General features: G+C 41.8%; 4 protein-coding genes across 7 annotated transcripts; 3 read left to right on the top strand and 1 right to left on the bottom strand.

Moving 5' to 3' along the window:
- Positions 1-16,102: 16,102 nt before the first annotated feature.
- MYH15 (myosin heavy chain 15) lies at positions 16,103-65,562 on the top strand. The gene is made up of 42 exons (XM_075716751.1): positions 16,103-16,193; positions 17,290-17,393; positions 18,035-18,178; positions 19,913-20,069; positions 22,498-22,525; positions 23,395-23,488; positions 24,882-24,902; positions 25,506-25,598; positions 26,925-26,988; positions 27,083-27,181; positions 29,131-29,234; positions 29,669-29,807; positions 30,382-30,500; positions 31,576-31,725; positions 32,737-32,907; positions 33,941-34,120; positions 35,430-35,562; positions 37,370-37,437; positions 38,877-38,964; positions 39,195-39,312; positions 39,611-39,734; positions 40,434-40,570; positions 40,915-41,170; positions 41,616-41,858; positions 42,469-42,645; positions 43,173-43,318; positions 43,904-43,994; positions 44,986-45,375; positions 46,361-46,487; positions 47,586-47,704; positions 48,184-48,380; positions 49,398-49,747; positions 51,457-51,581; positions 53,888-54,003; positions 55,986-56,178; positions 56,884-57,087; positions 58,610-58,735; positions 60,118-60,288; positions 60,797-60,901; positions 62,058-62,153; positions 63,185-63,322; positions 65,188-65,562. The coding sequence occupies exons 1-42, from the start codon at positions 16,103-16,105 to the stop codon at positions 65,203-65,205; spliced, it is 5,814 nt and encodes a 1,937-aa protein (XP_075572866.1). The 3' UTR covers positions 65,206-65,562.
- Positions 65,563-66,453: 891 nt separating this feature from the next.
- Positions 66,454-74,889, bottom strand: HHLA2 (HHLA2 member of B7 family). The gene is made up of 6 exons (XM_075711252.1): positions 74,756-74,889; positions 73,287-73,607; positions 72,549-72,809; positions 70,399-70,686; positions 67,523-67,605; positions 66,454-66,507 (listed from the first exon to the last, which is right to left on the bottom strand). The coding sequence occupies exons 1-6, from the start codon at positions 74,817-74,819 to the stop codon at positions 66,454-66,456; spliced, it is 1,071 nt and encodes a 356-aa protein (XP_075567367.1). The 5' UTR covers positions 74,820-74,889.
- A 4,849-nt stretch (positions 74,890-79,738) lies between these two features.
- IFT57 (intraflagellar transport 57) lies at positions 79,739-98,460 on the top strand. Its single transcript, XM_075719513.1, has 11 exons — positions 79,739-79,950; positions 82,320-82,482; positions 83,603-83,721; positions 84,665-84,755; positions 88,025-88,093; positions 88,643-88,765; positions 93,107-93,178; positions 93,787-93,918; positions 94,844-94,906; positions 96,751-96,817; positions 98,030-98,460. The coding sequence occupies exons 1-11, from the start codon at positions 79,739-79,741 to the stop codon at positions 98,206-98,208; spliced, it is 1,290 nt and encodes a 429-aa protein (XP_075575628.1). The 3' UTR covers positions 98,209-98,460.
- Positions 98,461-118,270: 19,810 nt separating this feature from the next.
- Positions 118,271-142,405, top strand: CD47 (CD47 molecule). Of its 4 annotated transcripts, XM_075727308.1 has the most exons (12): positions 118,271-118,316; positions 122,122-122,472; positions 123,848-123,895; positions 126,082-126,171; positions 129,412-129,513; positions 129,904-129,996; positions 130,581-130,676; positions 132,494-132,586; positions 134,098-134,129; positions 136,813-136,837; positions 137,544-137,571; positions 139,987-140,024. In XM_075727308.1, exons 1-11 carry the CDS (start codon positions 118,271-118,273, stop codon positions 137,567-137,569), a joined length of 1,002 nt encoding a protein of 333 aa, XP_075583423.1. In that variant the 3' UTR covers positions 137,570-137,571; positions 139,987-140,024. The 4 variants fall into 4 exon arrangements, with proteins under 4 accessions (XP_075583423.1, XP_075583430.1, XP_075583429.1 ...); XM_075727315.1 differs by lacking the exons at positions 118,271-118,316; positions 136,813-136,837 and having other exon boundaries at positions 120,627-122,472; positions 139,987-140,004; XM_075727314.1 differs by lacking the exons at positions 118,271-118,316; positions 136,813-136,837; positions 137,544-137,571 and having other exon boundaries at positions 120,627-122,472; positions 139,987-140,044.
- The last annotated feature ends 578 nt before the right edge of the window (positions 142,406-142,983 follow it).

Genomic DNA, 142,983 nt, shown 5'->3' with positions numbered 1-142,983 from the left:
CTGTTTTACTGCTATCTAGAATAAGTTGTTTTCCACAGTTCATGCACATGACCAGCTTCCCCTTCATTCAGTAAGGTATTGTGTAACAATTAAAAATACCACGATAGCTTTGAGCTATTTCTTAGTCCCTACCTATTATTCCTCTATGCAAAGGTCTCTGTAATCTCTTTAGCACTTTCTGGGGAAGGAGGCAGGATTTTCCCTTCTTCCAGGAACAGGTCTGTAGTCTAAGCTACCATCAGAATCATTAATTTTATATATAAACACCACTATTTGTTATAAAGGGCTCAACTAAAGCAGTACTTGCTGCATGTCCTTTTGGGGTAACCTTTGCCGCTCAGCTCAGTTCTTCACAGTACACATGTACTTCTTTCTTTGCAATGTTTTTGTCTCCATAAAGGGCAAGAAAGGATGTGTTTTATTTTTATCCATTTAGAAAGGGATAAATCTTAGACCAGATCTGGGACTTGAGTTCAGCACTCAGGTAGTGACACTTACAAAGGCTGATCTAGGCAAGTGAAATTGGATTGTGTTATCTTGTGTTAAAGGCTCTGGCATGCTTGTATCTTTAAAACATTAAAAGCTAAATGTCCTCACATTCAAGATCCTTCAGGCAGGCAAAATGCTAATGTGAATGCTAGCTACAAACCTATTTTGCTGTGAAATTCCATGAACTCATTGAAAATGGTTTTCCAACATCCTAAAACTATTAATACCTTGACTGGGAAATTTGTTTGGAGATACTACTGCACATTGATGTTGCGTTTTTAATAACCCTGTTTAGTGAGGAGAATATTGGCTGGTTTATATAAACTCAAGTGGGTCGATAAGTGGGTAACAGATGCATGTGACATGCTGGAAAACCGCTTACAGAACAATAGCCAAGGTCACTCCATGTCACTTGTGCAGCGATTGGCAGAACTGCGGAGCCAAGTTTCCCTCACCTACTCTTCCAACCAGGAGAAATGTAAACTCCCCTTCACAGATCCATGCATAAATAGATTGACTTCAGAAGAGAAGGAAAACTCAGTGGCAGGAGCTGGTTACTATGGCTATATGCATTACTCACTCTAAATGGAGAAATCAAGCCAACAATTGCTGTATACATTAACTATATTTGAATACGAAGGAAGCTCATTGCCAGCAGCTGTGTGAAGGTGTCATGCTGAAAATCCAACTCTCTTCATGCCAGTCAAGGACTTAATGACTTTCATGCATTTAAAGTAGTGCATACTGAAAGCAGCAAAACTTACACACTGTGGGATGGGGTCATTTGTCATCCTTAAGCCCTTCTTTTGCTTTTTGCTAAAGTGACCGCAGTTTCCTCACCTCTGTGCCCCTACTGATCACAGAACAGCCCAGGTTGGAAGGGACCTCAAAAGATCATCTGGCCCAACCTTTTGTGGGAAGGGGAGCCTAGGTGAGATGATCTAACACCCTGTCCAGTCACATCTTGAAACCCTCCAGTGATGGAGGCTCTACCATGTCCCTGGGGAGGTTGTTCCACTGGGGTGGAAACAGCACATCATGATGCTGGCTTGGAAATTATGGAGGTGCTAGTTGGCCCAGGCTCTGGTGAATTGAATATGAGAAATACGATTTCTGCCCATGTTGGCTTGAGAGTCCAGCTTCTAGCCAGCTACTGGCTTGCAGGGCTGTTGCCAGAGTCACTTTTCCTTTGCCAGATGTCAGTGGAATTGATCAGTGAAGACAAAAGTAACTGTGGGTGTGGAGAAATCTATAGCACAACCACAAGCCTTACTTTCATTGGCTACAGACTTAAAGCACAATATTTTATCTTTCCTTTTTGAAGTTATCCACTGAAGCTAGTGTTTCTGGGGGGTACCTAGCAAATACAGTTCCCTTATTTTGTTGCGAGGTGGCTGTCAGAGCTGGGCATTTGTTTTCTCCTTTATACAGTGCTGTACAAACAGGTAAGTGTTTGGTAGGTGAGGGGGATTAAGCCAAGGCTGTTATCACCAAAGGCTCTGGCTAAAGCTCTTGTTTCTGTCTCCAGTGCCTAGATTTTTGTGCAAGTGGGAGCAGTGGACTTAGGTATTCTCAAGAGACAGTTTGTAGCTTAGAGCCCAAACCAATGGAGCACTTCTAGGACCTGCTGTCACTTGTAATTCCACTGTCAAGGCTGAAGAGGTTTTTGCACTTAAAGTAGGGGCTGAAACTTTAATCTGAACAGAAAATAGAGCATGTTTTCTGCAGACATAAAGGCTTGCCTTTTGAAAATGGACTAGATTGTTGCAATCTGCAAACCTTTTAATTAGCCGGAGTTCAAATTAATTAAAAACTGTCATTTAAAGAACTAAGCATTTACAGGTTTTACTGAGTTCCGAATGATCTTAATGGTATGAAAAGGACACTTGGAACTTTCCATATAATTAAAAAGAATTGAAATCTTTTGCCTGCATGTATATGAAGAAATCAGCTAATAATTAAGCCAAGTTTTTAGCAATGGCTGTATTTAATGTTACGTATAGGGTACAGCCAGGCTAAAAATTCTTAAAATAGGTCCACTGTGATACCAGATATAATGCAACTCTTTACCAGTCTTCTGCAGATAATTTGCAGGCAAGCACTTTACTGGGTGAAATGCCACTCTTACGGGGGAGACAGGGCACACAGAGACTTTCACTGGATTAACCGTGCCACTTAGCTTTGGTCTTTAAAGGTAAAATGACTTAATGCTCGAGCAGCTTGCATATTTCTGTTTGAAATGTCCCCCATACCACTGAAACCTTGCCTGCTGTGCCTGCTGGTGGGAATGAGGGAGAACCACAGAGAACACCAGAAGTTTGGTGCTGGCAGGACTCGGAAAGTAGGATCTTTGCAGCATTTCTTTGTACGTGTTCTCAATTTAAAAAAAAAAAAAAAAAAAGCCCCAAGCCAGTTCTTCTACTGCAAATTAAAGCCAAATCTGTAAGTGGAACAGGCTGCTTTGTGAGGCTCCAGTCGTGCAAAATAGGTGCAAGCCTCTTTAGAGGACTGGCGACCACTGATTGCCTTATGCTTCTCCAGTAGCTCTGCCCTTAAAATAGCACTCTGCTGTTTGGCACTCTGCTCCTCCAGAAGGCCAGAAATCTTGTGCAGGAGCCCCAGCTGGTGCTCCTCGCTCAGTCTCCACGTAGTCATTTTGAAATGGGAACTTCTTGAAGGGGAGAAAAGAAAAAAAGCCTGATAAAATGAATGAATGCTAGTGATTACTCACCGAATGAATTCAGAAAGGTGGAATCAGCTTTAAAAAAGCTTGTAGGAATACAAACACTCAGCTGCCTTAGTCGCAGTCTGTCCTCATTATACAGCAACATTAAGACTTTTTGAACTCCCTAACTGTGTTTCTTATTTCAGTTTAGTTGGGTTTCTTTTTATCTAATCTCTTAATTTCCTGGATCAGTGATGCTGGGTTGGAGGCTAATGGCAGCATAATTGTCATATTCCTAACTGTAATTCTGTCCTTAATACGTATTTTTCTTCAAATTGAATACATAAATACTGGGCTGGATTTACATAGGCTGGCTGATCAGAAATACTGTTGGTGCAGGAGGATGATATATCCTCTGTGTATTTGCATTTTTAATACAAATGATCTGTTCCTATCACAGTTCATGCAGAATTTTCAGCTTTTTCAGCTTTTCTTTTATTTAAGGGCCCTAATCCTTTATGGCTAGGAAGATACTCTCAGGAAGTGCTGGATTCCTTTTTTGGTATTTCAGATCTCTGAAGAAATTCTGATAGACATGACAAGTGCAGAATCTTGAGAATGATGAGTGAGATGTCAGCGCTTAATACGTTTTGTCAGGTTGTAAAAACATGCAAGGTGATGTGTCTGTCCATCCTGTTATTTCAAGGAGGGGTTTATCTGGGGGAAGGAAGGGGGTGTCTTTGAAGACAGTAATGAATAAAGGAGGAGTAAGATTGGAACAATACCTGCTAGTTATTCTTTCTTGTCTGTATATGGTCTTTTGTTTTGTAAATGCAGGACCACAAGCGATGAGCTCTCTGGATGCTCTCCTTCTGCCACACGCTTCCCCCAAGTCCAAAAAGAGAATGGCATGGAGGGAGATTATGGGCTGGCTCCTAGATCATCTTGTCCTTAGTTGAGGGCAGGGAGAGAAAGGAGGTGATGCTAAGGAAAACTAAATTATATGAATATGTTAAGGCATGGCTGAATGATTGTCATTTGACTTGCTCCTTGAACGCATGCTGTTACAAGCAGCCTTCACGGCTGGCTGAGGTCCTTACACGTGCCCTCGCACACACGCGCTCTCCTCGCTCAGCCCTTCGCTGCTGAGCTGGACAGTGGAAGTCAGACACGAACCTTATCCAGTGAAAGAGCGCTGTGCAAAAATATCTGTCCTTTGCTAGTACCTTTTCACTTCTGGTTCTGATAACAGTGGTGGGAGAGACTTAACAGAGATAGCTGGTGGGCATTGCTGACTGGCAGAGCTTGGCTATTGTGAAGGAACTTGGACAGTCCTTTTTTCCATGTTATGACTTTATCAGTGATTTAGTGTCAGAGGTCTGGAGTTCAGCTCAGCAGAGCCCAGTGTGACATGTCACACATTGTTACTGCTAACAGCCAGGCTGTGGTATGGGGAATAGGAAGAGTGGAAGATTTTGTTTCATTAGTCCTTTTGCAACCTCCTTTCCATAAGCTGTACAAAAGCGTTCATTCATACTTGGTGTTTTTAATGCTCACTAAAACACATCTTGAAGCTGTAGTCTGAAGGACCATGTCCTTTCTGGTTAAGGGAGTATTTGGGTGGGTTTTTTAGTTTGAACTTTATCCATACACTGTGATCAAATCAGTAAGACCTGTCTGCATTGCATGGGTATGGGATAGAGTTGGTGCCTGCTGTTGGACTTAGTCTTAAACGGTATTTGGCTTATTATTTCTGGGGGATGGATCTACACATCTGCTTTCTGATTCTTTCTGTCATTGAAATAAATTCTACTGATTGGTCTTACTCGAATTTGCACGCTTTTTTCACACCAAGGCACAGACATCCTGTGTGACAATAGAAAACTGTAAGTAGTTCAGGTGTGTTCGGGATAGTTTTCAGATTGTTGCAAGTAGCTAAAATTCAAGTCTGTCTGTCCAATGAAGAGCGAGCCAAATTTCCCTGAGATGTTACTTGAAACATAATGGGCATTGTTATTATCTTTGAATGTGTCTACCTATTCTGTTTCAAACAATAGTGCCACTTAGTGCTATTGCTCCATACGTTTCCCGTATCTAAAATCTGCCCCTCTCATTCTTGATTCAGAATAAACTGGTTGGGCAAGAATGACTTGCTCTTAGGTTTTACATGGGTAAACTTCCTACTTTTTAAACCAAGCAAGTGTGAAAGAGATGACTCATCTGGTGAGAAGCCTGTCTCCCCATGGAGAAGAGTAGGACTTGCTCCAAGGGCACTGTCAAATTCTTACAGCCCTATTGCCCAGTGGTTTTTCGTGGTCCAACAGTGTGATCATGAACAGACTGCTTAGTCTCTCTTCTTTGAAGGTAATCAGCTTTGTAACTCCACACAGAAAGCAGTGGGGATTAAATGCTTCATTGTTTATATGGATGTAGCCCCTACCTTTATCTCAATCAGCTTCCCTTTCCTAGAAAGGTGTCAGTAATTTCTGTGTCATGGTGATTTTTTTTTTTTTTCCCCAGAGGATGGACACATTTCAGATCTTGAAATATGAAGGTGTGTCAGTAATGGATGTACGTAGGTATCCAGGCCACAATGGCAATGGGTGAGAATGGGATGGGAGACTTTTCTACTCTGGAAAATCCCTGTTCATCAGCTGCAGTACAACAAGAAGGACCAGAGTTTCCACCCAGACCAGTATATCTTGACAAACAAGAGGCAGAATAATCCAACTTAAAAAGAAAAAGAACTTTTTTTTTCATAGCATATATTCATACTCCAAAATAGCCCATATTTTTGTCAAAGTTCCATGTTAAATTTTGCAGCTAAGCCTTCTGCTGTAAATTTGGATTCTTTGAAAAACATCAGTGATGACTTAAAAAAAATTATCTACATCTTTCTATAGCTATATAAATAAAAATATTATTTTGTTGCCCTGCAGGAGTTATTGTTAGGATCACATTCTCTCCTCTAGCAGAGGCAAAGCACAGGCACTGGACCTGCAGAACAGCATCTGGAGAGGTAAGATGAATAATCATCTGCATCCACAGGGCAGTACAGCAACAGCTCTTCAATCAAGGCTATTCCAAAGTGCTCCCTTGGTGAAGAGGTTGGAATAGATGGAGCTGCTGGTGAGAAGGTTCTGTGGACAGGCTGGATAGATCAAAGCCTGAGGTTTTCTGTTGAGTGAGTTTTGAAGAAAATTTAACAAGTTACTCAACTGGGCTGGTGGTCCTGTCAAATGAGCTGTTTGGTGTTTTCATGCCACTGAGCTACTGGTATTTAAAGTGAAGCTTCAGAGGCCCCCACTGAAGCAGGGCATGTTTCCCATTCTTGCTCAGTGTTTTTACAGCAATCTAGCTTTGCATCATCATACCAGATATGTTATTTCTTCTCTCCTTTCCCTTTTCTAGATCACTGTGTAAGACTGAAGTGCCTAAAACTGTGTACGTGGCAGGTACTTTGGCTTTGTACAATAAGACTCAAGCATATAATCTGATTTTTTTTCTCCCCATCGCCTTAATTTTTTTTTTCTGTAAAGACAAAACATGTATTTCAATTACAAAAAAAGATATTTTAAATCAATTTGGTTACAACAGGATTAGCTGCTGCTGGGGAGCCCATGTGACTCTAAAGGGAGTTATGCATGTAACCTCACTGGAAATCTCAGCTGCTGCCCACTGTTGTGGCAAAGGCGGTCCTTCTCCGCAAAGGCAATGCCCGGCTGATCTCCGTGATGGTCTCTCGGTGGGTTTTCGTCTAGACGTAAGGCTCAGCTTCCTCCCACAGGGTTCCGTGGTTTTTTCTGGGTGGTCCAGCATGGCCTTTTCTCACCATGGCCTCCCCGACCCTCTCTCCTATAACTCTCAGGTGCATCTCAGCCCCCCCACCTCTGCCCTTCCCAAACAGCACTGAAGCAGTGGGAGTCTGCAGCAGCCTGGCGTGCTGCAGCTCACCCCTTTCTGATATCGCCCTTTCAGAAACTAATCTGGGGTTAGACATGATGCACTCACTCAGCAAAATAGAAATGCCCTGTGCAGTAAAGAGCCCCAGCCTAAAGTGCTGCAGGGGTTTTGCTGGTGGCAGGATTTTGGCCCTAGCGTCAGCCCCTGTGCCTCGCTGGTGCTGAGCCCTTCGTAACAGGAGCCTGGCATAGTGAAAGGGAGGAGTGCAGCGGTGGTGGAGTCCACCACGGTTTGGCTGCGGTACAGTGCCGGTTCACAGGATCAGTTCAGCAAGTTTCGAAAGGAAAAAGTTAATTTTTACCTAGTATTAAGCTGTAAGCACAGAGCATCATAGCTGGGAGGGGAGAGGATAGAAAATAAACTTGTTTTCATATATATATATAAATCTGTATATAGATGTTTAGATATATACACAGACATATAAATATACATGTGTGTTTATATATATATATACTTACATGCACACACCAGCCAGTTGCTCCAGAACGTTGCTGCTGCAGAGAAGGATGTCATGTCCATTTTTGGAGGTGTTTAAATTCGACTGACAAGAAGCATCAAGTCATTAGACCATGTGAGAAGCACAGGCTTGTGCTTTTTCAGGCTCAAGTCAGAAAGTAATACCTCTGGAAACAGATTTTTTTTTTTTTTTTTAAAAGAACTGGGTTTATTTTTTCAAGGAGCTTTGTTGACTGAGTTTCCTGACAGAGTTGACCAGCTTGGCATAGCTGTACTTGCAAAGAAACAGTGTCCTTGCTTACAGAATGTAAATGCTGAAAAACTCAGTCTTGCTTCCTGTGGTGCTTTCTTGCTAGTGTTGTGCCAATCACATCGGGTTTATTAGGTTGGCACTTGCAATGTTAATAAAGTATCCCCACCTGGCAATTATTTCACCAATTAAACTGTTGCTGCATTTTTTTAGCACAGCTTGCAGTTGGCATAAAGTAAGCACAAGATAGCAAACCATCCTTGACAGAATGTCGAGTTACGACTCGGAGTTACAGAAGCAAAAAATTGAAAAATCACTTGTGTCTAAAAAGGCATGAATATTTTCCTTTCTTTCCACCTTGCTTCCTCAGAAAAATAGACGTCCACAGCAGCAAAACCAGGCCACCGGCAAGGGCTGTACCCAACTGCCCATACCTGAAAGGCAGGCTCTGAATCCTTGAAGCTGAAATGTAAAAAAGGCGAAGAAAGGCAAGTTGTCTTGCAGGAGCTTGGCACCTGGAGCTAGAATATGTTGTGTCTGAAGGCCCAGGAGTATTTTAGGGCAGTGCTGCCTATTGAAATGGAAATGTGGTTTTCAGGCTGCTTGAGCAGAGAGAGTGCATCATAGTCACAGGCTGAAGTAGGGGTAATGAAGTACCCTGTCTTTGAAGCCAGATTGCGTAATACAAACCCTGGAGAGACGTTTATGGATTTTTTTTTTTTTCTTTTCTGCATTGATCAAGGCTAAAATAGTTTGGACTATTAGCTTTAGAAGGGTATAATAGAATCAGTGAATGGGCTATGGTAATACTAATAACGTGCTGTGCAAATAAATGCTTAGTTAATGAATACTGAAAAGATTAACCTGAACTACTTACATGCATTATTAGGGCTTTTAACTCCCTGCCTTCCCTCAGTGGTTATGGATAATGCAGAGTAGTTTAAGGTGGTGGTGGGGAACCCAAAACTCGCTAATGGAAATTAGATATGTGAAATGGGAAAAGGAAGCACAGCAATTCTGAAAATATGCCATTATATAGCCTCTGACCTGATGGGCAAGGTGGGATGCCCAAGATTATTGAGACTGAAAACTTTTCACAGAGTGGATGGGGGAATGTCAGCTTTTGGAGAGAGAAGAGTCAGTGAGAAGGCACATGACAAAATCCTCCTTTCCCTTCCCTGATACATCTCCAGAGCCGAAGAGTTACAGAATCATAGAATCGTTTAGGTTGGAAAAGACCTTTAAGTTGAGACCATTTATTTAATTAGGCCCACTTCTTACTGGTTTCACCTTCCTATTTTTCTTAGGGCTGCGAGTCAGTTTGAGATTGATTTATCAGCACTGTTAATCTGCTCTCAAAGTGCTGTCAGTCTCGCTCCCAGAAGCCGAGCTCTCCCATTAAAATCCTGACCTATTTAAACGTTCTTAAGATACCGTAATGATCGAATGTCAGCAGGGGAGAGGCAGCAATGACAGCTCTGAAATGTTTATTATCCTAGCCCGGGTTAGGAGGGGAGCGTGCCGATGCAGCCCGGAGCTCGGCGCTTGGCATGGGATGAGAGGCAGGGGCCTGCTGGCAGCGTGGCTGAGGGACGGACGCTGCTGTGCGCGACCAAGCTAATAAGATCGGCTACTCTGTCGTGTGGTTTCGTGCATTAATTCTCCACAGTCGCTGGTGACTTCAAGCTGTTCAAAGCGGGAAGAGGTATTCTGTTTCAGGGGTCTGCATACTGATAGCAATAGATCATGGATTTCAGTGGGTTAAAAGGCACTTAAAACATTTTTGGTGGCTTAGACATTATTTCCCTAGGCATGTTTGCATGAAAGCAGATGCCTTCCATAGAGAAATTTAAATTTCCTTTATACTAGGACACCACGCAGTAGCTATCAGCAAAGAATTAATTGGAGGAAACTTTAAAATGATGATTCTGAAGGGGCATGAACAGAAGCTCCTGATAGCTCTTCAGGTTGCAGACGCTTGTGTCCCCTGCCCAGCCATGTGGACTGCAGCAGGGGGAGCACAAAGGCTTGCGGAAACCTGAAAATCTCCAGTTCTAATAATGTGAATCTAGCTGTCATAAACACACAGTACACGTACTGTTCAGTGCCAATTTTCTCATCCTTTAGAGATGTAGCAGAATGCAACTATTTTTAAAGCTAAGCTTCTGTCCCCTTCCAATTTCTCTTTGGGGCATCAACAGCCTGAATTAAACCATAATTTTTCACAAAAGAAAATACATCCACTCATACAGAATGGGCCTGGATTTGCTGCTGGGTACGATGTTCGCATTTTTCTTCTGCTGAAACCATTCCTGCGTGGATGACCTTTTTCTTTCAAAGAGCATCTGACTACATCCTTTTGGCTCTTTCTCATTTGTCCTTTAAACAGATACTGCAACAGCAGCAGGCAACAGTGACCAAAAAAGCCCCAAGGTAAATAATACGTTCTCAATCTCTTTAGATACAGTCACTTAGATGCATCTCACAGAGGGATAGTCTTTCTGCTTGCTTATGGAGCAGTCCAGAGGATCCTGTCTCGTAAGATGTTTTCTCCAAACACCGATGTCTTGAACTAGTATCCTTCTATGTCATTGATCTTGCTCTTCAGGAGTGCCAGGCTATTACAGCGCACATTTTATTAAGAGTAGTCTAAAGGCCAGCTTTTGTCAGAACACAGCTGGCTGGTCGATCTTTTTTCTAAGAAAATAGAGAGGGTTCATAACTGGGCTTTTACAGATCCCAGATGCCAACTTTTCTATATAAGACCACAGTATTGACACTATCTGTGTCTAGAGCTGATAAATGTTATTGCATTCCTTTCCAATATGTAATGTTATTAAAAATAGGTTAGTCACAAGGGCTTCTTATCAAAGTCCCTTGTTTCCCTAGAAACAGTGACCAGCATTAACCTTTCTAAAAGTAGCCCCTGCAAGAGACAAATGTCTTTGGTTCTCACTGTTACAAATTTAATCTAGGGGAAATGCACTGCAAATCCTGGTTCATATTAAGACAAAGCAAATAAACTCCAGAAAGGCAGGAATAACATGTGCAATACCAATTCACATCAGGCCAGCAAGGAAAATAAATTGATCATGTTCAAAACAGTGCTAGCTGTGTCCCTTTCTAAGTGACACAAGCATTGAAATTCCATTGGCATCAGCTAGGGAAACAGTTGTTTGCAGCCACAAAAAAGAAAAGGGAGGTGTGGGAGCAAGATTGCAGTGTTCGTGCAGGACCGATGAAAGCTGAATATTTGCAAAACAGAAAAAATGTAAGTGATAGCAGTGTTTGTAAAAAAGATGCTTTCTAAGCAATGTAGGTGGGAATGGGAATACTGTGTTTAGAAGTAAATCTACTGGCAGTGTGAGAAAGAAGCAGGAGGGAGAGAGTATCAGTGCATTATACCCTCATGGCATGAAATAATTATATTCTTAGTCTTCACAGCAGATTAACAGCACCCATAAATCTGGGTGATGTGTGCAATTTACCTTGTTTCAAATTCTGTGATCAGGAGCATCTGCTTGAGCTTTACACAATCACTCACTGTTCACTGAAGCAGCTGAGACCACCGGCTCTATTTTCTTTTTTGCCAGATATAAAGCAAAAAGGTGATGAGTTAGATCTGACGTCCACATACATCCATGCTGTGGGGCACTGAGCACCTCTAAAGCAGCAGGCTGGGAGGGGTGGGAAGCAATTCTGGTTTAAGAAAAGGAGTGAGAAGAGCAGGACAGCCAGTCGAGCGCTGGAGTGTGACGCATGCCACTTGTTTTCAGCTCAAGCGCAGGTCCCTTTCACAGATATATCCAGACCAGGACCGAAAGCCTCATCTCTAGCTTTAGCAAAGGGCCCTCTCCTCAACTTAAGCCTGTCTGGAGGTGAGCATGTCTCTAGCAAAGCAGTAGTGATTCTCTGTCTCTTGGTTTGATTGCCCAAACACTAAAAATACCAGGTCACTAAAGCACTTGGGTCCTCAGACCTGCCACATCAATCTCCTGTCTTTCAGTCTATCATTTCTATAAATCCCTCTGTTTCTTAAAAACCTGCTTTGTCTGTGCAACCTGTCACTGTCCAGTCATCAGGACAACAGATTTAAAAATAGCAGACTCAGTATGCAAACATTTTTCTTCTTGCCTGGTCACAAACCAAACCACTTGCTCCTGCGGGTATCTAAGAATTTGATGAAGCTATGGATAAACTCCCTCCCTGTTCCCCCTTTTTTCCCTGGAACTGAGTTTTCTAAAGCCTTAATATATTATCTTCCCTTGTGGCCAACAAGCATTATCCACGATATTTATTTTCCTTTGTGCTTTTATATTCAATTTATGCTAGAACTGAAGGAAACATATATCTACCCATGCTGGTAAAAGCAAATCAGTCTGGATGTGTCAGTTGTTTTGCTATTTATGGGCTGAAGTGAAATGAGACCTGAGTTACTTATGGTGCTTGTTTTACAGGAAAAATTAGTTTACAATAAGAAGGCCAGACATTGCCTAAACTTGGTCTCACTTATGAGTTTCCTGAAGCAAAGCACTCACTAAAATTGATGCCTACTTTGTTCATCATCTGTGACTCACTTTTCAGGCAGAATCAACATATTCTTAAATTTCTTCACTGTCTTGCCTTGTTCATAAACTGGGGAATACCTGTGAATCCCAAACCTGAGCCTATAGGCTTGGTTTTTATCCTCTGAGGCCCAAGAAAGGGATTTAAGGTGCTTGACTGGGACATGCGAACTCACACCCTAGCTTTGTTGCTTGAAGGCAGTTTGGTTCACATAACCAAATTCCCTTTAAAATCACTTGTACCTTGTGCAAGAAGCTTTGATTTTAATTTTCTAGGGCAGTTACATCTGAATAGTCTTAATTTCCACCCCAGCCCCTCAAGCCCACGGTAATTAAGTTCTGAGGCACTTGGAAAAGCAATGCTTGCCCCTGTGAAAACACAAAGGCAGGAAAAGCTTCTTCCATGAAGTCATGGCGCAAGAATGGTGTGGCGAGGGGCGGTCGGCGAGGAGCGTGCCGCTCCCCGCTGACATTCCTGCCCCCCCGCTTCGCCAGGGCACAGCCACACGTGTCCCCTCCTCAGGCATTGTCTCCTCACCCGGGATCCGGTGGACAAATATAGGCATGGAGGAAAACTGCTGATGCCTTTAAACAGTTATCACCGGTGACCTTGAGATAGGGACATATAAAGTCTGGACCAGGCAGAGTTGTCACACTTTCTGTGTGCTTTCCAGGGTGAGTACCAACCTCTCTCACTTCTAAATGCGGGTAGCCAGCTATGCTCTAACACTGTACCGTGGTTTTGATGTGACTAAGGTTTTCATGTGGCTTAAGGTTTTAGTAGTAATACCACTAAACATACAGCACTATGTTAGTCATCCTAGGATGCTGCTTGAATGCTAGGGTGGCAAATACGTGTTTCGTCTCTAACATCAGCGCATTCATTTAGCCAGCTAGAATAACCGCTTAGGAAAGTGTCAGGTCCCGTGTAATTATGCATCTGGGTGGACTGATTAGCCAGTACCTGCAAGTCATATTTTCTGTCTTCTCTATCTTCTGCAAGAGGTGGTGGCTTTTGCAGTTTGCAACTTTAAGCAGCTCATTGGTCCAAGAAGTTTTTTAAGCCAACCTGAGTTACCACCCTTGGGGAATTACTGGGTTCCTTTTCAAAGACAGGCGATGCCTGCTGTCATTGCTATTGTGGACGAGCCGATAGCACTACAGTAGCTCTTCCAACAGCCCCAGCAAAGAAAGACGAGGTCCCTCCTTTCCAAGTCTGAACGCACCACCAAATTGTTGGTGGTCCTGGGCATGCCACTTAACTTTGTATAGCAATATTGGCTTTCTACAGGGTGCAGGTGTTTTCAAGGATCTTCCAAAGTTCATACACAAGGGCTGGCCCTTTTTGTTGTTAGCTAGAACAGCCCGAAAGGAAAGTGAGCATCTTTAGCTCTGCCTTAACTTTACAGACTATACTGCCTTTAAAAAATAATCCTATGGCCATAAACCAAACAACATTTCCAATTTCTCATATCTGGCAATGGATTTGCCTCACTGAGTTAGCTCTGCACCCCCAAGGTGTGCACTGCCTGGGCTCTGACCTCTGTCGTAACTCCAAGCACATGAGACTGCTGAAGTTAAAGAGATTCTCTCCCAGCTGCTGCAGTGCTTCTTTATACCATAACATGTTTGCCATAGTGGTTGGCCCTGAATATATATGAAAAAAAATTAAAATGAGATAAGAAAGTGATAGCTGAGTGACTGTCCCTAAGAGGTCTGCAAATGGAGCTAGGTTGCACAGAAGTGGCTTAGAGTACTTTAGTGTATATTAGGACTTGTGAGAATCTGTCCTGAGTCCTAGAGATTAACACTGGAGTGGCTTCTCTGGCATTTGCACGTTTAATGTGAAATGACTCTTAGGTGCTCTAATGCTGTTCTGTTTAAATATATGAACTGATGTAATTTCATTGCTCTACTAGAGCTAAGACACGCTACCCCCCCCCATGGGAGAGAAACTTTGCCATGCTAGTTTTGAGTTGTGCCTCCAGCTGGGAATTTTGGTCAGCTCAAATGATGTTAAAATAGTGGGTGATAGTTTTTCTTATGTAGGCTCTTAATCTTTAAAAAGGAAAAAAGTTAAGGCTAGTTCTGAGGAAGAAAGTTTTTTTTTCTGTGCAGCAACAAGACAGAAAGTCTCGGGCTCGTACTGCAGCAGCAGGAGAGGGCTGAATGTAAAATGTTTGGCAGCTCTGCTGTCTTAGGGCTTTACATTCCCCAGGAGGAATGTGTTAGAAAAAAAAACTGCCTTGGTTGATGAAGAGTTTTTATCCCTACCAGGATTTTGTTAGAAAGAAATTGAATTAAATTTTGAAAGACTACAGTGTCTGTCTTGATAGGGCTCTTGAAAATTTGTCCAGCTGCTCTGGATACTGCACAGTAAATGAAATAAGGGAAGAGGTAATATCTGAGGGTCACTTGTACAGCTTTGAATAGTAATCAAATGGTGTCTTGACTTCAAAGAAAAAAACCAACACTGGAATTCTTAAACTCTGTATGTGTGTATGTATGTGTGTACACCTTCTAGCAGTGGAACTTCCTTTAGATGTTCTCTGGACAGCACCCTGAGTACTTTGCATGTGCATGTGTGCGTGTCTAAGTATTTATATGTGTGTATGTATAAAAAATATATATATAAATAAAACCATACCTGTACAATCACTTTAGTGAGTACATAACGATCAGATTAATTGCTTGGCAGTACAGACCCAGCAAATTGGTCTCACTTACACCCATGTCCCATGCCCTCTCTTTCATGCTAAAAGGCTACTAAACACCATGGCCTTGTCATTTGAGAAAACAAGTGCAGGTAGTAAGCCAGACTGCAATCCAGCAAGTGCAAATCAATCTAAAAAACTATGAAGCCCTTGCACCAGTACTGCAGGTACACTTGCCCTCTGCTGTGCCTTGCTGCAGGGGTGCCCAAGCTGGTGAATTTGGAGGTACCAGCAAGTTGGGAACCTGCACCGGCACAGGACCTCCCTGAGCCATGTTGGTCCTAGTTTTTCTAATACGCTCATTTGTGCGACCAGAGGAGCGTGCTGCAGGTAGCAGAGCGGTTTGCAGCTCCAGCGCTGGCTTTCTCCAGCACGAGTGTGAGCGTACGTCCCTGGAGCCACACCAAGGGTGTAACGCACACCCTTGCAGCAGTTCTCACTTGGCAGCAGTGAAGTCTTGTTCCATAATTCCCAGAAAACACCTGCCTCGGATGATGCTTGAAGCGGGGGAGTGGTGTGGCCCCGGCGAGAAGTGCTGGAGGGCATATGCCTGCTCCATGCAAATTTGAAAGGGGCCACAACAGTGCGTGCTGCCCTCCCCGCCCCCCCCCCCCCCAAAGTGTTTCTTAAAATCACAGCTTCAAGTGGCCCATTTTATCTCTTGCTCTTAAGCAGCATTCATGCCACAAAGAAGAGATTAAATTCTCCCCAAGAGATAACTGTGACCCACGTCAAGGTTTTGAACCACAGGGGATCCAGCTGGCTTTAAATAAGCTGAGCCAGGGAAGGGTTTAACTAAGGGTGCAGTATAGCCCCAAATCTGTGTTAGGTGGTTGTGTTGCAAATTAATCACCACTTTGATCAGCCACTTGCCACATTGTGCTGAGTGTTTTGTATTGCCTCATATCTTCCATGAAATGTATTTTCCCACCCTTTCTTTGGTAGACCAGGTCCCCTTCTTTTTCCTCTTTGAGCTGCGCCACCTTGAACCCTTGCCAAGATGATGGACATGACGGAATTCGGGGAGGCTGCTCCCTTCCTCCGAAAGAGCGAGAGGGAACTGATGATGGCACAGACCATCCCCTTCGATGGTGAGTTGCAGTACCCTTTATGCTGCCAGTGGCTGGTTAAGAGGGATAAGGGTTACATCCAAGTGTAGTTGTGGGAATGCAGAGCAAAGCAGGATGCAAAGCCTCCACTGTCGCTGCTGTGCTGCTACTGCTGTTTGAGGTAGCTGGTTCAACCAAGGTCTGTTTTCTTTATTCTGCAAAGCTATTAAACACCCCCAGGTAGTACTAAATAGAAATAATCTATCGATTTATGGTACATAGGTAATTAACTAGATTTAGAAGCAAGGCATATTTGTACTGCTCTGCTAAAGGGGCGATCAATTCTTTGTCCATTTGAAAGAAAAACGCCACCCGTTGATGTTCCTGTAATGAGAAGGATTCTGCCGCCTGACTAAACATCTCATTATGTTGTACCTGTACATCTGTTTGATTTGCAGGCTGTATGACAATCTGATGTTAGCTTTTAGTTTCCCGTAATTTATTTTTCGTAAAATGGATTTATATGAGCCCTGAAGTGTCGTAGTAAGTATAAATACACCAATACTACAGCATTTCGCTATTCAGAATAGTTGCTGTAAGTAAAGACCTAAAGTCTAGTGCAGCTACTCCAAACTCTAAAAAGCCACATACATAAGGTTATTAATATTGTTGTTTTTCAAGACAAACCTCAGAAGAATGTGCAGGAATAAGGTTAAATCTGATAGCTGGCAGGCAGATCATGTGGGCTGAATTCCTCACTCAGATAGCAATTTTCTGTGTGACTTTTTAGCAAACGCCTTAATTTGGGCGTGGATCTCATCTCCATCTGCACACTGGTGATAACAATCATGGATTTCCCGTGGAGGCTGAGGCTTAGCTAGCATTTGTGAAATATTTTGACACCTTGTGCTGGGAGGGTCTAGAGGAAGCCAAGCGGTAGTTTCAAAGGGGAGACAACATTTGGGAGCCCTACGCCTTCTGCTTTGGCAGGCAGCTCCCCAGCAGTGGCAATCTGCTGCAGTCCCAGAGGTTTTGTGTCACTTGTGCAGGAAAAGGTAACCCAGCAATCTCACTTAGCTAGGCATGGTGGTACACTCTGACGCAAGGCTGTGAACCCTCGGTCTCCTTAATTTCACAGGGAAGAAGAAATGTTGGGTTCCCGATGAAAAGAAAGCTTACGTTGAAGCTGAAATTAGAGAAACCAGTGGTGGCAAAGTGACTGTGGAGACGACAGATGGAAAGGTACAAAACGGGTTTTGTCTGATCCATGACTAAGGCTGGAGCAGCAAGCTCCAGAAATTACCTGTCCCGGTTTAAGCTCAGTTGCCCATTTCATGAAATGGGCTGTGAATGGGAAGCCCCAGTAAGTGATGCCATGTAAGAATAATACATGAAAAACCACCAAGGGAAAAACAATGTATTGTTTTTTATATAAAATATAAATGTATTTTATATAAATGTATTTTTATATATATATTTTTATATACATTTATTTTATATAAAATAAACAATTTTATTGTATTTAGCAATGCGGTGGTGGGTAAGCAAGCATCAGCCACCACACAGCAGAGGGTGGTCTGTGAGCAGAGGTATGCAACCAGCCCCTTCTGGTTTGGACCCCAGAGGTAACAGCCCAGGCTGTAGCTAAACCCATGGCTCCTTTCGCAGCCATACCACTGCGCTCCTTACTTTTATCATCTCGGCCTTCCTCCATTCTTCTGATAGCTGTGAAAATGAACGGTATTACATACATAGGCTGGGTTTGAGCTGAAGGACTTCTTTCCGCAGGGGGGGGGGCAGAAAAAATGTTCTTCTATAAGGTGTGTGAAGCAACAGAAAATCCCAGTGTTTTCTAGTGTTGCTGTACTTATTTGTCTTTGCAGACCATGACTATAAAAGAAGATGATGTGCAGTCAATGAACCCTCCCAAATTTGATATGATTGAGGACATGGCTATGCTGACCCATCTGAATGAGGCATCTGTGCTGTACAATCTGAGAAAGCGCTACAGCAACTGGATGATCTATGTAAGGGTCATTACAAGGGTATATTTAGAAATCTGCATTTCAAGTGCAGATTTCAAGTTTGAACACGTTGTGTTCTTCATATTCGGTTTACAACTTTGATAAGCCACAAAACCAAGGGTCTTGCTCATCCTTTCAGGAAACAAATTGCTTGGAGCTGGCTTGTGTCTAAATACAAAACTGAATGAATAAGATGGTGTCTAGTCCTTTGGTTTTGCTTGCTTGCCTAGGAGAGGGGTGTCATGGGACATATTTTCAGCAATCAAGGCGTTGGGGAGACCTAGTTTATTTTCCGTCTCCTAATATTAATCCATGTCAATGCCAGCCATGGAGATTTCCTTGTTAAGAAACAATGCCTCAAGGTTGGAGCACACACATAACTTCTTTTAAGTATGAGCCTTTCTATCTTTAGTTCAGTAATTTTATTCCCTTCATTGTCAGTGCTGACGTCTGTCTTGTTTCACTCTGGCCTTTTCCCTTGCTCTGTATCTTCCCCATGACATCATTAACATAATTTCTGTCAGCACCAGAACAAGCTTCAGTAGCATCTAATTTTATGAGGCCAAACTTTTGCTCTCAGTTTGCTGCATTCAATTGTGTCTGAAATCAGTCAGGAGAATCTATAGATTTTCTAGCCAATCCCTGTTATGGTTTTTGGTCTTCATCAGAGGAACGAATCCAACTTTTTCCCATTTAAATTCTGATTGTTAAACATTTTCTGCATCTCTCTAATAACGCCTGTATGGACACGTATGGCCTGAAGCATAGCTTTGCTTGCAGATCAGTATAGGTAGAAAATCTAAGTTTGTCATCTTGCCTTAATCCATTTACTGGTTGGGGTTTTTCTTTTCCTTGTAGAAAATAGGACTGAGGAGGACTCATGCCGAGGCCATTCTGCAGCAGGTCCTAATGCTCTTTTTTAGGGGAAGACACCTGAATTTCACCTGAAAATTTTAGAATGTAGTTGAGCTCATTAATCTATGTGCACATCGTGCTTGTGCCCACATAATAACTGGGTTTCTTTGAAGATTTTTGCTTCAACCTGGACTAAGTACCTGAGACTAGTACCAGTCACCAGCTAACAATGATTCCCTGGGGTTACAACTAAAAAGTCATTCTTCCTCAGAACAACCAGGTCCCAGCTAACTGATGTAGATAGCCCAAAGTGTGACTATAAAGATAGATTTTTACCAACTATGTTTCTCCAAAAGCTGAAAAAAGCTCCACAGCTTTCGGGAATAACACTATGAAGTTGCTTTCTCTTTGAACACCCACCAGAAATTGCCCCAAGGTGCTCACATCAAATTAATAATGGGAGATTGTTTCTTCTCCTAAGAATGGAGTTCAAACAGGAAAGCTGTAATTTTTCTTTCCTTCGTAATGACTGTTTTCAAGAGGAAACAACTGTTGTGGGATAGCAAGGCAGAAAATCAGACGTAGGTCTATTTGCTGCTTCTTTGTCTTGCTGATAGGGCTGTTTCTGGTTTTGGTTGTCATCTTGAAAATACTTTTCTCCCTTTGGAAAACTCTTTAATATCTGTAGTTTTGATATCAGTTGCCAATAGGAAGCCACTTAGCAGACCAGTAGCTTTAGAAATTCAGTTTAAAGGCTGAAATTCAAGTCAGAATTCAAACTCAAATCAGACACTGGCAGCACCAGTCCTGCTCAATTAACTAGGACTTTTTTTCTTATTTCTTGAGCAGTTTTTTTCACTCTTGTTTTGTGTTCCTCTCTAGACCTATTCTGGTTTATTCTGTGTGACTATTAATCCCTACAAGTGGTTGCCTGTCTATAAACCAGAGGTCGTTGCTGCATACAAAGGAAAGAGACGCTCAGAGGCTCCTCCCCACATCTTCTCCATTGCTGATAACGCATACCATGACATGCTGCGTAGTAAGTGGCACTGTTTGCTTTCAGATTTGGTTTTGCTTTATTTAGCCAATGTGATTGGTACTGGAGGGAAGTTTGTGAGAATTTTTGCAGTGTGCAACAAATATGCAAATACTCTACAAACAACAGGGGCTTGGCAGTCTGTATATTTTTCTTTTTTTTTTAATTTTTTTTTTTTTTTTAACTCCCCTGACTGTTCCTATGGTACTTCTGGTAACAGTAAGCTCTGTATATGGATTATCTGTAAGGTGCACAAATTTTGCTGTCTGAACTGGGTGAATCCATCAAAGAATCATAGAATCATTTAGGTTGGAAAAGACCTTTAAAATCATCCAGTCTAACCATTAACCTAACACTACCAAGTCCACCACTAAACCAATTAAGGGTAGAGTAATAATTAATTTCATCTTTCCTGTCTTGGTGGCTGGATTATTTTTTTAATTAAAGTAAAACTAGAATAGAATCATAAAGGTTGGAAAGGACCTCTAAGATCATCAGTCCAACAGTCAACCCAACACCACTATGCCCACTAAATCATGTCCCAGAGTGCCACATCTACACATTTTTTGAATGCCTCCAGGGATGGTGACTCCACCATCTCTCTGGGCAGCCTGTTCCAATGCTTGGCCACTCTTGCAGTAAAGAAATTTTTCCTAATATCCAATCTAAACCTCCCCTGATGGAACTTGAGGCCATTTCCTCTTGTTCTAGTGCTAGTTACCTGAGAGAAGAGACCAACACCCACCTCACTCCAACCTCCTTTCAGGTAGCTGTAGACAGTGATAAGGGCTCCCCTCAGCCTCCTCTTCTCCAGACTAAACAACCCCAGTTCCCTCAGCCGCTCCTCATAAGGCCTGTGCTCCAGACCCTTCACCAGCTTCATTGCCCTTCTCTGGACACGCTCCAGCACCTCAATGTCCTTCTTGTACTGAGGGGCCCAAAACTGGACACAGTATTCCAGGTGCGGCCTCACCAGTGCCGAGTACAGGGGGCCGATCACTTTCCTGCCCCTGCTGGCCACACTATCCCTGATACAAGCCAGGATGCTCTTGGCCACCTGGGCACACTGCTGGCTCATGTTCAGCTGGCTGTCAGCCAACACTGCCAGGTCCTTTTCGGCCAGGCAGCTTTCCAGCCACTCTTCCCCAAGCCTGTAGCGTTGCATGGGGTTGTTGTGACCCAAGTGCAGGACCCGGCACTTGGCCTTGTTGAACCTCATACAGTTGGCCTTGGCCCATTGATCCAGCCTGTCCAGGTCCCTCTGCAGGGCCTTGGGGCCATGCCCCAAAGGTCTGTAAGTATTTTCCCAACCTCAAAAATAAACTTACTGTCAGTTTATGCTCAGTATTCTAATGCTTATAAGATGTATGCATTCAAAGGTTAGCGAAGGCCAGCTATCTAGGGTGCTGTGTGCACATCACTTGCACGAACCTGCTGTGGGTCAGTGTTGCATTGACTGCCATAGTCTGGGCGCCAGCCCTGTGGCAACAAACTCCAGATTTTCCTGTGAAATTTTCTTGCTCTGATCCTCAAGGTACTGGAAAAAAAGAGTTTATCAGCAGAGGGCAGCAGTGATGTGCTCACGCAAGGTTCTGTGAAGCAGCAGGGTAAATCCCAAAGAGACTTTGTGGGAACACATCCTGCTGTCACCTGGTTTTAATAAAATGCAAAGTGGCACAGCTGTGAGGGGCTGTGCTGGGCAAAGGGGATGTATGTGTGGCTGCAGAGAGATGCTCTTTTATCAGATAAGGGTTAAATATGGCCAGGCAGACCAATATGTAGCATGTCATGACAATTGGAATTAAAAAAGAAAAGAGGAACTTAAGCTCAATGGTTTGGTTAGGTGCTATGGTTTAGCATTTGCCAAACTTCATGAATAATATATTAAGGTTGCAAAGTGTTCTAATAAATGCTTATTTCTAGTCAGGCCATTAACAGTGGGGACACTATAAAACTTCATTCCAGTAGCATAGCCAACTGAAGAAGAGTATGAATGCGTAGTAAAGAATGGCCTGTGAATAAACAGCAAAATTACTTGGGTTGGTCTAGTATTGCAGGAACAGAAGGGTTAGATGTGAGTAAAGACGTACTCAGGAGTAAGAAACGAAACATTTTGATGACAGGAAATTACTTTATTATAGTTTCCCAGACACAGAGGAAACATGCACGATTGACATGTCTTTAATAACAACCTGAACAAAATGCCAGAGGAGGATTCAGGGCAGGGCTAGAACTTGCACTGTTGGAGGTTGGACTAGGTGATACTAATTTTTATCTTTCCATCTCTGCTTTGTGTGATTCTCTTCTGTCCTTGCAGGACTGATTCTGGAATAGTTGGTACTCGTTTGCAATTGTAATAAGCAATTTGTACAGCCTACTAATTTTGTCTCTTTTCTCCCTCCCCAACCCCCCCCCCCCCCCCACTCCACAGATCGGGAGAATCAGTCTATGCTGATCACGTAAGTCATATTTTTTGACTGATTTGAGACTGTTGCTGTGGAAAACTTAGAAGAAATAAAATCCTACTGAAATACAAATTGACCCTTGAAAGCTCAGCTCAATTGCCTGGAACTTGATCCAAGCCAAGTAACTGGCAATTTGGCCATCTGATGGCTGCCTTGAGCCCAATGGGAAAGGAGTAGCTAAGGGTTTGATGGAGGCTGGCCCATTTCTGATCCCCATCTGGTGTTCATCCCAAGCAAGCATGAAAACAATTCAGCAGGTAGTTAAAGAAGCTTCCTCCAGGGCTAGCCTTGCTGTGGCTGCCCTCTTTGGACACAGAAGATTCCTTCTTTTCAATGTGGTTGCTCTTGCTGCAAATTATATTTAAGAATGTTGTGTAGACACACCTAAAGGGAGGGAGATGACCAAGGCAGAAAGAAAGAGGCACATCATTTATTGCATGAAAGATGGAGAGTTGGGTGTCTGTCTACACAGTTCATGTGCTCCTGGATAATGCCAGCAAATTACTGCAGCTTTTCTATACGTTTTCTAACTCACTAGCTGTGTATATATGTATACCTCAGATCCTCAGCCTGGATGTTTGCAATAAAACTTCATGTCCTTAAAAGAAGCTCAGTCTATTGTGGGTTTGCACTAGATTTCTGAGCCCAGTCATGTGAAGAGTTAGTTGCTGCTATCGTAGGCATTCACCTCTTCATTCAGTCAATTTAATGTGATTTCCACTGAAATGGCCAAACAACAGGAAATCAGAGTCAGTGATTCTGAGAACAGCCTGTGTGCGGGGAGGAGCCGGTAGGACATGAGGGTGAAAGGGTGAGTTACAGCCGTTTGAGCAAAGTCTGTGTTATCTTCCTCCTTCCTTTAGCGGAGAATCCGGTGCTGGCAAGACTGTCAACACGAAACGCGTCATCCAGTACTTTGCCACAGTGGCAGCCCTGGGTGAACCTGGTAAAAAGAGTGTAAGTCCACTGGTAGATGTTTCATTTCAGACTCCCAAGGTTTTTCTGTTGTGTACAACTAACCTCACAAGTCTGCATCCCGAATACTAGACCATGTGCTAGACCTCAACAAGCAAAAGAAACCGTTGGGAAAAAATACTGGCACTTCTACACGGCATTACTGAGAGCACGCTGTTCTGAAGGTAGAAAGGCAATGCTCACCTGAACTTGCCATGCTCCAGACAGAGCAGCAAAACCACTCCTGGTTCTGAACAGCTGCTTGTTGCTGCTGCTTTTTTCTAGGAGTTTTAGTTTCCATGTCTGTTAAATATATTTCGGATCATGTTAAAGCTGGTGAAAAGATGGGGAGACTGTGAAGATTAAGAAATTTGATTTTTTTCACATGGAAAACAGTCTTCAAAAGGGCTAGGATTATAATTTCTCATTTCTCATCAAAACATCTGTGTTGTTGAAAGCTTTTTTGTCCACAAAAAAGGAATGTTTTGACAAAAGATTTTTTTCAATCAGCTTTTCTGTATTTCTCTTTGAATAAGTGCTGTTCTGCTTATAAGTGCTCTCTAAGGTTACAGTGAATACTGTATTCATACTGCTTTTTATCTTGTGTTGCTATGAGCTTATTCACTACGAGCTTCATTGTACTTTAAGGCTCAATGCTCTTTCGTGGTGAATTAACCGATTCCTATGAACTGTATTTTTAAGACCAAAATTTCAGCCAGGCTTGGATTCTGTATGCATAACTCACATCACCAAAATCTAATATACATTCATCTGAGGCCTGCAAGTCTCTCTTAACAAGTGATTGAGTAGTCCAGAGCCAGCTTTCTGCATGCAATGGGGTTGGTGCTCATAATGGTGTCTGAAACCTGGTGTGCTCATGGAACAATTGTGCAAATAAGAGATATTGCAGCTGGAAAATATTCCATGTAATTTATCAGCTATGGGCACATTTTATTCTCATTATCATCACCACTTTTTACAAATAATCCAAGAGTTCAAGTGCAGAACAATCTAATTGTCTAAAACTTGTCTGCTTGCATTTACATCCTTTTATTCTTACCATGTGGCACCAGTCTCCTTTCTCTGTCCAGTTAGTTAGCCTTTTGGTTCATTGTGGAACATCTCCAAAGCAAAACCAGGTAGATGTTTGGAGCAGGGGTTAAGACAACAAGCTGGTGGGACCAGAACTTGGCTATTTCTTGATGGTATGGCGAACGCAAAGTAACAGTTGCACGTGTTTTTTGAAGGAAGGCTTCAGAAAGTCCTGCTGGTGTGTTGGTGCCCACTAGACATCTAACCTTGCTAACCTTTACCTTTTGTGATGTCCTGCATGTTAGTACTCACATTATCTCTTTTCTTCTTTTTTTTCCTCTCCGTTGTGTTCCTCTTTTGACAGCAACCAGCTACCAAAACCGGGGTAAGTCATCAGCTTTGCTATTTTATCTTTTCCACGTGAAATACAGTACTGGGCTCTGTAAGTCTGTGTCAGGAACCTCAGCATTTCACTTTGCATGGTGCCCCCAGTGAAGGATCTCTAGAGTCCAGGCAATTAAGTAGTTTGCTTCAGCAAACTGAAGTTTGTACAAGTAACAGTTAATGATTTTCTCATCTCCAGAAATCCCAAATATTACAAGCTCTGAGTGCTTTCAAATCTAATGCATTTTAGTGCTTGTCACTGTCTTCAGTAGCCCCTGTCCCACACACATTCACTTGGATGTCCCCACATGCTTCACAGTACATGGGAAGATACAGTGATTTCTTTCATGCGTAGATGGCATAAAATACCAAATCTACAAAGCAAAACAGTAGAGACCAGCAGAATGTTTGAGGTCTTTTAAGCACTCATAATTGACTGACGATCTTGCTGTTATGCTATTCACACTGTGCCACCCCTAGGGTGGAGCTAAATCACCTTGCTACGGAGGCTTCTCTCTGTAAGTGAATGCATGGCTGAGTTATAGTTGACAGCTGAGTTTGTGGCCTGTAGGTTTCTCAATAGTATTTCAACCTTGAATTCTAGGGAACCTTGGAGGATCAAATCATTCAGGCAAACCCAGCTCTAGAAGCTTTTGGAAATGCCAAAACCCTGAGAAACGACAACTCCTCGCGTTTTGTAAGTCTGTAACAGAATGTAATGATGGTCTCTTCAACAATGGCCAGTTAATAGCATCTCTGTAATAATCCCTTCGTAAGTTGCTTCTCATTTTGTCCACTAAAATGGTTGGATTTCCACAAGGTGGAAGAATAACAAAGTAGGATCTAACTAGGAAAAACTACTGGAATGATTAAAGATAAAAAGAAATATCCACCCTGAATAAGTGTTTAAACTGTACGTGATCAGGAGACAAGCAAAGCCTAGCTTTATGAAGCCCTTTGAACAGCAATGGCAGATCTTCCCCAGGACTGCCTCTGCTGCATAGCCTGATTTTCCTACCATGTTTTCCACTAGCCTAAGTCATTCCCTCTCTGTATAATAGCTCTACTTTACCTCTAAGTGTCAGAAAGACACCACAGTCCCTGCCCCCTCCCACATCTTCCTCCTCTGCAGACCCACACATGCAGCAGTACTCCTACCTTTGATCCATACCATCTCCCTTTTTGGCTGAGTAAGCTGCCCCTGCTTGTCCCTCAGTGCTGACATGACCTTGGGCCTCTCCCCATTTCCATTAGGCTTGCAGGAGAGCAGTCCCCTCACGAGCTCTGCCTCTGCCACATCTGGTTGACATTGACTCAGAGGTCCAAAAGGAAGGGTATGAGGGTGATAGCCTGAGTTTGTAGCCCATGCTTCCCTAACAAATCCAGTTAAAAATGCAATTGGAAAGGGTGGAGAGGGTCAGAGGTTGTAAGCATCTGTGGAAAGCTACACAATTGTATAAGTTTCTTTAATTTCCAGTTCATCAGCTGGAATGGAAATCAATTATTTCAAGAAGTTGATGTGTTTGATATGATAAATTAAATGAAAATTACTAAATTTTTATGAATTTGGGAGAGGAATATGCAAATTTAATGGGCAAAGCAGTGTAAAATCACAGCACCCTTCTGACATAGGTAGTTGCATATAAGTTAGAACTGCAAATGAGGAGGAGTCAGAAAAGGAGCCTGTGTGTCTTATGCCCAGGCTTATTGCTCTGAGGTCTGCATTACAGTAAACCTGCATCATGAAACTGGAAGCTACGTGCATTCCCGTATCTTAGCCTGGCAGATAAGTACGCTGTTATCCTTTCCCCACAAGCTGATTACATAGCTGTATGTACAGATTTAAGCTTGGAAAAGTGTAATATCATTGCTTGATATTTCTTATTGAAAATCTGCCTGTGCAAAGCCAAGAAGTTAGCATAAACTGATTCTTTGGGCCAAATGATTGCCTTCAAGCAGCATCCTTTGCTTCCCTCTGTGTATACTATATGCACTAATTAGAATATTCTTCTGTGTGAATTAGGGTAAATTTATCCGAATCCATTTTGGAACTACAGGCAAGCTGTCATCTGCTGATATTGAGATTTGTAAGCAGCAAACTCTCTCCTTTTAAAAAAAATACAATTGCTCATCTGAAAGCTTGGAGAGCCTTTCTCACTGAATTTTCCTTTGTGCGACTAGATTTATTGGAGAAGTCCCGAGTGATTTTCCAGCAACCAGGTGAAAGAGACTATCACATCTTCTACCAAATCCTGTCAGGAAAGAAAACAGAGTTACTGGGTAAGCATTACGTGGATCCCCAGCTTTTAAGAACCAACCTTCCGCTGAATAGACAGTGGCTGTGGAGGGGGCAGGGGGCAAACCCATGTGCAGAAAGGCCCTTACGCTTCTACTCAATGAAACTGGACTTCCACTGTCAAATATACTCTTTTAAAGATGGTGTTCCAACAGAAGCAACAGAGACCATTTTTCTGTGATATACTGATGCAGGTACCCTATAAAGTGAAGTGATATTACAGATTAATCTAAAGGGAATGAGGCTCAGACAGGACTTTTAAAATGTAGCATTATAAAGGCAAAAAATGTCACACTGAATTTGTGTCATCCAAGGTCTTGAAACATCTGGAAAATGCTACACCTTCAAAAGCATTTGTGGTGATAAAACTTTAATTATCCAGATTTTCACGTATGAGGAGATTTGCTTATAGGTCTATGAAGAAAAGCTAGTTTCCTCTTTCCGCCCCAAGTACCAAAACTGGCATCCTAGCATGTTGTGTAGCAAGAGAGAATATGCAAAGCTGCCGGCTGCTGCTTATGTGACGATTACCCCTTTCAAGCTTCCCCTGGGTGAATGCAGTCCCATAGACCTGCTGGAGAAGAGCAGAGAGCAGATGATGTCTCTCTGCTCCCATCTCCTAATGCTTTGAATAAAACCTTCACGAGTTACTTAAGTGATGCGGTTTGCTGACTTTAATTTGTGCTCTGAAGAAACACATTTTATAAAATATATTGAAGAGTCACTTTATTGCTCCACTAAACTTCTACTAAGCCATAGCAATCATAATCTGTTTTGAAGCCTTATTATCCTGACCGTGCATGGTCCTGTCCCTAACCCTCTTAGCTTTTATGTGGCCTAATTAATGATGGTTACGGGAAAGAGTTCAAGGAAGCATTGCACTGAGATTCCCTGTGCTGTGAAAATATGCTCTGTCTCATAAACTGTCTGTGTGTAGTCTACAACAACACACACCTTTCTGGCCAGCAGGAACATGTCTGCAGGCTCTTGAAGAGGCTGAAACCAATGGGCACATCTGTTTTGTAGACAAGAAATGTATGCGTTTGTTTATAAACACATACATACATAAATATAGATAAGATTAAATATAGATAAGTATAAATATAGAAAACTATGAATGTAGTTAAATGAATACATAACATAGTGACTACCTAGCAAAGACAGACATATAGAGAATATGATTTTATATACACACATATTGGTAGACATATATATATTTACATACAGATATATTTAGACATATGATATAGGTATGTGTGTATGTATATAAAAGATTGAAATCTAGACCAAACCTTAGTCTGCTGAATGTGGGTAAAACTTTCCATTGATTTAGGCAAGCAGAACTCTCCCTTTAGTTTTGGAGCCAGCTAGCTTTCTAGAAAACAGCTCTACAGTTTGGGGTTTTGACGTGAAGGAAAAGGAAAGAGGAGAGAAAGAGAGCACCATATTCAGACTTTTGTTCATCAAGAGCCAAGTGTCTTCTGCAAAGAGTCCTGGAAGTTGCTATTTTGTGAATCTGTTACAAAAGAGGGGAGCCATGCCCATTGTCCCTGTCTTGGATGATACCAAAATCTTTTTCTCCTCTGTACTTAGATGGTATTTTTACCGCTACAAACATGCAAGGCAGAAAATAGGGCTATATGGGAAATTATTAACTCAGTATACTGCAAAACATGCTTAATAGAGTGTATGCAGTATTCCCATATTCTTTTTATTCACACTTTCTCTAAGTCTTGGTCTTCAGACTGGAATAGTAGAATGAGAGAATTGGCTGCTGCCCTGCAGTTGTAAAACAAACAAACAAAAAAACCAGAAAATAACTTTATACACAGTTGTGCAGACAAAAATGTATGTCAGAGTTGATCTTTTGATCTCCATTCTTTTGGGATATCCTGAATGGATGGCAGTTTTGACCTTGGCAGTTCTTTTACAGATATGCTACTGGTATCTACCAACCCATATGACTACCACTTTTGCTCACAAGGAGTAGTTACAGTGGACAACTTGGATGATGGAGAAGAATTGATGGCAACGGATGTAAGCCTGTATTGATTTGACTTTGTGCTTCATAGATTACGAGCATGTGGGCAGGAAAAGTGCTGGCAGGAGCCTAAATTCTGTCACTGAAACTATTGGACTAAAGTGAAAGCAGAAATGGGTCTTAATTGCATTCATACTATGAAGCACAAGGCCTGATAAACTATTATACTTCCGAATCTGGCCTTGCTCCATGTAATGCCCATGAGCACAGTGTTCTTATAGTTTTGATATATAAAATGATAGATAAAGGGAGCTCTCCTCCTGCTCCCCAGCCACTGCTGGGTCTTCAGGGTGTTCCAGTGGCTGCTTTGTGAGATAACACCCCTTGGCAAGTTAGTAATATCTGCCATGCAAAGGTAGTTTGCGAGGCTGCAAAATGCCATTGCTTTTGAATAGGGAAGTGACAAAATACCCGCATTTCCTTTTCACAGCAAGCCATGGACATCTTGGGATTTGTGCCTGATGAGAAATATGGTGCCTACAAGCTCACAGGTGCCATCATGCACTTTGGGAACATGAAATTCAAACAAAGACCCAGAGAAGAGCAGGCAGAGGCTGACGGCACTGAAAGTAAGAATAACACCTAAAATTACTCCTTACCTTCAAAAGTCTGGCATGTATCATGCACTGTGTTGAGGAAGAAGCAACCTGTTTGCTTTGGTCTTGCACAATGCAGCTCCTGCTCAGCCAAGAGTGCTCTGCTTATTTAGTGGTGGGTAACTTTAGGAGAAGGTGAATAGACACGGTCAGAGTAACCCAATGAAATTCCGTTATTTGTGACCACTTGAACAAAATGGTTGTAAAAAGTTGTTGCCTTAGCTTTCTCTTTCATGTCTTCAGGTCTTGCTTCTTTACTTTCTCTTGCACCTAGAACTGTCTATAACCAGTGTGGAGATATGTTCTTTTTCCTATACCTGAAGGGTTTCTCAAGTGTGATTCTTGCAGCAGTTGGGGTCTAAGGTAGCTAGATGACCTCCTCTACCACAAAGGAGAGTACCGGCACACCTAACACAAATCATTAAAAGAGCAAGGTCTTTATCCAGTTTCTCTTTGGAAGTGGATGTACTTAAGATTTTTTTTCTTGGCTAGGCATGTTTCCACGTAGAAGTTCAAAGCCAGTTGAAACCTTGTTTCTCTTGATCAGGTGCTGACAAAGCTGCCTACCTAATGGGAATCAACTCCTCTGATTTGGTTAAGGGTTTATTGCACCCTAGAGTGAAAGTTGGCAACGAGTACGTGACCAAAGGTCAAAGTGTTGAACAGGTAAGCAGAAGCTTTCAGGGTATTTGGATACCTGTCCTGCAAGCCTTGAGGATTCATCTGTAACATCGCAGAGAGACAGACAGCTGCTAGAAATATTAACATGTACCTCTAGTACCTGTTCTCATTTTATATCCCCAAACTTGGGTGAATAGACAGCAAAAGTGTGGGAAACTGGTGAAGAGACTGACAAAGGAATAGTGGCTGGCACTGCCTTTGATAGGATTGTTTGTCTGATGTGTTAGTAGCAGCCACTCAAGGTGCGGCAAAACCACATGGGGACTGATATCTAATTCTGGATGAGAATAGTTACCTAAAAGAGTTGGGCCATGGATTATTTATTCACTCATCACTTATTCATTATTCATGTAATTTTAAGCTCTGTGTGACCTCAATCAGCTGAAGGCAATATCCAGTTAAAAGTATCTCTTAATTTAGGAAACAAAAGTCCTTGGGTTAGCATTGCTGCAGCTGTAGCAGTATTGTAGAAGATCCTGCAGCATTCTGGTTACAATGAAAATTGTTGTTTGAAAACAGGCTCAGAAACTAAAAAACTGCTGAAGAGAGGTCTATTCTATCACTGTAGTTGCGCATAGGCTAAAGAAGAGATTTTTGACAGGCTTTTCCTATTGCCTGCTTATGCCATAACATGCCACAAAAATTAGAAGCAAATGGCAAGGAGCGAATTGAGCACAGACTTCCCCTGTTCTGGCAGTCACTCTGGACATCATGGCTGGTATCTGGCCTGTGAGCTTTCTGGTACCTAACTTCCATGGCAATGTAAGGGATTAAAACATTTGTAACTTGCTGTCCAGCTGTTTCCCCAAGAGGTACTTTACTAGTGCTTTATGTATGTGCTAGTATACATATATATACATAACAACAATTTGAAGAAAAGTCAGCATAGATAACGAGAGAAACTGTGTGTTGTATTAAGTATGCCTTGGTGATTATAAGAAGCATTGTGAAATTTCATTTAAACCATAAGTAGGGATTGAAATAGGCTACTGCACTGAAATCCTTGTGTTCCACAGTGAATTCTGTTCCACACAGTGGTATTTTGAAATATGTATTTTAGGTTTTGTATGCTGTTGGAGCCTTATCTAAGGCAGTGTATGATCGAATGTTCAAATGGCTGGTGGTTCGTATCAACAAGACCTTGGACACTAAGCTGCCAAGACAGTTCTTCATTGGAGTCCTGGATATTGCCGGGTTTGAAATCTTTGATGTGAGTATTAACGTGTGAGGAATTGGTGGAAAGACATAAAAGATACCAAGTGATAGCTCTTGGGTGGGTACTTCTTTTTCTAAATGAACAGAAGGCAAAGTGCTGAGAAAGCCATGAAGCAAATAGTGTATATGATTTTACAAGGTTTTTTTCTATAAATAGATGTAGAAAACACTCGGCATTTAGCACAGCTGGACGTGCTGATAGTTCCTGGGGAGGAAGAGGGTGGCAACCTTTAGCAAAGACAACATCTCACATGCTTTGGGCTGTGTTTAGGAGAATCAATTGTTCCCACACTTTCTCTTTGAGAGAAAGCATCTTTTATAGGGTATGATAGTTCTTCCTCTTTGTATCTCAATCTAAGAGATATATCTTCATCTCAATATAAGAAAGAAATTTTTTTTACAGTGAGAACTATCATTCACTAGAACAACCTCCCCAGGGATTTGGTAAAGCCCCCATCACAGGAGGGTTTCAAGATGCGATTGGACAGGGTGCTAGACAATCTCATCTAGGCTCCCTCTCCCACAAAAGGTTGAACCAGATGATCTTTTGAGGCCCCTTCCAACCTGGGCTGTTCTCTGATTCTATTGTTGTACAAAGTGTATGTGAGAAAAGCATGTCATAACTTCTGTTTCTCAGAATCTGTTCCTGAAGCTAAGTGCTTAATGCTGTTGCTGCTACGTGTTGCTCTCCATTCTCAGCAGAGCAAAGAGGGTGTCGGCTCTGCTTTACAGGACTGCTGTGGCATGCTGCTGAAGGAAAGGCACATGCACCAAGAGACCTGAACAAATCTGGGCATCCTCCCACTCCAGAGGACAGCACATGAGGCAGCCAGCAGCCTGCTACTGAACTCCTTTCTCCTTTGCCTTTGGTGCTATGCTCAGTATTTTCTCAACTGATTACTGTTTAGAAGGTTTTAGATGTAAACAGTTTCCTTCTTGCTGTTCCACCAAGCCCTTACTATAGTTAACTGTGGTACAAATGCTTCTTTTTCATCTCCTCCTGCAGTTTAACAGCTTTGAGCAACTCTGCATCAATTACACTAATGAGAAACTGCAACAGTTTTTCAATCATCATATGTTTGTCCTGGAGCAAGAAGAGTATAAGAAGGAAGGCATTGAATGGGTATTCATTGATTTTGGGATGGACCTGCAGGCTTGCATTGATCTAATTGAGAAGGTATGTACAGGAGTGCTAAGGTGTATTTACTGAATTGGTTTTATTCATGATGCTCCCTTGGACATATCCTCAAGTCCCAATGAACAGAGCAGGATAAACAGCAGGACAAGTTTCTTGCCTTTCTACATGCAATATAGAGTCAAAGGAAAATCAGTATTTGCGGCATTTGTGGCTACCTGGCTTGACCTCTGTAAGTTTGCCTTACAGAGCCAACAGTAACCACAAGCTGTAACTGTTAATTTGTATGGCTGTATAATTTTCCTTGGTTTTTATTTTTGTCTTTCTCTGTCTCTGCTGTTCTTCCATTTACTCTGTTCCACATATGCTTAACATCAAACATACTTGTCAGCTTTTCAGGGCAAATGCTGTGTTTCAGTCACGTGCCCTGTACCTCTCACCATGAGGCTCCTGTTTCTTACATTACATGTTCCCTCTCACTACTTCCCCAGCATGGGATATGCCTTTCCTTTTCTTTTCTTTGGGAGTATAATGTGTTCCTGGTGGGGACAGCTGTCCCTTGCTGTATCTCTCTTTCTGCCATCTCTTATGGCACAGCATCTAACCCTGTTCATCTGTAAGGAAAAATGAAATTTTGCATCTTGCATTAGCAGGATGTTTGGAACAGCTGGAGTAGAAAGGCTGATTATTAAGTGCTCTTCTACTTGATCGCTTTCTTCTCCAGGGGTAGGATATCTGTGCATGATCCTAGTCCCTCAGACAATCTCTCCAGTGCTAGGAAGTTAGTTCATCTTTTCCTGAGACACAAAGAACAAAATGCTAGTTGGTCCAACTACCTTGAAAGGTTAATCAAACCGCCTCTGGAAGTTATCATAAATCCTCTTAAGGCAGAAGTGACATACTGAATAGTCAAAGGTGTGGTTACCATTTTAACAGAATAGTCAAAGGCTTCCTCCTCAGGATGAGAAGAAATTTTGCAGACTTAAAATTCCATCAGATTAAACTTAAAGGCTGCACAGCTACTGAAAGCAGGCAGCCTAAACATTTTCCAACAAATATTTTCTTAAATCCACAGCCACTGGGAATCCTGTCTATCCTTGAAGAGGAATGTATGTTCCCAAAAGCTACAGATATGACATTCAAAGCCAAACTCTACGACAACCATCTTGGCAAGTCACCTAACTTTCAGAAGCCCAGGCCTGATAAGAAAAGGAAATATGAAGCTCACTTTGAACTTCTTCATTATGCCGGTGCAGTAAGTTCCTCTACTGGCGGGTAGACTTTGTATTAGGGGTCTTCCAGGTGGGGTTTGGCCCGTAGCACATAGCGAGGGAGGGTGGGAAGGATAAACAGGGGAAGAAAGGAACAGTGAGGAGTAAAAGCAGACATCTACTCTCTTTGCACAAGTATTGCAACACAGTAAGATGCCACCAGACTCCAAGACATCTGGTCCTTGGATACAAAAATAAAATGAAACAAACTGAGGAAGGCTAATAGTACTTTTGCTGAAAATATGCCTTGCCTTGCCTTTATCACATTTCCTATAATCAGATTCAAAGTAGTGATTAAACAGCAGCAGCATCTAACTTTCCATCTTGGTCACCTATATAAATGAACTGAGTAATTTCTGCCTAACTTCAGGGATGCTTTAAAAAAAAAAAAAAAAAAAGATTTGACATCACTTTTTACTCACATTAGGATGAGTGTGTCAAAGTAGTCAAAGGAAATGTGGTTTATTCTGCTGTGAAGGTTTAGTTAACAGGTCCACTGATGAAGGGGAAAATGGGAATACAATCCAGTACTGTGATACCTGAGCCAAAACTTGCCCAGTTTCAAAGCTCTGTTTTCAGACCAGATGGGCAGAAAGAATTTGAGAGGGACACAGGAAATTTTTTATCAAACTAGAGTTGATATGAAGCCTCAGAACAGCAGAGCTGGAACCTACCTTATGCTGTTAATTTCAAATTATAATTGAACATTAAGATAATTTTGTACTTATTAAAAGAAATAATAGCCATCTTGCTCTTTATCTGTAGTTGTTAATGTAGTCAGCAAAGAAAATTAGAATTTCTGTCCCCTTGTGGTGTATTAATAATAGAACATATTTTCCCACTAAACAGAGCTGTTCCAAAGTCCAGGATTTAGAGTTTTAATCATTAAATTTCTGTGAGAAAATCTTGATTATTCCAGTGTAGCATGCTGTTGTGAAGTGAAATTATTACTTGTGCATTTTATAGTTCAGCACTTATTAGTAGGGTTCCTGGGACACTGATGACATGTGGTATCTCCTCTACAGCCAACCACACGGAGTCCATGAGAAGATGTAGGGATCAGATAGTTTGGAAAGGGTGTGTAGGATTCAAATGGTAATTATCAGGAAGAGAGGTTTGGGAATTAGGAAGCAGAGAGTTGGAGGGGAAGTGATGAGAAACTGGGTGACTGGTACCGCTGAGAGCAGCAATTCACAAGAGGTCATGGGCTTCAAGCCAAACCATAGAGAACTACTGGCTGCTCTGAAGGGGAATATTTGCAACATCTGGTTTGTTTTCAATGTCTTGATGTAGGTTCCCTATAACATCATTGGGTGGCTTGAGAAGAACAAAGACCCGCTTAATGAAACTGTAGTAGGTATTTTCCAAAAATCATCCAACAAACTCCTGGCAAGCTTGTTTGAAAGCTACGTTGGCGCTGATAGCGGTAAGCAGAATCAGCTCACATGGGTTTTCTTTCATTTCTGGGATGTGTGCTTGGGAATGAATTTAAGAAACAAAACAATTCTCTCAGCTGCAATTGACTCAATGCTAAATGAGGCAGTGACTAATTATTTAGATGTGCAGAGCATCTGTAGGAGTTTGCCAGTTATACCAAGGAGGCCATTAACTCTGCTAGTTTGAATGAATACCTCTGAGCAATTTTGGCAAGGAAATCTATGTGTTGTGAACACTCCAGTGGGAGATGAGCATGCAAGTGTTCAGATATGCAGGTAAGTGTTGTGCAAAAAATTTTGTACATAAATGCCTATGAACAAGAACAGCTCCTGTTTCCCATGCTGTAGTCTTGCTAGCCTCCCTGAATTGCATAAGAAATACAAAGTTTAAAAGAGTGTTTTGGAACATTTTGTTGGATTAATGGCAAGTAGACACTGAAGGTACCTGAACACCATTCCACATTGGCCAAAGTAGAAGATTTTGCCAATAGATCTTCCTTTTTGGTTGCTGTTGGTTTTTTTGTTTGACAAGACTAATATATGTCTGAGAACATATTTAAGCTGTATGCATTGCACAGAACCGTTTTATTTGTGAGAAGACAAATAGCAAGCATCCAGAAAATTGATCTTAAGTGAATAAGACTGGCATTCATTACAAAGACGTAGCTCTTATGTCCTGAAGTTGCAATCGCTTAGAGCCTATTTATTGTAACTTTACTTCTACAGATGTTGTTGTCATGAATCATAAGGCACTTTCTGAGAAAGTAAGCAGGCTGCAGACTTCATAATGTGAATAAGAGATGGAGCTGAATGTAAATAACAAAAATCCTCCCACTAGCAAATTCTTGCAAGTTACTAACTGCCTATTTGCCTGTGGATATTCCCATCTGTCAGAACACCACCTTGCTTAGCCTCAGTGTCAGGAGAAAAGAACAAGTCTGTCCAGATTAGCCTCTTCCAGTCTCGGCAGTGTCACTTTCAAAAAGGGGAAAGGCTGTGGATAATTGCATCAAGCACATTGCACTCTTCACATCTTTTATGGTGACTATTGTTGACAGGTGACAGAATGCCAGACCTCCTGGGAATGATCTAATGGTCCAGTGTTTAGAAAGCTACAGCAACTGCTGTACATTTTTGGGTCATGTTTGGCTCTTGTGAAACTTTGTAAAGGTCATGTCAGAAACTAGAATTCCTTTGGAGGATCTGAGTGATTTTGACTCTGAAGCTTTAAGCAAAATTCAGCGGATGCGAAGCTACTATATCTAAAATTACAAATATTTCCCTCTAGACAAATGTTACTAGTACAAGTTCAGTGCCTGCATAGCAGACATGTGAGAATCAGTGTCTATACAGTACAATGTACAGTATAAATTTTCCATAAGCATTACTTTTCTTTAGCTTTTTCTACATTTTCTCACCCTATAGGCTTTTTAATGAACTACAAATTACTCCATTTTGTTAAAAGTTATTTTTACTGCCTTATTCATGTTTATGGACTTTCTGCATAACAAGTGATGCTGCCTAGATCTGAAATGCAAATGCAATCCAGAAAGCTTACAGTGGTCTTTGACAAAAATCCTGAGTATGGACAGAGAGTTGCAAACTTGTGATACGTAACACTTGATGTTCAGAAGTTTTTGTGTAATATTTGAGCAATCAGAGCCATCAAGTCATTAGCTATGCTGTTCATTCAAAGGAAGTTGCACTCTCAGAACAGTTTGTCTGTCTCCTGTGCCTTGCCTGCACTCCTTACTGAGATACAGATTGTGATTTTTATTTATTTCATTTTTTTCTTAGCTGACCAGGGTGGAGAAAAGAAACGCAAGAAAGGTGCTTCTTTTCAAACGGTGTCCTCATTGCACAAGGTTTGTTTACCTCTTCCCACCTGATGGTTTGGGTTAAGACAATACATTGAAGAGGAATGTTAAGAATTGTAATGGACAAAAAAAAATTGAAATCCAACATTGGAATTTGATTCGGGGCCTGGATTATTGACCTTGGCTAAGTGAATACACTGTTATTGAAACCACGTGTGTGAGGAGCTGCTTCATTTTATCTTCTTTTAGTATTCAGGACATTAAGTATTTTTTATTCTATTTGAGAAAGTATCACAAAATGTTGTGAAAACTTTTATCGCTTATTTTGTGGCTTATAGTTTCATGCATGTCTTTGGAACAGAAACTGATTACAAGTAGTCCCTATCTGATTACTGTTTGTAATTGGATCCCAGAGTTAGAGCAGTCATGGAAAACAAAAGTTGTTCAATGGAGTGGCATGTAGCCTCTTTTTTCCTGAGTAATTCCTTTCTACTGGGACTGGCATGCACTTCTGGTAGAAACTATTGCTAGGATCCTGCCTGGGGGAAAAATGGGGTCTGTAATTTACCATTAGTACCTTTCCTTATGGGTAACATTGAGGAAGCTGTAATGTAGGTAAACCTCAGAAAGGGAAGGAAGTAGTTATATCCCACTAGTCATATCATTTTATCTTGTTTGGAGGCGCTCTTATTGAAGGGAAATCATGGGAAATCAAGACCTGTATCTTACCAGCTGAAAAAGTGTAAAGATAGCTGAAGGATCACTCATACAATAATTTAAAAATCCACAAATAGAAGCCCATTTTGCAGCACACAAGGAGCTGCTAAGTACCCAGCTCAGGTTGTCTCATTTATTGTCCTGACTGGCATATAAGAAATTTTCAGTTTGAACAGTTGTGCTGATGACATTATATTCCAGCTCTAATGGTATCTATCTTCCGCTTATTAGACAAAACACCTTCTGCAGAGTTTAGTGATCACTGGTAGGCACTCAGTGGTTGGCTGCTTCTGAGCTAGCTTACTGCCTGCCTGGGAGATGTCTGATTAAGATCAATAAAGGCAAATGTTTGGCCAGGAGGACAAAAACCTGGCTTTTATGAAGAACAAATGGGGAAGGTGAACTATCCTCACTGAGTAGGGAAGTGACTAGACAAAAATGCAGTTGGCTTTACAGAAATGCTCCGCAGGATGACACTGCATCTTGCTTGCTGTTCATCTTGTTTCTGATATTTCTGAGGTTGTAAGTAAAACACGTGTTGTCTTAAGACTTTGCTGAAACTGATGTGGATTCCTATAATAAAGTTAATTTGTACTTTGGTTCATTTGAACATATTTTTCTGTAATAATTTTTGTAAGCTTATAATTTTGCTGCAGACTATTTAAAGAGATGACCTTAATAAACTTAATAACCAACAAACCAAAGAAATATGTCATTGGAATTCCACTAAACCACTAAAGCTAATTGTGTTTTTAATATGTCTGTTCTAGGAAAATTTAAATAAGCTGATGACTAACCTAAGATCTACAGCTCCTCACTTTGTACGATGCATTATCCCCAATGAATCAAAAACTCCAGGTATGGAAAACACAACAGTCTTAAAATTTTAGTATATTTGAACTATGTCATTCCAATACTTCCTTCCAAGTCACCAGATTGTACTTAAATACCGTCTGTGTAGTTCACCTTATCCAATGGTGTTGCTCTTTCAGGAGATGACACCTCACATTTCCCAATTCCCTCAGTGAAATGAAGATTAAGCCCTATGGACAAGTTTCATTTAATTTAGCCTTGTTTTTCCCTTGTAGGTGCAATGGATGCTTTCCTTGTCTTGCATCAGCTCCGCTGTAATGGTGTCCTGGAAGGCATTCGCATTTGCCGTAAGGGTTTCCCAAACAGGGTGCTTTATGCTGACTTTAAACAAAGGTAATCCAGAACTGTGCTGTCTCCTGTCCTAATCCATCAGTCAAATTAAGCAAAGCATGTCTTCTCATTTTTATTTGAGGTATTTTATTCCATTCAAGTTCATTTTACATTCAGTTTGACTGAACATGGAAGGCAGAGTTCTGCTCTTGCTTGTTTCTGTGTAGGCAAAGTAGAAAATTACCCTAGGTGATTTTCCTTTTTTTTTTTTTTTTTTTTTTTTTAAAGTTTTGGGGGAAGAGGGGGTGAAAAAAAGCAGAATCTAGGCCAATTTTACTCATTGCTCATCTGTTATTAACAGGTACCGCATTCTGAATCCAGGCGCGATCCCAGAGGATAAGTTTGTGGATAGCAGAAAAGCAGCTGAAAAACTGCTGGCATCTTTAGATGTTGACCATAACCAATATCGTTTTGGACACACCAAGGTAACCAGAAAAGAGCACCACTGCTTATGTAAAGAGAAAAGTGATAGATCTAATATATAATTTGCAGAATAGAAAATTTTGCAATTTCTGGTGGTGGTGATTAATGAAGAGTTAATAATACAGGGAACCAGCAATATAGCAGCAAAGTGATATTAATTTTTAAGCTGTGCTAAAGGAATTTTATTTCTCTGGCTCAAGCTCCCACAAAGCTTTTATTATAGCAATATTATAAGTGGACACAGCAGCAGCTGATGCTCTGTGACCCCCAGTAAAGCAATAGCTTATTTAATATAATATAGGTACACTCAAACATATATAGACCACAAGATCAGCTGCAGCTTTTGAAATGAGGCCATGTGCCATTATGACATGATCCCATTAGCAGGGATCTCTGGGAGCTGGGAGCTGTGGTTCAGCTGACCTGTTTTGAACCCTGCCACAGTTGAAAACTGTGCAATAAAATTGTGGCAATAAAATAGTTCGGCCTATTCAAAACTGGGGAGATGAGACCCAGTTTTAAAACAACTTTGGAACTGTACAGTGCAGTTCCTGATGCAAGTAGTATTTGGCCATCTATACTCTTTTACTTTATAACGTGTCAATAAAAATACCATTCTTCTGAACAATTTCAATAAGGGTCTGTGTAACTCTGGAATAACATAATTTGTTATGGTGAAATGACATCTGTGCATGTACCAGGTGTTCTTCAAGGCTGGTCTCTTGGGCCATCTAGAAGAAATGAGGGATGAGAGACTTGCGAAAATCTTAACAATGATCCAGGCAAGAGCACGTGGCAGACTGATGCGGATTGAGTTTCAGAAGATAGTGGAGCGCAGGTATGAAGGCACCCCCTTAAATCTTAGCAGATAATAGTAATTACCTTTGAATTATATGTTGAATAGAGCCGTTATTACAGTCCCTAAGGCTATAGCTAACCCTAAATTAAAGGTTTAAAGTAGATGTAGGATAAAAATAATAGCAACTGCATATTAGTTGCCTGCAGCTCTTGCAAAAATCAGATTTGGAAATTTTTCATGTCCCTGAAAATCAAGAGATATGGAGAAAGTTTCTTGTATATCTTAGAACAAAGCCATAAAACTGACTGAGAATGAAAACAGTTCTTACTTTCTCAATTCTGGCTAAGCTTTAGGGAATTTTGTTTGTTTTCCTCTTAAACCAGGGATGCCCTTCTTGTAATTCAGTGGAACATCCGTGCTTTTATGGCTGTGAAGAACTGGCCCTGGATGAAGCTTTTCTTTAAGATCAAACCTCTTCTGAAGTCTGCAGAAACTGAAAAGGAAATGGCCAATATGAAGGAAGAGTTCTTGAAACTGAAGGAGGCCCTGGAAAAATCTGAAGCCAGGAGAAAGGAACTTGAAGAAAAGCAAGTCTCTTTAGTTCAGGAAAAAAATGATTTGCTTCTCCAGCTCCAAGCTGTGAGTAGACACGTATATTCATATATTTATTCGATGTCCTTTGAAAATCAAAGGCTTACAGACCAGAGTCTTAGCACAATTCATTAAAATAAGCTGTTGGTCTTGTCAGAGTCTTGCCAAAAATTATAGTGGATAGAAATTCTCATGTTCTAGCATATAACTAGGTGAGCTAGCAATGCAAATCTTAACAGGTTCTGGCCAAGGCAATATCCGTGGCAATTAGATACGGAAGTAGTCTTACATGTGACTAATCATGCTCACCACTGTCTCATCCTGTTCCATTAATTACTTTTTGGTCTTGTCTTCTGAAATCAGGAGTAGGAAATTTTCCTTACACTGCTCTGTAGCATTGGATCAGGCTCTCTGACCTGTTAGGGGATAGAGGACAATTGAGGAAGAAAAAAGCCAGGCAGTCATTGCTGTCCTCTTCCTTGTGCCACACCAGGAGCAAGATACTCTGGCAGATGCCGAGGAACGATGCGACTTGTTGATTAAATCCAAGATTCAGCTGGAGGCCAAAGTCAAAGAACTGACAGAGAGGGTTGAGGACGAGGAAGAGATGAATTCTGAGCTGACTTCTAAGAAGAGAAAATTGGAAGATGAGTGCTCTGAGCTCAAGAAAGATATTGATGATCTTGAAATAACACTTGCAAAAGTAGAGAAAGAGAAGCATGCTACTGAAAACAAGGTACCTTTAGAACTTCACCATGTATTTAAAAGAGGCTGGGCACAGATTACCTTTATGACAAGAGCTACTGGTCTTCTGATGGTTTTACACTGTCTGTTACACAGGCCACACTGAAGGATCAGTACACACGGAGTTATTTGACCTTATGAGGGAAAAAGTGTTAACTCTGAGCCTAAGTTTCCCTTTTTCTGAAATGAGTTTTGTTGCAATTCAGCTAAAGAATTATATCTAGTTTGGGCATTTTTAAGTAAGCAATTTTCTGCTCTAACCGTGAGTTCTTCCAGCTCTTCTTCTTAGAGCCTGTAAATGTAAAGCTCATCTACTTCTCCTGGAGAGAATCAGAAGTTGGAGTCCACCAAAATGAGTGTGACACTGCAAAGAATTTAGTACTTTTGAAAGAATGTACTAAACCCACAACAAAAACTGGCACACATTGGCTCCCTTGGTGGCAATTTCATTCAAAAAGCCACAGGGGGCTGGGGGCAGGGGAGAGATCCCTTTCTTTCCATCATCTTCCTGCATACAAGTTCAGTACAGTCAGTCATTTGAGCCAGGTTATGATAATACCTTGCTTCAAAATCTTACAAATACATCTTCCTCTCTCACAAAGGTCAAAAATCTGACAGAAGAAATGGCAGCTCTCGATGAGAATATCAGCAAACTTACTAAGGAGAAAAAGTCCTTGCAGGAAGCTCATCAGCAAGTCCTGGATGATCTACAAGCAGAGGAGGACAAGGTCAACACACTGAGCAAAGCTAAAGTGAAACTGGAACAGCAAGTGGATGATGTAAGCTGTCTCTGTCTTCATGTTTCCCCAGGCTTGTTTGTCCACCACTTACAGTCTCATGAGTCTGAAATGTTGCAAAGCTTTGAAATGTATTCCTGTCCTCATAAAAATGATTGAGGATTTAGAAACACAGTCCTTCTTGTACTGTCTGTAAAAAGCATAATTACAGGAATGCTATAACAACTTATCTGTGTAGTTCAGCCTTTGAAATGAGTGTGGTAACGAGGGAAAATCCACTCAGTTTGCATTTGCAGTGTAACTGGCATGAAGTCAAACAGAACTTTGCTACTAAGAGAACTGTAATGCTTGCACAAATGTAAAGCGTGGACTAACCCTTATGTTATATTTCTTTAGCCCATATGTCCACTGGCTGCTAGACAACAAAAAATGTAAAATAGAATGCTTGTACTCAAGTACTTCTGCTTTGCCACTTGCTAGAGCTCAGCACAAAGCTGGGCTTAGCATACATCTGACTCTTGTAATCCATCTGTGTTCCATAAATTTAATAAGTGACTTTGTTCCTAAAGCTTGAGGGCTCACTTGAACAAGAGAAGAAAGTGAGGATGGATCTAGAAAGGGCAAAACGCAAACTGGAAGGGGATTTGAAGCTGACCCAAGAGAGTGTCATGGACTTGGAGAACGATAAGCTGCAGATGGAAGAAAAGCTAAAAAAGTAAGAGACTGATTCTATTGTACAAAATAAAGCAACACAGTTACTGCAGTCATTTCAGAGCCTTCAGGTGTGTCATCCTGCTCTGATGGTGGCTAAAATGAAATTCCATGACAGAGGACAGAGTGTGTAGCCAAGGAGGGAGGGAAATCATGTGCATGGTATACCCAAAACATTAGAATTCATTACACTTTCCAGCTTTTTTTTTTTTAAAAAGGGATTTATGTTTTCATTGCTTAGAGGAGAAAGCTGAAGGAAGTCTCTAAAGTTGTTCATCCTAACTAGATATGACAGTATTGTTGAAAGACCTGACTCTGTTAAATATATTTTTCCACTGAGTCTGAAAATAATGTTACTTTTGTATGACACAAAGAACCAGAAATATAATTGTACAAATGCATGCATAGTCTTGACTTGGAAACTGCAGCTCAGAGGAAGATGTGTTTTCATGCAAATAGCAATACATTAGGATTGCTTTCATTTTTAGATACGTTAGAAGTTTTGCTGAACAACTCTTTAAAAATTGTAAAAGCCTAACTTGAAGCTACAGAGAAAATTGTCACAGTAGGATTTTCCTTTCCATGGCAGGAAAGAATTTGAAATGAGCCAGCTGAATTCCAAGATAGAAGATGAACAAGCTATAGTGATGCAGCTGCAGAAGAAGATCAAGGAGCTTCAGGTCATCTTGCTTCTTTCTTATGTATCTTAGGATGAGTTTCTCTTTGTGCTTCACTGGAGGGCTTTGCAGAGATTTTTCATGGCAAGTTGAAGCTTAGCGTTGAGACCCAAAGTGGTGCAACACTGTAGCTTCCCAGACTGATCCCTTTTCCCCTCAGGATGCTTGCTCTACAGTGCTTCCTTCCCAGTAGCAGGACATATGACCACAGAATGCTAGTGGTTTCAGGCAAGGCAGAAGGGCTCTGGTATTTTGTTTTAAGCAAATAATATTGTTCTAAACCATGGAGCTGAGGGTGGATACTGGAGAGGAGTTCAGCAGTGATAAGCATGGATCTGAAATTTAGGGATCTAAATCTGAAATGCACAGGAAATTTTCAACAGAAATTAAAAGGCCAAAGAAAGTAGCACAGTCCAAACAAAATGTCTTGACCCAAAACATTAGCTCTGCTTTTTTGTAAACAAAGAACATTTGCATAACTTGGACATGAATTGTAGATTGGTCAAAATAACTGTTTCGTAAAAAAGACTGTCCCAATGAATATTTGTTATTCATGCAATTCTACGCACTTCTGTATTTGAAATCCTGTCTTAACACTCCTAGAGAGAAGTTACTTCAGTCACAGAGCTCTTAAAATGGGAACAAAGGGTCCCTCTCCTTCAATGAAAATTTGTTGCTGCTACTCCTACTATCAAGTAACTTCTCCCATGTACTCCAGCTGAATGTCAAGTACATGAGTGTAAGGTCAAGCGCATTGACCTAAATGTCTTGAACTAGAGCTTGGAGAGCAATCTACTGTGAGAAAGATGTGACTCATCATTCTTACTCTAGCTCAAGATCTGATTTAATGGCACAAATGGGCAAGTTTCTGTGCTTCTACTTGTGTTGTAAAGTATGGGCTGGCAGAGGGTTTAACAATTTGTAAGGTTCTTCAAGATATTCCAATGGGAATCATCATGAAGGTGACCCAAAGGTGCTCGTGTCTCTTTGGTAGGCTCGTATAGAAGAACTAGAAGAGGAGTTGGAGGCAGAAAGAACCGCTCGAGCCAAGGTGGAAAAACAGAGATCAGATTTGGCCCGAGAGCTGGAGGAATTAAGTGAGCGACTTGAGGAGGCTGGGGGAGCCACAGCTGCCCAACTGGAGATGAACAAAAAACGTGAGGCAGAATTCCTGAAGCTGCGGCGGGACCTCGAGGAGGCCACACTGCACTACGAAGCCACAGCTGCCACCCTGAGGAAGAAGCATGCAGACAGTGTGGCTGAGATGGGGGAGCAACTGGACAACCTGCAGCGGGTCAAGCAGAAACTGGAAAAGGAGAAAAGCGAGCTGAAGATGGAAGTAGATGATCTGGCATCCAACATGGAGCAGATGGTCAAGGGCAAAGTAAGGGTCCTGAGGCTACCCAAACCCCCAAAGGTCATGCATAGCTAAGGCTGGTCTGAAGGTTTCCCAGGACACCTGGTAGGGCTGAAGTATTTTAGAAGGTTGTGTCTGGTAATCTGAGGGTGTTTATGTGCACAGTGTCCCCCCTTCCCCACCTGGTGGTATAACCCTTCTTACCTGGAGATGGGACAGCAATGAAGATGGCCTGTCTAAAACACATAGTGCATCCATCCCCAGTTGCAGACATATTGTTTATCTGTATATCTCAGAGCTCAAAACTGTGTCACTTAAATTGTGCTCTGCCAGGCTGGTGATGGCTGGGGTGATGCCATCCAAGGCTGGATATCTCCCATTCTAAGCAGTGTCCTCCTAGATCCTGCCCTTGGTTCACAGTTTTGACCCATGTTAGCAAGGAGTGCAAAGCAAAGACTTGCATGACCATCATGTGTATTTTTACTTCCTACGGCTGAATTGTGGGTTTTGTTTCCTGAGTAGATAATCTTGGTAGCTTTCAGTGCACTCTAAAGAGTTCTTTCAGTGCAACTGAAGAAAAGAAATTTCAGTATTCTGAGAGTTAGAAAGCTGTCATCAAACTCAATTTATGATAAATGGCAATTAAAGCAGAATCAGTAAAGCAATTTTCATTGGAGGTGATTTTCCCATCTAGCAATTATGAGGAGGCTTATGCCTGAACTTCACAGGCATGTGATTGCTTTTTCTTGCAGAGTCTTTTTACGCTGCTGCTTTAGTTCAGAAGGTAGTTCCGGGAAAACAAAAGGGGAAGGTGGTCTGATGGAGACTCCTGGCCTGGGAGTCTAGACACAGGGCTACTATTTCCCACTTTACAGCTGTGCTATTTGTGTCTTTGCTATCTGCCATTTCTCTGAAAGGCAAACAAAAACAGGATACATATGGAAGGCTACTGCTTCCAAATGGCTGCCTGGAGACTACAGCTTTGTATGTCTTGCCTCCTGATTCCTGTTAGGCAAATGCAGAGAAACTCTGTCGCACTTACGAAGACCATCTGAATGAGACAAAAAATAAACTGGAGGAAATGACTCGCCTCATGAATGACCTCACTACTCAGAAGACAAAACTCCAGAGTGAGAATGGTATGTGTGTGTTCAGCCTAAGATAAGTTACTGGGAAACAGTCTCAGCACTATGTCAGTGAGATGTCTTGTGCAATGGCATCTGCTTGAAAGTAGCTGGATTAGGATTGCTGAATGAAGCAGTGGCTTTATGTCTTTTGACTCTCCTATCTTCAATATTTTTATAACCTTGGCAGTGGGGGACAACCTTGTCTTTGACTGGCTTTTAAAACAAACCTATAACCATGTTTACCAGCATACCATGCTACCATCTCATGAGCTGAAATGGACGTGCTGGCTAGGTACCCAGTTTCAGGAACAAGGACATGTACATCTATCTTGCAATGCTGGAGGGAAGATGAAGGAGTTGGCATACTGCTGCTGTCTGTGTGAATACCATCTTCCTCAGCATGACCTTGGGCATTGCACTCTAGAAGACACTCACATCTGACCAAAAATACCATATGTCCTCTAAGTGCTTGCTACCTTTATTAGCCAGAGTAGTACTATTTAACCTCTGCATATCACTGTTCTGTGTATTTTCGAAGATGTATTTTTAATTTCCTGTCTGTTTTCATGTTTGTTCTAAGTGCTCCTATGAGGCTGCGGCTTCCACCCTGCAGTGACACCCTTCTTGTGATAAGTGAAGTTTTCCTTATGTATCCCTTTGTTCTGTACACTGGTCATTGTGAGGTTCTCAGGGTGCTTCAGAGCCCTCTGAAAAGTCGTCTGTGGAAAACCAACATAAAGTAGTGAAAAGTATAAACAAAACCAGCTACAACTGTATGTGAAAGCAAGGATCAGTCTAGTCTGATTCATGAGCTGAACTAAAATTAATGAATCAAGGTATTGGGAGTACAAATAATAAAAAACCAAACAAACAAAACCAACAAAAAAAAAAACCCAAACAAACAAACACCTAAGGAAAACTATCATGGTGAAGTGTCTGAGAGTTACAACTTTGGAAGCAGCTTCACAAGAGGTCAGCCACAATCACTGTTAGTTCTTTTCCTCATAAGAACTGGAGAGGTGGGACTTTGATTTTTGGCTGGGACTTTGTAATTTCCTGGTCTTACTTTTTTTTTTTTTTTTTTTTTCCTTTGGTTAAATCCTGTGGCAGGTGAATTTATAAGACAGCTTGAAGAGAAGGAGTCACTGATAAGTCAGCTTTCCCGGGGGAAAACATCATTTACACAACAGATTGAAGAACTTAGGAGACAGCTAGACGAGGAAACCAAGGTAATGCTTTGACTGTGTCCCATTCATTGAGATGGAATGGGGAAAACTGTTCATGTTCGTTTGTAGCCTGGATAAAAGCTGAAATGAGACATAGGGATGAGAATGCTTCCTGGCAGTTGTACTGATACAAGTTCCTGCCCCTGACTGAGGCAAGTCGCAGAAGAGTTTGGGAAAATAATCAGCATCTGTAATTGCTAAATAAAACTTACCCAGTATTATAGCCAAAATCTCAGATCTTGTATCTTAAAAGTTTGCATGCTTCTCCAAAGGTGTTAGATTATCTTCAGTCTTGATAGCTTCCTCAGCATGTCACCAGTTAAGGATGACTTCAAACGCTTCTTACCTCACTTGACCTGGACTGTCAAGGCTAGAGGCAAAATGAAAAAAAGCCTAAAGCCTCCATTTGAATTTCTAGGGGCTGTTTGTTTGGGGTTTGCTGTAGGTAACCTTGCAATGCTGTGACCTTTATATCTCTGCAGTCCAAAAATGCCCTGGCTCATGCCCTGCAAGCGGCCAGGCATGACTGTGATCTCTTGCGGGAGCAGTATGAGGAGGAGCAAGAAGCCAAGGCGGAGCTGCAGCGGGCTCTCTCCAAGGGAAATGCAGAAGTGGCACAGTGGAGAACAAAGTATGAGACCGATGCCATTCAGAGAACTGAGGAGCTGGAAGACGCCAAGTAAGTGGGTTATGTGGGCTTCATTGTGCCCTTGGCTGGGAGGACTGTGCTCCCTGGGTCTTATGGCGCCAAGGAAATAGGGCAATCTGGTTGGAAAAAGCCCTATGGCTCATTGCTGTCATTTGTGGCTGTCCTTCTGTTCTTTTCATTGCTTGAGCAGGTCAATGTTTCTGTTGAGTCCTTGTCCACGGGGTAGCAGATATGGATACTGGGGTTTATTTAAGGACTAATGAGATTAGATTACCTTATTTGGTTGTCTTGCACATACACTTGCTTTGCCCTGGCCCAGTGCTATGTTCTCTAGGTCTTGACTTGCCTTCCCAGCAGGGAGATGATGGCTGCTCCAGGAAGGTAGGGCAGAAAGTCATGCTGGCTCATGCTCTGCAGCTGCTCACAGTTACCAGTCTCGGGTGTTATTGGGCAAGGTCTCTGAGCATCTGCTTCTGCACATCTCTGATGTGCAGGATCTTCCCCCACTTCCAGTACATCTTCTCTATCTAGCATCTTCACTTTCTTCTTTCTGGGCCCTCCTTTCTTTCCAGGACCTATTCTTCTTGCCAGGACTCCCAGACCCTGTTTTCCCAATCTAAATGATCTATGAACAGAAGCCCAAGGTGTGACCAGCCTCCTAACTGGTGGCTCTGTTTCATAGCTCTTAACTGGAGGAACATGACACTTTAATTTAGACCAGGTGTTACCAAAATTTACAAGCAGCCCATCCTGGTTACAGATAGCAAGTAGCAGACTGCTGCTTTGGAGTTCAAAAGTTCAATTTCAAATATTCACACACACGCACATGCATAAAATTATCTGCCACATGTCCGCATTCATAAGTTAAGCTGTTTCTTTGCCTATCATAGTCCCTTCTCTCTAGAGGCTTGATTTCCCCCTCCCTTCCCCTTGGCCCACCCAATTTTCCCTTTCAAAACTGATTTATTGAGATGCTGGTTTGGTGTCAGTTTTTCTGGATAATGTGGCAGCAGTGGCTCTCAGTCAATCTCTCTTCCCACCTGGCAGGAAAAAGCTTGCCGCTCGCCTGCAAGAAGCTGAGGAAGCAATTGAGGCGGCCAATGCCAAGTGCTCTTCTCTGGAAAAGACAAAGCACAGGCTGCAGAACGAGCTGGAAGACATGATGATTGACCTGGAGAAGGCCAACTCAGCAGCTGCCTCCCTGGACAAGAAGCAGCGTGGGTTCGACAAGATCATCAACGACTGGAAGCAGAAGTACGAAGAGTCACAGGCTGAGCTGGAGGCCTCCCAGAAGGAGGCCCGCGGCCTCAGCACCGAGCTCTTCAAGTTGAAGAATGCCTACGAGGAGACGCTGGACCATCTGGAAACGCTGAAACGGGAAAACAAGAACCTCCAAGGTAAGCTTCATTCAGGCCCCGCGTCCAGCAGGAAAGCCACACCAGTGGACAGCTGGAGGGATGCAGGTGCCCTGTAACAGCTGTGGGGAAAGGCGTTTACCTCATCCTTGAGACTAGCGTTCTGATGTGTTTGGAGACACTGACTGATGCTGGCAATGAAAGTTTTAAACACAGAAATTGGTATGGGCAGAGGAGAACAGGCTTCCCTTTGCTCACCTGTCAGTGAAGCTCACTGGCAGAGGTGCCAGTCTCAGGGGAGGAACAAGAAAGACAAGAGAGGTGCAGCGGATGAAGCCTAGACAGCTCCCAAAGCAGAGCACAGTGTTGCTAGCCTGCAGATCACAGATAAAAAGTAAACCACTACAACCACTTCAAAAAACATTTACAAGAAAGCCTGTGCCTTCTGCCGCGAATGCAGGTTTGTGAATCTTGCTGGTTATGTTAGTTTATCATGAATGAGTGACTTTACACAGTTTGATTTAGTAGCAGTTTAGAATTTACTTGCAGCAAATCGCAGGATTTGATTGTGATTTTTTTAATAGCACTCAATCATCAGTGATTAACAAAGTGACTAGACAAAATCGATCAAAACAGCGACTTAGTTACAGATTCGAAGATGGCAAGGTTCACTCTATTACTGCATGAAAGAAGTGCACAAAGGGAAATTAAGTTACACTGAGTTGGAACGATTCACAGAGAGATCATGTATGCAGGGGATAGGGGGGACCCTCCCATTGAGTCACGAGGTTCAGAATAGACCCCTTTGCTTTCTAAACTCCTTCTCAGAGAGGAGTCTAGGTATGGCTAGGTCCAATCTTAGTCTCAGACTTGATCAACAGTTTATAGGAATAAGGATAATGCAGCAGTGTAAGATTCACTTTGTAATTAAATCATACATGTACAGACAAACTGATTCACACATGCGGACACGAATGCGCATATATATATAAAAAAAGGTTTACGTGTTAAAAATTCCCCTCGAGTTCAGTGAAATACATCGAATTTCAATGGGCAAGGGTTGAGACTCTGAGAAGGAGTGAAGGGTTTCGGCCCAGGCTCCACCATCAGTCTTCAGCGACAGACTTCTGATTTTAGCAAACTTTGAGAGTTTGCTAGCTCTGAGAGACGTCTCACTCAGAGGGAGATGCTGGTGCAGGTGGCTGCAGTCCAGGAGAGCTCAAAGGGCCTCACTTAGGACTGCTGGTTATAGGATCGTGAGATGATTGGCTTTAGTCATCAGTAAATTTCTATGAGTCACAATTTGGGTCGGCAATTGCTGGAATTCCAGTAACGATGATGCTGCTCTGTTTCAAGGCTGTCAGGGGTAGCTGCTTGTTCTTGCTCCTCTCATTAGCCATAATACAGAGTTCCTGATAAGGACAGGACTGCTCTGCATTTCGACCATGTAGGAGTTTCTGGTACAATTAAGGGGCATTTAAGTGACCAACTTACTACACAAAGGCCGCAGTCTGGAATTCCTGAAATCACAAAACGGTCAAAGAAAGAAAAAAAGGGGGGGAGGATGCACCACCACATCTTCAAGTTGGTCAGGTAAAAAAAGTTGCTGTAATTGAAAGTAAGGCAGCGCTTGTGTACAGACCAATCCTTGAGGTAGTAGTTTGAGGCACAGGTCCTGTATTCATGCTCTGTGAATTGCAGTATGTTTGGGACAATCTGGTTGCTAAATCCGTCCATCATTTTTGTTTCAGAGGAGATTTCTGATCTGACCAATCAGATTAGTGAAGGAAACAAGAGCCTCCATGAAATAGAAAAAATCAAGAAACAGGTTGAACAAGAGAAGTCAGAAGTTCAGCTGGCTCTGGAGGAAGCAGAGGTAAGGAAAGAAAGCTCAAGGGAAGAGGAAATGGTGTCTTTATCATGCTTTTCCTTCCTTTCTCACCCTCTCAGCAACACAGCCAATGTGTTGGTTGTTAGCAAGTTGGTTGTCTCTGCACCCAGCTCCTCCTGCCCTGCTAGCCAGTGTTTTCAAGAGCAACTGGTGACTTTTGGAGATGTCAGCTCTAAGATCATCAAGTGGAGGCCCTTTCAATGAAGGTGCCTTGTAGGTTTTGGTTTTTATGTGGTTGGGTGGTTCTTTCCCTTTCAGGAAGCTCAGAAATCTTCTGCTCACCTCCTGAAAATCCAGTCCTTCTCACTCACTTCAGCATAGAATATTTCCGTCTTTCAGGAAACAGGAACTGCTGAGAATTATGGTCTTATTTTATCAGATATTTCTAGTGTCTAGCTTCCAAAACCAAATTGACCATGTCCTGTTTTTGAGGATAAGACAACAAACCTTCTGATGAGGTTTATCCCTTAAATTGTATAAGGTCTCAAATATTGTGTTGGATACTGCAGCCTGCTTAAAAAAACAGGTAGCAGTCTCAGAACTGGAAAATCTTTGACTCCCATAGGAGTTTGGACAAGACACTTAGCGTCACTGCATTAATTTCTACAGTGGCAAGTATGCATGCACCCAAGACGGATGCCTCATCCCGGTTTCCAGAAACAAACCAACAATACGGAACAAGCCAATTGGAAATCCTGATTATTCACTTAACGGGCTGGGTTGTCAGGTTTTTTAAAGTTGGCGCATTGCAGAGCTAGGAAGGGGTGTAGGTGTTGCTGGCTAGAAGCAACATAGCACACAGCAAGAGATTTTTAGTGAAGGCAGCATTTCTTTTGAATCGTACTCTAAATAATATTTGCTAAAACAAAAATCGCCCAGTGACAGGGATCTGTTAATACTTTAAATGCTGTGCAACTTCTTTTGTCTGTTACAGGATGCTTTATACTTTGCAGGGATTTCACAGCCAAACAAACAGGTGTCATGATCAGAGCAGAGGAAAGTTGATGTCTTTCTTCAACAGCTCTGAGATGTGGAGAGTGATTACATGCTCTGTCAATAAACTTCTCTCACTAGAAAGAATACATCAGTTCTTGAGGGATTTAAGGGGCATGCTTTACTTTCCTGAACTGTGTGGAACAGCTTCCTAAAGCTCAGTGAAATTAGGAACTAATGAAAGTAAAGTGGTGATGTATTTTATTTTAATTGTGAAAGAAATGGTTTAATACAGATTTTCTCCCTTCCTTGTGAGTTTGGGTCTCCAGCAGTCACAATGGTGACATGGTACTCCTGTGTGCTGTTCCCATTAATATGTTGTGGCTCCTTGGCATGAAGTGTGCATTCGACTGACCTGTAGCTGCTGCATGATGGCTGGAGATTAGCAAGGATTTTGTACCGCCTTGTCTTCAGAACCTCCATTCTGTTTCCATCATCTCTCAAGGGAAGCATAGCTAATCCTGTGCAATGCTACCCTTCAGAGAGCACTTCCAAAATATATGGTGTTCAGTTCTGTTTCCCTTCCCTGTGTGATGCGAGCCGCAAGGAGTCAGAATGCCACTGAGCCTGGTTTATGCAAGGCCTGGAAGTCAGAGGCCCTGTTATTTCACTATGGGCTGCTGTTAGCTTAGTTCTTGACTTCCATATATGAAAGAAATGTAAGAACAAAGACATAGGAACAAATCTCCCTTGTTTCATAGAGATGTCTTCATGTTAATTGGAAAGAACGAACAGACTATTTTTGCATTTTGTCATATAGAGCTGATGTCTGCTATTTCTTTCCTTGAAGTCACATTGCCTAACAAGATTGTATAAATGGGAGGCTTTCAACACTTCATGATTTGGAGAGATCTTTGTGAGCTGGGGGATGTGTGGACCCCTTCACCCTCCCAACAACAATCCTGCTTTAGCTTTTGCCTATCCCTTACAAGCCCGTGAATTTCCAGAGGGTGTCTGTACAGGGGTGAGGAGCGGGGAATGTCTGTTGATATTAAAACCACGCAGGCAGAGCCTAAGGGGGTTTTTTTGTGAGCCATGGCCCATTTGACAATTTGTCCTTTGAGGAGCTTGCTGCTCGGTTTTCCAGCTGCCAAGTTGCATTAGAAGGCAAACAAATGCATTGTTTTGCCATGTAAGCCACTTATGTCCTTGCCTAGAGAGAGAGGCAGGGAGGAAACAGTGCTATGGGGAACAGGAAGAAAGTGTGAAAGGATCATCTTTGTGCAGCAGTTTGTGATCTGAAAAAATAAAAAAACAGAAACTCCTGGCCTGCAAGCTCTTGGTGCTTTCTATTTCAGGGAGCTTTGGAGCATGAAGAAAGTAAGACTCTCCGTTTTCAGCTTGAACTTTCTCAGCTTAAAGCAGAGTTTGAAAGGAAACTGACAGAAAAGGAGGAAGAAATGGAAAATATAAGGTACTGTGCAGGAAGCAGCATGTTTTTTTAAGGGGAAAATATCAAAAGACCAGAAATATTCTCAAGACCCAAGCCAGTCAAATGCACCACAGGTAGCTGTGCCAGCACAAGCAGATACTGTCCATACCAGTAACGAAGACAACTCTGATTATTTGCCAAAGGGTAGTCTTGCCACATTACCATTTCTTAGTTCAAATATTCCTGTCTATTCAGCCTCTGCCAGCATACACATAAGCCCATCATACATATCACATAGCAGCTGTAACACAACTGACTGGCGTAATCAAAGTCGCAGCAGACCAAGGGCAGCTAAGTCTGTATGTTTACAGTATGGAGACAAGTAGGTCTAGAGAGCTGCTTTCTCCTAATCCTGTAGGATGGCTGCTCCCAAGGGGAACCACAGGCAAAATCAGGAGTAGTACCTCAGTGGTGCTCAAACCTATGTTATGTGAAGACAATCTTCACCTCTGCGTTTAGTTAATTTACGCAGTTATAGCTACACTGATTGTGGGGGATGTGAGGAGCTTGCCATTATGTGTACACCACTTGGGTAAGCAGTGAGAACTGCAGAGGTACAGAAAATATGAATATAAAAGGAGAGGAACTTGCAGGTGAAAGGGATAAACAGACAAAATGGAAAGCAATTAGATGACAGGAGGATAATGTCTTTTCTCTCCCCTCCCACCCAGCACAAACTCTAATCTGAAGAGTTACACTCCCAAAACGATGCTATGCTGGGCCAGATTTTCAGCAATGTGTGTGCAGTTCTTCAGAAAACCCTGACCTTGAATTAGTCAGCGTTGTAGCACTATTAATCCAAGAACCATGTCATTGTTTGTTGGTAGGGTAAAGGGTAGGGAAGTCCAAGGCTCACCTTAGTCAACATAGCTACAAGGATTTATATTTTAATTGTTTAAGAAATAATGTTTCGGCTCTTTCAGATATGATCTTCTAATGTCTTGCAGAAGTCTGGATTACAGAGATCTCAGGAAAAGCTATTCTAATCAATGCCTTCTGCCTCAGCTTTGTTATGAGTGTTTTGCTCCTAAGTTGTTTAGCAGATATGCTGTGTTGCTCCCTGGGAATCTAGGACACAGTTCAGTATCTTGCTGAAGCAATAAGGCCCTCAAAGTTTTCCTTATTGACTTGTTGATTTCCAGAATTCCTATGCTTTCAGCAAAACTTGGCCAGCAGCAATATAAATGTTTCCCTGTGTGAGTCATATTCTGTGCTTTGAGTTACGTTCTGGTTGTAAGAGAGCAAAACTTTCATCCTAGGACTTGACTGTTAGAGAGTCAAGAAAATTAAGCACCTGTCTGTATCTGTTTTGCCATCTTTAAATTGGCACTAAATTGCCTTTCACAGGGGGACCAGGCTGTTAATTAGGGTGGGCTTAATCTCTCCTAACTTTAGACGTCCATAACAGAGATCTCTATTCCTGAATTATTCCCCTTATAATTAAGCATAAGAAATGTGTTGCAACGTCTACTCTAAGACACAATAAATTGTAGCTTACACATGCCATTTACTATAAAGAGAACATGTAATTAGCTTAGAATGTAGCTGCCTACCTTCAGTTTGATTAATCCCTTCCACTAATGCCTTCATAAAAAGGCTGAGATGTAAAGCATCCCAGTAAATGATTCAGTAAATATCTTGATAAGTGACGACTAAGCTTGAAGTGCTGCTTCTTAGGTTCAAACCTGTACTTGCTCGAGTTTACAAGAGATCCGGGAGAACTCCTTGCTCCAACAGTGCTTACAGATCAGGAGTTAGCTGACAGTGTGAAGCACACCAGCCAGTTAGATGGTAGTGAAGCCGTATAAACCTGTGCTATGTATGTCATTCAGAAATACACTATTTCCAGAAATTAGACACTTTCAGAAAGTGAAGTACTGTTGCATGTAGTTCTATGTTTCTGTGCAGAGAGGAAAATTACTCCATTCACCCTTCATGTCCTTTTTACATTATTCCATAATCAGGAGAAATCAGCAGCGCGCCATAGATTCACTGCAGTCCACCCTTGATTCTGAAGCCCGGAGCAGAAATGAGGCCATCCGGCTCAAGAAGAAGATGGAAGGGGACCTCAACGAGATGGAAATCCAGCTCAGCCATGCTAACAGGCACGCTGCAGAAGCAACAAAGTCAGCACGTGCCTTGCAGACACAAATAAAGGTACTCTGAGAGCTGCCAGTCCCAAGCGCCCAATGATAGGTGTGGGCTGCGTTTCATCAGCACAGAGCGAAACAGCAATGGTGATGGTAATTAAGAGAGAAGCTACTCCCAAAGATGTGCAGGGAAAGCCCTTAGTGATCGCGTCTGGCGTAAGAGAATACTGAAATATGGATTTCTTCCAAGACTTGCATACAAGCTGGATGAGATCCAGTCATAAAACAATTGCTGGCTACAGGATCCTGCAGGGGCAGAAAGCTACAGCATTGAGGAACTGAAAATCTATGATCTTCCTGTGAGCTTGAAAGTCCTTTAAAGTGGAGAACAAGTCAGTTGGCTGGAGTAAAAGGAGTGTGTATATATTCAGCTTTGTTGTTTGCTTCAACATTTGTGATAGCTTTAAAAAGAAAACTAGTGCTTTGCTAAGACACCTCTTAAGTCATCATCTCTCCCACGCCTCAGGCAGACCTCAGGCAGACCTGCCAGCTTTGACAGATTTGAACACACAGGTTTTTCCCTGTTGTACCACATACCACAAAAGCTATTCAGCTTACAGTGTGGAGGAAGCCTTTCTCCAATAAAGAAGCACTGAAATTCTTGAGGTGGGCCCCATGCAACTTCTGCAGTCTGGGGTCCTCTTATGTAAGCACAGCAGCTCGAAATGGAGTTGTACTGGTAAAAAAACCCTAAACATCTGTTTTATTATAGGAGCTTCAGGTGCAGCTGGATGACTTGGGACACGTGAATGAAGATCTGAAGGAGCAGGTGGCGGTCTCTGACAGGAGGAACAATCTTCTCCAGTCGGAGCTGGATGAGCTGAGGGCTTTGCTGGACCAGACTGAGCGGGCGAGGAAGCTGGCAGAGCATGAACTGCTGGAAGCCACTGAACGTGTGAACCTGCTTCACACTCAGGTTGGCTTTTTCTGTGCTCTCTCCCTCACTGGGTTAAACTGAGCCTTGTCTGTTAAGCACTGACACTGTTTCTCCACAGCCGTCATAAGTCAGACATACTTTATCCTCCTTCAAGGGAGAAAATGAGGGAGTGAAATTAAGTCACTCTGTAGATATGCCACCTCACTCCCTTCAAGTTAGCTGGAATTGGTGATTCAGCCAACTGCTTTAAACAGTTTCCAGAAAAAGCGATGATGGAAGATAACAAGAGTAAATTTGATTTCCTTCCTTCTTCAGTGCTGTAAAACCAGTTTCCTGCTTTAGTTAAGCAATGGCTGGGATGGTGCGGCATTTCTTTGGAGAAGTGATGCTTCAGGGTGTTGATGTTACTCAGCAATGAAAACTGTAGAGTCTGGGTTCTAACAATAGGTGTATTGTGCAGGGCAGGAAACTACCCTGCAGCAAAGTGCTCTCTACCATGTCACAGATCTTCATTAATATAGGCCTTTGGACTTTGTCACGATGGATACTGCAGTTTTTACAGGGCCATGGAGGGACATGTCCTGACGTGCCAGCATTTTTGCTACAAAACCAAAGCTTCTCTTCACCAAAGAATTAATGGTCAGAAGGAAATTAAAATGTGCTACAGGCTGGCGATGTTTTGCAATGTTTCTTCCAGCCCATGACACCATAGGGCTTCTGTTTTAATTACCTCATTGACTAACTGATTATGGATCATTAGTTTTCAAAAATTAACTGGCTTATTCATTCTTTTATTTCAGCATCTTGCTTATAATTTTATCTAAATCCAAACCTGAATATTTACAGCTTTAAGAGTATAGTTAATATTTCCTCAGTCTGAAGCTAAGCCACGTGGTAAAGACCAGCCCTTACCACATACCTGGGTCTCCCTTCCCAAATCATAGAATCGTTTAGGTTGGAAAAGACCTTTAAGATCACCAGGTCCAACTGTTAACCTAGCACTGCCAAGTCCACCACTAAACCATGTCCCTAAGCACCATGTCCACACATCTTTTAAATGCCTCCAGGGATGGTGACTCCACTGCTTCCCTGGGCAGCCTGTTCCAGTGCTTGACAACCCTTGTGGTGAAGGAATTTTTCCTAATATCCAGTTGAAGCCTCCCCTGATGCAACTTGAGGCCATTTCCTCTCGTCCTGGCACTTGCTACCTGGGAGAAGAGACCGACACCCACCTCGCTACAACCTCCTTTTGGGTAGTTGTAGAGAGCGATAAGGGCTCCCCTGAGGCTCCTTTCCTCCAGACTGAACGAGCCCAGGTCCTGCAGCTGCTTCCTCATAGGATTTGTGCTCTAGACCCTTCACCAGCTTCATTGCTCTTCTTTGGATGCGCTCCAGCACCTCAATGTCTTTCTTGTAGTGAGGGGCCCTGTACAAGTCTGTGTGATCCAGGAGTTGCAAAAATCAGTAAGCCTTGGTGTGCTGTGGTATTTAGAGAAGTTATGTTTCTAATCATCACTCTTCCTCCTTTTCCACTGTTCCTTTGGGGAAAACTTAATAAAAGAACACAAGCCTGATCAATCAAAAGAAGAAGCTGGAGGGTGACATTTCCCAGATGCAGAATGAAGTGGAAGAATCAATCCAGGAGTGCCGGAATGCAGAGGAAAAAGCCAAGAAAGCAATCACAGATGTAAGTAGGCTGGTTCCTTCCTCACTTCTTTTCAGTACCGCAATGACTTAGGACAACCAAGTAATTATTTCCCAGGTCACCATTTCTGCGCTTGTTACAAAGCTCAAACATCCAAAGCACTCCACAGTTATCTGGAAGTAACTGATGAAACTACAAAATAAAACAGGCTAGAGGTAAAAAGAGAGGAAGGACTTCTTCCTGATGTTTAGGTTTTGGTTGTTTTGTTGTTTTTTTTTTGTCCCAAGAATGCAGTTTCCACTGATCCTCAAAGTCTCAGGTCACTTCACCTTTGAATCAGGTAAATCATACACCTGGATAGGCTAAACCAGTTCAGACTGCACTAGTGCTAACTGGTCTCCTGATGTACATAGAATCTGATGTGAGAAACAAAATTACTGAATCCCAAATGAGGTACCCTAGAACTAGGTGTCTTTTGGAAAAACATGAGGCCTAAGATCGCAGGAGGAGAGTCGGAGTGCATTCTTCCTCTAGAGAAGACGTAATTTCCCGCAGACCTGGAGAAATCCATGTCTTCAGAATTCAGCTGATGTATCGCATCATACCAACAGATAAAGTGAAAGCTCAACGGGAGGTTTCTGTGAGTTACATGTCTGGAGTGCCTGGTCAAAGCTATTCCTGTACCATGGTCTCTACTGATTCCCAGCTGACAGCACTATTACTGCCTGCCAAAGGGAAGATGCTGATTGTCCTTGATTCAACTCCAGCCTGGATTGCAGTGAATGATGTCTTCCAATGACTGCTCAATGATGGGTACAAAATCTGTAAATGGCTCTTGGTGGCCAGCACAAACATCAAAGCAGGAATTAGCTAATTGGCACCCTTGTTACCTGTCTTACAGAACGGCCAGGGACTATGTAAGATGTTGAAAGTGAGCTTCGCATCCCAGCACAGACTGCTCAAACTGCTCTGCTGTTACAGCTGCTCAGACAGCTCTCATCTATGGCTGTGCAGGGAAATTTGTCTGCCAGTTATTTTAATCTACCTTTCAAGAGCTCCAAACACCAAGGTTTAGATTTTGAATACGTTCTAGGTGAAATGTCTGTAGTGAATGGCACAGGCTTACTTGCAGGCATTATAAATGAGGACATTATATAGCACAGATACTAAAAGGAAAAAAAAAAAGTAGGGGAAAATCTTAAATCACAGCATTAAAATACAGAGGGGAAAAAAGGCCTCTAAGGCTATTCTGTCTTTGCATTTTCTCTGTCCAGGCAAGATATGCACACACAAGATATTCTCTGGAGCTTTGAGTACAGTGAATGATCCAAGTAGTGCATAATCCAAGATCCATCTCCCATAATTTCTTCTGAGACATAATTCAATAGCGTAAGATAATTCTGTAAAATGTGGTTGTTTTTCAGGCAGCAATGATGGCTGAGGAGCTTAAAAAGGAGCAGGATACTAGTGCTCACTTGGAGAGAATGAAGAAGAACATGGAGCAAACCATTAAAGACCTCCAGAAGCGACTGGATGAAGCAGAACAAATAGCCCTGAAAGGTGGCAAGAAGCAGATCCAGAAACTGGAATCCAGGGTAAGTTTGTGATCCAACTTCAGACCACTGTCTCCTGCTTACAGAACTGGGACCAGGTAGGTGCCCTAGGGCTACCTAGTAAGTTCATAGAGGCCAATAAGGGATACTATGAACACTTTCCTCTGTTGCACAAAATGCAGGTGAGCAGTTCTTAGAGGAATGCTTCCTCTTCATCATCCAGCTACAATGAACTGTTGTAGCATAGCAGATGACCAAGCCCTTGATTAAAAAACTAATTAAAAAAACCCCAACATCTAAACCCAGGAAAAGCCTCTGCAATGCTTGCTTCACTCAAAATTTTTTGGCCTTTGCATATATCTGCACCTTTTCTGGTGTGGTTTAAATACATTTATGAAAAAGTAGAATGGAAAGGTGACATTTTGACCTGATCCTGAAATTTTACTCTATGGAGATGCTGAGAAAATGAGCATTTCTTGAACTGTGAACCAAATTGTCTGCTGCTTGATATATATGTAGCATAACGGCAAGGGTTTTTCCTTTTTTGCAGGTTCGTGAGCTGGAGAATGAACTCGAGACTGAACTCCGTCGCAATTCAGATGCCCAAAAAGGAGCCCGGAAGTTTGAGAGGCGTATAAAAGAGCTGACTTACCAGGTATGCTGAGGACTATAGTAACCACTAGGTCCCTGGAAACAAATGTGTTCTCCCAGTGTTGTAAGTTGCCTCAGCGAAGGATGAAGGATGGCATTACTCAGAGCTTTCTGATTGTAGGAAGCTTTAGAGATAGGAGGAACATCTCCCTAGGGCTAACATCATCTTCTTGACTCATTGTGACTAATGTTAGAAAGCCTGTATTGCTGAGATTTGGACAGGTTTAGCACAGTATTAATATGGAGCAGGCTTAGATGACTATTCACACTGCAAGAAAAGAAAGAGCCTGGCTGTCTCTCAGCTGTGCTGATGTTGCCAAAAAGAGCCATGTTTTGCATGGATGCAGTTGACTCTAACACATCACTCAGTGTAGGGTTGTCCAGTCCCAGGGCTCTGTCACCTATTGCTGAGCAGCACGGTCTAGTTGTGAGCCTCCCATAGGTTTGCTAACAGCTGTTGCTGCTGCTTGCCTTTCGAAAAAGGTCTGCAGCACAGAGCACTGATCCTTTTGCTTTCAACAGCATTCTTAAGAAGATAATCCCATCCATCTGCTTTAGGAGATTACTTAGCCTCCTACGTGTTGTTTTACTCTGACTTTTGTATGCACGGGCTGAAGGTTGTTCTCTTAGAATACTGTGCTCTGGCACAGGCAGGCAGAATTAGCTGGTCCTTCTGCTTATGGACTGTGACAGCTTAAACCTGGCTCCTCTTACCAGAAATGCCTCCAAACAAGATTTTTAAATATGGAAATCATGCATATTTTAGGCCCACCCGTAGGTCCGTTTCACTAAATAATGATACGCTCTACAATGACAAGAGTGATCCTCATCCCTGAGCAAGGAACTCTGTGTGTGTTTATGTGTATACTTCTGAAAGTGTGTGCATGTATATATGTATGTGCATATGTATACATATTTACATATATATAAAAATGGGGAGGATACCCTCTTTTAGTCCTCAGCCTCCAGGCTCACCTACATCTTCAATCAGCCTATAGAAATTTTTCTCATCTATACACAGGGTGATCACAATATTGCTTGTTTGTATCTTGAACTATGTATTTCTAAAATTGTATATATGGCAGCCACACCTATTTCATTGTGGGAGATGCTTTAGGCCTTTTTATACTGTGAACCCAATTAATGGTGTTTTGATGCAGTCAGAAGAAGATAAGAAGAATCTGACCAGGATGCAGGATCTGATTGACAAGCTACAATTAAAAGTGAAGAGCTACAAGCACCAAGCAGAGGAAGCTGTAAGTAACTATTTGGGCCTTTACACCTTTGAGAAATTTATTGTCCTAAACACACAATCCTTAAACCATAGGAGCTTTTAGTACAAATACACATTTTGTGTGTATTAATATTTGTATTTATATTAATATAAAAGCTGTATGAATCTATTTATAATGGTGCTGTGGTTTAACCCGGCAGGCAGCTAAACCCCACACAGCCGCTCGTTCACTCTCCCCCTCCCCAGTGGGATGGGGGAGAGAATCGGAAAAAAGAAATAAAATTTGTGGGTTGAGATAAAGACAGTTTAATGGGACAGAAAATGAAGGACAAATAATAATAATACACAAAACAAGTGATGCACAATGCAATTGCTCACCACCCGCTTACCGACACCTAGCCAGTTCCCGAGCAGCAGTCTTGGCCTCCTGGCCAGTTCACCCCAGCTTATATACTAGCATGATGTCATATGGTACAGAATATGCCTTTGGTCAGTTTGGATCAGCTACCCTGGCTGTGCCCCCTCCCAGCTTCTTGTGCACCTGGCAGAGCATGGGAAGCTGAAAGAGTCCTTGACTAGTGTTAGTATGACTTAGCAACAACTAAAACATCAGTGTGTTATCAACGTTATTCTCAAACTTAATCCAAAACACAACACTACGCTAGGCACTAGGAAGAAAATTAACTCTATCCCAGCCAAAACCAGGACAAATAAATACAAAATAAAATATGTAGCATATGTATTGATTAAATTTAAGAAAAGGTATTCAATTTTATCTTAAGATTGTAGTATAATTTGCAAGGGAAGGGTGGAAGGGACTTTTTTCCTCCTAGTCCCTCAGGAGGCATGTTGAGAACCTCCCAGTTCACGTAACATGGAGAGTGACACTGGAAACATCAGCTCTGTAAAACAACAATCTCAGTTCTCCAGGAGGCAAGCGGTTTCCATACAACTGTTACCTAGTCATGCTGGGCACTCTCCATCCCACCTGAAATGGAAAGCTTTGTTTCATGTGGACAGGAGGAAATCAGCTGCACTGTTTTCTCTCACCAGGAAGCTCAAGCCAATCTGTACCTTTCAAAGTACAGAAAACAGCAACATGATCTGGATGATGCTGAAGAACGGGCTGAAATAGCTGAATCTCAAGTTAACAAGCTGAGGAGCAAGTCAAGAGACATTGGCATGAAAAAGGTATGGTTATACCATAAATGTGACTGTTTAATACACAGTAGTGGATGCTGTGCATACAGGAAGATCTGTTACATCTCTTAAAGTAGCATGGACTAGAATAAATTCTTGTTTATTACATTTTTTTGTTTCAGTCTACCCTTTATTTTAACATTAAGGTAAGCCTTTAGGACAGCAATCTGATTCTTAGCCAAATTAATTCTCTGTCCTCTTGATGTTGTCATTTAACTTCTGTGCTCAGCAGCCAGAAGTTTCCAGGACTGGTGATTTGGTTTTGTTTATTTTTTTCCAAGGGACATTAAAAAGCTCCATCTTTTTATCCTTCTGATGATGTAGATTTCTATGTATCTAATACAGGTTGGGGACTGCTGCACTAGCAGATTGCCAGATATTTTAATATTGCTCTTTCAATGAACTTGTCTTGAAGAGCTGGATGAAAAGAAAGTATTAGTGATTAGAGTCACTTAGGTGCTGGGAAGTCATCAGTAATTAGAAATATATTTTAGTGTTTTGCACTTGAGCAGAATGCCTATATGAATAATATTCATGAAACTAAAAGGTGCCTAAGAACTTGGTCTGGAACTGAAAGCAAACCTTTGCTTATCTATGTTTGCCTTGTGGCAACCAGGGCAAGTAAGAGTGGGGTTGTTACTTGTAGGAATGACAGAAAGACGACATGGGTCATTGCTTTAGCTATTTGATTTGCAAGTGAAACATAAACTGCCATGCTTAACTTCATATAAGTTTTATGGGGGTGACAGCTCCTGAGTCAAGAAAGAGCGGGGAAAAAAAAAACCCCTTTCTGTGTAATTTTGGTATTTTAATCACACTTGCTCCCAACACCTTCCTTCTCTTTCCTGTATACACCTTTCTGTGGGAGGAAACGCTCCAATTTCTGCTTTTGTATTGGACTAATAATGTCACCTTTGACGGACATAAATGACTGTAGTTCCACCGTCTAGAGCAAAGCTACATTAAAACCTGCATGAAAATCTGATCTCTTCAACATTTACGTATTGATGGAAGCAGTATTGTAACTGAAGCTCAAAATACATTTTGCAGCTTCTAAGAGTAAAAAAATTCCACGTATTTTTCTCTAATTTATTCCAACCTTACAAAAAAATGAAAACTTATGCAAGTTCACAAAGCCACGGCATCACACAGACACTGAAATAGGTAAACCATGAGAGTAATTAATTTTTTTAAATACCGTTAAAAGTGCTATTCCCTGTATCTTACTAGTACCCTCTTTCTGCCTCAAATATGCAAAAGTCATAGAACAGTGGATGCCTGTTTTTATTGGTCAGATGCTAGTTTGCCAACACCAATTCCAGCTCTGGCTTATAGCAGAGTATTGTGCTGTCAAAAGATGAGCTCAACAGTACATGCAGAGGTGTCATCTCCACAAAAAGGGACTTATGGCAGTAGCTCCCAGGAAACACGGGCAGGCAGCGAGTGCGGTCCCAAAAGTCATGACACGTCCCCTTTGGGGAGAGAAAGGCACTGGAGAGACTACTGTAATCATGTAGCACTAGAAATACCTTGTCTACTGGTACTAGTACCCATGTTCCTGGAAACTCTGCGAAGTGTGTGTGATTCAGAACGAACACCATCATCTATTGAAACAGGGTTGTATAGAAGTCATCTGCTATCAAAGGGCTATATCCTCTAGCACGAGGACAAGAAACCTGTATTGTTAGCTGAAGTAAGATGGCAAAGTGCTAGTCTATTTCAGATAAAAACTGGTAATACCAGGCAGCAGAAGCATTAGCGAAGAGAAGCTTTTGTCATTTACTTGTGAACTTACTCTAAAACTCCCTCGACACTTCAATTTGTAACAGTTGTATACTATCTCAATTCCATTTCAGGTTCATGAAGAGGAATAAGTACAGTCCAAGCTGACAGATACGAGAAGATGCTTGATATAATCAGGCACAACCGCAAGCAGATGTAGAAAAAAATAAGCACTTACAGAAATAAACATCAAGTGAAAAGCCAAAGAGACTGTATAGTGTATTCTATTCATTTCTTTGTGTTTCTATTTTGCCAAGCCCCCGGGATCAATAAAAGATTACATCTTGCCAACAGCCCTCTTCATTGTGTTGGAACAAATCCGAATTGGCAGATCTCTGACAAAATCAAAATCAAGGGCAAATCCAGCTATGCTTCACAGCCTCATGTATTTCATGTGCAGATTGTTAAAGCACCACAGATGATGAAACCTGTGCAGGGGGACAGCCCTTAAAGCTCGATAACCCCCAGCTTCCATCTGTCCAGCTAGTCAGAGTCTGTATGGGTTTTGTAGGAGAGCAGAAAGTAAACTTTTTCATATGAACAGTCAGTTTAGAAGCTTCCACTACTACCAGCCAAAGGACTTTTGTTCACCAGCTGCAGGAGAGACACAGGAGATGCTGTGGAGGGACATGTCCCATCAGCACTGCCTGTGGCTCAGAAATAGGGTGTTCTCTTAGATCTTTTCCACTTTTAAACAGGGAAGTTGTCTTTGCTTGAAATTAAAATACTAAATGAAGTGCAAAACAGTAATCTCTCTCCTTCCCTCATGGTGGGGGGGGTGGGGGGGGTGGGGGGAGGAATCCCTCAAAACTGAATTTTCTTCTGTGGAAACTTTTTCATTATCCCTTTAGGATATCCAAGTTTCAATTTTTCATGCCAACTCCTCACATACAAGTGTCAATTGACTTTTTTTTTAAATCAGTTCAGTAGTTTGTTAGTGTTGCTCAGATAATTACATTTCCATGTGGCTCTTACTGTATCCCAATAGGGAAGGTGAAGGAAGTCTTTGTTCTTTTCAGCAGTAATGTCAGTAGCATCTGTGTGTGCAGAGAAGGATTTTCTTCTGGTATGTCAGGGTTCCCATATGCTGCTGCATCTTCTGCATTTCTAGTCAAAACAAAAATGTTCGTAAGAACTACCGAAGTGTAAAATTAATACTCTAGTGAGAACAGAACAAGACACACTCACTATAAAGACAAGTCAGTATTTTCCATTTTAACATTAGCGGAGTAAAATAAACATCCACATAACAGTGCAGAAACATTCCTGTTTCTTCCATCTAGTCCTCCACAAATGTAACCGAAGCTGAGTTAAGCTGTAAGCTGTTCCACCTCCTCTGATTATGATGTTAAAGGTCTCAACAGGTCCCAAGATAAATGAATCTTGCTTAAATTCTTTAAATTAAACAGCTGCATCTTGAAAGTATGTTATAATCTCTAAAGCATGTTAGCATTAAAATTGACTAATAAGAAGCATGCAAGTGAATCTCTAAGTCAGAGAAAAATGAAAAAATAATTTTAGAGTTGTATTTCTGGTGTGTTCTTGTCGAACCTCGTGGTAACCATCGTATAATGTCTCCTGAAGCTTACCAAATTCAGGCTGTGACAAAATCTTAACGCCCAGGGAGTTTGAAGGTCTCTCTCCATGGATAGGGCTATACTGTCAGACACAGAAAGATGTACCCTAAGGACTAAGAGCTAAAGTTCATTTTTTAAGGACGCTCACCACAAATGCAGAGGAAGGAGACACACTGTAAGACAGAGCCAGCCTATTACAAATGCAGATGAATAAAATGCATCCCTTTGAAGATGCTGTAGTCTAGTAAATAGGAAAGGTGTATAGAGAGATGAGATCAGGGATCATATGGTTCTAACAGTCTCCTAAACAAAGCAAGTAGTGTAACTTTTCACACTGAAGTTTTGGTGAGCTTTGACATTGGATATAATTGAAATAGTAATTTAAGCCCTAACAAAGACTAGGTATGTGCATTGTTTGAGGGACTCCTGTTTTTGTTTGGGGGGTGTTTGGGGTTTTTTTGTCTTAAACACAAGAGAGAGAAAATTAACCAGTTTGTTTTTAAAGCAAGTTATCAGGAAGTATTTGTGAAGGTTAACCAACTTTTCCATGTTTTGATACAGCACAGGAGAGCATCTGGTCAACGGAAGGTCTTGTTAACATGTTACAACCAAAATACTATTGCACAGATGTAACAAAGAGTGCCTTCTCGACACAGGAAGTAGTAAGAATGAGGACAATTTATTTATGCTGAGACATATCATCCCACATTTTCCATCTTTTTCGTATGCTTTAACCCACAAAAATCAAATTTATGTTTTGGTGAAACATTCAAGGTCTGGATTTAAGCTTAACAGTACCTTTAAAAATAAATCCCTTAATGATTGTACATACCTTGAAGCCGATATAGACTGCTACCAGTGCAGCAAGTGCAACAATCACTCCTCCCACAATTGCCCCGGTGTTACCTGAATTTTCTTTAAAAACACAAATTCCAAACAGTTTAACAGAAGTGATTTATATCGCAAATGAATGTTTGCTATTGTTCAGTAAGTATACCACAGGTATGATTTTTCTCTTGGATTATAAATTAATCTAAAAGCTATGATTTAGGGAGAACATCTCAGTTTCTTTTTAATGTTACTAATACAACAATGTTCAAGTTACTTGACCCATACTATAAGACTCTAAAGTGGTACTTTAATGACTTAAGTGTGAATAGCTGAAAGCAGATTATTTTACTTAATTGTGCTGATACAAAATGCCATGTGTGCTCATGGAATACTATTTGATGACTTCTTAATACAAGTCCCATTTAAAAACAATGAACTGCCCAGTATGGTAAACACTGCTTCCAGGCACAGTGCTCAGTGCCATTAACAGTACTGATGATTTCCAGTAGAACAACTCAGTAAGCGTTAGCCAACCTGGACCATAGATTTCATGATTTCTGTTGCAAAATCCCTGCAACTTTCATCTAAAACATTTCCCAACTTCATGATGCAACCATGCAATCCAGGTGGACAGAAGAAGCAGCAGATCCTCAGGTGGGTGGTAACAACGGATTCCACAGAAGATAAGAGCCCATCTAAGCAGAGGCTGGTCCTGCACAACACCAAGCATCTCATTATGCCAGCCAATTTCAACGATGTGAGAACACTCAGACCTGCAGGACTCATTCCTTCAAGTACAGCTGTTCTACTTCAGGCCTCCTACTGCTGTGTCCGGTCCAAAGAATTTGAAAAATTCTGCACTCCTCTGGAAATTCCCTATGGGTGTCTAGCAAACAGTTAAGAAATGAGAACTGCCAAAATGGAATATTTAACATAGTCATTGCTTTTAGCTTGGCTCTGTCCCCACATGCAGATCTATATTTACATCTTGTCAGCTCCTTTAGTAGAGCACTTTAGGCTGCGACCTTTCTTTACGCAGGAGGCGGCCTCCAAAATTATTGCAAATTCATCTCACTTTTCCCCTTAAAAGTCTCCTTTCCAGTGGCACCTGGAAATCTTTCTGATGGTTGAGCCGCTGCTGTGCTAGGACCACTATCCAACATACTGATCCAGCTCATTCCCTCATGCCCTGCTGTCTCTATCTGCTTATCTGCTTTCAGCCTGTGCTGCCACAGAGATGCCAACCTCTCTGGTAAGTGTTTTCTCTGTTCTGTGCAATGTATTTCTGGTCCACAAGTAGGAAAGTTCTGCGAGTGGCACAGTAATTTAGTAAAAGAGGGGACTTGTGTCACCTATGGCTATTGTAAGACCTATCTGCAGAGAGCAGCCAGAGAAAGGCAGTTGTAGAGGATGATCCAGATCATATTTAGACTGAACAGGTGCGTGTGTCTGTCCCCAGTAAATGTACAGGGAGACTGATGGACTTCTGCGCCTAAGTTAGGAGCATCAGTTAAGTGTGTAACTCCTTGGAGGTTTTTAATGCTCTCCAGAGGCACAATATTACGTTTACAGGATAAGGAAGATCATGCTTGAATTTGAGTTGCGAGGAAGTGTGTTTGTCTGACAACCATTTTCTTTAATCTAACTCCCCTCCTTCAGCCTGTATATAGCCACTGCCATTTAAAACACACCCTACATCAATTTTTCAGACTGAAAATAAGCTATCATGGGGGAGGGGGGAGAAAGGAAGACAAAAATATGCAGTTATTATCACTTATTCTAGCCCCTTTTCTGCTATGTTGCCTCCATTTTTCATGTCTTACTGGCTTGTTTCAAGTTCTCTTCTTAAAAAAAAAAAAAAAAACCAAGGTGCCCTATATTAGTTCTCAGCCTTTCAGGTGATTGTATTTAGTTGCGTTAAATGCCTATGTGCTGTTTAAATGGTTTTTTTGGTCCTCCCTTCGGACTGAGATTTAAGGAGGCTGCATCCCAAAGAGCATACTATTTTTTGAACAAATCTGCAATTTGTTTGCACTATGATTTTAGAAAGCTGGGGTAATTTTTTTTTAACGTTTGGTAAGAGTTTTCAATAGATAGAAAAGTTAATCAGTAAGTCTCCTTGAAACGGGCGATAATGAAGTAACTATAACTAAGAATTCACAGTTGGAAATTTACTACAGTTCATAAAAACACAGGCATGCACATAAACAGATATATCCCCAGGTCTAAAAAAGGCCTGCTGTGTAGAATTAAAGCTTTGAAAATAACAACTGTGCACTCTCCTCAACAAGGTTTCTTCTGCAGGCACACAGGGTAGTCAAGCATTGGAACAGGCTGCCCAGAGAGGTGGTGGAGTCACCATCCCTGCAAGTGTTCAAAAAAATGGGTAGACACTGGCACTTTGGGACATGGTTTAGTGGACTTGGCAGTGTTAGGTTAATGGTTGGACTTGATGATCTTAAAGGTCTTTTCCAACCTAAACGATTCTATGATTTATACCACATCTTTGGGCTTCCCTTCACCTCTCTGCTACCTTTAAAGACCGTATTTGCTATTAGCAGAGCATTTAGGACATGATTCTGAGAGTTTCCCTGTGCCCTCAGCTCTGAGGGCAGCTGGTGGCAACTGAGGGCAGCCACCGGTTTTGAGACCACAAGCTGCTAATTGAAAAAAAAAGAAACTTCAAGTCTTTAAATAAATACATCTTAGGTAGCCTTTTTTTTCTTGGACAACAATAATACAATATCTCTTCTACCCACCTGTACTTATTACACAAGATGATTTTTCTCAATACTTTACACATTTCTGATTGACCTTTTGGATCTGCATTCCCCTCACTGGTCCCCATCCTCCTAAATGGAAAGAGTGGCAACTTACCAACTTGCAAAGTTCTCACAATAAGTTTTGTGTAGTGAGGTGTTGAAATATTACACAGATATTCTCCACTGTCATTTGCAGTAAGATCACGCAACGTCAATGAAAAGTCACTTTGGTTAATCTGGACTCGAGGATGGTAAGAGTGAGATGTACCACTGAAGGAGGCCAGGACTGAGATCACTGCATTTCTGTTTAATGTCCAGACAACACTGAAACCTTCAGTGTTTGTAGTGTTGCTGTATTCACAAGGAATTGAAGTGCTACTTCCTTCCACATTAGACAGTTGGTCTGAAACAGATACATGAAAAACCCTCTACAACTTTTTTGGAAAATACTGTGAAGTTTATTTAGACATTTTCTGAACTTTTTTCTGAAGTCTGATACTACTATGGACAAATATAATAACATATTTCACTTTGGTATTATATTCAAACATCACAGTATGCTTCTGGAAGCACTAAAAGATTTTAAAAGCAAACTTATCTTACATTAAAAAAAATAAAAATATCTATTGGTATTAGCTATACTTAGAAAAATTATTTTGTTTTCATTTGCCTATTTCTCCTCTAATTGGGGGGCTCATCAATAAAAGTGATTCAGCCTAGTCTAAGTTGCTGTGTAAATTAGCATCAAATTCCACATGTTGGGAGCAGAGGGAAAATGCAACTAATCAGATACCTGAACATTTAAAGCAAAAAGGTAAAACTGTTACAACATAATTTAATTAAAATAAGAGAAAGATTGTATTTAGTTAGAAATAACTTTCAGCTGTGGTGGACTTCAGCACTGTACCTGTCAGTGTGGAACACTTACAATTAAAGAATAGCTTTAAAAAAAAGGAAGGGAAGGAAAGAGCAGGTAAGCGGAACCAACAGCTAATGCATAAAATACTAACATAAGACAAATTAATATCACAGCACAACTATCAATTTGACAGCAGGGATTTGCTGCAAAGGAAGAAAAAACAGAGGAGGCTGTGATGGCTGGCAGTCTGCTGGAGAGGAAACTAATATATTATTTTGACATGGTATAACCATGCTTGGCTTCTGTTCGTGGGGCTGAATGAACAGAGGTGTGGGGCTGAAAACCATGAGGACAAAACAAAACAAAACTCTACCCCACACTGCTATTATATAAGGAAAAGGAAAGCAGGATATTTTCAAAATGATCCAGTGAGAGGATAGACGGATGTAAACAAAAGCGTAATGAAATGCACCTTTTTCTCTTGTGGATCCGAAGGATAGATTAACAAAATAGACACTTATAGTGCACTTGTTATCTGCTATGCCACATTTTAAACCTTCCATATTGTAAGCTATTGTATGTAAATTAGAAACTGCACTCTTGTTCTGAAGCACATGTGGTGGATTAGGAACTGAGCGTCTGGGTACGCTTTAGAGGAAAATCAGGGCGATGGAAGCAGCCGTGCACATCTCATAAGGGAATTGCTCTTGCATTGCTCTTGATCCAGTTAAAAAATATTTCTTAAGAAACAGAAGAGGTTGAAAAGTACCAGTTATTTACTTGAACTGAATTTCTAGTGCAATTCAGGAGGACGACAAAATGGAGAGTTGAAATTTCACAGCCCTGTTTTTCCTTAACTAACAGAATGAGCTGCCGTTTGCTCAAATGCAAGCTTGCTGCTCTCCACTCCCAGCACTCAGCCCAGGCACTTAAGAATGCACTTGAAGAGAAGTACAATGAAAGCATCAAATGGTACTGAAAAAGCTCTGGCAAAAGATGGGGAGCGGACTGAGTAAGGAGCATATGAATCTAGAGCAGCAGGCAAACCTTCCCCTCCCTCACATAACCCACAGGTTCACTAAGGTTTCCATGTATTTTGTCCAAGTTCATTCTTTTCCTGAGAGAGTGTAAAGTTTGATTATTATGCACCTCTTGAAACATGAAACCGATATGGAAAAAATGTTCAGAGTAAAGCTAACTTACAGAAGCATGAGCTACCCCCTCACATCCCTAATTCTTGGACATATGCTGCCTTGTAACAGGTGAGTTTCAAAGAGGAAGGCGCATCCTTCTGCACCATCCCATATCCGTGTTGCCCCACTGCAGAAATACTGTATTTAATTTGGCTCTGAAACCAGCTGTGACATTCAGAAATGATACGGGAAGAGACTTCCATTCATTCCTACCTTGCATCTTCCATTCAGCTGCCCACTTTTCAGTAGGGAGATGAATATGACAGTAGTAAGGATCAGCTGTGTTTGTAATGCTCTGGTCACTTCTAAGAGAATAGAGAACTCCATCTCTGGTTTCTTGCCGATCTGTTTCTTGGATGGATGTATTGCCTTGTACCCAAGATATATGTGGTGCTGGGTAAGTGAGAAAGGCATAGCACTTCAGCACCCTATCCGTATCTGTCTTTTGATATTCCAGTGCATAATAAGAGGAAACTGTAGATTAAAAAAAAAATAAAAATTTAAAAAAAAAAAAATCTTACTACTTTCAAAATCCTTTTTAACTTGAAGTGATTGGTCTTTTGAAATAATATTGCGGAGAATAAACATAACTGAGAACAAAATTTAATCTGTGTTTGATTTCAGAAGAAAGCATAGCATTACTTACTGTCAATGCTAGGGTCTGTACTGTTCTGAGGAGCCACATAATGTTTTAAAACGCAGGTATACCACCTAGTTACCCTTTAGAAATCAGGGCGCAGTACGTTATGAGAACAGGTGCTGCACTGAAATTTTTCAACTCATGTTACATTTCACCAGAGAAAATGAATTGCCTGATAATACCATCAGGCCCAAAAGGCGCTCTGTTGGGTTGGAGGATTTTGATTCCATGTGAGAAATAACACAAGAAAATCTGATGGTGTAATCCCATTTCCACTGGTGTGATCCAAGCACTTTTGATGTCTTACTGACCTCTCACGCGCAGCATGACTTCCACTTCTGTTCTAGTTTGCTGTGTTCCCACATAGCAACTATAAGAGCCCTCATCAGTCACGGTCAAATTATTAAGTTTCAAGGAGGCATTTCCACTAGGAATGTTGTTATGGAAAAGGTGTGTTCTGTGTCTGTAATCCAGGTCTTGTCCTTCCAGCTGATCACTCTGGTAGTAGTAGCTGTGCACATTTTTGTCCCCTTTCTTCCAGTAAATTACTTCATCATCCCCAGGTGGGAAAGAACAAGGGAGGATGCAATCCTTGGAAAACAGCCCCGTTACTGTTTCTTGTTCAGTAAAACCTAAAGCCCGCAAGTACAAATCAGTAAGTTAAATCTAGTCTACAAGCATATTTCTGCCCCTCCTTATCCCTTACAAAAAAAATGCTCTGGCAGGCAGCACATTCCTACCAAGCATGCCAACAGCTCTTTCATGGCTTTTCTGTACCATGAGTCTCTGGGACATCAAGGGTTTTCATTCAGTTTAATCATATAATGCAGAGCTGTGGCCTTTGAACTTAAAATCAATTTAAGCAGATATCCTGAATAAGCACCTACATATTCCAATCAGCACACTGCCACCTTAGCACGTGAGCTTCGAATGTGTTTCCAAAATCACCACCTTCAACCTCAAAACCTTTTGAGCTGCAGCTTGCTACTTGCTCATAGTCCCATGTTGCAATGACCCAGGCTACCAATAACCTCACATAGTGCCAACCAGTTGTACCATCACAGAAAAAAAAAGGACATGATGGTGCAACCAACAGGAAGGACAGAACTTCTTGAAACAGCTTCACCACCACAGATAGCGTCAGGGAGCTCTGTCCCAGCCCCCGGAGGTAATTAATGTGTGGATTCCTCAAAATCAATTCACACACGTGAAAACAGCATCTGAGTGCTGTTAACATTTTATCTAGGCCTTGCTGGCATAAAAGAACAATTTTAATTGAATCTTTTTAAAAAACTGACTGCATTAACTTAGCATTGTCATATGGACCTTTTTTCCCAAGGTCATTTAGGCTGGTAGCAAGTGTCCTGCTGCAGCCGTCGTCTTGGAAATTTTGATGCCCTCTCCAGCTCAGCTGGCAGCGCAACCCAGATGACTTTTCCTCAGCCATCTCAGTGTAAAGTCAACCAACGTACTTCAAACTACTTTCAGTACGAACTGACAACTACTGCCTGCTGAGCAGTCATGTGACGCACTCCACGAGCTGAGCCATGGGGCAAAACGTGGACAGGTAACAGTTTGGGTGTTCAACATCCTCGATGGCCATGGCCATCTGTGCAGCCATCTTCCAAACAGTTGCCTCTTGCTTCGGCAGTGTTTTACGTTACCCCAAATTGATTCTTTACCATTAATAAACAGTGTTTGAATTAATTAATTCCCCCTATTAAAAAATAAGTGATAATTGTCTTCATTATTTTTCATAAACAATAGAGCTACAACCTACCCTGAAGTGCAGCACCTGAGTGAATTAAATAGATGAGAAGAGATGGTATTTTCTGTCCTTTCATGTTGTCTTTGGTTCATAGCAGACTCACGTCAAACGGGCAACATAAAAGGAGGGGAGAAAACCTGTTTAAATGCAGGTAAAAGACATACCCTAATTACATAATTTCCTTTGCACATCTTATTAAGGACTGTAGGCCTTTGCATCATGTTTTTTATTTCCAACAGTCTTGGCCCAGATTTTTGGCCTTAAGGTCATTATATAATACTATACATTTCATAAGGGTTGAGGCCCTCTGATTACCATGCAATCCTTTGCAGATTGATACTTTCTGTTTATTTTTAACAAATAGAAAGTGTTCACCCTCAGTGTTCTTAAAGGGCTAGGGAACATCCATCTTCACCATTCATGAACAGGACACCCTGGAAAAATGGTCAAGTACAATTTCCAAAAGGATATAAATAGTCCCTTGCCAAGCCAAATTTTTCTACCTCCTAAAATATATTTCTGATTACTGCAACATTTGACTTTCTGAGGCGGGAAATTTGCCTGCACTTGCAAATACTGCAAATATAAAGAACTTTTCACACTTTACTCTTCACCAGATCAAAAGGGCATCACCTCAACTTCCGAAACCGTGTGTATGGATGTCTAGGGTAGGAATGCAAAGGAGGAGAAGGTTCTCCCATCATATCTTCTGGTTTGTCAGTTAAACAACAATGAACTGGAAGCTCTCATGCACAACGAAAGAAGAATAATCTTATTGTAACTGACAGACCACACTATTCCTCCATCCCGGCACGCTACTCTAAAATACAGCGTACTGCAGTGGAGAAATTATCTCACGAATCAAATAGCTTGAAAAGAGTCTAAAGAGCCTCCCCGGGTTCTTTTCCTCTCCCAAAGGACAGCTAAAGGTACTATTCCTGAGTTACACAGGGCACAAACTTAGCCAAGCTTGCTAGCCAGTTCTTTTAATACTTGTCGTGGTTTAGCCCCAGCCAGCAACTAAGCACCACGCAGCCGCTCACTCACTCCCCCTACCCCGATGGGATGGGGGAGAGAATCGGAGGAGTAAGAGTGAGAAACACTCCTGGGTTGAGATAAGATCAGTTTAATAATTGAAATAAAGTAAAATAGTAATGATAATAATAACAATATAACAATAATAATAACAACAATATACAAAACCAGTGATGCACAATGCAATTGCTCACCACCCACTGACCCATACCCAGACAGTTCCCAAGCAGCGATCGCTGTTCCCCAGCCAAGCCCCCCCCAGTTTCTATACTGAGCGTGACGTCATATGGTATGGAATAGCCCTTGGGTCAGTTTGGATCAACTATTCTGGCTGCGCCCCCTCCCAGTTTCTTGTGGACCTGGCAGAGCATGGGAAGCTGAAAAGTCCTTGACTAGCATAAGCAGTACTTAGCAACAACTAAACCATCAGTGTGTTATCAGCATTCTTCTCATCCTAAATCCAAAACACAGCACTATGACAGCTACTAGGAAGAAAATTAACTCTATCCCAGCTGAAACCAGGGCAATACTAATGAATAATTTTGACTGCCATCTGTCACTGTATTTGTGGTGGATGTGAATCTGACATCCCAAGGATTTTTGCATGTTATTTAGTTTGTAAAGCTAGACTGATTATTTTATGTATTCTCACTTTTCTATTAGGGAAAAAACCCAACAGAGGGGCACCAAAATAGTAAACCTGAGACAGAGATGACGCAAGAGTAAAACAAACACTTATGATACAAATTTTTGTTCCATGTTAGCAGCAATTTCCAGTATCTGCCTTCTTTTCCTACTTGCCTTGGCAAGTGGTGTACATTGTGTTTTGTTGGATTTTTTGCTTGTTTGCTCATTTGTCCATCATTTCCAACTTGATTAATACAATTATGCTTGATGTTTGAATTTCAGAAACTGCAATCAATGCTAAATTTCCCTTAGTGAGTGATCTGTCATGTTTAATAGACAGCCTGTGCAGTTTGGCAGTAACATGGTTCCAATAGTACCTCTGCGATGACTTTGGGGGCTGCATCAAGGAGTGCAGCCTGCACAGCGCAGGCCGCCTCGCATCTTCTAACTGTACTCCATAATGCCATACTGAAATACAGAACTATGACTGGTTATCTGAAAATTTTCATGTTCAGCACAAATCTTAGCTTTGGATCTTCCCACTGTAGTGTGTTAAGAAAAATGTTTGTTGGTCTGCAGAAAAACCTGAGGAGTGCAGGCTCTGGCCAGTCTTCTTTTCAGCAGGTCTGGGGTTTTACAGGTGTAAAGTATATGTATGCTGATAGTTAAGAGTCACATTGCAAAGTACTGAGTAAACATGCTTTTTATGTTTGTTACAGACCTGAATGGCACAACCAGGAAATCACACCCTAAGGCTTTGTAGTGCAATATCAATACAAAATTATTTATACAGGCAGCATACAACTAGAATTAAGATCACTATAGTCGTATCAGTTACTGATGCTCTAGTTGTCAGGAGACTTATTTCATACAGAACCACCATGGGCTCAACTGGGCAGCAGCTCAGCCAGGGTTTCTGAGAGCAAGGCAAGGCACTAAAACGCATCTTCCAAGACATACAGCGAAAACAAGCACTGAAGAGCTCAGATAGTGGTAGGGACAATACTGCACTTGCTTTAGCCGCTATAGGAAACGAACATCAGATGGCACAGGCTTTCTTTTTCTTCTATTAGTCAGTGACCAAGCCTTGTGTCCTACATCATCTTTGAACTTTCCATTTGATCTGAACCCTGATCAGGGCACTCCCCTAGCATACAGGCATCAGGATCAACCTCTGCTCAGTGAGCTTTCCTCTGTGACACACTGTGAGAACAGCCATGTATACTGTAATACTCTTAACCCTCTCAAACAAAAGTTTTTTATTCTGTAATAGAAACGATTCTGATTAATTCTTTTTCAAGGTAACCTAGCAACAGCACATTTCAAGCACACACACACACTTACAAGGACTGGAAACGCCCAAGGATTTCAAATTTTACCAACAAGCAAACAAGAAAAACAAGTGTGTAAAGTTCTAAAAAACCCACATTAATCACATACTGCTAAAACATTGTAATAGCCACAGTGATACTAGCCTTCCAGAATTTCTCCACTGAATCTTCAAGAGCCATTTTCTGTACTGGAAAAGAGAATTAATTCTCCACCTCCCCCCAGTGAAACCCTTACCACTTAAATACTAACTCTATACTTCAGTTGTTAAGAAATACTCCCAAAGGAAGAAGGTTCCCACATTCTACACATCCAAAATTGTCTTAGGAAGTAGACCAAAAATACTGTGTTTTACCTTAATATACACATATCATATTCCCCACCTCCCCCATCCTGTACACTTACAATACCATAGAGCTGTTATAAGAATGTCGGGGGTGTTTTACCTCTTCTGATTTCAAAAGTAGCCAAAAGAAGTCAGCCTTCTTGCTTCAGGTGTTTCTTGCAGGCAGGTTTTATATAAATAAAATTAACATACAGCTCTCCCGAAACCGTGGAACTTTGCCTCTTCCCTGCTCCTTTCACAAGCCACACCTTCACATACCAGAGCTCAAGTATTGACCGTGCAAGTTCACACGTGTCCCTCAAATGTAGGCAGTGGTTTTTGTAGTGCGAACCACGTTGTTATACATGTTAAGCTTCCACACCTTTTGTGTCCACTTCTCCCTCTTTGGGCTTCAAAAGCTTTCTCTCTTAACCATTTCTTTTGCCTGGCTTTGTTGAACGAACTCTTTAATGAGAACTCCTGCAAACTGCAACTGCGAAACAGAAGATACCGCTTACTGTCAGAAATGTGATTTCTACAGCAGCGGTGATGCCGCTTGGGGATCGTGCTTGGGCACTATGAGAGCAAGAGTAGAGACCGGCAATTCTCTTACTAATGCGGAGTGTAGGAATCTGACACGGAGCAAGGTAAATTCTGTATGTAACGTAAAATACAAACTATTGCTACACTCTTCCCAGAAAGCTGGTCAACTGAAACAAGAACCGTAGGTGCCTTGGGCTGTCTGCAGGGTTAGGCAATTATTTTCTAACAACATTCCTCTAGTGCTTCATTTTCTGTGGACAATTCAAGCCTCGCGTGCGCTATTTGGTTTCCAGTAGAAGCACGCGACAAAGCGACTCACGTATTTTAGCAAAGAAGCTTAAGAAAAACCAAACGAAATGCAGGAAGAAGTGAAAGGAAGCGGTGTCTGTCCTCAAAAGATCCCGGCTGGCGTTAGCAATACGCGGGTGAGGAGCGTCTCCCGCACTCCTGGGAGAACCAGCTCGCTCCCCGGCTCTCCTCCCCACCTACCCACAGCGGTTTCAGCTGGCGACTGCGGCCGACCTCCAGCCACAACTCCTCCGCTTGCTCTTCCCTACACGCCGCTGTAAACTACCACAGCCCAGGCCACGAGCTTTGCCATCAGCAGGTGTAGCTGCTGCCTCACCTCAGCCTGCGTGGCGTAACGTGCCCACAGCCTAGTACCGAATCGGGTCAATGTTCAACTGAGGAACCACCACGACAGCCCCGCGCTGGCGGACGCACGAAGCTGCGCCACCCGTCCGGCGGGGAAGGGCAGCAAAGCTTTAATAAACGCGCACCCCCCCCGCGGGCTGAAGGGTGACTGCGGGCCGGGCCTCACACCGGGCGGCTTCCTCCTCCGCAAGCAGCGTGCAAGGAGGCGTCCCCGCCCGCGCTCGACCGCTGGAGCAACGCGACTGCGCCACCTCCTCCCCGCAGCCTACCGTCGCCATGATTATGGAGCCCGATGACGCAAGAGCCCGATGGGGCGGTGAGTGGCTGTTGAGCCGGCACGCCTCGCCGCCGTTGGTGGTTCGCGCCGAAGGGCGGCTGCCGGCGCCAGTGATTGGGGCAGGAGGTGGGCTTCGAGGCCGGGGAGGGCGGGGATTGGTAGGGCCGGTCGCCACGGTTACGGGCGGTGGCGGCGGGGCTCCAAGATGGCGGAGGAGGCGGCGGGCCGTGGCAGCGGGGCCCGGCGCGGGGCGGCGACGTGGGAGCGGGACGAGGAGGAGGGGGGGGCGGCGGCGGAGCGGGGCCCGGGCGCGGCCTATCACATGTTCGTGCTGATGGAGGGCCTGCTGGACAAGCTGAAGCTGCTGAACTACGAGGAGGAGGCGCTGCGGCGCCACAACATGCGGCCGCTCTCCAGGTGCCCCTCGCCCGCTCCGGCGGGCGGCTGGCGGCGGCGCCCGGGGGCGCGGAAGGCCCCGGGGAGGGCGGCGGCCTCGGGCGGAAGGCCTCGGCGTGGCTGTGGGCGGGGGGCCGGCTGGGGCCCGGGGGTCGCGCCGTGTGGTACCAAGCTCCACGCCTGAGGGCCCGGAGCTGCCACGGCTGCGCCGCTGGCTGCAAGCCCGGGGCCTTCGCAGGAGGAAATCCCAGCGGGCGGCTGCGCGCCTGCGGTCAGGGGTGCGGGAAGGAGGGCCGGCTCTCGGATGACAAGGTGCCTGGCTCAAGTTAAAACCAGCCAGCTTCACAGCTTCCCCCATGGTTTTGAAGATTTCAAAACGGGAAGACCCTCTGTAGGCTGAGATGTGATGGGTAAATAATCACTTGACCTTCCCTGCCCCCAGTAGATAACTTGAGTTTGAATGTCTGCGTGCCAGTGTATCTGCAAAAAATTCTACCCTAAATGGATTTCTCATATTCAGGGCAACTATTTGTGGGGGGTGTGTATGTGTAAGGGGGCTTAGACCCATTGTTTTTAAGTCTGTTTTTTCATATCTAATACATATTTGTTTCATATGTAACATTTTTTTAAATTACTGTGGGAGACAGGAAACTTGGGAAACGGGACCAATGTGCTCCCAACATCCTCCTGCCCAATTAACTTTCAGATCCATCCATCAGTTTCAACCAGGTTACATACCAGCATATCACACAGTTAAGCTTTCTATAAGCAACAGTTTGATGGGGGAAAAGACATAGTCCAAATTATTCTGTTGTTGGGAGGGAGGCTCAAGGCTGTAAGGCTCAGTGGCTGTAAGCTGGTTTTAGCCAGCTGTCAGACCATCAATGGATTTGGAGCAAGGAAGCAAACCTTCGTCCGCCTTAGCGAGCAGCTGTGTCTCCAAGGGGAAGAGTTTGGTTCCGAGTTTCCAGCGTGCACACAATTTATATTTTGTGGGCACTAACTGTGGTCTGATTTTATGGACTGAATTCTCATTAGGACCACATCTTTCAATTTGGTGTGATCCAAAATAGATCCAGTTTGCGTACCTTGCTCTCTAAAGTGACCCAAAGCACAGTAGGTGAGGATGGGTGGAAGGATCGCTTCACAAACATGCTCCTGATCTGAGCTTACACACTGATTTAGGTACACCAGCCTCCTGCCACTCTTGAGGAATATGGGAAGGGGAAGAGGTTTGGGGAACTTTGGAGCAAAAGGAACCTGATGTATTGCTGTTGTCAGGAAGAGTATTTGGGGATGTTAAGAAGGGAACAGGAGGTGAGGTTACTGTGGTATAATGACATTGGATGAGGACAATACGCAGAAAGAGGACACATCTCTTTAGGCAATGAGGCTTCAGTAAATTTGTTCTCCCCACCTCAAGGAAGTGCCATTCAAGTTTTCATGCAGTCACTTGATGCAAAATTAATTTATTTATTTATTTTTAAAGAGGCATAATCATACACCCAAATACAGATACCTTTCTTTGTGCTATTTGTCTAAACTCCCTTTAATGGAGAGCAATATGCGCTTCTAAAGCACTTTTCAATGTGTCCTAAAGTAGTATAAAGGATGAGACAAATCCACCCTGGCTTCCAGTGTCATGGGTAAAGGTATAAAGCTTTAGCAATGGATCATTTTAAGTTTGAAGTAGGCTGTTTGCTGTGTGATGTTGACAGTAGTTATCAGTCACTTTTGCTAATCTATTTGGAAGATTTTTTCAAATTTAAATCTTGTCTTGTGCTGTAAATCGCTTGCCCTGTGAAAACTGCCTGAGATTTAGCAAAACCTTAGTTCATTCATGCCCTACAAGTTATTGGTAATTGTGTATCTTTGACTTTTGATTCTTTTGAGATTTTAAGTATTTTATGTTATGCAAGGGACATTTGAATGAATCCATTGTATAGGCTCTTAATTAGTCAGTGGTGGTATTTTATGAAATGATGGGGTGGATTCTGCATCCCTAAAATTAAGTAGGAACAGAATTGAGCTCATCATAATTTGAGACTGCTCAGGTAAATAAGAGGAGTAACTTGGGTTTATGTGGAAATTAATTGGTGGTGTCTAACTGAAGCTGTATAATCCTGCTGGCAGGAGAGAGGAGTACCCGGTTTCCGTTTGATTCCTTGGAAGTCTAATGCTGATTAATAGCTTACTCAAAGCAGGAAACAGATAAGCTGCGTGTAGAAAACTTAGTCTACTGTGTGAAACGAGAGCCCGAATTTAGTTCAGATGGATCACTCATTGTGAAAGTCAGTTAAAGAAACTGCTTTCTAGCCTATGCTGGCCTATAATGCTGTAAGAGCTTCAGGAGCTCAAAATATTTACCATTTTTTCCCCTTTTTAAACAGGCACTACTTTGCACTGCCCACTAATCCCGGTGAGCAGTTCTTTATGTTTTGCACGCTTGCCGCTTGGCTGATCACTAAAGCGGGACATCCCTTCGAACAGCCACAAGAATATGATGACCCCAATGCAGTAATATCAAATGTACTCTCAGAACTGCGATCATTTGTAAGTGTTGAACATGCTGTTTTCCCAAGTGTATTTCAAGCACGTGCATCACCTTCAGAAACAACAGTAATGACACACTTTCTCTGCTGTCTGAATATGTTCCCAAGGACGGGGCAGACTTTTCCTATCTATAAGTTTGTACTATGTTAATTAGTTAATTGGAGGTTTATACTGTGTGTACCTACTTGCTAACTCTTTGGCACTATGAAAATGGGCTTACGATATTATATATGATCCCAATTAGTTTTGCTCCACAATCTGTGAGATGGATTAAATCAGGCTTACTGTTTATAGTGCCACATATGTTGCTCATTTATAGCAGTATAATTTACAAAGATTTTTATCTTGAAAGTTTACACAGTGCTTGTGATCCTACTCCTGCCAAAGTCAGTGGTATAATTCATAGTGAAGGAGATAGTTTAGAATTGTGTTCATGTTTTCTTTTTGTTTGGTTTTTTTTTTTTTTTGGTTGGTTGGGGTTTTTTTTGTTAAGCAGTAGAAGGTTGCATAAACTGCCAGGAACTATTGGGATTCTTTTCATTATTAAACCCTGCCCCACCCTTAAGGTCAGGAGAGTGTATCAATTTACAGGAAGTATGATCTTATGTAAGATTATACTGTGGTACAGCTGTGAATGATGTTAAGAATGCTGTTCTCTAAAGGAGTTACTTGATAATAAACTAAGATATTTATTCTGTAGGACAGCAATAAATAAAAATAAAATATTTTATAAATAAAATCTGGAACAAACAAGGCAATATTGAAAAGTTGGTAGTTAAGTCTCAGTACCCAAGTTCCTCCATCGCTGTTCTTACCTTGCCAGCATGTCACTTGTGTGCTTGACCATCTAGCTCCCTTGTGGCTTCCGATTTCTGCTCCCTGTGAGTATCCTCTTATCAGGTGCTTTAAAATTTCTACACCGCATCTGTTCCTTGGGTTGTTCTGTTTTCCCTCCTCTTGCCTGACTGGAGCTGCACAGGGGAAGAATATGAATTAACATTGGTAAAATCTTCATACGCAATGGACACTTTGGTTTTAGCGTAGTAAATCTTGTTACCTGCCTGAGAGGAAACTCGATTGATGGGTAGCCGTTAGTAAACAGTATATCTCTTTATTTTAGGGAAGGCCTGTGGATTTTCCTCCCTCAAAATTAAAGGCAGGTTATGGAGAGCAAGCGTGCTATGTTCTTGATTGTTTAGCTGAAGAAGCCTTGAAATACACTGGCTTTAGCTGGAAAAGGTATAGTACGCTTTTAAGCATCCTCCCTTATGCATTGTCTTCCAGCAAACAAATATAAGTTGTAATTATAAGGACAAAACATAGTAATTACCAAAAATGCTTTACTTGATGTTTCATGAGATGCAAAATTCAACTAGGCTTGAAGCAGTGGGACAAATTAGTTCCTAATGCAATTTCACACAATTTAGTCTATTACCAGCAAGGATGAGTTTGGGCCATTAATAGACTTCGCTAATGAATAAAGATTTGACTGATGACCTTTTTTTTGGTCATTCTCTGATGCATAACTGCTTGTTAATCTGACAGTTGAGTTGAAACATATTAACATTCTTTTAGGTCCTATCAATCAGTCTTGACCTCTTCAGTTGGAGGTATGCACAGTATGTGATCATGTTGCAAGTAGGCTACAGTAACTTTGAGTATTTAATCCAAAGGAAATCTTAAGACAAATTAGATGACAGATAATTTCAAGTACATGAAAATTTTTTAAAAAGTGCTCTTTATTTCATTCCTTCCCTCTGATGGATTTTGAAATGGATATAGTGAAGTAATTTCTACCTTGGAAATATTTTACTGTTACCTCTATTTAGTACAAAATTCCACTGTAAGCCAAAAATGAGTCTGTGGTGACTTGCATTTAAATTTTAAGAGGTTAGACAAAAAGGGAAAATGACACAAAATTTACTCCCAAATGTCTTTGCAGTATGAATGTACTGTACTGCTTGGTATAATAACTAACCCTAATTTTTAAGACAGTCCAAGATAAAGAAAGACTTCTAAGGCTGAGCTTTAATTTTATTTGTTTAAATATGTGACGCACTGTCTAGTCCTATTCCACATCATCCATACTTCTCATGAAATGTTTTGTTTGCTTAGGAGCAATTTACAGAGGTATTTCCAATATATTCTGTAAAAGCTCTGCTGTTCTTTGAACTAATTTCAGGCCAGCATATCCAACAGAAGAGCTAGAAGAAGAAGAAATAACAGAAGATGATGCAGAATTAACACTTAATAAACTGGAAGAGGATGTTATGGTAGGTTTACCTAACTGGTTTTGATTATATCAGTACTGGTCAGCTATAAGAGAATCTTTCTTGCTGTTCGTTTTGTTTGGCTTTAAGAAGTCTTTTCCATTAGCTGATCCATTGCCCTTTTTTCCTGCATCTTTTTTCCTGCATTGTCAGCTTCTCTGAAGTTTTTTGTTTCCTTTCAGATAAGGTTGTTAACTCTTTGGGGCAGAGCTTATGTTCTTATGTGCATTTATAGGTAATGTAAAGTGAAATGGAATCTAACGGTACATTAAAATTGCATAGATTCAGAATTGCTTGTTTTCTGCTGATACAAGCTGTTAATGTTAAACGAACTTCAGTCCCTGTTTACAGAATTGGCTAATATTTTGTTAAGATTTGCCCAGCATTCTATGAATAGAGTGCTCACTATTGTAACTCAGATTCCACTGCAAATAGGAAACAGTAAGTTTGGTACTTAGTTGATTTTAAGATCTGGGAACAGGGTAGATAGAAAAGAGCAACTGGAAACCAAGCATTTGTTTAAAAACACCAGCAAAGACCTAAATAAAGGTTGCAAAATTGTTTCTGTAGAGGAAGGTCATGGCAGTTCATGGCTGTATATGTATTCCACAAATGAAACGGTAATACCCAGTCATCCATTCTGACTGCAGAACAAGTCTGTCTGCTTTGAAATACCTTTTACCAACAAGATGGCAGTGTTTGAGGATGAATTGCTTTATTTATTCCTGCTTTTTAACTATAATAATTACAGTGAAGTTGTCACATCTGTGAAACAGCCTATGAAATACACCTGTAAGTTCAAATATGCTTTTAGGACTTACTGATGGATGGATGTTGAACAGAGGTTGTTTCTTGCTGATTGATTTTCTCAGAAGATTATTTTTAGGAGAGTTGGAGTGTCGCTGTTATCTGGTAGCATAATGACAAGATACTGTCATTTTCACAGGCCTCTGTCAGTCTCCTCGAAGTGAATCTGACACTGCTGACTTAAAAACGATTTTTCTGGAGAGAGAAGTTAGCTGAAGTCAAAGTGAAAATTACAAAAAGAAGTTAGTTTCACATCTGATTTTTCAAAAGCGGATGATTCTGTGCAAAATAAATGTAGATCAAAACCAAAATATCAAAAGCTGTGAGCCTGGAAGTGTTCACTAGCTGAGTCAGTAAATTACTTGAGGAGAAAACAATTTTCTGGAGTGTTAAGGCCCACCAATACTGGATAGAAAATGCCACAACTGTCCCATTTTTGTGTTCACATTTTCCAAGTGCTTGGAAAAATTAAAGGTCAGAAAAGTTGGAAATAGAATGCCAGTAATGTTATCATATGGTTCTGATCATAGTCCTGATTTATACAGGATGTCACAATAGTCCACAAGAATGTAACAGCTGAAGAGTTTGCTTCTCTTCTTCCTCTTCTCACAGTTTTCCTAAGAATTGCATTATTTTTCTCATTTTTATTAGCCAAGAAAAATTCCAAACTTTTATTCTTAAATTTCATACAATATGCAGATACTGTGAGGTGGCTGTCTGGTTGCATTTTTACCAGCTTTGAAGTCTCCACAGAAAAAGTCTTGAATAATTCTGAGAACAATAACAGACATTCTGTGGTGCATGTTTGACCAGCCTCAGAAATGTAAGCTGTCGGCTAAAAGCTTTAAATATGAAAACGGTCAGCTGTCTGCTCTTCTCTGCATCTCGTTAAGGTCTAAGCTGTTAAATTGCGAAGTGGGGAGGAAAAAGTTAACTAAAGCACAGTTGAAACCCTTCAAAGAACTTCTGGATTTGCTCAGGTAGTATCTGAGGCCATGATTTTCACAATTAACATGTTTTATTAGCTCTTCTGAGTTTGTGTGTTAATAAAACCATTAAGCCAGGTTTATACCAAGTGGATAACCACTTTTTTAGAGCCCCTAATTGTTCTATAAGGATTAATTATATGCCGATGTAATTTTTTTTTTTTTCCCCCAGTCCATTGTTGCTGCCAATATATTGGTATGTCCTGGGTGTATTAGCTGTATCCATAATTGAATTTAGCAGTATTTCCAGTAGTTAAATGCTAATGACAAGGTTCATTGATTGTTCTTCTGGTTTTGATTCTTCTGAATAAAATGGATGAGGCTGACAGAGACAAGCCTAGTTCTGTAAGTCTTGGGGAATTAGGTGAACAGGAGCCAGCGAGGCTGGCTGTGCATGGAAATCTGCACAGTTTGGTTCCTCAGTTCTGATAACTAGTCATCTTGTTGTCATGGTAGTGTTGTAACACATTCTTCTAAGTGCTGTACAAATATATATTGTCCATTTAGTAAAAGATAGTCTCAATCTAGTCACCATTAATTTCTTGCAAGTATTCAGGGAATTTGGAGCCAAACACGCCAGAAGAAAATAGAGTGGTCCCTATCAGTAAAAAAATAGGTAAGGTAAAGGAATAAGCTCCCGCTGAGTCTTGAAGGGTTCTACGCTAAGACCTGTGTTATTGCAGCATTCATGATTTGTCTAGAAAGGAGGCGAGTGGTGGAATTTGACTTTGGTGGAAAAGACGATGGCTAACAGAAGAGCTACAGAAGGACAAGGTGTATAAGGGTGAACTGTATGGGTGATAAAATGGCAGGTGAAATTCAGTATAGATAAACAGAGGGTAACGCATGGCAAAAGCATCTTTGGTTTAGGCAGTGATGGGCTCTGAGCTGATCATGATCACTGAGGAATGAGACTATAATAGGTAATTCTATAAAACTGTCAGCCCAGTGCGTAGTGTCATGGGCAAGAAAACAAATCGATTGCTTCAATTTGAACTGTATCATTCTGCACACTTTCAAAATGTAGTGTCATTGTACAGCTCCAAATCTGTAGTGCAAACAACATCTTGAAAACTGTGTTCAGGTCTGGTTGTGGTTTGGTTTTTGTTTTGGTTTGGTTTTATTTTTAATGCAAAGCTTTAGGAAACATAAGAAGTTACAGTTACCATACAACTATTGAAAATGGCCCATTTGATGTGAGAGGGCTTAGGTTTTGGGATGGTTTTTTTGGTTGGTTGGTTTAGGTTTTAAATACTGTGGCACCCTGAGGGAAATGTGGGGTAGCTTTCATCTTTCACATTATCCCAGATACTGTGTCTCCTCGTAAGATTTTAAGTAAATACAAGCTCTGTTATCATAAACTCTCCCCTGTCAGAAATTTGGAATTTAAAACTCCTTGTCCTGTGCTCCTGCAAAATGAAATTATGGAGAAAGATTGTGCAATACTTACTGAAGCCTTACTTTGCAACTTCCCTTAAGGAAGAAGAGTCGGACAATGAAGAAAATTTTATTGACCTGAATGTTCTGAAGGCACAAACATGCAGATCAGTAAGTTGTAACCCATCAGTCCTCTCTTGAGAGATTTTTACATCTGTAGCAGCAATTTATTTCTGTTGGATTTAAGTGTGAAAGTCCTTATATAGTCTAAACTTGAAAAAACATTCCAACTAAAATGAATCAGCTTACTTTAAAAGAAAAATGTACATCCAGTTTGTAAACTGTTATCACTACAACGTTGCTGGAAACATTTGCAAGAAATTTTTACAGAGACTTAGGGAAACATGGTATTAGTGTCTTGAATGTATTTTAATTTTTCCCCCCCTTGCTATTTCTGGAATGTATTATAATTTCTTCTTATATACATTTTGTTCTTGTCAGTTCTAAATATGATGGGAAGATGTATTTATTTTAATTCCTAGTCTTTATGAATTCAAAGAAAGCCATTAAAGAAATTTGTTATATCTGTAGTCTACATCATTCCGGATATAAATTTTTTTCTGACTATGAACACTGTAAGCCATTGTAGCATGATTATGCACAGTGAGAACTGTTAGAAATGATGATATTTTGTATATAAACTTTGTGATTTTTACACAGGACATGAATAACTCTGCAAAACAAGAAGAGATTTTACAGTCCACGACAGATGCAGCAGAGTGGAATCTGGAAGTGGAACGTGTGCTTCCACAGCTGAAAGTTACAGTCAGGACTGACAATAAGGTATGCGAGAATGGCTTTGCACATGTACGCGTGGTGATTAAAGTGTGATTTCAGTCAGTGTTGTTTATTTTCCATTTACAACTTTTTTTCTTTTGTCATGCCAAGAATTGTGAATAATGGGCTCTCCAACACTATCTTGTCTGAATCTTTGTCACTTACTTTGACCCTAGAAACAATAATTTTCAGTAGTTTTTTTTTTTCCCAATATTGTATAAGAATAATTTTTTCTGCTACTTACAGGGCACCTTATTTCCATAGATTTATTTCCATAGATTTATTTCCATAGATTTATTTCCATAGATTTATTTCCATAGATTTATTCAGTGGAAACTTCTTAAATGGTTAAATATGTCCAATGTATTCACACTTCTGAAAAATTACACCCTCAGTTTAGCAGCTATTAAAACATCTTCCTGAAAGAGAGCTGAGGAACTTCTTATCCTTTAACTGTTCAATTTGTTAACCACATTAAAGGTTGATTGCATGGAATTAATCTTGCTGAACTTTAAATGGCAGTAAAGTAGCTCTATACCTCTGATATAGTCATCATGGGCTCTTCTTACATTTAACAAAAAGAAATGAGTACTTTTTCAACTGATTTTATGTATCTATCCAGATAACTACCTCAAGATGAAATTAATCACTTCTTAGAAATGAGTCTTACTCTCCATAATCTACTCCAAGGAGTCTAGAATGAGCAGCTTAGAAGTAGGCATCTATCTTTGGCAAGCCGAAGTCCAAACCTAGGACCTATTCCTGGTGTTGCCATAAACATTCTTTCTAGGAGCTTTTATAGCACACACAGATTAGTGTAGTATTCAAATTGCTCGTTTGTTGTGACCCAGCTAGTTGGAATGTTGGAACAATCTGTAGCAGTGATACAGAATTCAATGAAAACTAATTATCTTGCCCAAAATAGGCTAAGCTGTCAACTATCTCTTAAATTGCTTGCCTGTCTTACTGCATTCTTCTGCTTGAATTGACTGGTTTGAGACACCTTTCTCTGATTCTCGACAAGCCCATCTGTTACAGAGAACATCATGCTTGATTCTCACACTAAGAAATTAAAACTTAATAAAGACATACATGGAAAATTAAAGCCACTGTAAGACTGAGGTTTACTAGCCTCCTGTTTAATGCACCATCTCTTGGCTTTAAGGAGTGTGTCAAAATGAACTTGAAAAGAGGATTCTTCCTTTTCTAGCTTCTGTGCTATCATGCTTTCAGAAATAACTGGAGAGAAGTATCTGACATTTTTTCATTCTACAAGAAAAGCATCATGTTCTGTTTCCTGTGTGGCACATGTATACATAGTACCAGGGAGGGTTAATGGTTTAATCAGTGGCGTTAGAAACTAGAACTTATTTGTAAAGTCCTGGACAGGGGTGAGAGGGGGGTGTGTTGGGGGGCGGGGGGGGGGGGCATTTGTTTTTATTTCAACTTCAAAGTTTGACAAATTGTGAACAATTGTCACCAGACCAACAAAAGCTCTTGAGTCTGCTGCAAACTTAAACCCCAACATACAACATAAGCACATTTGCTCTACTAGCCTGTGTTTCATTCTGGAAGAGAATAGTGGGCAGCAGCGCAATTGTAGGCAGCAGGTGAACCTCATGGGCTGAACAGCTGTTGGAGATGCTGGGCTGTGCTCTTCTGAGATAGTGAGACAGAAGCACCCATCCTTTGGTAGTTATGTGCATGTCCTATGCAGGGGGATGGCCTCACTTCACATCAGCGGAACTGCCTGTGATTGAAGGATGGCACACGTTTAGGTGCGCAGCTGTTTTAAGCCAGGATTTGTTTTGTACCTGTTCTGAGACATTATAAGTGGCTGTATCCTCTCGGAGCTCCAGGATCAGGAATTCCTCTTGCTCAGGTGCTGCAGCCCAGCCCCGTGTGTGTGGGGACCTGTGGGTCCCCATCCCAGACTGATGGATGCAGCTGCTGCTTCTTTCTTGTTTGCAGGTTCAGAAGCATGTATCACACAGACACACAGAGGACTCTGGCATGGCCAGCTACACACACTGCCACAAACAAGGCACTGTTTTCAACAGCACTTGTAGGACTCCCATAATATATAAGTACAGACAGCCAGGCTCCCTTCAGCTAATTAAGACTGAAGGTCAGAGTGAAAGCACACACTGCCTTCTCTCTAGATTCACAAGCACATTCGTGGATCCCTCAACTATCAGCATGGTCCTTCTGCCTGACTGATCCCCCTGCCTGGATGCTGGGCCCTCTTAACTGTTTCCCTCCTCTTCTACTCACCAGTTAGTCCAGCTTGACACTTGCCAGCAGAGGCACACAGTCACGCGCTCGTCTTAAGGGCACTCTACATTTGTGGATTGCCCTGAATACCAGCATATACCCTCTGCTTGCCTCATACCCAGGCCTGGATCCAGGCCTACTACTCAATGGATAGTTCAGTTTTAAGTCTGCTATTGAATTTTACACGTGCACAGCAGGTTTAGAGAAGATGCAAACATTTGCCTGTCCCCATCCCAGCAGCTGGCACCAGCAGCACGGGCTTATGACCCCCAGTCTCGCTCCAGCTGCTGGCACTGAGCCGCTCACTTGCTTTACTCACACCGGTCCTTCCCAGTAGCTGGATTTTGGGATACATGCCAGTCCTGCCTTGGTGGCCGAGACCCTCACCTGCCTCTGTGGCTGGCACTGAGACACCCACTCTCTCCGGCTGCAGACACCACAGGCCTGGGACACCTCCAGCCCTGGTCTGATTCCAACTGCTGGCCCCATATCCCCTCTCACCAGCAGCTGGCATTTAGTTCTTGCAGCACTCATACACGCACGGGATAGAGTGTGAGATTGCACAGAAAGCTAACTAAAAAAGAATTTAAGAAGATAGGACAGACTGCAGTGATCAGGCACAGGGCTCGGTCAGACAAGTGGACTTTTACACATGACCAGCCCCTCTTATACCCCCTTTCTGTTCCCCACTTTGTTCCTCTGCAGTCCCGTTCCCCTGCATGTTGCTTCATCAGTTTGCATAGTTGCACCAACCCTCGTCCGGAATATCCAGAACCCTTATAAGTTGCAAGGGCCAGATTCACCTTCTTTGAAGTGATGCTTGCAGTTTCTTGATAGCCCATCAGTTAGTGTGACTGATGAGCTTTGTTTCCTGTCCTTGTCTCCCTTAGCGTTTGTCTGACAGGTCTGTGTCTCTGTAAGTTTTGTTTTTTCCCTCCCTCTTTTCCTTATCATTCCATTTTGACAAGGTCTTCGATCAGATAATTGTACTGATACAAATATTCTCACACTCTGCATGCCCTTATCCGCTAGTGTAACTGGCCAGGTTTGTTTCTTGTTACTGCCTCCATTATTGTTTGGGTGAGATTTGTGCCTCTCTGTTTCGCTTATCATCCTTTTTGACAAGGTCCTTGATCAGATAATCTTACTGAAGCAAACACTGTCACCTTCCATATATCCTTACGGTACCTATTTTACAAGAAAGTCGCCTAAGGTTTGATTTCAAGTGATAAAGATTTATTAACATCACCTTTTTTTTTTTTTTAAACACCTAGACCAGTACTGTGCCAAAAGCTTAAAAATCTTCAAAATATTTTTTAGCATGTTCAGAAACACAATACTGAAATAGCAGTAATTCTACAGTGCTACTACTCTGCTTCATTTTGAACTCACAGTCTGTCTGCAGCTGTGCTTTGGGTTGGGGAAATGTAAAAAGTTTGCATTGATAAGGAAAAATTTGTGATAAAGCTTGGGAACTGGAATTGATTTCTAAGTAAAAGATGCCTACCTATCAAGTTAAAACACCACCTTTTCTCATCCCCCATCCCTCAGTCTGTGTATGTTTCCTATGAAGAAAGCTGCAAATAATTTTCCCCCTTCTAATTTTGTCCCACTATCAAAAACAAGTTTAGGTATTTCTGCCTCTCTCATTTCTTTCCATTCTTCTCCTGATAATAGTAAGGGCTAAGTAGAAAGGGAGGATCTGATAATCTGGAGCTGGTAGGTGTTGGGCATTTGAAGCACTCATTTTGTCTAAGAATAAGCTGAGCTAGCACAGTTATAATCAGTATTTTCAGTCTTTGTGACGATCAGACTCTAAAAAGCATAGCTACTGAGGTATCAGTGAGGATGTCAGTGTTTGTTTATGGATCTGAGTGTCACATGTGACATTTAGGAGATTTATAAATTGTGTCACAATAAGCAAGTGCCTCTGGATATGAACACGGTAGTGGCAGAATGGTACATGGTAGTAGTATAAAAGAGACCCTGCCTTACATACCAGCATTTGTTTAGTAACCAGAGGAAGGTAAAAGTTGCGCTTACCTGTGTTTTACTTTGTGGCATCTTTTCTAGGATTGGAGGATTCATGTAGATCAAATGCATCAGCATAAGGATGGAATTGAATCTTCTTTGAAAGAAACTAAGGTATGTCTTGTATGTGCAGAATACGTCACTGATCTGTCAGCATTTTTATTTTTTATCTGGTATACATTAAGAATGAAATTGATTTTTTTTTTCCTTCATTTTATTTGTGCTAATGCTGTAAAAATAGAAAGGGAAATATATGATAATGATGATTAGGGACAGTGGGACTGGCAAAATACCTTGTGAGAAGGAGTTGTGTATGTGAGGATTAACGGGGATATTAGGGTTCATTAACGTATGAATTACTCTAAGTACATTCTGACTACAGAGGGCAAAATACAATAATACAATCTGAAAACAAGTGCTGATAAAAACCCCAGAATACTGTCAAATACTGTTGTTGAAGTAATTTACTGTCATCGACATTTGTAATTAATTGAGGGGGGGCAGTGATGGAAGCAGTAAAGCTTGAAATACGTATTTTGGAGGAATAATTTTTTGTTGGCTAAACACATTAGGAATAATTTTTTGTTGGCTAAACACAGCATTTCTGTACTATTTTTCTCTCTTACTTGTAGGCTTCCACATCCTTTCTTAATTACAGCACCATTTTAATACTCTTTGCGTACTATCTGTATACTGTCAACCCACAGAATATGATTTTCTAGGGTTACCTTGACAAACTCCATAATGAAATCAGCAGAACATTGGAAAAGATCAATAGCAGGGAAAAGTACATCAACAATCAGTTGGAGCACTTGGTTCAAGAGTACCGTTCAGCACAAGCCTTGTTGAGTGAGGTAATGCACTGATCTTTTGTTGTTGCCTTCTCTAGTATAACCTTGCTATTAAGTGAGGGTGAAGGCAAAGAAGACTCGGAGGAGTTATCTGTGAATTCTGCTGTTGGATATAAAGCAGGGGAAGTGTTGATTGGCTGTCAAATTATATAATTTTTAAGCTAAACTAGCAATTTTTATTGAACTATTCTACAGGGGAAAGTAAATGTTTTTTGCCTGAATGTTATGTAAATCTGTTGCCAATCTTGAGCAGCTAGTAAATTGCTAGTTCTGCTTTCCCTGTGAAGTTCACACATCTGTGATGAGTCTCAGTCCAGCACTCATCTCTTATATTGATTACTCGTGCTAATGTGCACAAAGCGCTCTGATTACTCCTTTGCTTCATTTAGTTTTTATGCCAATAGAGTGCTGTTTGAGAAGCTTTTTGATCCCCTAGTTAGGGGGCCTGCATAAGCTGCCATTTGGCTAGCCCTCCTATTTGTGGGCATGATGTTAAAATAAGGCTAACAGGATTTGACCTCTGTGCTTTCTGTTTACCTTACTGTTAAACTTTGAGAAGCTTCAAGACAGTAATTTACTGTTGACGAAGAAGTATTCTGGGTTTCAGGATTCAATTCTGTCTGCATTCTGGCAAATTTTCTTTATGTTTATTTTCTCATGTAAATGATTAGAAAACATACTTCTTATTGTGTATGTATTAGGGCTATTACACTTTTTAAAACTGCTTTAAATTTTTGAACAATAGTCATTACAGGGGCTGATGTTTCAAGTCTGTCCGCATATGTGTAGCGCTGTAAATGTCATTGGGACTTTGTGGAGGAGTTTCTGGAACTGGGACGTGTGAGAGCAAGTTTGGGTGTTCTCTCTGAGCTATCTGCATACATCTCTTCAGCTTTGTCATTACAGCAAAAGACATGTTTCTTTCCAGGCTAAAGAGAAGTACCAGGAGGGAAGTGGAGGAGTAACTGAAAGGACTAGAGTGCTTTCTGAGGTAAAACATCTTCACATAATTTCTTTTGCTTATTTTAGAACAATCTTCAGAGAGTTGGCGTTTAGTGTTTGCGGTTTTATGAACCTAGTTCTTCCTGATTTGTTCTCATGTTAAAGATTAATCTGTTTGTTTAGTGGAGGCAATCTAGTCCAGTCCCGGCATTTTAAATCCAGGCTGCTATTGATTTTTAACTTGAGAGTTTGGGCAAACTGTTGTGAGCTCTTAATTTCCCCAGTTCGTAAAAGAGGCTGAATGTTCTGTATTTTATAACCTGTGTCCTAGAATTATTGAGGATTAATCAAGTCATGTCCATAAATTTTTTGGAAGAAGAAAAGCTTAACTCTCGTTTTTAGTTAAAATTAACAATTTGAAATTTTCACCTTCCAAGCACTTAAAAGCAGTATTTGACTAAATAGTAACTTTTCCATACCGGTCAAATTATCTTAATACCTAAACCTGGTTTTCTGTTGGGTTTTTTTTTTTTTTCCCCTTCTTCTTTTTTCTGACAAATTTAAAGAAAAATCCCCAGACTCCTAACTGCCTCAACATGTTGAGTGTTCCATGGCATTTCATTTAGAATTACTGCCTGATTTCCAAATATTTCAATCCATTGTCCAATTCAGATTTTTTTTTAATGGCTCTGTTGTTTGGATTTGAAAAACCCATTTTATTTATTAGATGATAAAGTGTCTGGAGTAGTCACATAAAATAGATCACACCGTAAGAATGTGCTGGAAATTGTAAAACAAGTTTGAGATGTTTTAGAATAGAATAGAATAGTTCAGTTGGAAGGGGCCTACAACAATCATCTAGTCCAACTGCAGTAGGTAATACAGCAGTTTAACGAGAGTTTTCTATCAAAGATTTCTGAGTGTATGGATTCTGCAGAATTAGAGCTTATTTCTACTTCACTCTCAAGGAAGTAAGTTTGAAAAAGAGAGTACTTTACAATGACTTTAAATTTATAATGTGTGTCTGCTTTGTAAGTTAATGACTGATTAGCAGTGATGAATATGTTACTAGCTGGCAGCCTTCAAACTATGTAGATGCAGTGGTGCATATCTGAGATAAACTAGACACGTTGGATATTACTACTGACCTGCTTTCAAGCATGCAATCAAATCTCAGCCCACTTAGCGAGACCAGCAGCACTGTAGGTATGCACTAACAGTGCAGCAGTGTTTCTTTTTTGTTACTGAAAAGGCATATCGAAGCCTTAATGAAGGGCCATTTTTATATTATAGAGAAAAATACTAAATTATTACCTAGACTGTACCTTAGAATAATATATTTGCTTTTTCTTCATTGTCTACAAAGGCAAACTGGTTGATAGTCAGTGCTGAAATGCACTTTTATTCTTCATACATGCATTTTACATACCCGTACGCATGCCAGTGCCAGCACGCATCATCTTTTGCTGCAGTGCTGTTTCTCAGGTTTCCACCATCACTTGCTGAAGTCCTGACACTTCCAGAAGGGCAGCTGGCATGGTCATTTGATGCATCTTGGTCTGCAGGGATATTGGTTCCTATCTTCCATCCAGCATCGTACTGCAACACTTCCACTGTTGGTTTTATTGTTTTAGGATGCGCAAATTCTTAGTAACACCATGCTGTTTGGCCAACTTGTTACTCTTTTTGCTGTAATTTTAACAACACTGATTTATTTAAAGTTAAATTAAAACTTCTTAATGTTTGAAAAAAAAAAGGTTCCTCTGTATATAACTAAGACAGATTAGTTCATTTTTTTAAGTAATGCGGTTATTCAGCAGATAATTTTTTTTGTTTTCTTTTTTTAACTTGACATTCATCTGGTTTAATTAAGAAAAAAATATCTATTTTAAGATTACAGAAGTATTAGAGAGAGTGAAGCAGGAAACAGAAGAGAAAGGAAGTAGTATGACCGATGGTGGTAAGTATGTGTTTTGCCTCAAACGAAACACCTGTTTTCTCAGTGACAGGTACATAATTTGTCCTTTATTAAAGAAAAATAAAACAAGACCGGAATGAGTGACTAGTCTAAAATAGCAATATGAACATTTTAAAAGGTGTCTTAAGAAAATCAGGAGTCTAAACCTCTTTGAAAAGGTTATGTAAGTCTGCAGAATTTCCCCCTTTGGTAAATTATTAGTAAAAATAAAAAAAAAAGGGGGGGGGGTGGTTGTCTCTGCTTTGAATAGTTATCAACTCACTGGAAGAAATTCACACATCATGGGTTCAAGCCCTTTCACTCTGAATAGTTACTGGCAGTAGCTGCTAGATTCCCTACGTTTGGCTGGAGTCAGTGAGAAAATTCATTTTGGTGTTTCGATGTTTGGACTTTTTTAATATTTAAAACTGCATACCTATTTGAATTAGTTTGTCTTGGACTCAGGATTTGGTGGTTTGAGATTTTTCCTGAATAAATACATTGTTGCAAATGTATAAGGAGTACAAATGCAGAAATAAATTGATGCATGTTACAGTAGGGCTAAATATGCAAGCGGTATCCATATGTAACTGTAACCATTATGGCTAATTCACTTAAGTAGTTGTAAGTATTATTGTAGGAACAAATTTTGTGCACCTTGCTTCACTGTGAAGGAGCTACTTGTGTGCCTCGCAGCACCTTTTCTGTATCATGGCATGGCCAAGGGCCAGAATAAAGTTTAGAGCCCAGAATTATAAGGCGCAATATGATGCAGCAGCATCCCCCCTAGGGTGATATTATTGGGAAGTGAGAGATTAGAAACAAAGTATGGAGCACAAAACATTCAAATAGCTTTTCACAGGTAAGATGACCTGCTGAAGTTGTCTTCAGTTCTCTACCAAACCCCAAGTCAGCTATCGGGATGAGGCTTTCAGCTGAGCAAAACACATCATTGACAAACCTATCTTAATGTTGTTGCACATCTTTATGCAGATCTTAGATGACAAGAAGACAGCAAAATTGTCATCGCCTATTTCTATCTTTAAAGATTATGTCTTGCCTATTAAAAATGGGGTATCGGTACAATCAAGTCGTCAGAGTGAAACGCCCTTTTGTTCATTCAACTCCTCAATTTTAAGGAATGAATTATAGAAAATAATGCTTTTGTGTTAAGTAGCTGACACTGAGTTGCACTGTTTATCTTTTTTTGAACAGCTCCTCTAGTAAAGATTAAACAGGCCTTAACAAAACTGAAGCAAGAAACCATTCAGATGGACATACAAATTGGTGTAATGGAACACACATTACTCCAGTCAAAGCTGAAAGAGAAATCCAATATGACTAGAGATATGCATGCAACAATGATTCCAGAAGCCACAGTAGGTGCCTATTAAAATTGTTTGGAGCTGACTTGGCTTGCCAAAATAGTTTTCTACCATTTTCTTTTTTGTTGGTTTAGGGGTTCCTTTTTGTTGGGGGAGAGGGGGAACTCATTTTTCTCTTTTGTTTTTAAGAAGATGCTTGTCATTTACTTTTAAGAAGTAACTGCACACTTTCGACTCAGCATGAAGTCATGTTTAGGTTTGTGCTGTAAAGATTTACTGCAGATCCATTCCAGATTTATGCTAATAAATTCTTATTAATGAACATGTCTCTACTTCATTGGAGAATGTTATGTAGCGTGAAAGTCTACAGAATGATACTGACAGCCTGTAATCTTGATATTCTACAGTGCTGAAAGAAAATTGCTTGCAAAGGACTTGAATTTAAAATATCTATTATTGCCATTTACATACGTTTAGTATAAAGTATTTAATTGCTGATACTGAAATAATACAGCATTGTCCCTTCTAAAAGGCTGGGTCAAAATTGATTTCAGCTGCAAGTAAAAGTAAATTGTTGCTTCCACTTTATGAATTAAGCAAAAAACTAACGTTGCAATAGTTGCAGTAATATTGCCATGCTCCATGTCGGCAGCCCGACACAAGTTTGTGAATGGACAACCACTGTATTCCATCACTGCTATGGATGTGTTTTGTAATTATTTTTATTTTTCCATTGCCTGTAACAGAAGCAATGGTAACAAAATCTGTACAAGACCAGAGAATGTGAAAAGTATTGCCTGGAAATTACTTTTGGCTCTCTAATTTTTTTTTTATGTGTCGTCACTGTTTCAGAGTCACTTTATATTAGCATTGGGTCAAATGCTGCTTTCATTTATAGTATGTAGTAGAGCCATGTGGACATCATTTGGATTATTCTTGCTTTCTGTTCTTGTGTCAGAACACTTAATATTGATCTCTGTTAAGGAAAACTGTTGCCAAATCTAGTTCTGTAATACAGAATGAGAAGAAAAATGTAGGAGGAAGGTTGGAAGTGTAATGGCAACAGGGAGCTCCCTTTGTCTCAGTAAATGTGTGGGTAGGGAGTGATTCTAGACATTATAGGTAATGAAGGAGTGTGGAACAAACACATAACCTTATTCAAGTACTAGTACATCCTTTTGGTTACCATTGTTCATAAGCCATGAACCATATTGGTACAATTCCAGTGATACTAAAATCCTCCCCTAACTTCTGTAGGCAATTCATTCATCTTACAATTAATTTCTCTCACTTAAAGGTGAGCAGTATTCTGCATAATTGGCGGATCAGTTCTGTGTCTTAAAGCCAAGACATGTGACACAGTCAGTACCGTGAGCCAGTTTCTTAACTTTGTTGTGCTTCAGTATTTCATTTGCCAAAAAGAAAAAGCCCTAAACCCATCAGATTTTAATAAGTGAAAAGCTATATCTAAATGCCAAGTATTATAATTTACCTGTGCAAGCAACTGCTGAAAATCTCTATGAATCACACTGGAAATCGGTTTCCAACTTCTTTGCTGCCTACCTATATCCTCCCACATTCAGCTTAAATTAGAAAAGTTATTATTCATGTTGCCTTTGTTAGGTGGTGTTGCTACTGCGTATTTACTTTAACAGCAGGTTTACTTCAACTTAAGATAAAAGCAATCCTCTTCTGCATTGCCTGCAAAGCAGTTCACTGATGCTTTCGGATTGCAAATGTTGTGCTGTGTAAATGCTGTTTATGTAAATACTTTCACCCCAAAATTCCTCCTTCATGCTAATACAACAAACAAAATTAATCAAAAACCTTCCCTTCTGAATTAAGCCTCTTATTCTATTAGAACTGAATCTGTTAAGACAAGCATGGTCAAAACCCCTCTAATGTGGTAGAAGAATCTCCAGAAGAAAAGCTAGCCTCCTTTATGCCAATATAGTTCTAAAATAGTGTGCTAATTATGTGTAATTAATCTGCACTATTTTTCACGGTACTGTCTGAAACCGCATTAATCTAAGCAGGATGCTTCTGTTGTCTCAAGAGTGATACATGGCCCTTAATTGTCATCTGACAAAGAATGGCATTTGCCCATTTAGACAGTAAAACCACTTGACCCCGCTTTGAAAGTGGTCTTACTGATCCAGCAAGTGGCCACACCACCTTCCTTAAAAGCATGAGGAGAGCAACGAGGTCTGTCAGAAGCAGCCTGAAAGGCTGTTCTAAAAAAGCAATTATCTGTGTAATTATTCCATTGCTGGATCAATGCAGGAAGCAGAAGCCACATTAAAATTAAATCACTTGATTCACGTTATTTCATACATTGTTCATTATCCAATGCAATGTCAGAACCGAAAACCAACAAAATGTAGGATGCACGTGAAGCTGTGCTGTGCTATAAAACAGTCTCTCTTCTTCTGAAGAATACTTGGGGCAGAAGGACTATTCTTAAAAGTTAACTTTTATATACAGTTCTCCTCTTCCAAGGGCCTTTACTGTTTTCAGTCCTCTGAAATACACCAGCACGGAGGCACGGTGTCACTGTTACACATCATCTAGAAGCCAAACAGAGGCTAGCTATAGACAGATCCAGAAGTAGCACAGAGGGACAAACAAGGAGTTTGATTTGCTGAATCTGGTCAGAGAAGCCATGGGTTTTCTCTTTGCCGTGAGGACTGCGATAGTTCAGTCTCATATGGGGAGAGCTGAGACTTGGCTCTTGGAAATATGTGGCTGAGGAAGGCTCACCAGTACCCAGCTCACTCTCCTGCCTGTACTCCCCAAAGCTCCAGAAAAGGAACACGAGCAACATATTACTTCTTAGGGTTTCTGCAGCTCTGAAATCCCTCTGAACCTCATAACATGACTCTTATTTCCTTATTTCATAACATGAGTCTTATTTCCCTGGGCTATCTTCTCTCTAGGCTAGGATGTAATGGATGCAAGTGCCCTGCTAGGAACTGGAAGTAGCCTTAGCTCTCGCTGCCGTATTAGAGGTGCTGTTTACAGGCCATTTAGGATATTTGAGAGTGATGTTATATTTACTAAAGAGGGTAACGTGGGTAATATCCCAATCCCTATTCTCTTCTAATGTCAGCAGATGGCATGATTTGCTGAATATTATGTGCTGTGCTGGTAAAAAGTGCAAAGTAGGGGCTGGATTTTTACCTGTTAATCCAATTCTTACATAGAGAACCTTCTGTGGAATTAATGACTTAATATTGAAATAGCAAGAGTTTAATAGTGGCTTTCAATCATATGCCAAGAATTGGGTATTGCGGTAATAGTGCTGTGCAGGAAGTTGAACCAGAAGTTCACATGAATCTGAGAAACCACTAACTGTTACAAACAACTCCCAGATCTGGGCAGGATATTCTCACTCTTTTCTGCTGATGGCATTAAAGGCTTTCCCCTCTTCCCTAACATGAAAGAGAGGAACTTCAGGGAAAATTCTTTCTTGAAAAGAAAAACAAGTGCCCGCCTACTATTACACATTGCCCCTTTTTTGGAGTATAGCTCTGCTGTGCACTGTCACATACAAAAAAAAAATCACTGTATTGCTAATTGTAAGTTACAGTAAGAGCAATTAAGTCATCTTTGCATGACCTATAAAAAAGACTAGGCATAAACGAAGAGCCTGTATGTGAACATTTCCAGCTTCTGAGCTCTTTGAATGTTGCATCCAAATTTTGCAGCCTGGGCTTCTCTCCAAGTTTCACAAATGTTAATTAAAAAAAGAAGAAATTAGTGTGATGCTGTTTCTTTCCACGCTGGCTCTCAGCCCGCTCCCTGAATGTCAGTGCTGCAGTGTGCCTCCACGAGGCAGCTGCATGTGCATGCGCACATGCGGTGCGCGTAGTCCTGCCTGTCGTTTGGCCGAAACTAGCAGTAGGCTTTGGCAGCATAACAACGTGCCTGCGAATACCCTGTCCCAGTTCCCGCAGCATCGGTGCTTTTGTTGTGGTTTAGCCCCAGCCAGCAACTAAGCACCACGCAACTGCTCGCTTGCTCCCCCTGCCCCGGCGGGATGGGGAAGAGGATTGGAGGAGTGAGAGCAAGAAACACTCCTGGGTTGAGATAAGATCAGTTTAATAATCGAAATAAAGTAAAATAGTAATGATAATAATAACAATATAACAATAATAGTAATAATATACAAAGCAAGTGATGCACAATGCAATTGCTCACCACCCGCCGACCAATACCCAGACAGTTCCCAAGCAGCGATTGCTGCCCCCTGGCCAACCCCCCCTATTTTATATACTGAGCATGATGTCGTATGGTATGGAATAGCCCTTTGGTCAGTTTGGGTCAGCTGTCCTGGCTGTGCCCCCTCCCAGCTTCTTGTGCACCTGGCAGAGCATGGGAAGCTGAAAAGTCCTTGACTGGTGTAAGCATTGCTTAGCAACAACTAAAACATCAGTGTCTTATCAACGTTATTCTCATGCTAAATCCAAAACACAGCACTATGCCTGCTACTAGGAAGAAAATTAACTCTATCCCAGCCGAAACCAGGACACTTTCTACTTTCATGTTGATGTATTAATGTTTTAGGAAGTGGCTGGGTGTTTTCTGACTTAAGGGTTGATACAGAACTTGGAAAATACCTTGCCTATGATATCAGTGCCTGTGAGCTTAAGTAAACAGAGGGTACAAGCACTGGATTTTCTGCACAATACTGATTATAGGTGGGGAGTTTCCACAGAAGACTCTGAGATTGCGAAAGTTATTTTTTGCCTGCCATTTCCTCCTCTCAATGTACTTCTCCCTTCAGCAAACACCATCACCAGGGCTTTCTCAGATATTTGCTAATACTTAGCTATTGCTCCAGGGCTTGGTGTTGCTGGAAATGTCTGTCTGTCAGCCTCCTAGTAACAGCCCTATCGTTTTGCAAACAATTATTCCTAGACAACACTGGTATGAGCAGGGTTGAGAGCTTTTTATTGTGAGGAAATAACAAGTGGAATAATGCTAGTCTTTCACTTACTGGCTAGTTTTACTCCGTTCTTTTTCATTCCTGGTCCTAAGTAATTAAGCATGGTTGTATCTCAGTACTCCATCCCAGAAGTGGCTGAGACATGCTCGTCACTCATGTGTCTTAGCTACCTGTTGTAAAAATCAACAAAGATGAATATTTTAAGGTCAGAAGTACAGAATAATTATTTCTAATAGTATTCCTTGATGTCTCACTAATTGCAATTGTTCATTCAGAGTATTTTCCTGTTTCTGTGGCTTTCAAAGGATGGTAACACTTCAAATGACTTCTTAGTGTTATTCAGTAGTAACATGAAGAATTAAACTGGATTGTAGGCATCCCCTGGACCAAAAGTTTCCCATCCCTCCTCTAGGTTTAGGGCTGAAGTTTCTCACTGTATCTTGGGAGGGGGGCTTCGAGAGTTCTTTGAGGTTTTCGAGAGTCCTCTCTGAGCATTGCTGGTCCATGAGCATGTTAGCTCCTTTCAAAGAATCCATTTGGGAAAGAATACAAGCCAGTAGTCAGACCAAGGGAGACAGGCTGTTTGTGAAATGTTGTCGGACACTAGTGCCAAAAAATGGTGCAGAAGGTTTCGAGAGGTTTGACAGCATCTGTTGATCATTGTTTCCTTTGTTATAGGAAGCGCACAAGTTCCCAGTGTGATGGCAGGAGGGATTTCCGCCGAGTTTGACAAATGCTATCAAACAACAGAAAAAAACAATGAAAACTCTGTGATCTTAAGAGTGTCAGTCATTAATTTTTTACTAATCTGTCTAAGAGCCATTTCATTACAGCCTTCTGTAGAGTGCCCATATTATAAGCTCACATAAAACATGCTTGAAGATTTTCGTCCTCCTCAGCTGTATCATACTGGAAATAAAAAATACTGTTCAGAGAAGACTTTGTTCCTGTGGCAGAAAGGTATACGCTAGGTTTGGCAAGTTTGGAGAGTTTTTTTGCTATAATAGTCTGACATTTCTGTTTGAATAGGAACGTACTTAATACTGTGTTTGGGTTTGCGAGATCTCTATTGAAAAACAGAATTGCAGCTAACCATGTTAGAGAAGATAAACAATTGAAAGTCAATTACATTTTCTCTCAGTTGTGAACAGGACTGATATACAGGTAACAAATTCAAACAGACAGAATGAAAAAGCTTCCTTTAAAAAGCTCTTCCATATTATCTTTGCTTAATATTTGCTTAAACACAGAAAACATGCCTTCACTTAGTTGTATTCCCTTCATTGCTGCTCGTTAGTCCTCATCACTCTCAGGTACACAGCTTACTCCTCTGTGATGATGTCTCCCTCCAAATACTTGAAAGTCTGACAACATGACCTGAATATAAATGATGCCATTGGTCTGCCCAAGCTTCTGCTAACCTGGGTGGAAACTGCTTGGTGTATCTCTGTAGAGTGCCATGTGTAAGCAGCCACTGCCGGGAGGCCTGCTGACATCGATTCAGTGTGGGTGTCAAGAGGAGATCGGACGCAGGAAGCTGGCCCCACCTATCCAGGCATATAAACCTTAGCTTACCTACAGAGTATTTAAGAAAACCCTGTAGGAGACTGTAGAAGGCTGGGCAGACTGAATTTGCTATTACAGGTACATACGGAAGGAAGGCGAACACCATGGTGCTTGCCACCCTTCTGCTAAAAGCAGCTGATCAAAACTCAGTGTCTCATTGATTGCTCTAATCAGGAGGAGAAGAAAGTGGTGATGAAGCCAGGTGGTAACTTCTGTGCCCAGAATGAATCAAACAAAAAGCAGAAAATAAAACACACAAGCTGCTCCCAAATTCAGGGCTTCTTCTGGTAGACTTGATCTCTTGGCTTGTTCTTGGGGTCAGGCTAAATGTTCTTCTGAGTCAGGATTAGCTTTCCTGCCTCACCGTTTTTTTTTCAGATCTTTCCCATCTCTCTCTTCACACGCTGTAACCTTCATGCCTAAAGCCTCAGAACTCTGGATGGATCCGCTATCTCTTTGTCTGGAGGAGAGACATCTTTTGTGTTGCAGCTTTCAAAACCCCGTGTATTTCAACCACCTGCTTCTGCAAAGAAACTTCCTTCTTACCTGCATCTTCAAGAGTTGTATTGATAGCCAGAGTTTCAAAGCAGCTTAACTTGACCTTTATAGGCATAAGGTTTGGCTAGGAGGAGGACACCTTTCCTTTGGGAAAAAAAATGTTCTGTCCAGGGGTGGAAGAAAAGGAGAAATGCAAGAAGATACAGCCACTGGATGCAGCCTTCAGAAAGCTGTAATATTCCCTGTAGGACCCAGTTTTTTATCCTGTGGCCACATATTGTGGGCTGTCTCTGAACATCCGAAGCTGCCATTCCTGATTCTAGCAGAGTGACCCCGACATAAAGCTTCAAGAATATAGCAGTGAACAGGACCCATAGCATATAGAAAGATATCTCACTGAGCAACAGCAAACTAAGTCTGCATCTGAGAAGAAACATGGCATTTATTTTTTAGTTACTCAGAATACAAAATACCAGTTTATCAGTGAGGGAGCTTCTGACAAGCAGAAGATAGAGCTTTGCTGTGATGCAGAAAATGCAACAATGGTAAAGGGCTATGAAGTCTTCTTATGACACTCCGCTTTATATTTCATCCCAGAGAATGCCGATACCTCCTTTTCACTGTCTTAAGTGTGCTAGCTCCATTATACAGATCCTGATCTTTAAACCATGCTTTGGCAAATGTATCCTTTGTGGCACTTCTGTAATCGATTATGCTTTACTCAGTGCCATAATTGTTTACAACACGCCACGGTCTTCCACTGGGTGAAAACACATTTATTACAGACAATGGTGCCAGTGCTGATCTGGTCTTATTGGCCATTTGAAAACAAAAGCCAGACAAAAAGGCGACTGTTTTCAGCGGCTGGTCAGGTTAGTACTGGAAGTCACTTCTTGGTGCTTTTCATCCTGTGTTGGAATACAGCTGCCAGTGCTCAGGGTCCCCTTTCATTCAGGACCGCCTCCCTAGAAGAAGTGTCGTGGTGGACTCGGTTTGGGGCTAATTCTAGCACTGACTTCGCCTTTCACAAGCTGTGCAGGCAAGTTTTCACACTGAGTCATTAGAGCCCTACAAATGTACAGTTAAAACAGCCAAGAGTGTCAAAATGAGTCATATTTTTCAAGTGGCAATTGCTATTTTGAGTGACTGTTTTACATTATACTCACCAGGACACCCAGGAACCGACAGTGTTTAAGCTTTCCTGCTCATCTCTGTTCCCACCATGTGACCAGCTAGGGCGATTATATCGCTCACATTGCTGAGACACACCTTGCTCTTTCCCGGAAATCATATGGTGTACCTGTCACCACAGGAGGAAGTGACTGCAGCTTTCTAGGAAATGGTGCTTCAGGCAAAGCAGCTCATTGCTCTCAGTGGCCAGCCCGAATCGCAGACTGCACACCCAGTGCCTCTGCCTCGGAGAGAGCTGGAAACGGAACCGAGACCCTATGGGCATCTGCAACAGTACCAGGCATGCAGAGCGAAGAACAGCAAGGTTAAGGGCATCATCGTCGTGATTGCTCCCATGGAGGACGGAGTCGGGGGACAAAAGCGGGCGAACATGAGGAAACCATTGGACATGCCCGTGCAGAGAACCAATCCCAGAAAAGGAACAGGAAGGCTGCAGAGTGGGAAAAGTCAGCAGTAGCTGGGCAGAAGGTAGCTGCAATTGCACAGGAAGCCAGCAAGGAAGCAAAAGCACTGGTTGAGTATATTTGCTATGAGAGTGAACAGCAAGAGAAAAGCACAGTCGATAGGAAAAAGAAGCAGCTCACTTAAAGGAAGAGGGGGAAAAAGAGGCATTGAGGGTGGGGAGAACAGACTGGCATGAAATTAGAGCCTACTACAGCCTTAACATAAGCTAACATAAGTCACTGTACAATCCCCCCAGCATACCTGCACACACAAACACCCCAAACAAACCAACCAACCTTACGTTTACCAGAACTACCTTTGGTGTCCAAAAGGCACAAGAAGAAACCAAAGGAAATAAGGGGAGGTGAAAAAACGGGGAAGTCAAAAGGTTAGGTGAGGACAGAGGCTAAGCGACTTCAGAAACAGATACATAAGCAAAAGGAAATTGTAAACTGAATAAGAGGAGCCGGGGGGCGGGGGGGGGAAGGAGGAAGGCAGAGCCCAGGATGCTGAATATGGTGAAATAATGCTGGGTTTTGCATAGACCTCCTTTGTTAGCAGCTCTTTCAGTTCTGGTCTCTGAATAGCTGGAGCTGTTCCAGCTGTTACGCAGGGACATACTATATTATCTGCTGCAGCCACAAAGAAACAGTTAAGCACAGTGTAAACTGTTGCAGGAGTACAAGCAAGACCCTACTTCTAACAGCTACAGGTCGATAAAATTGTTCTGGTTTGGCTACTACCTTGAGGAGAAAGGGTAGAAAAATTCTTACAGCAATCCTTTCGAGGGCACTATGTTTTCCCTCTTGCTTTTTTTTTCTCCCTCTTTGGAGATGAACTGCATTTATCTGCTTTTATTTGGTAGGTAACCAGGATTTCATTCTTGAGTGTTTTATATCCAGTATAATTTTTACAAGCAATAGGGAAATTTCAAATAAAACTAAAGTTGTTTTACAGTTTTTTCAGTTCACCAGTGGTAACTCCAGTGGAGTTCCTCTTGAACACTTCCTTTTTTTTTCCTGTTTACAATTTCAAATTTGGCGTCGAAGGCCAGAACCCCCAGTTGTCACTTCAGGCAGGTTTAAAGGCAGTTATATTTAAACAAAATTTAGTGGGAAAAACATCCATTGGAGACCTGCTCCTTGAGGAGAGCCATAAGCTAAATTTAAAGTTGCCTTGTATAACTCAGAAAATGACTTCTTCCTTGTTTCTTCTGTGTCCCTACTCGAAACTGAAGACTTGTGATGCCGAGCTGCTTGAAAATACTCCTGTGTAACCACATGCAGGTGGAAAAAACACCCACATGATGAAGCCAAAATGCTTTACTTGAAATGAGTCAGTTGCAGAGTTCAAGCTAGGGTTCAGCTAGAGTGCTGCCTGTGTCCCTGGCACCCTGCCCCAGAGCCGCAGACCAAGCGTACGTCTCCATGCCCTGGGCCTGGGCCAGGCTGCCTGGGAAGACTCCTGGCTCCACGGAGATCCACCAAGCTGGAGATGGCAATGCCTCGTGGACTGCCTACGCTGGCTCCGAGCGCCTCGTAAGCCCCAGCTTTAACAGCCGCTCGGCTGGACAGGTAGGCGTGGGGACGAAGCCTGCCTGGAGATGCAGCACTCTGCCGGCAGTCACGGTAGGAAAAAACAAGCATACGGCCCTGGGACTTCAGCTTTACTGCTAGCTTAAGCTGATCGAACAAGAAGCTGCTGTGGGTAGGTTCGGTTGCCCATTTGGCTTCCTCATCTGCACCTTTCTGCCACTTCCTCTGAACGAGTTGCCAGTGTACAGCAGTGTGATGAGCTGGAACAGCTCACAGATCAGCCTGAAAACTAATCCTGTAGGAGCCCCCTCTGCCCGCCTGCCCCACGCAGTCAGCTCAGCAGCCCCTTGGGAAGATGCAGAGTGGGAAACGGAGGAAGGCACGGGGGAGTTTTTCGCTGGCAATCCACAATTAAACCAGCTTGGGCTGGTGGTCCAGCAGCAGCCTACAAGGGCAGAGTCTGTGATTTGCCATTAATGGCTCTGAAGAGTTTCACCAAGCAAGCAGGCTAGCAGTATGTAATAACTAAAACAAAAATACTCTGCTAATTATTCCAGTACTTAGTGTTTCTTACACTTGAATTTGATCTTGAGAAGTCCTGTCAGAGAAACAATTAAATGATCCCACCTCCACCTCACAAAAGCTTTTAATTTCAAGAGAGAATAGATTCCTTACCCCCCCGCCTCCCTCCGGACTCTCTTGAATGTAATTTTGAAAAAGACCTTCATGGCTAAATTAAACATTGGACAAGAGAATGGCAGCATGCCAGCCACTTTATCTCATAATATTATAATAATAAAGATCTCGTATAATATTATTACCCTTTTATACTCATTTTGGCCTTTTCCCTGTTGTCTCTGAACATCTCCTTTGTCATTCATCGATTTTATTCTTAATAATAGCATTACCCTGAAACACAGGCTAGACTGAGGCTCATGCACATAACCGTACAAGAAGGCAGAGCAATCACATTCTCCCACGGTGCTTTTCAGTGTAATATCTGTTGTCTTCAGTGGAAGTTGCACCTCCTCTCTCTCTCTCTCTTCCCCCCCGCCATTGTGGGCTCTAATATACACAGAAACCAGGAGCTCAGGGAGCGTGAGCTGAAAAAGACTGGAGGCTGAGGAAGCAATACTTTCTTGCTACCGCGTACGTTTGCCCTCTTCCCCAGGCGTCCATGGCTGGGCACTGTTGTTGCAGGACACGGGGCCAAACTGCTCTTTGGGCAGACCCAGCACAGCCAGTTTCATATATTATACCACACCTGAATTTGGCTCTGGAAAGTGGTAAGAATTAAAATCTGAACCTCATGGAATTTTTGCCATCAACTGAAGCTTTGCGATTAGCAAATTACACACCATCACAAATCGTATCGCGTGTTCACTGGGGAAACATTCCTCAGTCAGTTCCATTTCCCTGTTCAAGCAGCTTTATGCGCTATTCATAATGCTGTGTAGAAATGGCATACATGACATTACATGCACATAAAAATTCCTCTAAAAAAATGAAACACTTGCTAATCTTGTGGGGACATTGTGCTAGAAGTGGTGTATCCATCAAAAGAAAACCAAATTCCATTTCATGCAAGCTCATCAAGAAAACATACACAATATGCAACCATTTCACAGCTGCCAAAAGAGATCAGTCTAATTTCTTTTTTTTAGCTAGAAGGGGAAATCTAACCAGGCAAAGCTGTTGGGAGTCAAGACGACTATTTTTTAAAAAAAAGAAAAACGTAGAAACCATCCACAATTTCGTCCAAAGGCAGAAGAGTTCGTCAGTGAAATGCATGCACTGGGCCAAGTGAAGTAGTGGTGACATTAATGGGGCTGCACGTGAGGCATGTCAGTTCGTGAACTTGTGGTAGGGTGGTTTGTAATTCTGGGAACTAGAGCTACAGAAAACATATTTTGCAGTTCTGTTTCTGGTATTCCTCTGTCCCTCTCTCTCCCATCCTCCCCCGCCTCTGTCCCCTTCTCAGCCCTCACGCATACAACAACTGGTTGCATGCTAACAACATTCTCTTTGTGCCTCTGCAGATACCACTAGATCCAAGCATATCCCGTGGAATTTCAGGTTATCATCTGTTTGCATGTACTGGGGAGTCAACAACTTCCACAGGACAGCCATTCTCCTCACCCAGCTTTCATTTTCTTTAAAAATATCTCAGGAATGCTTATGAGTTGTTTAAACACTTTAAATTACTACCAAGAGGAGGCCTCCCTCTCACCTCCCCAACCGCCCCCCAACCCGCGTGCCATTGGAAACCCATTCAGCCCAGATTGAGGCCAGATGTTAAAATCATTTGGAAAAAATGAGTATTTGGACTGTGGGCAGGGTGGCTGGACTATTCCGCCCCGTTGGAGAATGAGAGCCGTCGGTTCCCCATATGTAGCAGCTGAGCCAAGAGGGAGGGCGGACAAGGGCTCCGCTGGGAAGCAGAGTGGAGAGGGCGCAGGGATGGTGCATCCTGGGGACGGCACGCGAGTTGTCGCAGGAAAGATGGCTCCAGGAGACTTTGTGCCTCGGGTACACACCTAGGGATCAAATTTTTTCTGCTGTCTGGGAGAGGGCAATTAATGACTTACTCCAGGAATAAGTGACTCCAGGAATAAGCGATCCACGTCCAGCTTTGGATCCCAATGCAAGTAGCCCTTATAGACACTATGGGGATATGCTTACAGTTTTCTGTCGCTGGTGCAATCACTCTTCAGGCCCACGTGGCTTCCAGTCACTTAATTAACCTCTTGGGACTTCAGTCACCGCCTCTGAATGGGGTGATATGTCCCTAGCTAGGTATTCCTCAGATGCAAGAAGCGGCATTATTATAATTACTACAGTACCATCCTGCTGCAAATGGACTGCTTCTGCTTGGTTACTTACCACAGATTTAATCCATGAGCGTTAACAGTCTTCTCTCTGTGTTTTCACAGCCTGGCTCTTCAGAGGAAGGCCCTTTGTTGCCAGCTAGGATGATAAATGGGTTTTAGCTTTATTTTCTCAGAGGGAAGCTTATGTGATTGTGCTGTCTGTCATCTGTCTGCGCCGATAAGTTTTTAACTGCCACAGCCAATTATAACTATTTCCAAAGAAAAAAAATCGCTAGAGGCAGACATCTCCATGATAACGATATTTCTATGGATTTTGTGACAGACAGCAGCAGACTGGGTTGGGGCTAGGGAGGAGGAGGGAGAGGACGGCACCCAAGACCACGCTGAGGGCGTGCCATGTCAAGGAAGTCCAGGAGGCCTCAGCTGATCCTCAGCCCACCCCGGCCGACGGCAGCCAGAGAGTCAGCCGGCACGGGTGTCCCTCCAAACGCCTCACAAGAGGTACCGCCTCTTGCCCGTGGGTGTTACTTCACGGGGGACATGGCTGCGGCTGCAGCTGCCGCGGTGCGGACGGGGGCAGGCGCAGACCTTCTTTCTGCCGGCCGTGATGGAGGGAAAAGATTCTGTTGTTTTGATGCAGGCAGTGGCACTATTTTGCCCTGGGCCTGTGCTTGCAGGTTGCCAAGCTTGGATGGCAGCTGAGCTGGGCTGGTAGGTGCCTCCAGGGAGGACGGGCTGGCTAAGCGCACAGCATGGTTAGAAGATGCTCCGTGCTGTAACTGCACGTAGTAGGTGCATCGCTAACAAATACTTGTAACGCGGGGGACGACGCGTTCTCTGCGCTCGGAGACGTGCCAATACACTAATGAGAGCTGCTAAGGCCAGGTTCGTAAATGCACGTAGGTGACTGAGCCAAGATACTCGAGAGCCTAATTCTCCCTGACGTCAGAAGGGATTCTGACTTACGCTGCATGGGAAATCCTATCTTTACACAGCTTCAAAGCTATGAACCCTTCTTCTTAAACATTTTCTTAACATCTTCTTTGAACATCTTCTTAAACATTTCTTAAACATTAGAAGAATTAACCCTCTCTCTGAGCGAATCCTGACTGAAATGAGAGGTTTCTGGAACTGCCGTCAAGAACCAAGTTAGTTTTTGCTTAACTGAACCACTCCCTGGAATCAAACACATTGCTTCAGCATTACAGAACTTTCTTGGAAGGGGCAAAATGGCTAGGATGAAAGCAGATCACTATCTTCATCACCTAAATACCATAACATGTAATTTCTATAAGCTTGTTGATAATCTGATCCAGTCTCCAGGAGCCTCACTGAAGCGGAGGACAGCGGCAGGTCACACCCGCGACAGTCATGCTACCCAGCTGCCTCGGGCCGTGGCCCGTAGTGGGTGTTCGGTGACAAATCTTCTGAGTTCAGGAGACCTTACAGCAGGAGAGTGTTTCACAGGCCGAGTTTTCAGCAGCCACTAAGTCACTAAAGGGGTAAGTCGCGTGATGATTCCCAGCAGATACAGCGGCAGGTGAAGAGGGAACGTGAAATAAATATGGAAATGCAAAAAAAATGCTTTCAAATACAGAACTGGGGTAGAAAGAGAGTAGGTGAGGAAGGGAAGGGGAGGAGCGTGAAAGAAACACTATTTCCCTAAAATATTTTTGAAATGGAAGAAAAATGACTGCATTGTAGCCCTATCAATTGCAAAAGATCAGCACTTTTTCACAGCATTGCTTTATTTTTGACTAAATCTCCAGCAACTATTACTCAAAGTTAATTCAGGGTTTGGTCTTTGGGAACTTTTTTAATGTGCTAGTGCTTAGAAGTTGTTGCATCAAGAGGGCTTTGGAAGGTACCCAATTTGTCGTTCTAACTCTGGTCGCGTTCAGTGCACTGAACTATCACGATTACGGATGCACAAATAACGTAGGCACCTTCTGTCTAGTCGTGCTGCATGAACTACCACGGCCACACTTAAAGCGTCTGGTCGTGTTCAGTGAGAACTATCACGGCTAGACCAATGAATCAAAGCAATTTATTAAAGTAACAGACACACAGGTTCTTTGGATTACCAGCGACAAATTCACTGACTGCAAGGCACATGCAAATACCAAAGCATAGGTAACACAGATGCATCAAAAGATATCAAGCGACTCTATATAGAGGTTTCTAAGTTTCCCGGGGAGGCACTTGGTATAACCAAGTGTTCAAATCTTACCCAAAGGCGTCCCGATGCGGGGGAAGAGAGGCTCAGCCCGTCGACTGATCCCAGAAGTCAGAGTGGTACGCAATGGTATCTTCCCTAACATCCCCTCTCTCTTCGGCTGATTTATACTATTTTTCACCTTTCAGGTGGAGCTTGAGTGACTCTAGTCATAAATACTGTGTTATGATCGGTGTAAAACTTTCTTGCTTCGCTTTAAAGGTATATAGGCTAGGAAAAATTCAGAGCGCAAGCTCAGTGAGGAGTGGTCGCACCTTAGAGGTGGGTAGGTTTTGGGATGGAGGTGTGTTTTGGTATTATAATGATATTATAATGAGCAAAGTTTACCAAAGGGCAGCATTTTGTCAGAAACATGACAGGTTGTTGGCCCAGGGTCTCATATTATACCCTTTCCTATTGTCCTTCTTCATTCATCCATCGTTTGCCCAAGGTCTCGCAGTGTTCCATTATACGGCACTCTGTCCCTTTGGTAAGTACATCTACAATAAATTGTTTGCCATGTTCTGGCACAGTCAGGACAAATGCTTTGTCTTTTCATGTCCATAGATAGACCAAGTCTCCGGGCTTGACGGAGTGTACTGGGGAATCCAAGGGCACAGGATCTGCCCCAGCTGGGCAGAATGCTCACAGCAGTCCCATCTGGGGTGCCACACGGAGCCTGGCCGCGGTGTCTCCACACCGCTCCACCCTCCGGGCAGTTCCTCTTAGAGCCAACACACCAAGTTCCCCTGGTGTTGCCGGCGTCTAAGGTTGCAGGCCCAGGGAGCTTCCGTGAAACGGGTTCCTTGCATGCCAGCTGCACTCCACCCTGGAGGCTTCTTCAGTGCTGTGCCTTTCCTAAAACTGTGAATCTAAGTTTAATCTCTAAATCACCTCCAGCAATTACTCCACAGAAGTCCATTAATATTTATAAATGTCACTTGAACCCCATTTTTACCTTCTTGTCCAGGCAGGATCTCTTGTAACAAGAAAATACCATTGCCTTTCTTTTCCTTTCCCCCTCCCCTCATTTTTTTTTTTTTTTTTAGAACTATAGTAAGTTCAGGGTTAAGTCTGTTCTAAAAATGTCATATTCTGTAGAGCTGTGATGTACAGCTTTGGTAGTCTGCCTATGCCCCCGAGCCAGGTCTGAGAGTTAGTTCTTAGGCCTGAAGAAACGGCTATGGAGTCTATTCTCAGCTCTGCCACTGGCTAATTATGCAACTTAGTTCATTTACCCTCGGCATGCCTTGGTGTCCTGGTTTTGGCTGGGATAGAGTTAATTTTCTTCCTAGTAGCAGGCATAGTGCTGTGTTTTGGATTTAGTAGGAGAAGAATGCTGATAACACACTGATGTTTTTAGTTGTTGCTGAGTACTGCTTATGCTAGTCAAGGACTTTTTCAGCTTCCCATGCTCTGCCAGGCGCACAAGAAACTGGGAGGGGGCACAGCCAGAATAGTTGATCCAAACTGACCAAAGGGCTATTCCATACCATATGACATCATGCTCAGTATATAAACTGGGGTGGGGGGGGGGGGTGGCCGGGGAGCAGCGATCGCTGCTCGGGAGCTGTCTGGGTATCGGTCGGCGGGTGGTGAGCAATTGCATTGTGCATCACTTGCTTTGTATATCATTATTATTATTATCATTATTATACTGTTACTATTAGCATTACTATTTTACTTTATTTCAATTATTAAACTGTTCTTATCTCAACCCAGGAGTGTTTTCTCAGGGAGAACAAGGTATTACCCATCCCATTGCTGCTGCACTGTGACTTCTGGGTACGGGTGGTTTCTGTGTTATGATATGTACGTCGAGTGAGTCCAGGAACACAGATGGAGGTCTGGCCACTGCATTTCTTGCTGAGGGAGACAGCTCTCACAGTCACTTTGACAGATCACAGCTACAGACACCCTTCACATCAGGCATGCGGGCTTTTACGTCACTCTTCAGCATTTCCCTGCCAGCCATGGCAGTCGCTGCCTCCTGTACATTGGCTTGTGTATGTGATTCACGCCTGCTGCAGCTTCACTTTTGCTGACGACAGGTGATGATCCATAGCACTCCAAAGAGCAGAAAACCAATATAAAATGGCAAATCAGTGCCTCGTAGTGGTAGTAAAATAGTTGCCTGATTTAAAGACCCCAAAGTGTGCCTTGGAAGTCATAAACAATGGACTCATGCACAGTTTTCAAAATATATGACCTATTGCTTTCGGAGCACTTGGACCCCAACACGCAAGTCAGAGTTGGGTCTGTCCTTTTCACAGCTTCCGAGGTGTGTTTCTGTGCAAGCTTCTAAAGCACGCACGCACTGGGTGAAGAGAGACACGCAGTACCACAGGGCAAAAAGGGAGGGAAATGGTCACAGTGATGTTAGAAAAAGTGGTTAAAAGCACGCAGCTCTTGTGTTACATCAGGGTTTGCTTTGCATACCTGGCTCGGAAAGGAAAGCAGGACCTTTCTCTCAGTAGGTATCAGAAGCAGCAGAACTGCCTTGAGCTGCACAATCCTGCTTCCTGAAACCATCAGCAAGCAGAGGCACTGCAGACCTTTTTCGGCAGCGGAAGGCAGAGCGTTACAAGACAAAGTATTGCAGATGCACACCTAGCTAGATGGCACAGCTACCTCCAAAAAAACCCCAGGGAAACTGCATGCACAGAGAGTTATCTTTCAGGGATTTATGAAACCCGGTTCAGTAGTATAGGACACAGCACCTGACATGGAGAGACTCTCACGCAAGACTCCTGGCTGTATTAAATTTCCCATGTGCGCTGGTTTGCTTTTAGGCTCGCGGGGGTGTGTTGCGTGCTACCTTAGCAACAGCGACAAATGCGTGCTGCAGCTGCAGCCCTCTCCTCTTTGCAGCAGGAGTAGAGCACCCCCGGTTTCCTTACAGACAACATGCCGTGCAGCTCTCCGCAGAGCTGACCCTGTCCACTAACGCCTGCCTGCGGCTCTCAACGCGCTGGCACTCGGACTGGGCACCGATGCATGAGCTATGACTGAAGCAGACATGTTTTCCCTACAAGCCTCCGCTCCAGCCCGTTATCTTCTGGCCTCCGGAGAACATCATCTGAATCAGTCTGGCAGCAGCAGGATCAGCTGCTTCCATAATTTCCGGAGTCAGATGGCTCCCACTGCTCAAGGCTTTTTACTAAATTTGAATGCTGGAGGATGTCTGAGCGCTTTATAAATACCTGGAGGAAACAAAGGCAGTAGTCAAGGCATTGGTATCCATTAACACTTAAGGAGGGCTGGGGAAGGATTTAAGAGAACAGTCTCAGGAAGCAGGGGGGTGAAGAACCACCCAAATCAATACTAATGTTGCAGCTAAAAAAAAAAAATAAACGTAGTAAAACCACGTGAGACATAAAAGACAGAAATTCAGTTTGTCGCGGAATTTTGATTCTGCCCTGGTTTTCATCCTCTGTTGAACTTTGGGACTTGTAAAAACATTTTACATATACGTATATATGTATGTGTGTGTGTTCCCCAAATATATTTAACAGTCCTTTTTTAATGCTTCGACAACACATATGCCTGAGAACAAAGTATGCATTTAGGGTGCAAGTATTTATAGATCCGAAATCTTGAGACAATTCTACCATTAAAAAAAAAAAATAGCCCAAAGAGGGCTACTGCCAGAGGAAAAAAAAAAAGAAATTGTTGACACATTGCCGAAGTAGTCAAATGTGTTATCACTCCAGCCGTAGGAAGAAAACATTCATCCCCGCTTTTAATTGAAGGGCAACAACACATCCCTTACAAATTCTTCTGTGCTTTGTGCTAGCTTTAAAAACTTTGTTTCAGTTGTACGTCCCAGCCTGCTACCTTACCGAAACGCCAAGCGCCGCGGAGGTGGCGGCCGGCGGGAGGGAGGGGCCGAGGCGGCGGAGCCTGCCCCTCGCTGCCGCGCCCCCGGCGTGCGGGAAGCGGGGACGAGGCGGGGCGGGTTATCGCTTGGGCCCGGAGCAAGCCTGCCGCTGGCAGGGGCAGGTTTTCCAGGCGGCTTTTCACGGCAAGGAGAAACCCCTCTGTTCGCCTCCCCCGCCTTATTTACAGGCGCAATGCCAGGCGATGAGGGAGAAAGGGAGGCGGAATCCAAAAGCGCCCGCCGTGCCCCCCTCCCGCCTCTCCCCGCCGCGGGGCCGCGGCCCTTTGCGGGCAGCCGCCGCCGGGAGGGGGGCTGGAGCGGCTGGCGGGAGAGGGGATGCCCCCCCCATACCCCCCAAGGGGGTTTTGACCGCGTTCAAAATCAATAGGGCGAGCGAGGAGTCGCCCTGTCAGCGCTTCCCCTTCTGCTGGGCTCGGCACCGTCCCCCTCGCCGCCCCGGCCATCTTAGGCAGCCATTTTGATTCAGCCGTTTACCCAGAACGCAACCTTCGCCTCCGCGCACGCGAAGAAACACAAAACACCGTGAGCCCGGAGCTCGAGCGGCCAAGGAAAATACGCCCTGATAATTACTTAAAAAAAAAAAAAAAAAAACCCAAACCAAAAAACCAAAACCCGAGCGCTGTTGAAGCTGTTCCCGCGGGCTGTTTCGGCGTCCCCGGCAGGGGAGCGGCCCCGAGCCCGCTGCCGCTGCGGGCCCGCCTCCCCTCCCGCGCGCTTCCCGGAACTGGGCCGCCGCGCGGGCGGGGCGCGAGGGGCCCCCACGCTCCCCGGCCGGCGCGTTCGCACCCCCACACCCACGCACAGGGCGGGGGCAAGGGAGCCGAGGCCGCCGGTGCCCGCCCCCGCCCAGCCGCCGCAGCCAATCAGCGGCGGGGGGACGCCCCCTCCTCCCCCGGCCGCCCCGCCCGGCCCCGCCCCCTTGGGCAGAGCCGCCCGCTGCGGCGCCGGGCTCCGGAGGCCGTAGGGCTGCCTGGCCGCGCTCGCCGCCGCCGCCGCTCCGCCATGTGGCTGCTGGCCGCTTGGGTGCTGCTCAGCGCCGCGGGCGCCGGTGAGTCCTATCCCTCTCGTCTTTCTCTCTCCCTGCCTTTCCTGACCCGCGGCTGCCGGGCCTGAGGCACCTTCCGCCCACCCCCTCCCCCCCCCCCCCCCCCCCCCGCCTCCAGCGGGCTCCGGTGCGGGCGCCCCGCCAGCCCCGGAAGTGGCCCCGGCGAGGCCCCGGGGGACGAGGGGGGTGCGCGGTGTGAGGGGGGCGGGCGGGCGGAGCCGCCTCTCCGGCCGGCGCAGCCTTTGGGCGTGCGGGGAAGGGAGGGGCGGGTGTCGCCCCGGCGGCGGGGCGGGGGGGGGGGGGGACGGGGCCGGTGAGGCGAGGCGAGGCGAGGCGAGGTGAGGCGAGGCGGCCGGTCCCGCCGGGCGAGCGCCGCGGCACCTGCCCGCCCTGCCGCCGCGGTTGCCGGGGGCGAGCGGGGGGAGTTGCGGCTCCTCGCCGCTCGCCGTGGGGGCTCGTATCGCCCCTGCCCGCAGCTGCCGGTTGTCGCCGGTGACCGCCGAGCAGCGACGCTGGCAGCAGGCGCCTGGTGAGCCGCGGGTCGCCATCCGTTGCGGGGCGGGGGTGGGGTGGGGTGGGTGGGGTGTGCGCTCCAGCCCTGCGCCTTCCCGCTTCCCTCGGCCGCCCCGCGTTTTGGTGTGGCGGTGGGTTGCTTCTCGCAGAAGTTGCGGGGGAGAGGAGGGACGCCGTGAGCAGCGCCGAGCTCCTCGTCTTGTGCCTAGTGGCGTTAGGGCGGCTCGGCTTCCTGTGCTTTCTTGAAGAAATAACCATGATCGAACTGGTCGTCTGCTGTACGGTTTCTAGGCTTGACGACATTTCTCCATCTTAAAAGTTTGGGTGTCACTGGTATGTAAATGGTATCTCGCAAGCTAACTTCCTCTTTTTTTCTGTGCCTGAAGAAGAAACTTGGTGGGGGGAGGGAGACTTAAAAAAATTACAGCACTTTCACTGAGGTGCAGATGCCCCGTTGTTCTTCTGTCAGGAAGCAGCACACTTAAACCTGCATGTTTAAAGCTAGTATCTAAATGATCTCTGGGTTCCTGGGTTAGCGGTAGAGTGGCTTAAATGCCGAGTGTCCTGCCATTTTTTGTAGTCAGTGAGAAATGCAGGTGCAACTACCAAGCTTAGCCAGTTTTGTCATAATGTGCAGTATTCCCAAATTTGCACTACAGGTATCATTTGAAACAACCTTCCTGTGGCAGCTTCACAACTGCATATTCTTCAGAAGCAGGCCCCCCCAAACTGCTTAGTATGAGGCTCTAAAATTGTCACCTTTATGTGACACCTGTAAGCTGATAATCCCTGAAAAAGTTTGAGGCTAGGAGCCCACCTAGTAGTCCGCTGCCTGCAGGATTTGGGAGCCGTTGCTGAAGGGTTCTGATGACTTCCTCATACCACCAGAAGAACATCGGAAGTTGGCAATGGAAGTATCACCTCTAGTAAGCAGTCAGGTTCCCTTTAGTGAGATAGCAGCCACTGCAACCCCTTCTACTAAAGCAGTCAGATTTGCAGAGGACAAAACCTGCAAATACTTGCCTGTGTGCTTCTGCTGGTGCCTGTCTGCAGCCTGCTCGTTATTTCCCCAGTGCTCTGCTGGTGGAGCAGTTCACATGAGTACTTCTTAATTGGCTTCAGGCAAAATATGCCAGCTTTCATAGACAACACAACAGCAAACCAGTGGAATCAGTAATTTACAGCTCCCTGTCATTCTGTGCTAATACTAGTGAGAAGATCGTGATCAATTTGTTTTTAATTCCTTCAAGATTTTTTTTTTTTTATTTGCTTTGGTAAGTATTTGGAAGTATAGTTGCTTCCTTTAGTTGAAAATCACCTTTCTCAGTCATGGAGCCAGCAGAGAATAAATTCTTCCTACAAATTCTAAATGTGCTAGCTCTAAAGGAGGGGAAAAAAAAAAAAAAAAAAGAAAAAACCCAACAACCCCACACTCAGAAATCTTTTATCATGAGGTAGCGTTAAAATAAAACAGATGTGAAAATTATTTCAGGCGGGATCACTGAAGCACTACAGCTTTTAATTGTGTGCATTTATTTTTCATTAGTGCATAGTTTGGGAATTGGGTACAGTTTCCTTTTGTTCTACTTTTGTTACTTTTATTTTTTGAGGTACAGTTTAAAAAAATGCAATGCAATGAGTAAACCAGAGAATAATTCTTTCTTCATTGTTAAGTGTTGTCATGCATACTTAGTCAGTTTATTATAAGTCTTTGATATTCAGTAGTGATCCAGTGACTTGTGTGAGAATATTAAAGCAATGTTTCAAGGATCAGTGCTTTTTAAATTGATGACTGTTGCTTTGAAAAAACTGAGCTACTGCAAATAGTGACACAAGTTGTATTCATTTTTTTTGTTTGGTTGGGTTTTTTTCTCCTCCCTTTCCCCTAACTGAATTTAGTCATCAAATACATATCACAGTTCTGAGCTGGTTTAAACATGTGAATACCAGTAGTTCCTCTGAAGTCACTGGAGCTACTCCAGTTTGTAAGTCTGTGTGCTTACAGTATTAGGGGTTGTGATCTTTTTTTACAGTATGTATCTTTTCCCATATTTGGTTTTATTACATTGATAATAGTCAAGCATTTTGAATGATTAATGCCACTGGGACTTTGGGGAGCAAGGACTATTAGGACAGCTATTAAACTACATTACAATTTCACACAAATGAGGAAAAATACAGGATTCAAACCTTTCATGTTTTTCAGTCAAGTTAGTTTAATTAACCTCTTTTTTCTGGTTCCTGGTGTAATTTAAATACTGATGTTATAATTTGGGATATTCTCAAGAACTGATGAATGGGTCTTCGTTTCAGATAAGATCTCAGCATAGGACTTAGGTCTTTTTTTGAAACAGTGGTCAGTCAGTACTTCTGTTTTAGAACTGTGATGCCGTGTGGGAGAGAAATGATAAAACCCAGCAGTGATAACATAATCCTGTGTGGTGGTGATTTTTCATTACCTGCATTGAATGCTATCGTTAGTAGCATTGGTCACAGCGATTTATAATATGGGACATTTGTTGTGACAAATTCTCCCTCTTCAGTTCTATTGTGTATACACTCAAACACTGAGTAAGTAATAATATTATTTAAAATATGGTATTGTGCATGCACCTCCTCCATCGGAAAGGAAAAGAGAGAGAATTTGCAAGAAGCGATCTAAACCTATGGGCGTTTGGCTCCACCTTCAGAGATAAGAAGGAACAAATGACAAACCGTTGTTGACTAAGCTGCCTTGCCTGCCTTCTCTCGAAAGTGTAAAAGTAGAATTGTTTTCCCCTTGTCCTTAACAAACTGTGGAGGATGCCTGTGTGGAGCTGATGCCTGGGCCTCCGTTTTTAGATACCTGTGTGATCAGCAGCAAAGATTTGTGGAACAAACAACAAACAGTTGGGACAATCAGTGGGACAACCTGTGGTTAATGTTATGTGTATGCTTTGCAGAAACCAGGCCTTAATGCAGTATTTCTGTGTATGGCATTTTAGGGGAAGTGTCCCAAGTAAGTGATAGCCCAAAGTTCTATTACTTTTTTTTTTTTTTCAGTTTATGATCTGTTATGTTAATCTGCACATTAAATGGGTGTGAGAATGGCTAAGTCTGTGTAGAGGGGCTGTGGTAGAATTATAATAATGCCTTTTTTCCTTCCTTTGTTACTCCCTTAAAGCATGGTTCTCTTTTTGTGGTTTTGTGGGAGAGTTTGTTTTGTTTTCCCAAGTCACATGTTTTAATTCTTTTTTTTGTTCTCTTTATATTCAGAAATAATTATGAATGTGTCAATTTTCATTTTTCTTTATAGGTTCTGCCCAGTTGATATTTAGGGTGACAGATTTTGTTGGAAAAAGTGACTGTAATAAAACTGTCATTTTACCTTGCTATGTGACTAATCTAAAGGAGAACGATGTGAGTGTCATGTTTGTTACGTGGAAAAAACAAGGAAAAGGATTTTTTTCTTTTGATGGAGCAAGACAGGAGTTTTTCAGAGATCAAGCATTTCAATCAGCTAACTTAGTATCTCAGGCGGATTTACCCAAGGGTGATGCCTCTCTAATGCTGGACAGTGCGGAAGCAGATTTTGGAAATTACAGTTGCGAAGTAACGGAATCAAACAGAGAAGGAGAAACAACAGTTGAACTTAAAAACCTCTCAGGTGAGTTGTCTGCCATTGTTTTAGAACGTGTTGGGAGAGAAAACAAGCAAAATCTTGCAGGAAAGAGAAAAATAATGAATATGACAATGTGTTACTTTAAGTTGAAAATACAAAAAATGTAGCACCCAGGCCTTCTAACTTGAATGCTAATATGAGTTATTTTGGATTAAGCTATAGGGGGGTGCTTCTGTGGGAAAGATCTGAACACATTTTTTCATTCTATAATAATGTCTGAAGATCACTTGTCTAATATAGTAAAATCTATGCTTTCCCACATCTTTTAGATTATATAGTTGGTGCTATTTTCAGCACCCTCATGTTATTGCATTACATACTGCAACATGTTCCTAATATCTTTGTAATACTGAGATGTATACAGCTATCACGGTGGCTGCAGAGATCTTTGCTTTAAGAATTGCATCTTGCAATCTTTAGTTACGCTGGAAAAATTACAGATAGAACTAATAGAAATTCTGTATAAGAGCTCTAAAACTTGATCTGAAGGTGTGCAGTTTTCCAGTGAGGTTGAAAATGCTACTACTAGATGGTAACTTGTTACGGTTGTCTAGCGTTAAATGCTGTCTTCAGAAGACAATGTCTAAAGTAACAGTGGCTAAGCGATGAATTTCTCAGGTAGTGAGCCATTTTACCGTATCTTGTCAGACACAGCGCATGTGCTTTAGCACCTCAGCTATTGAATAATAGGGTCTGCTCTTCATGTGCAGGCTGTCTAGTATTCTGCAGAGGTGACAGTTTCACTGAACGTTCATCTGTATTGTTTATCTGTTCTGCACAGGAGACTTACTCCTTGCTTCTGGAAAGTTTCTCAGAAGCACTAAATATGTTACATATGCATAGCACATGGAGTCTTACCCATACAGTGTAGAATTGTCCTAGGACATTTTTGCTATTAGTTTTTCCATTTGTCATTAAAATAGTTATGAAGCTCAAACAGATGTTACTTGTGGCCTGCTGCAAACATGTGTAATTCACAGTTGGGTCTGATTACTGAGTTAACCATATACACTGCAAGACAAATGTGATCCTGAAACAGATTGAGAGGGGCACAGCCACTGAGAGAGTGAGGATGCTACAAAATCATTCCCTTCTAAGAACACTGCAAAACCAGGGAAGACGAGTAGGCAGTTTCCTTCCTTGTCTTGGAGCTTCTTGCTTACTCAACTTTTTGGGACTGTTTTTGCCATTCAGTGTTAAGCTCTAGAAGAGGAAACAAGGCTTGAGGATGTAGTAGAATCAAGTCCTGATTGCAAATTTTAGTGTTTTATTTTTACTTTCTCTGTGTTTAGAATTTTGAAAGCAGTATAAAGACTACAAAGCAGGAAACTGATGTAATTTTTCTAATTTCATTTTCTAGTTTTCAGTTGCGGCAAGGAAAGCACCCCAACACCAAAGGAAAAATGTGGTTGGTGAAGAACTTATAGTTGCGAGGTCACATTAGGTTTGAGAGTATATGCTAGAAAATGTAAAACTTAGTCTTATGTTTGAGGGTTTAGCTGAAGGTAAAACAGTCTCTTGTTCTCTCTTTACATTCTTCTGCATAATATTTTGTTATTTGTTCCTCACTGTTCTAAGAGAGACTCTTGAGATAATAAGTTAATAGAAGAAAGTGTAACAAGTGAGTTTTGAAAAGGGTTAGTCAATAATAGAAATCCTGTACCAGTCTTCACTCTCTCGTTTCTGAGCAATGAATTCATGCTGTCGCTACTAATGTGTTCCAATTGATGCTTTTACAAAGATAGTCTTATAAGAGCCAACTATTTGCCATCTCACTTCACAGAATTACTAGATTCACATAGGAAGTGGGTAGCAGAGTGAGCAAGACTTATATGCTAGTGCCCTTGTCTTTGGGCACACTCTTTCCTGATCAGTTATCTTCACAGGAGAGTGACCGTAAAGCTTCCTCTCCCTCCCTCCCCTTCCCTCCCTTCTCCCGCCCTCTGCCCCCGCCCCGTGTCTGGAAGTCTCTCGTGTTAGTTTGAAAATTACTTCCTTATGTTGGCTCTCAAAACAATACTTTTCACCAGGAGTTTACTTTATTGCTATGAAGCACCAGAGTAAGGGAAATGTATTACCAGGAGGATGTGTTCAGCTCTTTCTCTTAATTGCATGCTGCATGTACCAGCAGTATTGTAAGCATTTCCATACAGTAAGTGCTTTTAGACTCTGAGACTGGACCATATGTGGTTCCATGTTGCATGCTGAAGTCCTAGCAGATAACAAGCTTCATGGCTGCTTTTTTTCTATTTGTAATACTTGGTAGCATCATCTGGAAATGCTACAGAGGAAGTGAAGCTGCTTTTCAGTTTCTGCTTACAGATACTTTCATTAATAATTCTCAGTTATATTGAACACCATTGCTGGGATTTGCCTGTAAGATTTGACGAACCTAGAGAATGGCAACTGTGCACTGAAGTTACTGTTCAATATTAGTTGCTTTTTTGAAAATGCAAATGAAACAAAAAGCCTTCCTTTAAACAATTCATTAAATTTGGCTTCATTTGGCAATAAGAAAGTTGGCAGATGTTCCTTCTTTTCTCTGCCTTTAGTATATTTTGTGATTACCTTCTGTTTATGTTGTAGCCACAGTATCTTCTTATGTGACCCCTTGCGGGTGGGGGGGTGGGGGTGGGAGAGGGGAATTTGTGATTTTAAAACTGTCCTCAAGGTATTTACTTGGCATAGAAAGTTGTGAGGTATTGCTACTTAATTCCATGTTTCTGGAGCTGCGGATACAGCTTTTAAATGTGGAGAGTAAGTACAAGGAGTATGCATCTAAATGAGGATTAGAAATTTCTTTGAGAGCAAGTGTGCAGGCAGAGGAATGATGGCAAGTATAATGTAAGAAATGGAGATTTTGGACTCAGTGAGTCTAAATGAAGCTATGAGCACAGATGCAAGAATCAACTGGATTTTCTAGTTCAGTAGAGATATTTTCAGAATTCTATGTTGGAAGGTGGCTTACACGGTCTTGCAGCACGAGTGACTGAACAGCCTAAAGCATCCAAGATGCAAGGGAAAAAAAGCTGTATGGACAATGGTGGGAAGACCTGAAGGAAAACGTGTGATTTCTAAAATTAACAAAGCAGTGTTTCCCTCTCACTTAGGTTAGCTCCTGTATTCCTTATCACATATCTGGATTTCTTCAGGAGTTACAGCAATTGGAAGTAGAATGGAATAGCTGGGGAAGCATCAAATTGGAGTTTTTATATCTTGCCCAGCTTCCCCATTTAGCCTAAATACACCATTTTTCTGATATACTGTGCTCTTTGTAGTTCCACAAGCTAACTAGCTTGTACTGCTAGACAATAGGATAAACATATTCTCTGCTGCAGCGGAGGTTAAGACCTCCAGGTTGGAAAATGTTAGGGTAACTAGAAATACTGAAAAAATAGGTCGTTACACACAACAGCAGAGTGAAAAATACATAGGTAGAAGTCATAGCTTTCTTAGCCTATTATAACTATTAATGCTAACTATTACATACAGTATTGAGCAATCTAAAGCATAGCCTAAAAGGAGCAGTAAGTGTAAAGCTAATAACCTCAGTTCTTGTTTTCTTCCTACCGTTTTGCTTTGTTTATTCTCTAGGATCATGGTTTCTTCTAGTGGAAAGTGTTGTCATCATAGCGTTGCTGATCTTAGCTATTATTTTGTGTTTGGCTCAGTTACGTGTTACTGGTAAGTGTTGACTCTAATTCTTTTCAATTATTGATTTATCCTAAAATCACTTGCTTGCATAAAGGCATCTGTGTAACATGAAAGATGGTGCTTACATCTAAAAGATGTCTGGTAGAATTGATCCAGGTAATAACAGAGGGGTGGTACGTCGTCTTTGTCACGTAACGTGGTGTTTGGTTTGCTCTGGAATCCTCTCCTGATTATCCACACTGTGTTACTTACGTTCATTTCTGGGTTTTCTTTTGTCATGAATCAGCTAACACCATGAGAGAGTTAACTCGTATACAGTTCTCAAGATAGTTCCTGATAAGCACTGTTACTTACAGGCTTCCTCAGTAAGCGCACCAAGCTGTACGCTTCAGTGCTACGTGGTCTTCCATTTCCTGAGAAGTGAGCTTTGCACTCTTTCAGGATGTGTAACATATGTTTTTGGCATCAAGCTACGAAAACACTAGTCTGGCATAGCATTTGCAGAGTTTGGGACCTCTGAACTGAAAACAAACATGACCTCATCAAAAAGATGTGTGTTTTGGGGTCTCAGCATGCCACACGGTGCCCCAGTAATGCAGTGTGGATGCAGGCACTATGTTGAAGGGGGGTCTAGCCCTAAGCAGTGGGATCTGGGCCAGTCCGCTCTATTTGCCTGGAGGCCAGGGGTTGCTTCCTGGGGTTAAGATTTTTAGCAGCAGTACGTCTTTGTAGACAAAGGTATGACATGCAGCGTAAAGGGTCTGTGTTTAGAGCTAGTCTGTCACATGGTAACGTTTCTGCTGCCAGTACTGTTGCAAAGGGTGAGCTTTTATGCATGTGTGTAATTTTTGTGGGGTATAGTTGATAATGTCTCCTGTCATTGGTTAGAACAAGGGAGCTTTTCTTCACTGTTGGTTCACCGTGACATTGAATCATTACAAACAGAAACACGTTCATGGTCATAAAATCAATATTAGAGAAAGATAGTGCTCTTTTCTTAATGTAAAATTGTTCATTAGTCTTTTAGCACTGTCTGAGTTATAATTTAACACTGACATCAATGATTTTGTTAAATGTTTTCAGAGGCAATATGTTCACCAGTGTCAGACATCCTTAGATGTTCTTTATACACTGGTGTCCAACATGTGTGCAATGTAGAGTGTGCTTCATGTCCTAGCCTTTCAGACAGTTCCCTGTGGTGCAATTTGTTATATCAGTCTTTGAGGTTTTTTCAGCCTTTTTCAATTTGTAGACTTCTAAAAATAAAAAAAAAATAAAATTTCTGCTTAGAGTCAAGTGCATAAGAAATGGAAAGAAATCACACTCAGTGATTTATAGTAATCGCATACATATTCAGCCATCTCTATATAATTTCCTTTATTACCTTTTCATGAACCTCTGCAAGTGGTATGTGACTCTTCAAAGGACCATCGGTGGTCAGAGGTTGACAACTAACATACATATTATAAATAATTTCACTTCCATAGTGTTAGATTCCTGATTTTCGTTATTGTTTATAATGGTTAAGGAGTCTCTGATTTGTTCTGATATGTTCAGGAATTGTGATTGCCTTCCATTCGTAGCAGAACTTCAACATTTTTAGCATTTTGATAGAGAAGTAATAGTTGTCCTGAAATAAGCATGGATACATTCATGGAGAAGCACTGTCATTTTACAGGAGTAAGTTGAGCCTGATTTTATTGCATCTGTGCACTTTATTGCAAGGTCTGTGACCTCTCTGGGGAAAAGTAGTCATGTTACCTCTAACTTAATAAATGTGGGTGTACTTACTGTTTGGTTTTGGTTTGGTCCCCCCCGCCCCACCCACCTTTAATTTGCACTGTTTTAGTTAACCTGTGAATCCAGCAATGCTATGGTAAACCTTTAAATACTTTGTTAAACTGGGCTTGATTTTTCCATGTAATGCTTGGGAATGTATGTTTTCTTGGTTTTGTGTTTTATGGGGGGGGGGGGGTTGGTTTTTTGGGGGTTTTTTTGGTTGGTTGGATTGGGGTGGGGTTTTTTGGGTTTTTTTGCTTACGGGATTGGCTTTTAGGATTTAAGTGTAGCATATGCATTACTTATTTTTGCCTTTGTGTCTTGCTTTCCTTATTTAGCATATTTATAATATGAAAAAATGTGGATTGCCAGTACAGATATGCAGGAAGTTTTTAGTATTACTACTATTGCAAATGAGTTTTTGGTTTAAATAACAGTAGTACTTGGAAGTATGACTGGGATCCTGTTGTGTTAGACACTGTGAATATAATGAAAGATAGAGTTTTAATTACAAGAGAGAATATTCTGTAACCCTTCCACAGATAAGATGCTATTAAAGATTTTGTCATATGTGCCCTCTAAAATATTTACTGTATCCTTGTGATACTTTTTTTTTGTGCTAACACAGTGCATGTAAGTGGGATGTTAATTCTGTATGTGTTCTTTGTTTTTCTTTTTGAAGTTACTTACAGTATTTGTTCGTTCTCTGGTTACCAATTTCAACATATACCAAGGTTGTTGGTATATTAATTTTCAAGCTTGGAGCAAGAGCTGCCTTTTTTTGTGTCTTAGTTTTAGCACTGTATAAGGCAGAAACAAACACGCCTTACTATGATGTTGTATTTGTACTGTTCCTTCTTTTCCAAAGACTACTAAAGTGCTGCTGCTTTGAAACCCTCCACTGGAATAAGCCGTTTCTGAGATGGCAGCTGTTTAGCAGTGCAGTTTTACTGAAAATTAGTCTTGTCTATGGCACCTGAACATGTAGGTCACCCCATATCCACTCATTCTCACAACATTCTGGTGAGATGGGAACATCATCCTGTTCCCTTGGGCATAGAGGTGGTATGTCTGAGCTCACACAAGTGTCACAAGGGAAGAGAATTAAACCTGGAATTTCTAAATCCCTGGCTGACACTCACCTGAGTAACAAATTCACTGTAACATTATTTAAATGCCAGTGGTTCATCTACTTGAATTAATCTGTACCATGTCCCAAAGTTATTTTGATAATGTCACCTGAATTTTATAGAAGGTGGGATTAAGAATTTGACTAAAACACCAGTGCCAGGTTTCATTTATCCGAGTAAGCCATATTAACCATATCAAACAATGAAAACAAATGAAGTCTTGGTAATATTTACAGTTCTATTTTTTTAGGAGTTTGTTTCTTTTAGGACAACAGTCCTAATCATAAAATCTGTGTATTTTAGTGAGAGAATCTGTATGCCTGATTGTTTTCCTCTCTGTCTCTCTTTGTTTCGTCTTTAGCATTCAAATATGACATTGTACCTCAGAAGAAAATGAGCTTTATTGTAGCAGGTGTCGTTGTCACAATTGCTGCTGTTGTAGGCACTGTTCTTTTTGTCCAAGGTAAGTGTATTAAAATTGCCTTCCTAGTTTAAGGGAGTAAGAGCACAAATGAATCTCTTCCATGCAGTAGTATGGAAGCTAGTACCGCCTATTAATTGCACTCTACTAATTTTAAAATAAAAAATAAAATTACAGAATACAACAAAAACAGTGTTGTCGTCGTCAGGCTTTCAGAGATCATAGGGAGATACAGACTCCCAAGTTTATTTCTATTTTCTGTCCTGCTACCTTGGGTGAATATTAGTGGCTAGGGAGTGACTTCTGGTGCTTCCATGGGATTTTTTTCTGGACCCTAACCACTTGGCGATACGAATGATTTACTTTTGTTGCTTTGTGCTTTTTTCCAATCAAGGATTTCTGTTTTACTAATTTCCATACAAATGTTTGCAGATGGCTATATTGTACAGAAACAAGCTGGCCTTGGCCTAATTGTAGGACCTGCTGTGATTTTGGTACCACTTCAATACTTTATCTTTGGAATTGGTGAGTATTTATTTGTTCACTAGCTCAAGAACATACTGCTAGAAAAACTGAACCACCCCTGTCGTGTCCTGTTGTCGTGTCCCCCCCCCCAATCTACATACTATTTTCATTTTTATAAATAGGTGCTATGATAGCATGCTGGGTTCCTGACCTTCCTTGTATATCAAAACAAAATGTTTTAACCTGTGTTTGTTTGCTAAGTTGCTTCAGGGAAGAAGTATAAGTTCCCTGCTTGAAAAATGAGATTCAAGGTAGAACATCTGACTGATTCCTACTCTTCCTTCCTGGATCTTGGGACTGGGATGAATAACTAACTCTCAGAATGCATGTGTTTCATTTTTTTGTACTTATGGTTTATTTATAATTTTATTTATATCTACATATATTTTTGTGTGTGTGTGTGTATACATGCAAGAGCCCTGAGTGACTCCGCAGTGACTTGTGAGTTTTGTTACCACGCTGGCTGGCTGAGCTTGGAATTTAGGAGAATCTGACCTCTAGCTTTATGTGAATGACCTACCTTTTGTATCTCTTTAGTTAATCTTTAAAAATGATAATTTTGTTTCTCTTTCTGCCTTTCCCAGTTTTCGATAATCTACCACAAGCCACATTTGCTTTGATAGGCCTGCAGATTCTTGGTTACATAATTGCCATGGTTGGTTTTGCACTGTGTGTCTCAGGTAAGCAATTTATTTTCTGTAAAAGTGTCTTTTTACTTTTGTCTGGGCCTGATGTTTGTTTATTTGTAACAATAGAATGCTGTGAAAATGGCTTCACTACATTGAGTGTTAGCAAGTAACTTCTGTGAACGTACTTCAGGACTACTGTGTTAATGCTCTTTTATCCAATGAAAGAAGAGTAGCCCAAAGGCTGTATTACATATATCAGTTTCATTAGTGTGACTATATCCAGCATGACTGCATTCTATGAGCAGTTGCTTTTAAAAAAAAAAAAAAGTTAATTGTTTTAATTTTGCAACAGTTAGTGCTCTAAAGTGTCACCTAAACCCAACGTTGACCTTTATTACTGTTACTCTTACTGAGGCCTAGGGTATTTAGAAACTCAACTAGTCATCATAATTTTCTCATGTTCAGTGAATAAATCAGAAATTCCTTGTTAATCCCCGCTTGTATGCAACTGATAACCGAGTCGCTGGGAAACAAATACCATTGAAACAGCCTAAGAAGGCATATGCAGAGACAGTAAACTTGGAAGCGTTCTTGGACTGCTTTAAGTCTGGTTGTGGCTGGCATGCTGTTTCAGCACTGAAAACCAGTCCCTGTTGTAAAGGAACACCAACTACACACCGCCTACACACACAGAGAGTGATACCCCATATCTCTGCCTCTAACCCTCCCTTTGTCCCCTGCCTGCCTTCCCCTCCCCCCACCAGAAAGCCCCACAGCTGAGAAAAGGGTGAATTTAGGACTAGGCATCCTTGGCAGTATATTTGATAGTAGGAAACATACTGTGTTCATTGGAAGCACTTTATACCCCTGATCTATTGTTTCTTAGAGACATTCTTCATTTTAATCATCTGTTTGGTTAGGGATTTAAGAAAACTGTTTCTCCTCAAAGTGGTTTCTAAAGGTTTGTCTAATCTGGGTGAAATGATAGACCTTTCAGTGGAATTGTGATTTGAGTTTTATGCTTATTGTTTAGTATTTACAGAAGTATTTGTAAGGGGCACCTAAGTGTTGTCAAATGTAATAGTAAAATAAACTGATGGGAGATTTCTGGTAAAGCATTAATCCTCTAGAGTAATACAAAATGGAGGATGTTTTTATTGTGCTCTCAAATGGAAAGTCTCCCTAGTTTTTCAGGGTGACCTTTTCACAGGTCAGGTAAGGTAGATGTTATCTGTATCTGGAAGTTTAGCTCAGTGACCCTTAAGGGTTGGTAGAAATAGCTCATCCTAGGTTGAGCTCACAGGTAGTTGCAATGACTTCAAGCCCCTGGAAACAAGGATCAGAGAACAAGGAGTTTCTGTAGTGAACTGTGGTTAGGTTGTAATAGCCTGTTCCTGCTCTGTGATACCCCTGTAAACGTGGAGCGTGCCTGTTGTCTGTGGTGGATTTGCCTCAGAACTACCCTCATATTCTGCTCCCTTCTTCCCTTTTTTTACCCTCTTTTATCAGTAACAGTATCGTATTCTGTAATCGAATGCAATTTTCGTTCAAAACAACTGAAGATGCAAGTTTAAATGTAAAATACAATTAATGAAAGAATGTTGTCAATTGAAGTGAATGACAATAGCTAAACTGTAGTAGAATAGTACAGCTAAGCAGGAGAAATCAGTAAATGCCTCTGTATCATTAAAGAGTGTATACAGAAAATAAAGATGCAGAAGTAGTTCTGGGATAGCTTTGAAAGAGAAATTAATCACATCTGTTTTTATCAGGCTTATTTATTTTAGTATTCAGTTACATACAAAAATCAAATTTTGTACTTTTACTTGTGTCAGATGATGCAATTTCTTGTATTGTGTTTTTAACAGCCTGTCCTCCCTTACATGGGTCTGTTGTGATTGCTGGCTTAGCTATTATGGCTATTGCAAATTTGCTTAGTCTGGCTTACGTGTTTGTTATGGGTAAGTAGCAACTAATATTCTGCATTAGTTTTTTTTTGGCACTTGAATATTCAGAAGCGCAATTTTCTCTATTGTACTTTTCAGAGGTAGACATAGCTTATTTGTATGTAAGGTGTGATTTCACAATTACATAGTTTAAAAAATTACTGAAATAATGTCTATATTTTGGCTTTGTTTCATAGAGACTGGGGGGGATCTTGAGTAAAGAAATTTACAGGCTATCATAATAAACTGTCTTGAGATCAACACAACCAGGTTTCTTTAAGTAAGAGTGTTTCAGCTGTAGGACAGATGTTGCTGTTTAAGCTCTCCATTTACACAGTTGGCTAGCTGAAGCTTAGAATGAAGAGAGCAAAAGGATTTCAAGGCTTCTACAGAATGGGTTATGGGATGGTGCAGACAAAAGCTTATCAGAATATGGATTTAAAGAAGCAAAATCTGCCTAGCGATTTGTACTGGTTAGAGGTACGTTAAAATAAGAGCAATTTGAATGTACACCTTCCATTTTAGTGAATCCTATTTTTTCTTATGCTTAATTTTAAAAGCCAGGAGCAAAGAGTAGCAGTGCTTTGTTTCAGAAACCAGTTTGTTCACCAGATCTCAAAAAGATGAGAGATTTAAAGGTATAAAAGCCAGTCAGGCCTGCTAAAGCAGCAAAAAACACAGCAATGCTGTGTGGTTGGAATATGATGCAGACATCTCTAAGCTGGCACACCACAGCATAACATTATGTGGACTTTACAGCTTGGGTCTGAGAGCAGAGTGACTTTATTTGTTTCAAGCTGTGCATGAAGGCTCTTCAAACAACTTGTTAGTTTGGATGCAGAGCCATGCAACTGAGGATGTACTGCTTCCACACACAAGCTGATGTGTATACAGTCAGCACAGTTCTTAGTCTGTGCTGAACTATGCAGTCTTCCAGGTTTAGTATGTGCACACCATGTGTGGGCATGGTCAGAAATAATAGATGCTGAGACTGGGAGGATTTCCGTTAAAGAAGAAATTAAGGCAGAATGCCTGATGTTTGATATCTGAGATAGATGAAGATGAGTCAAAAATGCAACAGAGGTGAAGCAAGTCTTCTAACAACAATAAAAGTAATTTTTATTGACTTTGGGCCATTCATATATACGACTTCGATGCTGTGTGCTAAGGGTCTGCATAAATAATGCATTTGTAGTTTGATTATGCTGGTTGAAGAAGTCAAATGACTGTTGGGGTAGATTCCAGCACACCAAAGTAAGCTCAAAGCATAGCATGTAGCGTAATTAATTTGTAGAGCTGAATGCACGAGTGAGACAATTCACAGACTGTATGTGATAAGATTATTCAGTTCCTAAACAGAGGAGTGCTTAGAGGCTTTAAGTATTTGCAGATCATCATATTAAGTAGTTTTGGATAGGGGAATTTTGTGTGTTGCTACTCTGTTCCAGTTTTATCAATAGCTATTTTTATTTGTTTGATCATGACGTTTATTAATCTGCCTGGTCACTTTTTTGTAATTATTTTAGGTTCCAGAATGAAAGATCATCCTCGTCCAGGGGTAAGCTTAAAATTAATAAATTTGGGGTGACTAGATGGCTCAGGGGATTGTAGTGAGATACTGAACCTTTCTTCACTAGTTCGAATTCAGACCAGGTTGGTAGCAAGCAAAAGTTCTGGCTGTGTAACAGATGTCTAATGTTGAGTGAGTTGGTGGTCTTCATTGTCCCTATTGAGTGTGTCTATAGTACTGTAATTGCCACCCTTACCTAACAGCTACTCTGACTGTTGTGCCCAAATGGAGTTTCAGGACCTGCCACAAAAAGGTGGTGGATGTGAAGGGAAGTTTGGTGTTCTTTTGCAATGCACTCTTTCACATGAATTTATAAAGACTTTTTGCTCACCTTAATGAAAATGCTTTTTCATTAAGGTGAGTGCAGAATACCATTGAATTTTTTCATCTAGGTAGCTTATAACAAAGACTTAGGGTTTTTTTTCTCTCTGGTCTTTTACATCAGAACCCTTTAGTATTCTCTTGAATTCCCAGCTATATGAATGCTATAGCCTTGATCAGATTTTTTTTTCTTTTCTTATTTTCCTGTAATGCCCCCTAATTTGATGAGACCTTCTAAAAGCATAGCATCTGTCTTTAGGTCACACAGAACAAATGGAAAAGCACTTTGTTTTTTTAAATTTTTAAATTTTTCAGTTAGTTTTTTTGAATTCTAATAATTCCTAAACCAGTAATTTTCACAGACTTATGCAGTGGTTTCTAGTGATCCATGAATGTGAACTGCCTGATTTCTGGAGTTTTGCAGAAGAAAGTAAAGGGGCACAACTGTAAGATACCAGTAAAATTTCCTTGTAGCAGGGGAGCAAGGCAAATGCAAAGACATCCCATTTCTTGGTTGGCAGCCATCATTTGAGACACATTTCCAGGTCTCCTCTTCAGTCTGCAGCCTAAGACCCAGCTGTTGAAGAAAGATGGTTTCTAACAGTGAGGCAGGAGAGCTGACCCAGTTAGTACAACAGATTTTTTTTTCCCCCCTTTGCTTTTTCTCACCCATTTTTCTTTTTAAGGAATAGTATTTCAGAGGATTGGTCTCTTACTTATAAAAGGAATATAAGTGCACGGACTTTTAAAAAAAAAAAAAAAAAAAGAAAAGAAAAAGGAGGTTCACAAAGTTCATTACATTATAAAAATGAGCTGAGACGTGTATTACAGATAGCTTCTTTCAAAACGCAATCTTGCCTTTATCTGACAGGCTCATGTTTACTTGTAGAATGGAAGCAAACAGGTCAAGAGGAGGTTTTTTTTTTAACCTAGTTTTTGGTTGTAACTAAGCTCTGCAATAGAAACCAACATGCTAAATAAAATCCTTTGTGGAACTCCGTTCTCTTTATGAGCTGTTCTCTTCACAAGGTGGTTTTACATTGCAGCAAGGATTTGGCAAATAAAGAAATAGCCACAATTATAGAATCATAGAATAGTTTAGGTTGGAAAAGACCTTTAAGATCATCCAGTCCAACCATTAACCTATACTACCAAGTCCACACTAAACCAATCAAGGGTAGACTAGACTAAACCGTGTCCCAAAGTGCCACATCTACCCGTTTTTTGAACACTTCCAGGGATGGTGGCTCCACCACCTCTCTGGGCAGCATGTTCCAATGCTTGAGGTACCCTTTCCGTGAAGAAATTTTTCCTAATATCCAACCTAAACCTCCCCTGGCGCAGCTTGAGCCCATTTCCTCTTGTCCATGTAGTAGTTATGTAGTAGTGAACACCATGTTACTCTCTGAATTGGAGACAAGAATGAAAGAAAAAGAAATTTTTAAAACTTAGAGGCCATTGGAAGTCTCAACCACTAAAAATACGTTTTTTGCAGCTGCAGTTAGTGGAGCATCAGATACAGAGGAATTCAGGTGACAATAATTTGTGCCCATGAACTTATGGAAGTTACAGAAAGACCTAGTGGAAAATTAAGTGTGTTAATATGTTGCTTGTTTCCATCAAGGGCTGTTCAGCATATATTGCTGTACTTTGAGGCAGTAAATAGGTGTGAAGCAATAAATAGGGGTGAAGTAAAATACACTTTGATTCTGTGTAATCTAAAGAGTATGGAAAATTTAATGTCAGTTAAGTGCTTAATTTTGACACTGGGGCACACTTATAAAATGATGCTTGATATTTTCTTGAGTCTGAGAGGGAAAAGGTGTGTATTTTGAAATCTGCCATCTTAACTGATTACTGATTTTTTTTTTTTTTTTTAAAACATTTCTGTAGATTGCGTGTGTTGTTTCTGATCATTGTCTACCAGACTAAATGCACAACTGTGGTGTATTTCCTTTTGAGGAGATTTACACTTGATTACTTGGCTACTGTTTCTTTTTTTTCAGTCATGCTGCTTTATTTCTAACCGTTGATCAAATCACAGAAATAATCAGTTAGGTTTTAGAGCTTAAAAGTAGTATCTGCATGCCTTTTGCTGCCACCTAGAGGTATTTTGTGTGAGGAAAAATTTACAGTGTGGAAAAATAATCTGGAGAATGCAGTTATTGACAGATTTTCACCCCCCCACCCCCCCCAAACTCTAGTCATTAATTTTATTAACGTTCAGCTTTCTTCATTTTTGTAGAATCACTACTTACTGTATATGTCAATTAGAGTAATTTAACTGTGGCGAGCCAAAAGTAAACATGAAGGCTTTTTATACATATATATATTTTTAAATGTTTTGCAGAAACCTGTAGAAGAACCACTAAATGGTAGGTGATATTCAAGGCTTATCTTCTAATTCAGGGATTAATTATGGGAAAAGGTCAAAAAATAATTGTAGTTCTCAGTACAACAGCACTGAGCTGGCAGATTGGTACGTCAACTTATGTGGCTCTGAGTCAGTAAGAGTTTGCTCTCTTGATGAAATTATGCCTCCAGCTCCAGACTCCTTGGTCTATGCTACTGTGCTTGCTAGCCAGTGGCATTGTTTGACTGTTCTAGGACAAATTTAATATCTCAGGATATTATATCCAATCCACCCTCTTTGCTTTGCAAAAAGTCCAACTTTTAAGTGGAAAAGAGGGACAGGTCTTGAAAGTTGCTGTTAATTCTTCTTCATAAGCATTTATCTTGGTGGCACACTTAGGATTATAGCAAAATCTATCCTTTTCACTCTATTCTTTTGATATTTTTTGGGGTTGGGGAAACTGTACCATACAGTTGTAAAACTGATAGGGCTTAAGATGGGGGAAGTTTACAGTGAGAAAAGGATGACTCTGGGTTTTTTTTTTTTTGGGGGGGGTGGGGGGGTGTTGTTTTGGGTTTGGTTTTTTTTTTTTTTTGCTATTCTGTTCACTAATTGGCATGCCGAGTAGTAGCAATTTCTAACCTGAACTTTAGAATTAATCTGACTATTAATTATGAAGCATTTCTCACTTTTGGCTTCTTACTAATACATTTGCTTGGCTTTTAAAGATGCAAAAGGAGTGATGTTAGAATGATGGTAAGTCCAAAAATGTCTCCAGATATTTATCTTAATTAACATGTATTTGGGGATTTTGATGTTTAGAGTTGCCCAGTGCTAATATGCTGAAACTTGGAGGACAGGTTTCAGTGCAGGTGCTGTTCTTATTCACAGTATATTTCATTGAAAAGAAAGAATATGTATTTTCTGTGTCATGCATAGGGGAAGAATGTGTATTTCTACACAATGAAAAGGATGAGTCAGAGGGAATTATTAAATAGTATGTTTCTGATCAAATGTGGAAGGTCAAATAGTTTGTATGCTTCCTTTGTGCTCATATAGTATGTCAGATGCATGGACTGTTTAATTAGTGGTGGGTTGTTGTATTTATTTTTTGGGGTATGGTCCTTTTGTTCTTTATATGACTAAGCCTTCTCTACATATTTAATTGGTGATCTGCCTTGGAAGTGCACAGGAAAGTGGTTTAAAAGTAGACTTTCTCTCCCCCTCCTGCCCTTCAGATGTTATTTCAATTCTCTGGGTTTTGTTAGATTGTTTGTATTCCAATCAGATTTCTCTCAGTTTATTATTTTTCAGGGTCAGATAGTAGTGTTTAAAAACAAACAGAACTGAAACACATCTTAATAAAATTTAAGATCTGCTTAACTAACTTCAACTTATTTTTGACAAACCTGAATTTTGAACTTTAAGATCTAGAAGTGCACTGTGGCTTCTGCCCGTTGGCTATGCTTGATGTTTAAAGATCTACCAGATATTGTAAAGAAAGATGTATGTTGCAGTGTCCTGGCCTAATTTAAGATTTCTTCCTATTGAAATGCCCTCAATGCTGCGATTAGTCCTTTGAATTTATAACAGCCTGTAAGATTGCAATACCGACTACATGTATAGACTTCTCCAAATATATAATAAGGCATGAAATGAGAGAGACTGTACTAACTTGGCCCAAAATTCCCAGACTGGTACCTAAAGTGGGTAGCCAAGTTTGCAAAGATTCTTGGTTCCTGCAGCTCTCATTGAAGAGCTTAAATTTTAGATTAGATGCTCAGGTTTGAAAATGAAAACAGTCTTTTATTGATTCTTTTCTATTCAGAAGCTGTACTTTCTTTTTCGTGGGAGTAGGGTAAAAGAACACTTGTTGATGCTATTGGTACTTCTGTTTCTTCCTGAAAACTGAGCAAGCTTGTCACGGGGTATCACTACACCCTTAGCCTAGTACTCCTGCATCAAAATACAACATTTTGCTAGTCAGGATAAAGAGTAAGGTCACTCTAAATCTGTTAATTTACTTGAAATATTCTTATGTCATGCCACTTCTAGAAAGCATGAATTGACAATGTGACAATAAATGAGGTACTAGTTAGCCCTAATTGGAAAAAGGTATATCAGTTGATTTTAAAAACAGGCTTCTTTACAAATACCATGTACTGCTAGGTTTATGTTACTTATGACTACTACATGATTCATCCAAATATGCCATAGGATTATTTTCTAAATCAATAGGAATACAAGCACTTGCAGTTGCAAAGGACAACTGCATTGGTGTCTCCTGAATGCGTTGATAAAATGTATAGCAGTTAGTATCATCTGAAGTAGGAGTAGTGGAAGGTACGTCCTGCTTCAGAAGTGACTATTGCTTGTTCTTCACGGCAGTGGTTTGAGATCATGAAACAAATAGATATTTGCCAGTCTATTGCATTCAAAACTGACGGGAAGGGAGATAAGGATGGGATCAATATGGTTACCACATACCGCTAAAGAACAAGGTAGAGTTTTGCTTGGAGATCCAACTTCTTTAAGTTGACTGTTTCTTCCTGGGTCTCATTTAGGCTTATAAAAACCTGCCTCCTCTTCTGGTGCTTAGGTAGAGCTTTCAAAAGCACAGAAATTTCTAATTATCCATTTCATTTTGACTTTTAGTGTAGGGTTAGAAGTCTGTCTGCTTTTTCTGCCTTGAAAGATGGCTCCTAAAAATAACAGAAGGTTTTGCTGGTCAGGCGCAAGGGCTCTGACATGCAAGCTGGAGGCAGGAACCTTTTGAGCTCTACCTGCTTTCTACCTTAACCTTCTCTTGAAAGTTCACACACATGCTGAAGGGATGAGTCAGATGCTGAAGCGCACTAGCCTACAAAATGGCATGTGAAAGTAAACCAGCATTAGGAGTAGAGACAGGATGGGTTAGACAGCGAAGGCTGGGAGCCACTACAGCTTATTCCAGTTCATGAGTTGGAGCTCCAAGACAGTGTCCACTTTTCTGTTGTGGAGAGGCTGAAACATCACTTGCTGTTAGTACTGCTCTTCTCCATTATTTGAGTGCTAAGCATGCTTTCGAAGTTTGAAATAAAAAGAAGTAATTTTTTTAAGCTGTAACTTGAGTAGGCAACACAAAGTGTTGCTGCTCTACCCAACACAATTTTTTTTTTTTTTAATTCCCAGAACCGAAGAGCAGTGTGATATGTGAAAAGTACACCGTTGTTGATACACCGTGGCCTTGAAGATGCACTACTCAAAGAGAAGAAATTCAGGAAACTAGTTGTTTTGCATGTGTGGCAAAAGTGCTTTTGATATAAATGATGTAATTTTATAGTCACAGCAGCTGTAGCGAGAAACATGTGTGTTTGCCCACATGTGATCTTTATTTTCTTTTGTTATGGTATATATGGGGTGGTTGAGGGTGAGAATATAAAAAGCACTGTTTGCCCACTATGGGGTCTCCCTGCAGTAATCCTTAGTGGTATTATTTTCAAATTTCAAAAACTATCATTAGTCACTGCTTTGATAAGGGGCCTGCTCAGCCCCAAGATTGCAGTACCATATAGACTGTTGTTTTCTTTATTTGTGTGCATGGGCAAGGTATGGTCGTATGTCTATGATACAAGCAGAAAGTGGAGATTGTCCAAATACGTATTTTCTGACATTCAGCAAAACTTTTATAAAAAAAATAAATAAAATGCTTATACACAACTTTTGTGTAAGTACAAAGTTTACTCCCAGCTCCAATTATGTTATTGACAAAGTTCTCCTAATTCCACGAAACAGTCGTATTCCTCTCTGTGGATGGTAGTCATGTATGCTCTGGTGGCCAATATTGTAGTCCAGAGAGAGCGAGCTCTCCGTGCCTCTTCCATGTTCTTTGATGAGAAGCTGCTCAGCTGTTGGAGCCTAATTCAGCACTGGAATTACGGAGCACAGCAGCTAGTAATTTTCATGCTGGATGTGGTTCTTGTGTGTGTTCATGTTGTGCAGTGTGTGGTACTGGAAGCAATTTCAGGCTTTCTTAACTCAGTGAATTTGTAAAACTCATGGATGCTTCATAAAAGTAGGAGTTGTCCTATTTAGTGTATTTTTGACAGAGTTTTAAAATCCGCTTTCTTGAATGGAAAAAGGAGCTGTTTAATTTCCGACCCAAGTTTGTGATAATGCCATTATGTCACAAATACATAAACCAGAAAATAAGTAGGAGGAGCTGATGAGAAGCGAGGAGGCTCAGTTTCTGTATATATGTAAGTGGTACAGTTAAAAATCAATTTTCTAGGATTTGCACATTCCATGAGATTTTACCACGTTTTACAACTGTGTTGAGAGTTGTGCCAATGTAGTTGGCTTCTCTTGGACTTTTTGTATACTTTGTAGAAATCTTGACACTGTCTCCTATTTGTACTAAGGTAATATATCTCAAAGGTGCACATGGTTTTCTCCTTCTAACAATTAAAAACTTTGGAAAGCTGTTGCCAAACAGTGCTGTAATAAAATCCATGTTTTTAAAGATTCCAAGTAATTTGGCATGTCTCAGAGCTGGATGTTGTAAACTGAGGTTCATATCCATGTTGTGGGTGCATGTTGCAGAGATTCACATCTCTGCATTGTTGAGCTCCAAGTCTGGATGCAGACACCTTGCATCAAGAATTCAACAAAATAAAATTGAAGTATCTGATTTTACAATATTTACTCCCATAAACAGTCCTCTTGCTAGGGCTGCGGGACTGAGCTGCTTAAAGCAACCCATGGCCCAGCCCTCACTAAAATCAGTGGAACTGGCCACAGTGAAGAAGGTTATTCATGTGATAAAACATTGAAGCATCCTGTATGGTTTACACTTACTGTCATACTTTCAAGTTTGTCAGTGGGAGTATTCATGTAAGATTTGAGCTCCTATATATGAATCTTTTGGTACAGGTTTTTCCATAATCACAGCAATCTCTACCTAAAGATGGGAGATTACTCTCCGCTAACAATTCGGTGTAAGAATTTACCTGATTAAGTACTGTGCAGAGCTCCCTATGTGTAACTAGTGATTCCATCTGGCAAGTTGAAAGTTGAGCAGTTGAGGAATAAAAAACAAACCAGCTGGAATTCTGTTGAGGTATTCTGCCTTATAAAAATCATTTTGTATAATAGCTTTATGTTAACTTCTGTAAAGCAAAGTGCAGTAGAACCCGTTTGTGTCACTGTGGGATGAGGCCGAGCTGTTACTAGGCATTGCTGCAATGTGAGGAGCTCGGTGGCCATGTACAGGCTGCAGTCTCAGTTGCCCTGGAAGTGGGAGAAACCCAGCGTCCTGTTGTTGTGTTAAGGGCTCTGCTCTGGATTTCTTGCGGGTACAAATTTAAAAGCGAGAGCTGAAGAAGTCATTGATACACCCAGCCCATTCCCACCAGTAATTTAAAACCAAAGCTGTTCCTAAGTGTATGCTTCCATTTGTGTGCGTATGTATGTGTGTATGTATAAATATATAGACATTTTAAATATTTAGAGATCTATAGTCTTTACCCAAGAGCGTGTTTATTTATGAAACCTGACAAAATTTTGTAAATATTGTGCTAATATGCTTCAAAAATAAAGTCATTTTAAGTTGTCTTTGTGAGAGATTTTTCTTGTTGCTATCACATTGAACTTCTGTAACTGCTTCCATAAATTCATACTGATAGCTCTTCTTCTCCCTGCCACTACACCCTCTCTCCCCCCGGATTACTTACTGGATATACAAGAATGCTCTCAGCGTTACTTAGGCTGCTGCAGATGGTTTTGGTTGGGAGATTGTCGTGGGCTTATCCGTGGCCACACGCTTTGAGGTGCTCCAGCCTGACCTCACGCACAGCCACTGATGCTTCAAGGTGTACCTGCTGCAGCATGGGCTTACCCACAGCCACAGGTGCTTCGAGGTGTACCTTCTCCAGCGTGGCCTTAGCCGTGGGCCACAGTCCCCTTAGAGGCGTACCTGCTGCGGCACCGGCGTAGCCACGGCCACAGACGCTTCGAGGTGTCCTGCTCCCACGTGGACTCATCCACAGGTCGCAGTCCCTTCCACTCGAGTTCGCGCTGGAGTTCCAGCTTGTCCCGTACAGCTGCACAGAAACAGCGGCGATGCCCTGGCCACCTGCCAGCCCAGGCGCATCCCCCTTGCCGTTATCAAAAGGTTTCCCGGGCACGGCA

Source organism: Pelecanus crispus, chromosome 1 (assembly GCF_030463565.1).
Source record: "Pelecanus crispus isolate bPelCri1 chromosome 1, bPelCri1.pri, whole genome shotgun sequence".
Lineage (NCBI taxonomy): Eukaryota > Metazoa > Chordata > Aves > Pelecaniformes > Pelecanidae > Pelecanus > Pelecanus crispus.
This window is presented reverse-complemented; position numbering and strand designations above follow the sequence as displayed.

Excerpts from the sequence above, each read along its gene's own strand:
- HHLA2 (XM_075711252.1), bottom strand. The coding sequence starts at position 74,819 with ATGAAAGGACAGAAAATACCATCTCTTCTCATCTATTTAATTCACTCA. Across the intron at positions 73,608-74,755 it reads CTCAGGTGCTGCACTTCAGG|GTTTTACTGAACAAGAAACA; the intron begins GTAGGTTGTAGC and ends TGCGGGCTTTAG. Across the intron at positions 67,606-70,398 it reads TGTGAGAACTTTGCAAGTTG|AAAATTCAGGTAACACCGGG; the intron begins GTAAGTTGCCAC and ends GTGTTTTTAAAG.
- IFT57 (XM_075719513.1), top strand. The coding sequence starts at position 79,739 with ATGGCGGAGGAGGCGGCGGGCCGTGGCAGCGGGGCCCGGCGCGGGGCG. Across the intron at positions 83,722-84,664 it reads ACTGGCTTTAGCTGGAAAAG|GCCAGCATATCCAACAGAAG; the intron begins GTATAGTACGCT and ends AACTAATTTCAG. Across the intron at positions 96,818-98,029 it reads AAGTAGTATGACCGATGGTG|CTCCTCTAGTAAAGATTAAA; the intron begins GTAAGTATGTGT and ends TTTTTTGAACAG.
- MYH15 (XM_075716751.1), top strand. The coding sequence starts at position 16,103 with ATGATGGACATGACGGAATTCGGGGAGGCTGCTCCCTTCCTCCGAAAG. Across the intron at positions 24,903-25,505 it reads AACCAGCTACCAAAACCGGG|GGAACCTTGGAGGATCAAAT; the intron begins GTAAGTCATCAG and ends CTTGAATTCTAG. Across the intron at positions 43,995-44,985 it reads AGAAGATCAAGGAGCTTCAG|GCTCGTATAGAAGAACTAGA; the intron begins GTCATCTTGCTT and ends TCTCTTTGGTAG.
- CD47 (XM_075727308.1), top strand. The coding sequence starts at position 118,271 with ATGTGGCTGCTGGCCGCTTGGGTGCTGCTCAGCGCCGCGGGCGCCG. Across the intron at positions 122,473-123,847 it reads TGAACTTAAAAACCTCTCAG|TTTTCAGTTGCGGCAAGGAA; the intron begins GTGAGTTGTCTG and ends TTCATTTTCTAG. Across the intron at positions 134,130-136,812 it reads AAGATCATCCTCGTCCAGGG|AAACCTGTAGAAGAACCACT; the intron begins GTAAGCTTAAAA and ends AATGTTTTGCAG.